General features: G+C 38.6%; 1 protein-coding gene and 1 non-coding gene across 9 annotated transcripts; one reads left to right on the top strand and one right to left on the bottom strand.

Annotated features, from left to right (window-relative positions):
• Nucleotides 1-23,610: 23,610 nt before the first annotated feature.
• Nucleotides 23,611-88,870, bottom strand: LOC105464996 (forkhead box N2). 8 transcript variants are annotated; one of them, XM_024787752.2, is made up of 8 exons: nt 88,027-88,488; nt 74,891-75,031; nt 68,932-69,115; nt 56,880-57,430; nt 44,565-44,665; nt 40,705-40,769; nt 29,514-29,582; nt 23,611-27,989 (listed from the first exon to the last, which is right to left on the bottom strand). In XM_024787752.2, the coding sequence occupies exons 4-8, from the start codon at nt 57,414-57,416 to the stop codon at nt 27,466-27,468; spliced, it is 1,296 nt and encodes a 431-aa protein (XP_024643520.1). In that variant the 5' UTR covers nt 57,417-57,430; nt 68,932-69,115; nt 74,891-75,031; nt 88,027-88,488; the 3' UTR covers nt 23,611-27,465. The 8 variants fall into 8 exon arrangements, with proteins under 8 accessions (XP_024643520.1, XP_070932770.1, XP_070932768.1 ...); XM_071076669.1 differs by having other exon boundaries at nt 68,932-69,112; nt 88,318-88,488; XM_071076667.1 differs by lacking the exon at nt 68,932-69,115 and having other exon boundaries at nt 87,114-88,488.
• On the top strand, nt 62,782-62,921 carry LOC112423758 (U4 spliceosomal RNA). The gene has a single exon (XR_003014314.1). It is a non-coding gene; the product is annotated as a U4 spliceosomal RNA (small nuclear RNA).
• Nucleotides 88,871-144,179: the final 55,309 nt, after the last annotated feature.

Below are 144,179 nucleotides of genomic sequence, written 5' to 3'. Positions count from 1 at the left end.
GCACATTTGCCTTATTATTTTCTTGGGATAAACTCCTTTAAATTGAATTTCTAGGTTAAATGTGAACACTCAAACTTTCATTGACACAAAGGTTGTACCATTGTGTACACGTGCCAACATGGAGCCAGTGTTAAGTTACATTGGCCATGCCAGTTTCATACGTGAAAAAGGCCAGTTCTAGAGATTGATCTGTAGCATTTTTGTGATGTTTTGTTGGTTTTGGTATCAGGTGCTTATAACTTTATAAAATAAACTAAGACACTCTCCTTCCTTCCTTCCTTCCCTATTCTTTGGAACAGCTGAAACAAGAGAGAAACTCCTAGAAAAAACTGGTAGTATTCACTGTGAAGCCCCTGGACTGGTGTTTTGCTGGGAATGGAAGTAGTAGGTGTTTGACAAACTTTTTCATTTGTCTATGGTAATTGGTCTGTTTGGATTTTCAATTTTTCTATTAAATTTTTCATTTTATCTAAATGTTCAGATTTATCAGCGTAAAACTACACACATTCTTGCAACAAAAATTCTGTTGTGCCTATCATTACACTCCCTTTCCACTTCTATCATTGTGTATTTGTGGTTTCTCATAATCACACTTGTAAGAAGTTTCTCTATTTCATTGTTTTTCGGACTAACAACTCCTGGTTTTATATATGAAGCCTGTTTTTCTTTTTCTAATAAATTAGATTCTGCTTTGATCCTTTCATTAATTCTTAATTTCTCCTTCATATTATTTTGTTGTTCCTTCCACTTTCTTTCAAGTATTTCAACATTTCATGTTCATTAATAAATGCATTTAACTTTATGGATTTTCCCCTGAATATATTAATATCTTTTACTGTATATTTTCATTTGTTAATGTCTAAATTATCTATAATTTCAGTTTTGATTTCCTCTTTGACTTAAATTTGTATGAATATTGCCAAGTAATGTAATTGGGTGGGAGGGAAACTTGCCTTTTCTTATTGATTTCATGTTTTATTTCACTACAGTCAGAGAATGTGACAGTAAAAAAGGTGTAATTTTTACCTTTTCAAATATTTGTTTGACAAGAATATATATATTTTCAAGCTTACTAAGTATATACATAATTCAGACTCTATCTTATTTTGCTCTATGTATTCTGTAAATCCAGAAGAAGATTTATTAACATTTCCATTCTAATTGCGATTTAGTCAAATTTTCTATGTATTTCTAACAATTTTTACTTTAATTGTTTTGTCTATAAATATTCACAACTATTATAACATCTTCTACATGGACTATACTTTTGTCAAAATAAAATATCCTTCCTGGCCAGGTGCGGTGGCTCATGCCTGTAATCCAAGCACTTTGGGAGGCCAAGGTGGGCGGATCACCTGAGGTCAGGAGTTCAAGACCAGCCTGGCCAGCATGGTGAAACCCCATCTCTACTAAAAACACAAAAAATTAGCTGGCATGTTGGGTACGCGCCTGTAGTCCCAGCTACTCGGCACCAGAATCGCTTGAACCTGGGAGGCAGAGGTTGCAGTGTGCCGAGATCCAGCCTTGGAGACAGTGAGACAGTCTCAAAAAAAAAAAAAAAAAAAAAAAGAAAAAAAAAAAAAGAAATACTCCTTCTTATTCTAAAGAAATACCCCTTCTTATTCTAACTTTTTTGCCTTAGATGCTGTTTTGTCTGATATTAATTTTACCACCTTTATTTTTTCCAGGGGGAGGCTTGTTTACTATGTTTGTCTAGTCCATTATTTTTATTTTTAGTGTTTTTCATTTTGTTTAAATATGTCTTGTTAACAACATACCTAATTTTGGTCTTTAAAGAAATCATTTGAAAGTCGTTAATAGGAACTTTAGCATATTCACATTTACTATGGCCACTGTGTTTCCATCACATTTTAAGTTCCTGCATGGGGATCTCTCAGCATACAGGGATCCTTTGTCTAACTGGAGAGACAAGTAAGTAATGCAGATGATTTGAGCTCCTATAATGTTGGCCTTCAGAATTTGTCTAATCCAATCTTCTCTTTGACTTATGAGGAAACAGAAGGATACCAGATCATGCCATTTAATGACAAAGCTTGAACTAGCAGCTAAATTTGAACATAAGACTGTGATATCTAACATAATTTCATGAAGATCTTGTTAGGGTCAAATTAAATCAGTTATAAGTCAGTATTGGCTTTCCTCCTTTTTGGAAAATGCATGGTATTGCTTGGCACTCAATAATGTTTAATGTCATTGCACATTTAAAAGCACTGTGTAGTCTGCTGTTTCCCAAGGAGTGACCCTGTACTGCTGAAGGCACACAAATAAACATTTTTAGATATATTCATGTACATTGGGAAAAATATGTATTTGTTATACATATTAAGGAGTATTATGACTTAGAATAACACTAAGATAAAAGTGGGTCAATCTAAACAAAATATTAAAGAAATAGCACAGGCGACAGTATGAAAAATATGAAGGACAAGTTTGGGAAGTATTGGTTTCAGGATAAAAATGTTTCAGAATAAGAAAACTGGTTTGATATGCTGGATCTGCCCTTTGTGAGGGTAAGATGTAAAATGGCTGGTTTAGTAAGTCTTTGGCTGTATTTTCTCTAATTTATCTTGTGTTAGTCCTATCTCCTTAATTAGATTGTAAAAACTTTCAGTGACAGAACAAAATACAGGTTGCAAAGCAATAATCACTATAATATGAGATTTTTCTATTCCAGAAGAAAAGTGGCCACAATGAGCCAACCACGGCATGGTTATTTCTGAACAGGATCCAATTTTTATTTTTGCAAACTCATTATAGTCATGAACTGTATTGGCACCAACACTGAATACAGGTTTAATGATACTATAGGTTAGGCATATAGCAAAGTCAATGGAAATGATCTTTGCTCTCTACATGATTACAATCTAAATTAGTCTCCACATTGTGCTAATTATAGGGACACTTGGCTATGCTTTTAACTAGATATATGAACTGGTTAGTTATTTGGGTCTCAGTTTCCTCAACTGCATAACAACTGTTGTACTGGATAACCCGTGAGGTTTCTTGGCTAGGTACAGTGGCTCATGTCTTTAATCCCAACATTTTGGGAGGTTGAGGAAAGAGGATGATTTGCGGTGAAGAGTTTGAGACTAGCCTGGGCAATATAGTAAGACCGCATCTCTACAAAAATTAGCTGGGCATGGTGGCACATGCCTGTAGTCCTAGATGCTTTGGAGGCTAAGGGCAAGGATTGCTCAAGCCCAGGAGTTTAAGGCTGCAGTGGGCTATGATCATGCCGCGGCACTCCGGCCTAGGCAACAGAATGAGACCTTTTCTCAAAAACAAGAAACCGAAAAACCCTGTAGGTTTTCTAATAATTCCAAAGTATTATGTAACTCTACTATTGGATTCCACCAAGTGATACTGTTAATTAATTAATCAATTGATTAATGCACTCATGCAAAGAGATATGTGCACTTACTCTATGCCAGACACTGTTAGAGAAACATGGTATCCACTGTTCTGAAAAAGCCCACTTAATAAATGCCTGTAAATCACTTTTTGATCTGACTAAAAAAACAGAAGGGTTTATCTTAAGAAAATCATTACACTGTGTAACTGTTTGGGGGCAGAAAATAATATTAAACTATTAGCTCTCAAAAACTGACAAAACATTTGCTTCATGAGAAAAATTTTAAGTGACATTTTTTTTTTCTGGAAACAAACCAAAACAATCTGAATGAGGCAATTCTGGAAATCCAGTTTGGAAACACCACCACCAGTCCACACCTGGGTCTGTCCAGCCTGTGCTAAATTCTACATCAAGAGTCAAGTGAAACAGGAGAGACAATCTTGGAGAGCTTTTGACTAGTGGGGGACACAAGATGTATTTGCAGTGCCCCCCACCTAAGAGCTCACAGAGCAATTTTGTGCAAATTAGGAAAAAGCGCCTCCTCCAGGCAGACAAATTACAAAATGGTGCCCCATCAGGGCAACCAATTAGATAAAGACACCCTTCTCCACACTGCCCTAGCAAGGGTATGTCTTGGCAAGGGGGCACAGGCTGATTTCAGTCCCACTCACCCCTTCTATAGTGTGACTTTGTGCAGAGCACAGACTACAAGACCTGTGCGGCAGCCTGCCTTATGGGGAGCAATTGAATAACAGTTCTAAACACACTGGGGGGATCCTCATGTGGCTTAAACTGTGACCCTGTGAAAAAGCAGTTTTAAAGATTTCTAACTCTACCAATCTTTTCAAACTGAGTAATGTTCTTAGTCTAAGAAGGAAGTTTCCTCACAGTGCCTGAAAAAACATGGCTTTAGAAACAAGCTGCCTATTCACATTAGGCTTTTGTCCAGAGATTACTGCCATTTCAGCAATGAGACACCCAGACAGTGTGAGGGTTAAATGTTTTAAGATTCTCTTCCGCTAAAGGCTGGATCTTGTTGCCTAGTGACTGCTGCGTTGCTTGCTGCTGTCACTCACCTTGTCTCCAGAGTTATCCTACTCTCATAAGGAAGGTTATGATTGGACAAAGGTGACATCATAGCAAATAAAAGAATGGCATCTCTTTGTCAAGACAGCACCAATAAGATGACTCAAGAGTTGGTAGCAAAGTGTTTCGGTTCCTTTGTTTCGTTTCAACGTAGAGCTAATAAATTTGATGAAACATTTTCTCCATTTCTTTCAGAACCAATAATGCAGGTATTAGTAGTGGATTTTTGCCCATAAAAATATTTTTTGACAGCATATGGATTGTCTTCACATCCATTTAATCAATCCTAGCCCAGCCAAAGCCATTCCCTGCCAAGCACTTGGTCAGCACTCGAGAAGCTGAATAGATTACAGGCAGAAAATGACTAGCTGGCAGCTCATCATCACACCATTGGTTACAGAGTGGAATTTCACACAGGGCAGGTTCTTCTTGGTGCTTATCTGAGAAGTACCTAAAGTGGTTCCAAAGCATCAATTTCAAGGGCAGCCTTATAATAAGACTTCAGAGTACATACATGAGGCATCGAAAGAGAAAAAGAAAAAAAAATCGATTAAAATTGAAAACATATCTACTTTTAAAATCAAGCAGTTGGAGAAATCTCACACATTTTTAGATAATAAACAAACATAAGTTCTTTGATTACTTTTGAATTGACTTCACACATTTTGCAGTGCTTCGAAAATTAAGCCTGATAGTCTTATTTTATTTTTAAATTTATACCATGTACTCTTGAATATTTCAGCCATTGAAGATATTAGTTATGCAATTGCAGTGTTGGTTGCAGGTTCATTATTGCCAAGCTGCTATATTAAATCATCTGTTAAATGCTTTCTTTTCTTGGTAAATATTCAGGATACAGCATAGCCACAGCTGCTATAATTGAATAATTGCTTCCAATTAATGCTCTATTTCAAAAGCTGCAACTCCATATAAAGCTTATAGTTGAGTCGTAACAAAGGCAAACCCCCAAGGGAAACAGAAGAGAGTGAGAATTCCTTTCTGCAATTCTACTAGAAAGCAATTAGAGAGAGAGAGAGAATACTAATGAATTATATATGGCCATGCTTTTACCTCCGCTGATAAAGAGCCTGTAGTATATCAGCTGAAATGTGTCAGTACACCATTGCCTCTTCCAACAGCTGGCTGAAAGTATTTAAACATTGCAATTTCTCATTTGAATAATCAACGATTGTTCTTAAAGTGAATTAAAGCTGACCATACATTTCCTGGGGAAAATTCATTTAAAAGAAGGGAAAGATAGTAGTTACACAGAATCAAATTACAAGGAAACACAGAATTACCATCAAATATTTTCATTCGAGAAAAAATTTATATTTTAAAATATAAAAATTCAGAATGGTGTGCAAGTGAAGGCAGAAAGTGAGTGGGAGTCCTTTAAATTAAATCAATATGATGTGAGGGGAAGTTTTCCTACTGAAAACTTCCTACTGCTTCTTGTTCATTTGATTAGAAAGACACCAAAACATCTGAGTTCTTAAAGTGTGTGCTGGCTGGCAGTTACTTGAAAGATTAGTAAGTGTTTCAGCTAACTTATGTTGTTGTAGAATTGATAGTATTATAATTTGGTTAAGATTCAGCTTCTTACTTACTTTTACTCTACTTATTAAGAGATGCAATACTGTAAGCAAGACCTCAAGAGAATGCTTGAATTGCTTAATGAAATCTATCAGATAGGCTAATTATAACGTTACTCTTCTCTGTTCTCTTAATGTCCTAAAAAACTTGGATGGTTTAGTTCCAATTACATTTAAAAGCAGTAAGTATATATTTTAATATACTTTTCAATAATGTAGGCTGACCTTTATACAAATGAGAATAGGTAAGATTTTACCTTATAAAACCATTTGTTAATAAAGTAAAGTAATCTTTGGGAGGCCAGGGCAGGAGGATCGCTTGAGGCTAGGAGTTCAAGACCAGCCTGGACAATACAGAGAGATCCCATCTCTACAAAATAAAAAAGAAAATAAAAAAGAAATTAGCAAGGCATGGCAATGCATGCCTGTAGGCCTAACTACTCAGGAGACTGAGGTGGGAGGATTGCATGAACTCAGGAGTGTGAGGTTACAGTGAACTATGATCATGCCCCTGAATTTCAGCCTGGGTAACATGGCAAGACCCTATCTCTAAAAAAAAATAAGTAAATAATTAAATAAGGTGCAGTAATATGGATACCAGTTTAGAGAAACAACTCCTTCTTTCTTAGTTTTCTGGATTATATGTTTCGTGATGTAGGAGTTATTTTGGCTTGAAGGGTAACTGTAACAGATTATAGTACATAGGATATACTGTTTTGTCAGAAGGTATTTGACCAAGATTTTGTGTTTAAGATTTGCTATGAGCAATCTTCGAATCTCATGACACAATAGTGACTCTTTGAAATGTACATTTGTTTCCTTGCTCCCCTAATCTTAGGTTCTAAGTTCTTACCACAGCCCCTGCAGAGCTCCACACATGACATGGTCCCTGGAACCTGAATGTTTCTCAGTTGTCATCTCCTACCAGTCTTTCCTTCGCAGTTTCCTCTGGGTGCAGTAGCTCCTACTCTTGCAGTTCCTGTAAATACATCAAAGGGCTGCATTTCCTTTACCTTCCCTGGTTCCTGCCTAGAGGCTCCTCCTCTAGATACTGGCAGACAGGCTTCTGCACATCATTCCATTCCCTGCTCTGCTCAGATGCCCAACTCATCTAAAATAGCAACTGTCACCCTGATTCTACTTCCTTTTCCTCACCTTAGTTTTCTTCATAGCATTTATGACTTCTGATATTTTATTTCAATTTCTTATTTTGTCTGTTATCCTCCCACTAGAATACAAGCTCCACGAGGGCAGAGACTTGTCTGTTTTGTTCACTACCAACTGCCAAGGCCCAATACAGTGGTGGGGCTTTAATAAGTGCTTCATGTGCTGGGCGTGGTGGCACATCACGCGATTACAGGCACATCACGCCTGTAATCCCAGCACTTTGGGAGCTAAGGCAGGCGGATCACCTGAGATCAGGAATTCGAGACCAGTCTGACCAACATGGAGAAACCCCATCTCTACTAAAAATACAAGAAAACTAGCCGGGCGTGGTGGTGTATGCCTGTAATCCCAGCTACTCGGGGAGCTGAGGCGGGAGAATCCCTTGAACCTGGGAGGCAGGAGGTTGTGGTGAGCCGAGCGAGATCGCACCATCGCACTCCAGCCTGGGCAACAAGAGTGAAACTCCATCTCAAAAAGAAAAAAAAAGTGCTTTGTGTTCTGGCCGGGTGCGGTAGCTCATGCCTATAATCCCAGCGCTTTGGGAGGCCGAGGCAGGTGGATCACTTGAGGCCAGGAGTTTGAGACCAGCCTGGCCAAAATGGAGAAACCCTGTCTATACTAAAAATACAAAAAACAAACAAACAAACAAAAAACAAAGAAAGAAAGCCAGGCATGGTGGTGTGTGCCTGTAGTCTCAGCTACCTGGGAGGCTGAGGCATGAGAATTGCTTGAATGTGGGAGGTGGAGGTTGCAGTGAGCCAACATTGCACCACTGCACTCAGCCTGGGTGACAGAGGGAGACCCCATCTCTACAACAACAACAACAAAAAGTGCTTCCTGCTGATTTGTTTAGCAAATTAATCAATGGCCAAATTTGTTCTCATGCTTGTATATTCCTATAACCCAGAGGCAGTAAAGCCTGGTAATTAAGGCACAAATTCTGGAATCAGACTTGTTTTTTTAAATCATTTACTAACTAGTGTAACCATGGGCAGTTGAAACTCCTCGAGTCTGCGTTTCTTCATCTATAAATGGTAACATTTACCTCATTAACTTCATAGTGTCAATGTGAGGATTAAATGAAATAACAAACAATATATAAATGCTTGGCTTGGTGATTGCCCTGCTTGGCAAGTGGCAAGTGGTAAATACTCAGTAAGTAGTACTTATTCTTCCATTCCATTCCATTTATTCTCTCTCTCTCTCTTTTTTTTTTTTTTTTTTTTTTTGGAGATGGAGTCTCTCTCTCTCACCCAGGCTGGAGTGCTGTGGCATGATCTCAGCTCACTGCAACCTCCATCTCTCGGATTCAAGCGATTCTCCTGCCTCAGCCTCCCGAGTAGCTGGGACTACAGGTGCCTGCCACCATGCCTGGCTAATTTTTGTATTTTTGGTAGAGATGGGATTTCACCATGTTGGCCGGGCTGGTTTCAAACTCCTGACTTCAGGTGATCCTTCTGCCTTGACCTTTCAAAGTGGTGGGATTACAGGTGTGAGTCACTACACCCAGCCTACATTCCATTAATATTCTTAATGAAGTTTTTTTTTAAAAAGGCCATTAAACTTCTAGTGACTGATTCCCCACATCCACCCAACCCTCCTCACCTTTTAATATTTCTTTCTTTTTCTTATTTATTTATTTATTGAGATGGGGTCTCGCTCTGTCCCCCAAGCTGGAGTGCAATGGCGCAATCTTGGCTCACCACAACCTCTGCTTCCCAGGTTAAAGCAATTCTCCTGTCTCAGCCTCCCAAGTAGCTGGGATTACAGGTGCACGCCACCACGCCCAGCTAATTTTTGTATTTTTCGTAGAGATGGAGTATCGCCCTGTTGGCCAGGCTGCTCTTCAACTCCTGACCTCAGGTGATCCACCCACCTCGGCCTCCCAAAATGCTGGGATTACAGGCATGAGCCATCATACCCAGCCACGTTTTAATCCATCTCTATTCTACATGGGAGCCATTAGTATGACTTGAAGGTTTTTTTATTCAACCATCAGCTCTGAAAGTAATAGAAATTGTCCAATTTATTTCAATTTTTCATGTTAATAGCAAATTTGTATTATTTCTCTTACTCTACAGGTCAAGCAGGACAAATTATTTTTGTTTTGCCGACACTGAATTAGAATACCAAGAAGCTCTTCTCTTCTCCCTTCTGCTGTATGTGCATGATTCTTAATGCTCCCCACCCAAGCCCGGGTCCTAGGCAATCACTGATCTGCTTTCTGTCACTATAGAGAGGATTAGATTTGTCTTTTTAAAAATTTCATGTTAATGGAATCACATATGTGTGTTCTTTTGAGATTGGTTTCATATACATTGTATCAGCAGTTTGTTTCTTTTTATTTCTGAAAAAAAATTAAAAGTTTTTTGTTCCATTGTAGGAATTCAGCATAATGTGTTTATTCACCTTTCCTTTTTTTTTTTTTTTTTTTTTTTAAATTGTTATTTTGTTTTGTTTTGAGATGGGGTCTCAGTATGTAACCCAGGCTGGAGTGCAGTGGTGTGATCACGGCTCACTACATCCTTTGTCTCCTGAGTAGCTGGGACTATAGGTACACAACCACCATGTCTGGCTAATTTTTAATTTTTATGTGTGTGTGTGCTATCTAATAAATCTTTGCCTGCCTAGAAATTAGAAGGCTTTTCTCTTATGTTTTCTTCTAAAAGTGTTACACTGTTAGCTTTTTTTTTACATATATGTCTGTGATTGATTTCAAATAAATGTTTATGTATGGTGAGAGGTAGCGGTCAAGGCTCATTGTTGATATATATCTAATTGTTCTAGCACCATTTGTTGAAAAAAAAATTATCCTTAATCCTTTGAGTTAACTTGGTACTTGTCAAAAAACAGTTGCTTATGTATATGTGAGTTTTTATTTTCTGAACTATTCTGTTCCATTGATCTATATATTTAGATTTATGCCAATACCATATGGTTTGGTTTTTGTAGCTTTATAGCAAATTTTAAAGTCAGGTAGTATAAGTCATCCAATTTTGTTTTCCTTTTCTCCAAAAAATTTTTGGCTATTCTAAGTCATTTGCATTTCTATACAAATTTTAAAATCAGCTTGCCAATTTCTTTAAAAAAAAAAAAAAGCCAGCTAGGATCTTGATTGAGATTGAATGTATAGATCAATTTGGAAAGAACTGACATCTTGACAATATTTAAATCTTTGAATCCATGGACACAGTGTTTATCTGTCCATTGATTTAAATCTTTTAAAGTTTTGTCAGCAATGTTTTGTGGTTTTCATTCATTGTACATGTGTTGCACATATTTTGTTAAATTTATCCCTTTGTATTTCATTTTTTGTGCGTTACTGTTAATGGTATTGCTTCTTAAATTTTAATTTTCCAGAAGTTTGTTGCTAATATAAATACAATTGATTTTTAAAACACTGACCTAGTATCTTGTGGCATTACTAAATGTACTTATTAGTTCTAATAGCCTTTTATAGATTCCTTAGGAATTTTTACATACATAATCACGGTGTCTGTAAATAAAGATGGTTCTATTTCTTCCTTTCCATGCTGTATGCCTTTTATTTTCCCTCCTGCTTCTCTTTTTCCTCCTCTTCCTCCTTCTTTTTTAGTTTTTGACCTTATTGCAGTGGCAAAGACCTCCAGAACAATATTGAATAGAAGGGGTGAGTATGGACATACTCGGCTGGTTCATTATTGGGAGAAGGAGGAATCAGTCTCTCATCATTCAGTATAATGTTTACTATAGATTTTCAATAGATGGCTTTTATCAGGCAGAAGAATGTCCGGAACTGTGAAGGGTGTGAACTTTTATATTACTTTCAAGCTAACAGGCTAGCCTGCAATAGTTTCATGGATGCTGGCAAAAGACATCAGACTTCTGGGTCAAAGACCAAAGAATTTATTATAGCTCAGCAAGCAACATCAGCTTCATGATCACATTGGTTCTCATCACTCCTTTGGGGCTATGCGGAGCAGCCCACTTGGAGGCTGCTTAGGAAATCCAAATATTTTACAAAGGGTACAAGCAAACTTGTCCAGCCTTTGCCCCAGAGGAAGCCATTATCTTTATGATACTGGACAGCAAACAAACTTGTCATCTGCTCTGGAGAGAGATACTATATCTACTTTTCATGGCTGTTCTCTATACAAACATCCTTGAAAAGATAGTCTGGAAAAAAAAACACTGCCAGTGCCTCTATTTGCAAGACATGCAAAAATATGACACTCTCCTTTGCACTCATTAGGATGATTATTATGAAAATAAAACACATAAAAACAGAAATTAAGTGTTAGAGAGGATACGGAGAAAGTAGAACACTTGTGCATTGCTGGTGGGAATATAAAGGGTCTAACTGCTATGGAAAGCAGTTTGGTGGTTGCTCAGAAAATTAGACACAGAATTCCCATGTGATCCAGCAATTCTACTTCTAGATAGATCTCCAACAAATTGAAAGCAGGGACTCCAACAGTCACTTACACATCAATGTTAATAGCAGCATGATTCACAAGAGATAAAAGGTGAAAACAACCCAAATGTTCATCAACAGAGGAATGGATGAACAAAATATATTGTATACAAACAATGGTGTTTTATTCAGCCTTAAAAAGAAATAAAATTTTGACACATACTACCACATGGATGAATCCTGAAAATTTTATGCCAAGTGAAAATGAGCCAGACACAAAAGGGAAATTATTGTATGATTGATTGCATGTACAATGAGGTACATAGAATAGGCACACTCATGGAGACAAACAGTAAAAAGAGGTTACAGGGGTGGGGCAGGGAATGGAGAGTTACTGTTTAATGAATACAGTTTCTGTTTGGGATGATGAAAATGTTCTGGAAATGGATATTGGTGATGGTTGCATCACATCATGAATGTACTTAATGTTACTGAATTGTACACTTCAAGATGATTAAAATTTTATGTTACATATTTTGCTAGAATTAAAACATTGCCCCCAAAAAAAGACATCCATAGAAAATTGTCTTCCAATAAAAACACTTCCTTTAATTTCTGGTTTGGTTAGAATTTTTGTTATGAATTATACTGAATTTTGTTAAAAGCTTTTCTATCTATTGAAATGATCATATTTTTTATTCTGCCAAGACCAGCTTGGTCGTGGAGACCCTAACCCAGCGGCACTAGAGGAATTAAGGACACACACACAGAAATATAGCACGTGGAGTGGGAAATCAGGGGTCTCACAGCATTCAGAGCTGGGAGCCCTGAACAGAGATTTGCCCCACATGTTTATTGAGAGTAAGCTAGTAATAAGCATTGTTTCTATAGATTACAGATTAACTAAAAGCATTTCTTAGGGGAAATAAAGGGATGGGCCGAAACAAAGGGATGGGTCTGGCTAGTTATCTGCAGCAGGAACACGTCCTTAAGGCACAGATCATTCATTCTATTTTTTGTGGTTAAGGAATGCCTTTAAATGGTTTTCTGCCTTAGGTGGGTCAGGTTTTCCTTGCCCTCATTCTGGTAAATCCACAACCTTCAGCGTGGGCATCATGGCCATCATGAACATGTCACAATGCTGCAGAGATTTTGTTTATGGCCAGTTTTGGGGGCCTGTTCCCAACATGCCTCCCTTTTTTGTTTTGCAAAGTGATAAAAGCAAAGACAGCTTTGTCACGGTGAGCTACTTCTCACAGGAGTCAGGATCCGCATCTGCAGGCTATACAAAGACAAACAACACAGATTAATAACACAATCATCATTGAAATCACAGAGCTTCCAAGTGTTTTTATCCATTTTAATGGGTTACTAGCTGCTAATCTGTCTGCAGTTCCTTCAAGCACTCCAGTTCCTGGCATTAAGGTCAGGTGTGCCTGGGATGCTTTAAATATTAGTTTTTTAAAAAATTATGCAATATCCAAAGACAAGTGTCCTTCTAGATGCTCTTTTATTCTTTCCCAAATTTTGATCTTATTAAGAGTTTCCACAAATCCTCATGTTTAGCTCCTACAGCGGTCCATACCATTTGAGGTTTAGGTGCCACTATAATGCCATGTTTCCAGATAATAGAAACACTTGCCATACTTCTTACCATTTCTACCATGTCTACCATCTGACCATTTTGTTCAGACCAGCTGAACATAGTGTGGCCATGGCATGCAGACTGAGTGGTGCAACTTAAGATAAACATCCCCTTAGGGGACCAATCTATAATGATTCCATAGGAATCGCTGAGCAGAACCTCTGCCTGTTCTGCAGTGCAATCTTCCTAAACAAGTATGTTCATTTTGTCTGGCCAGGTCCAATTCTGTTTACAAATAGGTTTTTGAGGGTGGTATGCCTCAATTATAGGAGCAGATTTATTATGGTAAATAATGAGATCAGAAAGCATGTGTAAATGTGTCATAGAGTGATTACATCCAGGCATTATTGCCAGCCAAGAATGACAAATATGCCCAGTAAGTATAACTGTTCTCTGTGTCAGCCTTTGCTGAAGGAATACTCACAGCAATGGTGATCACCGCTATCATAGCTATCATTAAATTACTCGTTGTGACTGGTTGTCCAGTTTTCCTCAGGTGTTCTTCCACCATCTGTGACAACTTTTTGATCTGTCCCCAAGTAGGTGGCTGTGTTTGATGGGTGTTGCTCGTGACAGTTGGGGTCCTCCTCAGCATCAGTCTCGACATGGCTGCAACCGGGGGTTCCTCAGGATCCTCCTGGAATCTCTTCCTCGGCATCTGGCTCATGATAAGTCTTCAGCTGTCTTGATGCTATCCAAATCAGCTGCACAAGCATAGCCTCTATCCCAAGTTATTATTTTACCTATTTCCCAACTTTTTGTTATTGGATGTCTCCACCAAACCAGTTGTTCTGCTTCTGTCCTTGCAGCTGGTTTCTGTAGATGTTGTTCAGCTGCTGATAACATCTGGCCTTTAGGCAGGCTCAAAAAATTTAAAGCGAATAATGCTAGATCAATTGTGTATGGGCTGTCCCATAATCTCTATTTCCCCCTTTCTGTTTTTGCAACTGCTGTTTCAGGGAGAGATTCATTTGTTCTACAACGGCTTGTCTTTGAGAATTATATGGGATGCCAGTAATGTGTTTAATATTCTTTACCATTACTAGACCGATGTGTAAAAACATTCTCAGCACCTTCAATTGGTTTAAATTTAGTTATTCTAGGGAGGATCCAATCAGTTAATTTCAAAAATTGAAACAGTTTCATTTTAGGAAAATGATTATCAAGAATACACACAAAATCAACTAAATGGGTTTGCCAAGCAAGACTATTTATAAAAGCTTGCTGTATTTGTGCCTTCGTGAGAGGGACAATAATTTTTCCAGGATCATATCCATGTAATTTAACAATCTGAGTTCTCCCATTTCCTATCCTAGTAGCGATTTGATCCAAATAAGGAGTTAGAGTCTGTGAATTAGTATGTGAAAGAAAAAGCCATTCTACTAAGTCCTGCTCTTGGACAATAACACCAGTAGGTGAATGCTGAATTGGAAAAATTAGCAAATCTAGAGTCTTCTCTGGATCTATTCTATTTATTTGAGCCTTATGGACTTGCTTTTCAAGCAAATGTAACCCTGTCTCAGCTTCTTTTGTTGATTGCCCAGGGCTAGTGAGACTAGGATCTCCTCTAAGGATAGAAAATAGATTACTCATGGCATAGGTAGGAATGCCTAGAGCAGGTCGTATCCAATTAATGTCTCCTAGTAATTTTTGAAAGTCATTTAATGCTTTCAATTGATCCCTATGTATAGTTACTTTCTGTGGCACTATTGTAGTGTCATTTACTAAGGTCCCCAAGTAGGAGTAAGGAGTAGTAGTCTGAATTTTGTCAGGAGCTATAGTTAAACCAGTGCAAGAAATTGAATTTTGCAAGTGATCACAACATTGGAGTAATATTTCTTGAGTGGGGGCAGCACAAAGTATATCATCCATATAATGAATAATGTAACACTGTGAAAATTTTTTACAAGTAGGTTCCATTGCTTGCCCCACATACGTCTGGCAAATTGTTGGACTGTTTAATGTGCCTTGTGGCAACACTTCCCAATGAAAATGCTTAGCAGGCTGCAGGTTGTTTACTGCAGAAATTGTAAATGCAAACCATTCACAGTCTTGCTCAGCTAAGGGGATAGTAAAGAAACAGTCTTTTAAATCTACAAAGATTAAAGGCCAATTTTTTGGAATCATAGCGGGAGGAGGCAATCCTGGCTATAATGTCCCCATAGGTTGTATAACTGAATTAATGGCTCTAAGATTTGTCAACATTCTCCATTTACCTGGTTTTTTCTTAATTACGAAAAGCAGAGAATTCCAAGGGGAAAATGTTGGAGCTATGTGTCCTTTTTCTAATTGTTCAGTAATTGAGTCTTCTAAAGCCTCCAGTTTATCTTTACTTAGCAGCCATTGTTCTATCCAAATTGGCTTATCTGTCAACTATTTTAAAGGTATAGATTCTGGAGGCTTAACTATGGCCACCATCAAAAATGATATCCTAAACCTTGTGGGAATTTTGTCTTTCCGCTTGAAGCAGTTCCTTCAAATCTTGCAAATTTTTTCCTAGTCCCATACCAGGGACATACCCCATTTCATGCATCATATGTTGACTTTGAGGGCTATATAATTGTTCTCGAATTAGAACTTGTGTTCCCCACTGTTGTAATAAATCTCTCTCCCATAAATTTATAGGTACAGAAGTTATAATTGGTTGAATAGTCCCAGGTTGTCCACTGGGCCCTTCACAACGCAAAATATAACTACTTTGATATTCTTCAGGGGCTTTACCAACTCCAACTATGTTAAAATGAGCAGGTTGAATTGGCCATGCAGACAGCCAGTGCTGTAGAGAAATGGTTAAAATGTCCGCTCCTGTATCTACCAAACCTTTAAATTTATTTCCCTGATTAGTTATTTCACAGGTAGGACATTTATCAGTAATTTGATTTACCCAATAAGCTGCTTTGCCTTGGTTATTTGTGCTTCCAAATCCTCCTGTTCGTTTAATTTCACTTTTCCCCATTTCCACATATGGCACAATCAGGAGCTGTGCTATATGCTCTCCTGGCTCTGCTTTCCAGGGAACAGAAGTAGATACAGCAATGTCAATTTCTCCATTGTAATCTGAATCAATGCCTCCTGTATGTATTTGTACTCCTTTTAAATGCAAACTAGACCTTCCTAGAAGTAATCCTATCATCCCCACTGGCGAGGGTCCACAGACTCCTGATAGGACCTTTTGCGGGGATTCTCCAGGCAAAAGGCTCACAGCTTTTATGTAGCATAAATCTACTGCAGCACTACTGGCTGTGGCAGGGGACAGACATTGTACAGGGGTGAGCCTGAAATGCCCTGAGCCTGAAATGCCCAGGTTTGGAACAGGGCCTGGGATAGGCCCCCCATGGCGTTTCCTGAAATCAGGTTCCCATCTTTATCAAATTTAGAATGACACTGATTAGCTCAATGTTTTCCTTTTTTACATTTTGGACATACTTCAGGCTCAGCAGTTTTCTTTTTTCCCCTATCTGGTGGCCTGAATCACTGATTTTTTCTACATTTTTTAGCATGACCATGCTTCCCACAGTTAAAACAGAAACGATGTATTTCCTTTATCCACTCTCAGTCCTGCCATCCCCTGGGCTAGCAGAGCAGCCTGATGCAGATATTGTCACAGGCCTTGATATAATCAACTAAATGTGCTTTCCCTCTAATAGGTCACAGAGTAGCCTGGCAATCGGGATTAGCATTGTCGAAAGCTAATAACTGCAACACTATATCCTGAGCAGCCAAATCTGCAATCTGCAATCACCTTTAGTTTAGTTTAGTTTTGTTTTGTTTTTTGAGATGGAGTCTCTTTCTATCGCCCAGGCTGGAGTGCAGTGGTGCAATCTCGGCTCACTGCAAGCTCCGCCTCCTGGGTTCACACCATTCTTCTGCCTCAGCCTCCTGAGTAGCTGGGACTACAGGCACCCGCCACCACCCTCAGCTAATTTTTTTTTTTGTATTTTTAGTAGAGACGGGGTTTCACCATGTTAGCCAGGATGGTCTTGGTCTCCTGACCTCATGATCTGCCTGTCTTGCCCTCCCAAAGTGCTGGGATTACAGGCATGAGCCACTGAGCCCACACCCAGCCTGCAATCACCTTTTTAAGAGACTCCTGTAACCGAATTAATTTAAAAGAAAAAGGTTCATATGTAGCTATAATATTTCCCTGTTGATCTGGGGCGTGTATTCTAACAGGGAACTGCCAAGCCTCTAAATCACCCTCTTCTAGCTTGCTGGATTCCTGCCTGAATAGAACTGAGAGTGGTCACTCGAGGTGCTGCTCAAACAGTCACTGGGGCAACTACCTTTTGCCCAGAGTCCTCCGGAAAAGAAAGATCTGGAGGGTGAGGCCACTCTTTTTCTTCAAAATAAGGAGGGGGTGCAGAAGGGTAGGAATGAACCTCTCCCTCCTTTGCCAGTTTAGCTTTAGCTGGCAAACAAACCTGCGGTGTTACTTCATTATACTCTCCTTCCTCCTCCTCATCAGTGTGAAAAGGTTCCAAGGTGGAATGAACCAGAGCCCACACTTGTCCCATTGTTACCCTGATGCTTCCGAGCTCCCCTTCTTACTCACCGTGGGGATTGCTTAAGATTACTCAAGTGTTCTCCAGCTTAGTTCCACGTTCTCCAACTGTTGCTCTGGCAACCATTCAACCTGGGTTTGAGCCCCACATATGGGCACCACTTGACAAGACCAGCTCGGTCATGGAGACCCTAACCCAGCGGCACTAGAAAAATTAAAGACACACACATAGAAATACAGCTTGTGGAGTGGGAAATCAGGGGTCTCACAGCCTTCAGAACTGAGAGCCTCAACAGCTCTTATTGACAGCAAGCCGGTGATAAGCGTTGTTTCTATAGATTATAGATTAACTAAAAGCATTTCTTACAGGAGACAAAGGGATGGGCTGAAACAAAGGGATGGGTCTGGCTAGTTATCTGGAGCAGGAACTGTCCTTAAGGCACAGATCACTCATGCTATTCTTTGTGGTTCAGGAATGCCTTAAACGGTTTTCCGCTCTGGGTGGGCCAGGTGTTCCTTGCCCTCATTCCGGCAAACCCATAACCGTCAGTGTGGGTGTCACGGCCATCACGAACATGTCATTGTGCTGCAGAGATTTTGTTTATAGCCAGTTTTGGAGCCAGTTCCCAACATTCTTCTTCTTGCCTCTGTTGATATGGTGAATTATAATGATGATTTTTAATATTGAGCCAACTTGCACTCCTAGGGCCAGCCCCATTGGTTATTGTCTCTTTTGTATATTACTGAATTTTATTTTGTTAAGAATTTTTGTGTCTACATTCGTGATGCGTATTGGTCTGTAGGTTTTTGGTAATGTCTTTTTTTTTTTTTTTTTCCCCTGTGAGACTGAGTCTCACTCTATTGCCCAGGCTGGAGTGCAGTGGTGCGATCTCGGCTCACTGCAGTCTCTGCCCCCCGGGTTCAAGTGATTCTCCTGCCTCAGCCTCCCAAATACCTAGGATTACAGGCATGTGACACCACACCTGGCTAATTTTTGTATTTTTAGTAGAGACAGGGTTTTGCCATGTTTGTCAGGCTAGTCTTGAACTGTTGACCTCAAGCAATCCACCTGCCCTGACCTTCCAAAGTGCTGGGATTACAGGCGTGAGTCACCGCACCCAGCAGGTAATGTCTTTACTCAGTTTTAGTATTAGGTTAATGCTAAACCTATAGCCTCATAAAGCAAGTTATGACATATTTTCTTGTCTTCTTTTTTTCTTATTGCTTTTAAGGAGTTTGGGTATAATGGTATTATTTCTTCCTTAAATAATAAATATAATTTATGTGAAGCCATCTGGACTTGGAGTTTGCTTTGAGTTGTTGTTGTTTTTTTTTTTTTTTTTTAAACTAGACTTTTTAAAGAGCCATTTTAGAGTTAAAAAATTTGAGCAAATAATACAGATACTTTCCATATGCCCCCTGCCTTGCAGTTTTCCCTGCTGCTAACCTCTTACACTAGTATGGTACATTTCTTACAATTAATGAACTGCTATTGATACATTATTATTAACACAAGTTTATGCTTTATTTAGGTATTCTTAGTTTTTAACCTAATACCATTTTTCTATTCCAGGACCCCATTCAGGATACATCCCATTTAGTTGCTGTATCTCTTTAGGGTCCTCTTGGCTATGAAAGTTTCTCAGATTTTGATTGTTTTCAATGATCTTGACAGATTTGAGGAATACTTGTCAGGCTTGTTGTAGGATGCCAAGCTAATAGAATTTGTCTGATCTCTTTTTAAAAATTAGGCTATTAGTTTTGGGATGCAGATCACAGAGGTAAAGTCCATTTGTATATAATATCAACAACACGTGCTATCAACATGAGTCATGACTGCTGATGTTGACCTAGGATGCCTGACTGAAGTAGTGTCTGTCAGGTTTCTCCATCATGAAGGTACTATCCCCATCACTGTCCCTTCCACACTAAACTCTGGAAGGAAGCCCTTATGCAAGCCCACATTTAAGAAATGGGAAGTTATGCTTCCTCCTTTAGGGTGGAGTAGCTGCATAATTTATGTGTTATTCTTCTGCATGGGAGATTTGTCTCTTTTCCCTCATGTATTAACATATTCAATCATTTATTTATATCAGTATGGACTCATAGATACATTAAGGTATAAGACTACATTTGTTTTGTTTTGTTTTGTTTTTGAGATGGAATCTTGCTCTGTAGTCCAGGCTGGAGTGCAGTGGCATGATCTCGGCTCACTGCAACCCCTGGTTCAAGCAATTCTCCTGCCTCAGCCTCCTGAGTAGCTGGGATTACAGGTGCGCGCCACCACACCCTACTAAAAATTTTTGTGTTTTTAGTAGAGACGGGGTTTCACCATGTTGGCCATGATGGTGTTGAACTCCTGACCTTGTGATCTGCCCTCCTTGGCCTCCCAAAGTGCTGGGGTTACAGGTGTGAGTCACTGCACCCAGTGAAGACTGTATTTTTATTTTGGTGCTCATATTGCTCTAGCTTTGGCCACTGGAAGTACTTTCAAGTGCCAGTTTTGTTTTAGGTTTTGTTTTTTAATTAATAGACTTAATTTTTTGGGAGGAGTTTTAGGTTTACAGAAAAATTGAGTGGAAAGTACCAAGAGGTCTCTTATACCCTCCTTTGTGCCCTCTACCACAGCCCCAGTTTCTCCTACTATGAACGTTTTGCATTAGTGTGGTACACTTACAACAATGGATGAACCGATATTAATACATCACTAGTAACTAAAATCCGTAGTTTACATTAGGGTTCGCTCTGTCTGCTTTTAATTTCTGTGGGTTTTGACAAATGTATAATGATATATATACATCATTACAGTATCATAAAGGATAGTTTTACCGCCCTAAAAAGCCCATGCTCCCCCACAACCCCCTGGTAACTACCGATCTTTTTACTGTCTCCACAGTTTTGTTTTTTCTAGAATGTCATATACAGCCATGAGCTGCATAATGATGTTTTGGTCGAAGGCCAGGACAGACCACATAGACGACAGCAGTCCCATAAAATCATAATGAAGAGGAAAAATTCCTATCACCTAGTGATGCCTTAACCCTCATATTGTAATAATACATTCTGTGTTTATGGTGATGCTGGTATAGACAAACCTACGGCACTACCAGTCATATAAAAGTATAGCACATACAATAAGGTAGAGTATACTTGAAAATAAATGACTATGCTATTGGTTTATATATTTACTCTACTTTTTACCATTATTTTACAGTATACTCCTATTAAAAAAAAGAAAAGCTAACTGTAAAACAAACTCAGGTCCTTCAGGAGATACTCCAGAAAAAGGCATTGCTATCATTGGAGATAACAGCACCATACATATTATTGCCCCTGAAGACCTTCCAGTAGGACAAGATGTGGAGGTGGAAGACAGTGATATTGACGATCCTGACCCTGTGTGGGCCTAGGATAATGTGTGTGTTTGTGTCTTAGTTTTTAAGAAAAATGTTTAAAAAGTAAGGAGAAAAACTTGAATAGAACAAAGCTTATAGGACATGAAGAAAAAATATTTTGGGACAGCTGTACAATGTGTTTGTGTTTTAAGCTGTGTTATTACAAAAGAGTCAAAAAGTTAAAAAAAAATTTAAAGTTTATAAAGTTACAGTAAGCTAATGTTAATTTACCATTGAAGAAAAAATTTTCAAATGAATTTAGTATAGCCTAAGAGTAGTGTTTATAAAGTCTACAGTAGTGTACAGTAATGTCCTAGGTCTTCACATTCACCACTCACACTCACTGATTCACCCAGAGCAACTTCCAGTCCTGCAAGCTCCATTCATGGTAAGTTCCCTATATAGGTGTACCATGTTTTATCTTTTATACTGTGTTTTTACTGTGTCTTTTCTATGTGTAGATATGGTTAAGATACACAAATACCATTGCGTTACCACTGTCTACAGTATTTGGGCAGTAACATGTTGCATAGATTTGTAGCCTATGGGCTATAGGCTGTCTACTATAGAGTCTAGTTGTGTAGTAGGCCATACCACCTAAGTTTGTGTAAGTACACCCTATGATGTTCCCACAATAAGAAAATGGCCTGACACTTTTCTCAGAAGGTATTCCTGTTGGTAAGCGATATAAGATTGTAGTTGGAATCACAGAAATGAGCCTTCTAAGGCTCAGTAAGTGAACCTTTCAACTAAGTCAAAGATTGGCTTCTTTCACTTAGTAATACGTGTTTAAATTTCCATCATAGCTTGATGTCTCATTTTTTCGTTTTTGTTTTTTTAATTGTGGTAAAATATATACAACATTTACTATTTTTGTGTGTACAGTTCAATAGTGTTAAGTATATTCACACTGTTGTGCAAACTATCTCTACATCTCTTTCATTTTGCAAAACTCAAAATTCCATGCCCATTAAACAACTCCCCATTCCCCTTTTCCTCCAGCCCCTGGCAAACATCTTTCTCCTTTCTGTTTCTATCAGTGTGACTACTGTAGGTACCATACAGCATTTTTCTTTTTCTGACTGGTTTCACTTAGAATAATGTCTTCAAGTTTCATCCATGTTGTAAAGCTTGCGTCAAAATTCCCTTCCCTTTTGAGGTGAAATAATAATCCATTGTATGTGCCATATTTTATTCATTCATCTATTGATGAAAATTTGTGTACCTTCCACCTTTTGGTTATTGTGAATAATGCTGCTCTAAACATGGGTAGACAAATATCTCTTTGAGAACCTTTCAATTCTTTTGGGTATGTGCCCAGAAGTAAAATTGTTGGTCTATTTTTAATTTCTTGAGGAACCTCCATACTGCTTTTCAGTGACTGTACTATTTTGAATTCCATACTGCTTTCTGTAGTGGCTGCACAAGTGTTCCAATCCTTGCCAACACTTGTCATTTAGTTTTGGTGGTGTTTTTAACCTTTTAATAGTAGCCACTCTAATGGATATGAGGTGGTATCTCATTGTGATTTTAATTTGCATTTCCCTAATAATTAGCGACGTTGAGGATCTTTTGATGTTCTTTTTGGCCATTTGTATATCTTCTTTGGGATGTCGATAGCTTTTTAAAAAATTGCTGTATAATAGTCTGCTGTCTGGATGTACCAGTCTATACATTTGCCTACTGAAGGACTTCTGATTTGCTTCCAAGTTTTGGCAATTATGAACAATGCTGCTATAACAATTGTGTGCAGGTTTTTGTTTAGACATGTTTTCAACTCATTTGGGTAAGTATCAATGAGTGTGATCTGTTATCTTTTCTGGTGAGGTGTCTGTTCAGGTATTTTGCCCATTTTTAGATTGGGTTTTCTTATTGTTGCCTTTTAATTCACCGAAGTGGTTGAATTTATTGGCATAAAGCTCTTGATGACTTTTTTTGTTTTTGAGACAGAGTCTCACTTTGTCACATAGACTGGAGTGCAGTGGTGGGATCTCAGGTCACTGCGACCTCCGCCTCCCGGGTTCAAGTAATTCTCATGCCGCGGCCTCCTGAGTAGATGGGATTACAGGCGTTCACCACTATACCTGGCTGATTTTTGTATTTTTAGTAGAGATGGGTTTCATCACATTGGCCAGGCTGGTTTCATATTCTACTCCATTTTTCCCAGTTATATTTCAAAATATTTCAGATACATGTAAATTAACAGGAAAAGAAGTTCAGCTTTAGGAAGATAGTAATTTAATTAATGTTGTTTTAGCTTTCAATAATTAAGATAACATCTAAAAACCATAAAAAAAAAAACTTAAAAAATTTTTTTTGAAATTTAACTGTACTTTTCATTTCCCTGACTCCAATTTGGATGGAAAGTGTGTGTAGAAGTATAAGCCATCACATCTGCCCTACCACCCTTCTCCTGTCCCCACCCTATCCTACAAAAGATCAGAGCACAAAAAAATGTTATAAAACAAATTTATTATGCAATACTTTGTCATAATGAATTGCATCTCTTTGGTAAAAATAAACTTTATAAACATTTTAATAATCAGAGATTAGATACAAAAACTAAGCATTTGTAAGTTGTTTTTAATATGAGCAAAGACTGGCAACTGAAAAGTGGTTCACTTGTGACTGGTCATCTACTGGCAGTTATAACTCAAACGGGAACAATTTTTATGCTACATCAGAAAAGAGGATAAGGAAACAGTTTGATAACAAATTTGTTGAATCAGAAAGCATTCTTACACTTTCATTTAAAAATAAATAATAGTTAACAATCAATTGGCAATTATACATTTTTATACACTATATGATGGCAACATAATACTTTAAAATTAAGCACTTAGTTTAATAAGAAATGTACAACGATTTAAAAAATAAGTTTTGACAATGGCACTGGCAGTTAGATGCAAAGAATATGCTTTAAGAAAAAAAATGGCAGGTATAACATTAAAATACTCTAATTCGCCTTTCAATAAATATTTTTACTACATCATTAACATACTGAAGTAAACTTGGTTTAAATCAAAGCTTACACATTTCAAACTAAAAAAAAAAAAAAAACCTGTAAGATATATGTAAACCAGAAAGCCTCAAAGTTTCTTAGATAAATGCTATGATCTTCACAAAAGGGTGTTAAGTTGTTGCAGTATTTAAGACAATGGTCTTTACAGCTTTGTGAAGTATTCACATCTGTTGCTTAAATTGCTGGGAAAGGCCTCCTGGTCTACCAAGACACATACATTCCCTCCTTAACACATTCTCTAGTTTGACTTTGTGCTAAAGCATATTTAACTGAATATCTAGTATGAGCCCTTTACATAATGCCTCCAAAAGTAGCAAAAGAAAAAATATATATACTAAACTTTACTATATACAAATGAATCCAAGTTAAAAGAAGTCATGCTGGCTATGAGGACAGGAAAAGCTTTGAAGGTGGAAAAAGGGAGGTGATCCACCTTTTCCATGAATTCAGGTAATCTGTTTTCTTTCTCTGAATTTGAAAAGTAAAATAATAACTGATTTAGTAATATATTGCACAAAAAACTTCAAAAATATATATTCAAGAACACTGATTCTGTTTGGGATGTGAAGATGAACAATCGTGCTGAATCAAAGCTTTTTACTAGGGATCTATTATAAACTGGAATCAGCTGCAACAAAACATATTCTTTTGACGTAAGGCAAAATATATGTTAGCTTATATCACAGTTTTAGGATGTGTTGGAAAACATGTAATCACCTTGAAGTTTCTAAATTGACTTTATTACAGGAAAACTTGTGTATTATCGGGAATACAATTTCCAGGCCATAGGACTTGGAATGATTCTACTTAATTATATGGTTATTAGTCATGTTTCTCAAAACACCTGAGGAATGAGAGCATGATCTCAATGGAAGTAGTAACTGGAGGACCACAATTTAAAAGGTGCTTCCCCTGGAAAATAACTGGCTTGGTATGTTAGCAAGTGGAAGGTGATGCACTAAATTAAGTTTAAGAAACTGTAAAATATTGTGTAATCTCTCCCTGTTAGCTTTCAGTGCAGAAGTGTTTATCATCCTTGCTAGTGATGAATATAACTTAAACATGTAAATTCGTGGGAAGAGTGAATAAAAAGGAAGAGAAAAATCAAAAGATGTAAAGAATTACTGTTACATACATCAAAATAACTTTGAAGATCCCTATTAGAGCTGGAACTAACTCTGCTTCTCTTAGATCACTTTCCTTTTCTTATAAAGAAGGAGTAATTATCTTATGGACAGAAACCAGGTAGCACATTTGTGATACAGAATTTCAGCAGAACAAAATAAATTGGTGCCAGATTACTGAAACACTGTTCCTAAGGTCTATCCAGAAGGCTATGGTAAAAACTTAAAAACAGTTATTAAAATGATGTGTGTAATCTCTTTATTATTTACACTGTGGTTAAAGCATTTTTGGGTTTTTGGTGTTTTATTCACTGACTATAATAAAAGTTAACTTGGTTTAGCCATTTTCTGTAGATGTGATCGATATAAAGAAAAAACCCAAATACCTCATCCTGCATGCTTAAGGGTTATTTTTCATTATTAACAAATTTAAAAATTACTATATTTTGATAGCACCAATTCATTAATGTGGCTATCCAGGTTAAATTAAACATGGAAACGGAACAGAGAACATTAATACTGTTATCCCTGACTTAAAGTCTTGTCAATTGAAAAAAAAAGTTTTTAAAATCATTTTTCTCATTTGACAGTTTTGCCAAAATAAAAATTAAAAGTTAAAATATCTGTCTCTTAAAAAATGCTTTATAATCATAGAAACAGCTGAAAACAGCAAATCAACATCATGACCTTGACTGTGCATGTGTGTATATGTATGTGTACATATGTATACAATCTATCAGAATGATGAAAACAAGGTCATTGTCTATGACTTAGGATGTAGCATAAGACTGAACTTCTGGAAAGTTGCTTCCATCATTGTAAAAAAAAAAAAAAAAAGATACAATGAATAAGTGTAGTTTAGCATCCTGTTGTTTCTGAATAATCTAATCAAATTATACAAATGATACTATGAAAAACTGTCTCATATAAGCAGACTGTTCAAATAAGATACTCAGTCAAAGCACTTTTGTAGTAGTACCAGAAAATCTTTTTCTCATGGATCAATGGCACTATAGGTTATTACACTGCCTCCTCAAAAGGGTGTATTGCATAAGATCTAATTTTATATGAATTTTGAAATTCATGAAGGTAATTTTGTTTGCAAAATTGCATTAAATCTATTAAGATTTAATTTGTTATAAATTTAATTCATACAAAGCTTGGACAGAAGTTTTTTCCTAAATGACCTACTTTATGATACATATGCAATTAGTATTCAGAATGTTTCATTACACTCCATTCCTATTACAAGATTCTCAGAATGCAGTACATGTGGCAGGCAAATGAAAGATTCTCTTATTACAAGTGTGTCAAAATGGGTGTACTCCATAACACACTTAATTGGCTATATCCTCTCATTGGATAACTTATACTCAACAAAGGCAGCTAGTGGCTAAAACTTAATGTTTGCAAAGCACTTTGGGCAAGAATAAAAGGCCCCAATAAATGCTATGCAGTATCTGTGAAGTAAAAACACTTCAAAGCTACCAATGTAATAGGAATTGGGAGTGTTCTTGGATGAAATAACACCACAAAATTGTCTTTTCTAAACCTTAGAACTCTTTGTTGCATTCTCTACCTATGTAACCAAAAGAAACTTTTTCTAAACATCAGGATGTTTTTCAATTTATGTTTGTCTTTGCCCACACCACAACAACAACAAAAAATTAAAAACAAATTAAAACAAAGTAAAAAAATTTCAATCTTATGTTACCGGATTGTGTGTCAGGAGAGAAGTATATGAAAAGTACATTAGCAAAATTTTTAGCTGGCTCAGTAACTATAGTTACAGATTGGAAAAGAAAATGAAAAAAATTTATGGAGTTGCCAAATCTTACATTCTGACATATTAACAGAAGAAAGGATTTTTGTCCCACAAGTTTAAGACAGAGGCTGGGGATTTTCTTATACAAAAATTTCCAAATCTTGGAGACACTTACCACAAAAATTATGCTTTCAGGACTTCACATCATATATTTCTGATCAGGCATGATCCTAACAGCAATTGTTTAATAAAAATTTTAAAAACCAAAAACCAAAAATGTTTTGAAAGAAATAAGTAATTCGTATCCCTTCCCTACCCTAAAACTAATGAAGTCCATTATGGCTTTGATATCCCTTGTAAAGAATTAAGTGAAAGAGTATTGCCACACTTTAAGTATTTCTATTTTTTCCGTTGCTTTTGATTTTGAGTCTTTGCAGTACTTATTAGGGAACCTAAACATGTACGAATTCCAGCAAGGTGGAGCAGAGATCCAGCTGCTTCTTTGAGCTCCTCATCAATTTCTTGACATGTCTGTTTTCGCATCTTTTTGCCTGACTGCCCTTTTTCAGAGATTTTTGCACAAGGCTGTGATGCATAGCCACTGTCTCCAAGAGGATCATCTTCATAATCAACATCTGTATCTTCTTCACTGTGAAATCCTTCACTGCCATCACTTCCCACATGGCTATTCTTTGGGATAAATTCATATACCTCATCTACAGAAGACAGGGAAGACACGCTAGACCTGGATGCACAACGCTGTGCTGCCATGCTACTTGCACTGTAATTGTGATCTTCTTTTGGATCAATGCTGGTGGCTAAAGAATCACTCTCTTGTAATCGTACAGCACTGGGATGATGAAATGCATTGCCGTAACTCCTCTTTTTTTGCAATGCTGTTTTAAGAGGAAGAGGTTTCTCACCTGTGGAAAATAAAAGTTCCATCAATAGGTCAAATGTGTTTGGTTGCAAAAACAGACCAATTTTAAACTACTACATTACTCTTGAGCAGTAAATGTTTTAGATTAACGATGCTTTGTAGATTTTTTATTTTTTTACCCAGATGACATCATTCTGCAAGCATTAATCTGAAACATTAAAAAAAAAATTTAACAATGTCTTGACTTTTCCATAGAACATATATTTTGAATTGCTTACAAAGAATGCCTCAATATGAATGTACCACTGTTTAATCACTTCTGTGTTAATATTTAGCCTGTTTCCAATTTTTCATTAGTATAAATCATGCTGCAATACAAATCCTTCTGGATGCCTTTTCTTGAATGTATGCAAGTAATTTTTTAAAAGAGATATGAAAAAATTGCTAAGGGATATACACATTTAAAATTATAATTGGTATTCTCAAATTGCCATCCAAAATGGTTTTACTCCCAACAGTGTATGATAGAGCTTATTCCCTACTTAACACCATTCTCAATTACTTAAATTTTTTATAATTTTATGGACAAAAAAGTTATCTCAGTATTATTTCATTTTGTGTTTCCCCAATTTCTAGAGAAGTTGCACATCTTTTCACATGTGTATTGCCCACATATATTTCCTCTTCTAAGATCCACCTAGTCATACATTTTGCTGACTTTTCGGTTGAACTGTTTTCTTATTTCTTACTTGTAGAATCCTTTTATGTATATACTTGATATTAATCCTTTGTTATATAAGGAAAAAACACGTCTCCAGCATTTTATGTCACTTTTCTTGGACGTATTTTGTTGTCAGATGCTTTTTTCTTTTTTTTTTTTTTTTGAGACAGAGTCTCACTCTGTCACCCAGGCTGGAGTGCAGTGGTGTGCCCATGGCTCACTGCAACCTCCACCTCCCAGGTTCAAGCAATTCTCCTACTTCAGCCTCCTGAGTCACTGGGACTACAGGCATGCACCACCACATCTGGCTAATTTTTGTATTTCTTGTAGAGACAGTTTTGCCACGTTGCCCAGGCTGGTCTGGAATTCCTGGTCTCAAGTGATCCACCTGCCTTGTCCTCCCAAAAGTGCGAGGATTACAGACGTGAGCCACCATGCCTTACCAGATGCTAAAATTTTGATGTTTTATTAAATTTACCCATTTTTTTCCTTTATAGATTTTGCATTTTGTATCTTAAAGTTTTTCCTAGTCCAAGTTCATAAATATACTTTACTTACTATATTTTCTTGTTTATAGTTTTCATTTTTACTTTTAGCTCGTCGAGCTCATTTTTCTAAATATATTTTTCTTCATTTCTTGGTCAATGTAAGAAAAATCACAGCATTAACTTCAATCTCTCAATTGCTCACATAAATTAATGAAAGTATAATAAAACAGAAACTGAGTTACTTAGATCAAAATAAAATTTGGTTGGAAAGAAGTAATTTTGTAATAGTTATTTTATAGTCTAGGTTAAATTTGAAAAGGCACTAAAATTTTTTTTTAAAAAAGGCACAATTGCTTACATTCTAAAATTCCTTGTTCTATAGAAGTATTTAAAAGCATCATTGCAGCAGCAGCATCGATATCAGATTCTGAAAAGGGAAAAAGTAATAATATTAATGTTCTTTATAAAAGAGAGGCTATTGTAAGTATTTGCATGCACCCAAAGATAACCAGTGTTACAATTTTGGTGTATATTCTAAGAAAGCATAAACATACATTAAAAATGGGATATTATATATTATTCTGAAGTCTGATTTTGTTCACTTAAAATCATGAAACAGTTTTGCGAACAGCACTGTATAAAAGAAATGGAAAGGTACCAGAAATAATACAAGTTCTCTTCTTTAATTATTCACAATAAAAACGAAAACTTAAACTGTTATTTCAGTAAGGTTTCCCCTTAAACAGACTAAATTAGCTAAGAATGTACATCATTACTCCTTTTATTTATTTATTTTTTGCATTTTTACCTTGAATACTATCATTACCTATGCATATCTGCAGTTATGAAGTACTGTGTTAATTACATGTCAGTTGCAGGAGATAAAAATATGTAATTCGTCAGTCTAGATCATGTAAACCTATAAATGCTAAGTGAATATGCAGAAACAAAAACAATTAGTATTGTTTTAGTCATAATTATACACAAGCCTGCAAGTACCACAAATAAATATAATATTCATGAAGTCAAATGGATACTCCATTAAAAATGGGCTTTAAAAGACTGGTAAAACCAGCAGGTTCTACAACAGATAAAGTTATGCTCTCACATCTACTTATATTTACTGCTGTAAGTTCTTCATCTTGGTGATATATTCATCTGAGTAACTAAAGAAAAATAAAATGGTATAATCTAAATTACACCATTAATAATTAGAAAAGTTAGAAAATATTTATACATTTTAGCTTACAAAAAGACATTTAAAATAAGACTCAGATATGAAATTTGTAATCTATATCTCAAAGGTGGAAATTTTTATTAGCATAAAGATTTCCTATTTACTTTCAATGTCTAATTTAAAAGGTATTGTAGATAATAAAGCCATGAAGATATTGACTTGTTTTCTCTCCAACTAGACCATAAACTCTCTTAAGCAGGAAATGCTATTGTTATCCAGGCTTAAGTAAATCAGATGTTTGCTGCTATGAGACAGCACATAATACTATACCTCTTTTTCCCCAAGTAAAATGAGACCTCACGATCCACAGCTAACATCTTACTGAATGGGGAGAAGCTGAAAGCGTTTCCTCTAAGAACTGGAACAAGAAAAGGATGCTCACTCTCACCACTCTTAGTCAACATAGTACTGGAAGCCCTAGCCAGAGCAATTAGGTAAGAGAAAGAAATAAAAGGCATCCATGTTGGAAGACAGGAAGTCAAATGTCCCTGTTTGCAGACAACAGGATCTTATATATAGAAAAAACTAAAGATTCTACCAAAAAACTCTTAGAACTGATAAATTCAGTAAAGTTGCAAGGTACAAAATTAATACACAAAAATCAGTAATATCTCTATACACAAAACAACAAACTAGCTGAAAAAGAAATCAAGATGGTAATCTCATTCACAATAGCTACAAAAAATAAAATTAAAATACTTACAAAAAAGTTGAAGACAATACAAATAGACATCCCATACTCATGGATAGGAAGAATTAGTATTGTTAAAATGACAATACTACTCCCAAAGCAATCTATAAATTCTATCAAAATACCAATGATATCCTTCACAGAAATATAAAATAATCCTAAAAGTTGTATGGAACTACAAAAGACCCCAAATAGGCAAAACAGTCTTGAGCAAAAAGAACAAAACTGGAGGCAAAATACTAACAGACCTCAAAATATACTACAAAGTTGTAGTAACCAAAAACGCATGGTACTGGCATAAAAATAAGACACATAGATCAATGGAACAGAATAGAGAACCTGGACATTAATTCACATATTTACAGCCAACTAATTTTTTTTAAATATGTATTTTCTTGGAGACAGAGTCTTACTCTGTCACCCAGGCTGGAGGGCAGAGGAGTGTTCTTGGGTCACTGCAATCTCCATCTCCCAGATTCAAGTGATTCTTGTGCTCAGCCTCCTGAATAGCTAGGATTACAGAGGTGTGCCACCATACTTGGCTAATTTTTGTGTTTTTAGTAGAGATGGAATTTCACCATGTTGGCCACACTGGTCTCAAACTCCTGGCCTCAAGTGATCTGCCTGCCTTGGCCTCCCAAAGTCCTGAGATTACAGGCATGAGCCACCGTGCCCACCCCAGCGGAGTGATTTTTGACAAAGGTGCCAAGAACGCTTCCTGGGGGAAAGACAGTTTCTTCAATAAATGATACAAAGGAAATTGAATATATATCTATATGCAGAAGAATGAAACGAGACTCCCACCTCTCACCCTATACAAAAATCAGCTCAAAATGGATCAAAGACCTAAATGTAAGAACTGAAACAATAAAACTACCAGGAGAAAACAAAGATGAAACACTTCACAACATTGGTCTGCGAAAAGATTTTATGAATGAGACCTCAAAAACTCAGGTAACAAAAGCAAAAATAAACGGAATTGTATCAAACTAAAAAGCTTCTGCACAGCAAAGGAAACAATCAACAGTGAAATGACAATCTACAGAATGTGATAAAATACATGCAAACTACTACTCTGACAGGGGATTAACATCTATAATACAAAAGGAACTCAAGCATCTCAACAGGAAAACAAACAAACCAAAACCCTCTAATTTCAAAATGGGCAAATTATCAGAACAGACATTGCTCAAAAGAAGACATACAAATGGCCAAGAAATTTAAAAAAATTAAGAGGAACGGGAAATAGAGTGTTAGGGAAAGTGGTTACAATTTTAAATACAGAGGTCAGAGAAATCCTGAAGGAGAAGGTAGGCTACAGTTGGGCAAAGACCTCAGGGAGGGAAAGAATGATATCTGAGGGAAAAGAGTATTAGGCAGAAAGAAGAGCAAGTACAAAGGATTTGAATCAATGATGCCCACATGCCACATTCAAGAGATTAGCAAAAAAAATGACCTCTCCAATTCCTGTTTTTTAGGATGAAGGCTGAGACAATTTGTTCTGAGTTCAGTATTCTATCACATCTGAAGAAGAAAAGATGCAGCCACTAGCCCATAATGTGTCTCTGTGTGAGTTGGAAAAAAGGCAAATCTTCCTCTAGGTGAATGGTTCCCTATTCAAGGCACACAGCTAGAAGAATGGAATGTGGGCTGAATTTCAGGCCCCACTCACTGTCTTAAGCCAGGCGAACTTGCAAAGGGTACAACATGCATGGCGTTATGCAAAAGCCCCAACAGAGAGATTACTTCTCCATAAACTAATTTTTCTTTTTTTTTTTCTTTTATTTTCTCAAGACATAAGGTCTCCTCTGTTACCCAGGCTGGAGTGTAGTGGCACAATCATGGCTCACTGTAGCCTCAACCTCCAGGGCTCAAACGATACTTCCACCTTAGCTTCCCAAGTAGCTGGGACCACAGGCATGTACCACCACACCTGGCTAATTTTTATTTTTATTTTTTGTAGAGATACGGTTTTACTATGTTTCCTGAGCTCAACTGATCCTCCCGCCTCAGGTTCCCAAAGTGCTGGGATTACAGGTGTGAGCCACCGTGTCCAGCCTAATTCTTCTTTTTAATAAAAAAGGATCTACCTTGTTTCCAATTTTATAAAAGAGGAAGGTGATGGTAAAATAATCTAACAAGGAAATGCATTATAATGAGAAACCACTTACAGAAACTTTGTCTTATAAATGAAGCACCTATAAAATCTACTTACTAAAAAATTAGTGTATCTCTAACTTGACTTCTTTTTTTTGAGATGGAGTTTCACTCTTGTCGTCTAGGCTGGAGTGCAACGGAGCCATTTCGGCTGTCTGCAACCTCCGCCACTTGGGTTCAAGTGATTCTCCTGCCTCAGCCTCCTGAGTAGCTGGGATTACAGGCACTTACCACCATGCCAGCTAATTTCTGTATTTTTAGTAGAGATGGGGTTTCATCATGTTGGTCAGGTTGGTCTCGAACTCCTGACCTCAGATGATCCACCCACCTTGGCCTCCCAAAGTGCTGGGATTACAGGCATGAGCCCCCTGCCCCGCCTAACTTGACTTCTTTTAACAAGCATCCATTATGATTCAAGGAACATATTTTTGAAACACAACACCTAAAACTGATTAAGAGGCTTATCCTGATAACATAAGAAAGCTACATGAACACCATTTCTGAATATTTTAAAGCGATAACAAAATTAAGTACTGTTTCTATAACAGTAGAATGGTACGAAAAATACTCCTTAAATGTATTTATTTATTGTAAATAACTTATACAGCCAAATTAATTTGAATTATCCAACATGAAATTAACTTTGTGAAACCAAACACTTCTTTACAAAAGAATTTTGCGGGACAGAACGAGGGGACGTAACGGAGGCAGGTCGGAGCCGCTGCCGTCGCCATGACCCACGGTAACCAGCGTGAGCTCGCCCGCCAGAAGAATATGAAAAAGCAGAGCGACTCGGTTAAGGGAAAGCGCCGAGATGACGGGCTTTCTGCTGCCGCCCGCAAGCCGAGGGACTCGGAGATCATGCAGCAGAAGCAGAAAAAGGCAAATGAGAAGGAGGAACCCAAGTAGCTTTGTGGCTTCGTGTCCAACCCTCTTGCCCTTCTCCTGTGTGCCTGGAGCCAGTCCCACCACGCTCGCCTTTCCTCCTGTAGTGCTCACAGGTCCCAGCACCAATAGCATTCCCTTTGCCCTGAGTCTGCAGCAGGTCCTTTTTGTGCTTCCTTCCCCTCACGTAGCCTCTCTCCCGCTGGGCCACTCCCGGGGGTGAGGGGGTTACCCCTTCCCAGTGTCTTTTATTCCTGTGGGGCTCAACCCAAAGTATTAAAAGTAGCTTTGTAAAAAAAAAAAAAAAAAAAAAAAAAAAAAAAAAATTTGCCTGTATCTTATTTAAAACATTTATAAATATGCTTCCTACAATGCCTTGCCAATTAACTGTGAAAAAAAGTTTAACTTCAACATTAAAAATAAGCAATAGAGAAATAACCCAAAACACCATCATAATTGAGAACACCTGATTATCAATGATTTGTCCAAGGTACAATATTGAACTTTGTAGAACAAAGGGAATAAAAATTCTCTGAGTAGAACTTACGAACAATTTTTAATTATAGTACCCAATCTGTTTTTGTTGACTGGTTTGTTGTTTATCAACAGGGTCTCATTCTGTTGTCCAAGCTGGAGTGCGATGGTGCAATCATGGCTCACTGCAACCTCCACCTCCCAGGTTCAAGTGATCTGCCCACCTCAGCCTCTCGTGTAGCTGGAACCACAGGTGTGCACCACCACGCCCAGCTAATTTTCATATTTTTTGTAGATATGGGGTTTCACCATGTTGCCCAGGCTGGTCTTGAACTCCTGAGGGATCTGTCTCGGCCTCCCAAAGTGCTGGGATTACGAGCATGAACCACCGTGCTCAGTCAATTTTGCTATTAAATTTAAACTGAAGACTCATTTGTTTATTGTCACATTTGAAAACACTTCATAATGGTATTTTTTCATTGATAAAGTACTTTATGCTATTTTAAAGGTGGCTCTGTTTTTAAAAACAATAACACTATTAGCCGTATTATCTAACATATCCAGTTCACAAGGAACCAAAATTTGGTAGTTTCAAACATGCTACTGATTTCATAACTGGTTCAAACAAAACCGTGTCAAAACTGTGAATTTGGCTAAGCAGGGTGGCTCAGGCCTGTAATCCCAGCACTTTGGGAGGCTGAGGTGGGTGGATCACTTGAGGTCAGGAGTTTGAGACCAGCCTGGCTAATATGGTGAAACCCTGTCTCTACTAAAAATACAAAAATTAGCCGGGTGAGGTCGTATGTGACTGTAATCCCAGCTACTTGGGAGGCTGAGGCAGGAGAATCACTTGAACCTAGCAAGTGGAGGTTACAGCGAGCGGAGATCGTGCCACTGCACTTACAGCCTGGATGACAGAGCGAGACTCCGTTTCAAAAAACAAAAAATAAACAACAATTTAAAAAACCTGTTAATTTGTGCCTGTTGATCTTTATTTCCTTAACCTTGATGTTGGGAAATTATTAAAAATAATTAAAACAATTAAAAGACACCAGTTTTAGCCATATGAGAGTAAAGTTATAAGTCGAGCATATTTCTGTTGTTTGATTCTCAGTCCATTTGTGTAAGGAATGATATGAGAATTATAGAAATAATTTAAATGGTATAAGCTTTGTAGTAACTAAAAAAGGATTTATTGTCTCTATCAAAATTAATATATACATTTGCAGAGCATCCAGATGGAGAAGCTGTCTCTTGTAATTCTCTGAAGCAGAAGAACAGTTTCAATAAATTACCAACACTTTAAGCTCTCTGGACCACTGGTTTAGTTTCATTTCAATAAGACACAAATCTTAGATTTACATGTAGCCCTAATATCACCATCAACTACCTTAATTTTATATCTGTTTGTAGTATACCAGATGCTTTTAGTAGTTAGCATAACTACTAAAATTTACTAACTGGAATGTGAGTTCCATTTTTGTCTGCTTTGTTCACTGATGTACCTTGGTGTCTAGAACAGCTCAGTAATATTTTTAAACAGGTGAATTTACTCTAAATACACACCAAACCAAACTATTAACCAAAAAAAATTTTGTTCTGCTATCTCAATATGAGAATCCTGTGTCTCCTGCTATCTATTATACAATGCTGTAACACTGATATTGTCACATAAAATTAGTCATTATAAGTTGATCAAGAGGCAACAAACACACTGCTGCATCTGTTTAGGCTGATAGCAGTTTCTGGAGTTCTAAGCCTAATCTCTCGCCTTAGTCTTATATGTCTAAAGGTAGCTCTAATATAATGACCAGTAAATGATTCTGTGAAGTGTTAGATGAATATATGTTTTAATATTGGAGGCCAACAATAACACCTAAGTGATCTTTATAAAACATAAAACTCACATTTAAAGTTCTTCAGTAGGTCTCCCAGTGCCACTTATCTAGTAGGAGTCAGCCTTTGAAATTAGAATTATTGAATCTGAATCCTTCTTTGCCACTTACTAGTTGTGTGACCTTGAGAAGTTACTTAATCTCCCCGAACTTCAGTTTGCTTATTTGTAAAAGAGGGGCAGCAATATCTCAGAAGGTTGTTTTAAGGATTAAATTAGATAATGCATGCAAAGCATCAAGTAAGCAACTTAAGGCTTATTAATTGTTCTAGGCAGAGGACGATGTTCAAAGTCCTTATTATGCTAAATAAGCTCTTAAACTTCTATATTTGCTTTGCCACACTAATGACCACATCTACCTGGTCTACATCAACATGGGCTAATGACCACATCTACCTGGTCTATATCAACATGCCAGACAGATTCCTAGCAACTGCCAGACAACTTTCTCTATTGTTATGATTTTCTCTGCCAGGGAGAACTTTTGTTGCACAGAGTTTGAGGTTGTATCTTGGACAAATCATTGATAATCAGGTGTTCTCCACCAATTTTTTTTTTTTTTGAGATGGAGTCTCACTCTGTTGCCTAGGCTGGAGTGCAGTGGTGCGATCTCCACTCCTTGCAATCTCCGCCTCCTGAGTTGAAGTGATTCTCCTGCCTCAGCCTCCCGAGCAGCTGGGATTACAGGCATGTGCCACCACATGTAGAGATGGGGAGAGACAGGGTTTCACCATGTTGGCCAGACTGGTCTCGAACTCTTGACCTCATGTGATCCACCTACCTTGGCCTCCCAAAGTGCTGGGATTATAGGCATGAGCCACTGTGCCCAGCCAAAGTATACATTTTCTAAGAGCAGGCCTCATCTATGCATATCCCAAGGAACCTACAACAGTTTCTGGCACAAGGAGTCTGGCAGGAGGCTCAACAGTATTAGCTGCAATGAATGTCTAATCCACTTGGTGTTTTTTAAACTTCTCTCTAGAAATAATATAAAGAGGCAAGAGAAAATTTCCTCAGAAATATACCCCAAAACAACCAAGTTCAAAAATAAAATTTCCTAAATTTGTGAGGTTTTGTGTTTTTTCCCCTTAAAATTCATGGAGAATTTTGTATTATATTCCAGGACAGATGTGCATTTGTTTTAACCTAGAATACCAACCACCTCCCTACTAAGTTAATTATTACTAGAGGAACAGGCCTAAGACCCATGCATATAGGAATGGAGGTAAGGTGCTGGTAGCATGAGAGAGATGATGCATAACATGTATAAGTCATTAGATGAAGAAGAAGTACCTGTGCCCTAATAATGAAAAACATGCAGCTGAAATTAGCAGGAGAAACTCGTGGAAATGTCTGTTCCCCAAAGAAAGAATTTGGATAGAATAGAACAAGAGGAAGAAAAAATTTTAAGTAAAATCCAGAATTCACAAAGAAAATGTTCTCAAAATATGTATATAAACTGAGTTTTAGAGAATAAGTGTCAGACTTTATTGAGGCAATACAAAGATAAAGGCGTTTTGGCAATACCTAAATGTAAAGAGAAACTACATTTACTGATGTCGGTAACAGGAACACAGATATTTGTCTTATGTTAAGACACAACATTATCTGAAACAGATCCCCTATCCATTTAACTTCTTTGCAGGGTTCTCTAGAACTTTTTCATATTCTTTTCCTCCTTTATTTTAAAAGATATCAGCACACTGCTTCTGAGGCTCAGTTTAGTATAGTTCCAAAGAGCCAAAAAATTTCTGATACACAGAAAGGTTTTCATCCGAAATTTTCTATTTGTAAAGGTTATGAAAATGTCTCTAGGCTCCAAAGCAACACTAGAAAAACTGATTTTACTGTATTACTAATCTACAAGAAGAAAAAACCCCACTAATTCAGACTTTTGATATACTTTTAAAAAGTCAACTTACTACCTTTTAAAATTAAAGTTCTTCAGATTAAATAACCTATAGGAGAAATATCTTCAAGTATATTCTAATTCAAGGGATGACAAACTTCTTCAGTAAAGGGTCAGAAGGTAAACATTTTAGGCTTTGCAGGCTAAGAGGCAAAACCCAGGATATAATATGTAGGTCTCTGTTGCAACGAATTTTCATAGTCTTGAAATGTTACTGTTATTTGATTTTGTTTTCTCCAACCATTTTACAAATGTAAAACCATCCTTAGCTCATGGGACACCCAAAAACAGATGGCAGGCCAGACATGGCCATGGCCATAGTTTGCCAACCCCTATTCTAGTCTAAGATAGACCTGAAAAGGTAATAACTCTACTGATATTACTAAAAAATTCAATCCTATTTTCAATGAAAAATACACATAAAAATAAATGGAAATGGGATATAAAACTATACACACAGTGTGAATCTAGTATTTGGAGAAAAAGTATGTGTGTGTTTATGTATGTGTCCCTGTACATACATACATGCAAATGTATCTATTTACATATATGGCATTAAAAAACCCCCAAAGGAACTATATCAAAATGTTAACAATAAAATTAGCCAGGTGTGATGGCACCTGTAGTCCTGGCTACTTGGGAGGCTGAGGTGGGAGGATGGCTTGAGCCCAGGATTTTGAGGCTGTGGTGAGTCATGGACTGTGCCACTGCCCTCTGGCCTGGGTGACAGAGTGAGAACTTGTCTCAAAATAAATAAATAAATAAAAATAAAACAAAATATTAACAATGGTATAAATGACTTTACTTTCTCTTTTATAAATGTTTTTATTGCCCAAATCTCCTATAATAAATATATAATATCTTTTAAAATAGAAAAATGTTAAACGGCAACAACAAAATACCCTGAATTTTTATCTGAATTTTTTATGATTTAAAATACAGTCATGTGTGCCTGTAGTCCCACCTACTTGGGAGGCTTAGGCAGGAGATCACTTGAGCCCAGGCATTCAAGACCAGTGTGGGCAATATGGCAAGACGCCATCTCTTAAAAAAAAAAAAAAATGCAGTCATGCTTTGTTTAATGAAGGGAATATGTTCTGAGAAATGTACTGTTATGTGATTTTGTCATTGTGTGAACATCCTAGAGTGTGCTTAACACAAACCTAAATGGTATAGCCTACTACACACCTAGGATTGCTCCTGAGCCACAAAATTGTACACCATGTTACTGTACTGAATACTATTGGCAATTGTATCACAAATGGTATTTGTGTCTCTAAACATAGAAAAGGTACAGTAAATGCTCTATTAGTTTCTGCCAGGGGACAAAAAAGGGGGTACAACAAAAACACTACATAAATATTTAAAATGGTACACCTGTATAGGGTACTTACCATGAATGAAGCTTGAAGGACCGGAATTGCTCTGGGTGAGTCAGAGAGTGTGAGTGGTGAGTGAATGTAGAGGCCTAGGACATTACTGTACACTACTGTAGACTTTATAAACACTATACACTTAGGCTGCACTAAACTGATTTTCTTTCTTCAACAATACATTAACCTTAGTTTACTGTAACCTTTTACTTTATAAACTTTTTAATTTTTTAAACTTTACTCTTTTGTAATAACAGCATAAAATACATAATACAGCTGTATAAAAATATTTTACTTATAACCTATAAGCTTTTTTCTATTTTTAAATTAACATTTTTTTAACTTTTTAATTAAAAACAAAGACACAAATACACACGTTAACCTGAGCATACATAGGGTCAAGATCATCAATATCACTGTCTTCTGCCTCTACATTTTGTCCCACTGGAAGGTCTTTAGGGACAATAAACACATGGAGCTGTCATCTTTCTATAACAATACCTTCTTCTACAATACCTCCTGAAGGACCTGTGTGAGGCTCTTTTAGAGTTAACTTTTTTTAATTAGTGGAAGGGGTATACTAAAAAATAACAGTAAAAAGTATAGTAAATACACAAACTAGTGACACAGTTGTTTATTACCATTATCAAGTATTAATGTATGTACATAACTACATGCTATACTTTTACATGACTAGCAGTGCAGTGAGTCTGCTTGCACCAGCATCACCACAAACTTCAGTAAATGCATTTTACTGAAGTAAAAACTTCAGTAAATGTGCCACAATGTTACAACAAGCTACCAGGTCACCAGGCAACAGAAATTTTTCAGCTCCATTATAATCTTAGGGGACCACCATCATATGCACAGCCCACTGTTGACCAAAAGATTGTTGTGTGGTGCTTGACTGTACTGATATTCACACATACCTCTGAGGGTTCGCATCTGGTTCTGCTTGAGTACAGAGCTTAAATAGTGAGGTGATAAAGAACCACTGAAAAACAAACAGAAAAGCAAATGTGCTTATAAAAATTTTTATTTCACTTTCCCCCCCCTAATTTTTGACAGGTTCTCTCTCACTCTGTTGCCCAGGCTGGAGTGCAGTGGCGTGATTTTAGATCACTGAAGCCTTGACTTTCTGGGCTCAGGTGATCCTCCCACCTTAGCTGCCTGAGTAGCTGGGACCACAAGCATGCACCACCATGTATGGCTAATTTTTGTATTTTTTTTTGGTAGAGAAAGGGTTTTACCATGTTGTGCAAACTGTCTCAAACTCCTGGGCTCATTCAGTCTACCTGCCTTGGCCTCCTAAAGTGCTGGGATTACAGGCGTGAGCCACTCGCACCCAACTATTTCACTTGTAATACAACTTAGTCACAAATACAGCTAATTTGTACTATAAAAAACAAACTATTACCTTGTTTTCTTTGCTAATACTACTCAATTTAGAAAGTCTGACAAAGCAGAAAGAGCATAGGAGCCAAAATTAAATCACAACTATTTGGATGTTCTTAGGCAAAATAATTAATCTCTTAGTTTTTTCATCTGTAAAACAGGAATAATTAAATCTCCCACGCAGGCTGTTGTGATAATTAAATAAGAATAATGCATTTAAAATGCCTGGAACAATAGATAATACATGATAGTTACTGTTTGGTTTTGTATTGGATGCTTAAGTTTGATATAATACTAATATAGGTATTACCACAGAAATAAAAGCATTTACCAAAACACATGGTTAAGGAACACTTGGTACTGATAGCAAACAGGTATGTTCCTGGTTTTATTAATAAATATAAAATTAAACTTTCTATATTCATGGGAAGACATCAACAGTTCTTTTTTAAATCCAGGAATTAAAATATTTTTGGGAAAAACTACTTCTCTTCTTTGGAATTTATGATAGTATGAAAAAATCTATTTGTTAACTAACTTAAAAGTTTATTTCCTATTCATAGTTTTACATATACTGTATCTCACTCTTTTCCTCAGACTTACAAATTCTTATATGCAAGGCTACACAAAAGCATGTCAGATGGAACTATTATTTTGCCAAACAACATAAAGGGGAAAAGGTTTCATTTTATATTAAGGGTTTAAAGTCAACGGTTATATATAACCCTTATGATGTCGTTTTTATCTTTTTTTTTTGACACAGAGTCTCGTTCTGTTGCCTAGGTTGGAGTACAGTGGCGCCATCTCGGCTCACTACAACCTCTGCCTCCTGGGTTCAAGCCAATTCTCCTGCCTCAGCCTCCCGAGTAGCTGGGATTACAGGCGCGTGCCACCATATCCAGCTGATTTTTGTATTTTTAGTAGAGACAGGGTTTCACCATGTTGGCCAGGCTGGTCTCAAACTCTCAATCTCAGGTGATCCACTGGCCTCAGCCTACCAAAGTGCTGGGATTATAGGCTTGAGCCACCTCGCCCAACCATAGTTTTTATCTTGTTTTAAAGCCACAAGATCACTTTTAACATTTAAACTTATAATTAAGGCTAAAAGAAACATGAAAATGCAATATATCAAAGACAGCAAAATATATTTGTGATGGTTTAGAAAAAATGGTGCCAATTCTTTCATATAATCTTTTTTTTTTTGAGATGGGGTCTCAGTCTGTCACCCAGGCTGCAGTACAGTGGCACCATCTTGGCTCACTGCAACCTCTGCGTCCCAGGCTTAAACGATCCTCCCACCTCACCCTCCTGAGTAGCTGGGACCACACGTGTGCACTACCCACGCCCAGCTAATTTTTGTATTTTTGGTAGAGACAGGGTTTCGCCATGTTGCCCAGGCTTAATCTTCAGTTAAAGAAAAAACCAACACAGCTAAGTAAAACACATAGGTGAACATCAATAGAACTTACCATTAGTTTCTAAATTATTATTTAGAATACCTCATAATAACCAAAATTAATTAATAAAGATATCAATTTCCAAATGAGAATATAAAATCTGGTAACTTCTTTTCTAGGTTTCATTTCATAAAGATAAATCCTCAGTTATTCTTTTGATAATGATCCATCTAATCTACAAATATGGTAAAGAAGCTTAAAATCTAGTGAGTGAATATATTACTGATATTTCAACTTTAGCTTTCCCACTTATTTACTGTATTTCAGCTACAACCACTCCTCTGCAAGTTATCTAATGATACTTTAATAATTCAAATTAACCACTATATGAAATGTTGATGATTGCTGCAGCTGGCAGTTCATTATAACTTTCTCTCTACTTTTGTGCATATGTTTAAAAATTTCCATTTATTACTTTATTAAAAATCTTTTCAAATTTTTCAAAAAACAAGTTAGCCATTATAAACTACCCTTAAAAGTATTTTAACCAAATCTGGGACTTTCAATTCAAATGAAGGTAGATAATAAATTGTAGAAGACTCTAAAGTCTGCTTTAGAAAAAGGAAACAAAGGCCGGGCGCGGTGGCTCAAGCCTGTAATCCCAGCACTTTGGGAGGCCGAGACGGGTGGATCACGAGGTCAGGAGATCGAGACTATCCTGGCTAACACGGTGAAACTCCGTCTCTACTAAAAAATACAAAAAACTAGCCGGGTGATGTGGCGGACACCTGTAGTCCCAGCTACTTGGGAGGCTGAGGCAGGAGAATGGCGTGAACCCGGGAGGCGGAGCTTGCAGTGAGCTGAGATCCGGCCACTGCACTCCAGCCTGGGCAACAGAGCGAGACTCCGTCTCAAAAAAAAAAAAAAAAAAAAAAAAAAGAAAAAGGAAACAAAAATCAGATTTAAGAAGGTCAGGGTATTTTCAGATTTAACTTAAAATGAGGAAGCTAGAAGATCAATAGGGGTTACTGGGATTGAAAACAAAGCCAAGGAAAATTATAAGCAAATACAGTACAATTATATTTACCAGAAAAAATAAAAACAAAGTTCAAAGCTTTATTTTATTTGCCAAACATTTAAAAATTTTAGACTTGAACATACTTTTCAAATATTATAAGTACTATGAAAAAAAACCCTAAAATAGAAAAAGAAACCTACATATGTATATAAAATGTTATGACAAACTTAATCATCTTATTAAAAAATTTTAAATATATTTTTAATTTCCTTCATTTTTAGGTTAGCATTAGTATTGCAGACAATTAAAATGATCTGATCTGTTTGTAGCTGAAATTATATTACAACTTTCTTTAGGGTTTACTTATAACATATTCAGTACTGACTATATTTCCCAGAGTGTATGTTCTCAACTAACCAATTTCCTGTTTTCTAGAAGCACAAATTAGACCATAAGGAAAACTAACTTAGGCTAATGTCTTATCCATAAAGACTTCTTAAAAAAAAAAGAAAAGAAAAGAAACAACAGGTCAAGGATGGTGGCTCATGCCTGTAATCCCAGCACTTTGGGAGGCAGAGGTGGGAGATCACTTGAGGTCAGGAGTTGGAGCCTAGCTAGGTCAACATGGTGAAACCCCGTCTCTACTAAAAAGACAAAGATTAGCTGGGAGTGGTGGTGCGTGCCTTTAGTCCCAGCTAATAGGGAGGCCAAGGCGGGAGGATCACCTGAACCTGGGAGACAGAGGTTAAAGTGAGCCGAGATCTCGCTACTGCACTCTAGCCTAGGTGACAGAGTAAGACTTGGTCTCACAAAACAACAAAAACAAAAACAGAAACAAAAACTAAAAACTAAATAAAACATAAATACTTCTTTATACAATAAAAAAACAGAAACAAAATACCCTAGACCTTTAAGTTTCTCCGTCTCACACAATGAAATCCTATAAATTACCACTGACAGTTATATGGAAGATCCTTACTTTTGCGAAGATGCTGAAGAAAAAGGTTGCTTCTTCAGTGCCTGGATAAGATTGGGTTTATATTCCGGATCAACACACCATAAGGAACCTTTTCCATTAACCTAGAATAAAATGGACAAGAATAACTAGGAACTTTTATACATAAACAGTCAGTGTCTAAATGTTTTAAATAAACGTGCAGGGGGAAATAATCTCTAGTACCTTTCGAGTATGAAACTAAGGTTGAAGTGAGCTTGTTATGTGTGCACTGTAGCGACTAAAAGTCACCTTCCTCTAACTCACAAGATTAGTGAGGTTCAAATGTTATTAGTTTCTGGTTTTATATTATGCCTTTTCTACTTCAAAAACTCTTCCTCAAAATTTAAATTACCTTTACGACTACATTAACAATGATTTAGATAACAACAAAATTTACTTGTTTCTCATTCTCACACTCCTTTTTGCGTGTATGAAATCTCCTATGATATAAGCTATTATGATTGCTATTAAGATTTAATGTGATGATCTCCAGAGTCCTTCCATTTCCCACAGTCTTTTTCAAGGTAACATTAGTCCATTACTGAGGCTCTTTTATCTCTGAATATTGTGTCATAATTTTTATAGCTGAATGGCAAAATGAAAGAACACTGTTATATAGGTTCAAAAACCGAGGTCCCGATCCCTACTTATTGACTGGCTACGTGATATTGGGCAAATCATTTAATTTTTGAGAGTCAGACTTCTCATTTACATTTTACCCGTAAAGTAAAACAACAATGCAGTCCACTTCACTGAATTGTAATGAGATTCAAATAAGAGGATTTATCCGCAAGAGACACATAGCTGCAAAATAGGTGAATATTAAGGGGCCATTCTGAAAGTGACATACGTAAAGGTTTGCGGCATATTGGTTGAATAATGGTATATTCCTACTCCTTTACTTTCCACAGAGGAGGGAATTTTGAAAAAAAATCAACAATAAGAAAAAATCAATTAGTTCTGAAAAAAAGGCAAAAGTTAGATGGTAAAAAAACAAGGGATAAAATAAATTTAGGAGAGAATAAAACCTTTTGCCTGTGGAAAGGTGTAGCAATTGAGTGTAAGGCAGTTTTTTACCATGCTGGCAATGTCTATAAACAGAAAAACCATGGCTGTCATACCACACTGTCATGAAGAAAGAGAAAAACCATGGCTGTCATACCACACTGTCATAAGGAAAGAAACACACCAGATTATCAGCAGAAACTTTTCTCTGGTGTTTAGCAGCAAGATATCACATTAACTATACTGAACAAGTATTTGACATTTTCTTTTTTTTCTTTTTCAAGAAAAGACAAGTTTTACAAATGTATTTTTGGATTAAATGAAACTTCACTTAGCTATATGTTCAGTCACCTGGACCAAATGATGAATGTGTTTTGATGACAGGGAAAATGTTAGCACCAGGCCAGGTGTGGTGGCTAACGTCTGTAATCCTAGCACTTTGGGAAGCCGGTGCAGATGATTGCTTGTGCTCAGGAGTTCAAGACCAGCATAAGCAACATGGCAAAACTCTGTCTCTACAAAAATAGAAAAATTAGCCTGGTGTGGTGGTGTGTGCCTATAGTCTCAGCTATTCAGGAGGCTGAGGCCAGTCTGGGTGACAGAGGGAAACAGTGTCTTTAAAAAAAAAAAAAAAAAAAAAAAAAGAATTAAAAAGTTAGCATCTATAACACCTTTTGTTAGCACCTATAACCCTTTTGCCCCAAAGCCAATTCAGTTTCATATACAAAAGATACGCATGCGTTACTTTTCATACACAGACCAAGACAATTATTTCAATAATGCTAGCCATGCTCTACCTTGGAATTCCTGAGATTACACTCCTAGAAATTGTTTAGTTCAAGTCTACTTTACAAATTCTACTGTGAGGGGACTGCAAACTGTTTTGATCACAGTAGAGTTGCTACTTCCTTGAAATAGCAAATTGGAAAAACTGGTATTGAAAACGCGCAGTTTCAGGGCAGTTAAGTATCTTGAGTATGGTCTCAAGTAACAGTCTGGTTTATGTTACCATGGCAGCACTTCCTTTCACTGGGTCTGTTCATGAACTATCATGAACAAGAGATAAAACTCTGTATTTGCTAATCTACATTTTAGAGTCCACAGCAAAAAGAAACTTATTTTTAACTAATTTTCCACTTAAAACCTTTGCTCCTATATTACTGAGCTTAGATGAAAGAATACAAATAATAAAAGTTTTAGAAGTACTGTTTAAAACTAAATTTGCCTGTAACAAAATGGTCTTCTGTGCAACGGAAACAGGAAATGAGCATTCTCTCATTTTATTATTTCGCATTTTAGAACTCTAAGACTTCTGAACTTACTTAGTAGAGAACTGCTAAAGGTTTTGAAGAAATTTTGAATATACTAAAAGGTGAACTTTGAAAAGACTTATCTTAACAGAAGTTGTAAAGACTAGATTGGGAGAAGAGGCAACGTTCATTATATCTGTGTATTTTAATAGAGTTGCTCACCTTGTCTAATACCAAAAAGAAGGCAAAATGGCAAGGCCTCGACAAAATTATAAAGTGGTAATGATTTTCAGTGGCTTTTAGAACCTCTGAGTTAAAAATAATTAACTGATTAAAATTTTACCACACTAGGAAAAAATTTAATTCCATGTTTCCCAGCTAAAATCTCACAGTAATAATGTTTAAGTTGGACTTTATAAAAATTTAGAAGAGTACATACAAGACTTGGATGTTAACTTTTTTTTTTTTTTTTTTTGAGACAAGAGTCTTGCTCTGTCACCCAGGCTGGGGTGCAGTGGCATGATCTCAGCTCACTGCAACCTCCGCCTCCCAGGTTCAGGCAATTCTCTTGCCTCAGCCTCCCAAGTAACTGGGATTACAGGTGCGCACCACCATTCCTGGCTAATTTTTGTATTTTTAGTAGAGATGGGGTTTCACCATGTTGGCCAGGCTGATCTCGAACTCCTGACCTCAAGTGATCCACCTGCCTCAGCCTCTCAAAGTGTTGGGATTACAGGTGTGAGCCACCACGACTGGCCAATTTTTATTTTTATTTTTATTTATTTTTTAAATTTGAGACAGAGTCTTGCTCTGTCATCCAGGCTGGAATGCAGTGGCACGATCTTGGCTCACTGCAACCTCTGCCTTCAGGTTCAAGTGATTCTCGTGTCTCAGCCTCCCAGAGTGCTGGAATTACAGGTGTACGTGCCACTGTGCCCAGCCAGATGTTAACATTTAAAACATAAAGCCCCAACCAAAGCAAGCTGAACCAAAAGACAACCATATGTAACTTTAAGAAATTTAAAATCCAGAGACCAATAAATACCAAACCAGTATTATTAGATTGTCTTTTCAGAGGAGTAAAAATGGTACTGATGATAGGGAGAAAAAAAACTAAACAGCAGCTGTATCAGCTGGCTGAGTATCATTTACCACTTCATAGTTTGATCTAGACCTTGCCACTCTACCTTCGATTGGGATTATCATCTCTAGATAACAGCCATTCATCAGAAAAGTGTTGTCAAGCTTGCCAAATCCAATTCTAACATTTAATGCAACTAAGTATAATTTATTTGACTTCCACAGATTGGAAGAAAAATACTGTCATTCTGTCACTGACCCAAGAAACGTTTCACCAAAAAAAAAAAAAAAAAAAAAAAAAAAATCCACATGCATTCCCATATTTACTTGAATGTATCTCTTTCTGTCTAAAACTCAGACATTTAGGCAAAATAGTTAACTGATTTCTTTGAAGACGATTTACAAGTTCCTTCCCCCCGACCCTGACTTGTGGTGACAGCTTGCCAATTTTTATGCCAATATATTACCATTTCCATATTTATCCCTTTTTTAAAATTATAAGACGATTTCTCTCCTTTTCTTTATCAAATTCTACCTATACTCTGGACTATATCCTTTCCCATTCTCTAGCTCTTACTTCCTTAATTTCTTCCTTTCTCTGAAAATTCAAAACACTCAGGTTAATTACATTAAAAATGTACACATTTAAAAATTATGGACGCAACCAATTCCCTTTTGAGTACTACCACAAATCATACCATTGGACATATGGTTTTGTAAATTTTACTAAAAATAATACCACTGTGAATATTTTCACACACATCTTCTTGTGTGCAAGTATGAATGCTACTCTAGAGGAGAAATCAGAATATGATCTGCTAGATCAAAGGAGAGCCCATTTCTAATTCTAGTAACTACTGCCAGGGTGCCCTCAAGAATGGCCATATTAACATACTCCTATCAATGGTGTGAAAGTATCAATATTTACTCATGTCCCCATCTGATTTGATATTATCAAATATTTAAAATTTTTGAATTCTGATAAAAAAGCATTTTTTTGTTTTTAATTTGTATGTCTCTTACACATATTACTAGTAAGATAAACATCTTTATTTACATTTATTGCCTATTTGTTTCCTCCTCTGTGAACTGCCTATTCATATACTTGCCCATTTTTCTATTAGATTTTCATTTTCTTATTGAATTATGAGTGTCTTCTATGTAATGGTATACTGTTGTTAGTAAACATCGCTTCTCAACTCCACATTTAATGATATGATGTTGGTAGTTTGAAATTGGCCATGATGGAAATATTATACTATGGAAATCTGCAAAAGCTAAACAGCCCATCCCTAGACAGTTGTTAAAACATTTATCAGCACAGCACTTTTTTTCTTTTTTGAGACGGAGTCTCACTCTGTTGCCAGGCTGGAGTGCAGTGGCGCAGTCTTGGCTCACTGCAACCTCTGCCTCCTGGGTTCAAGCGATTCTCCTGCCGCAGTCTCCCAAGTAGCTGGGATTACAGGCACGCACCACCACGCCCGGATAACTTTTGTATTTTTAATACAGATGGGGTTTCACCATGTTGGCCAGGCTGGACTTGACCTCCTGACCTTGTGATCCACCCGCCTCGGCCTCCAAAAGTGCTGGGATTACAGGCGTGAGTCACTGCGCCTGACCAGCACAGCACTTACTATGTATTTTGAATCCTAATCTGTTGGCTGCTACTTTTTCAACAACTTAGCCAATCATTTTCAAGTGTTCTGTAATATTTGACACCCTTGGCTATTCACACTTAAGCTTAGCTTCCTTGGCTTCATTACACCATGCTTTTCCTAGATTCTTCCACTCAGAAGCAATGCTGATAAATTCCAAACTTAGAGCTGTAATCTCGCCACATCACCTCTATCCCTGCCTATATTTCTAAGTACCTAGTAGATGGTTACCTTTTATGTACCATCATAAGTATAAACACAATAGTCCTAAAAGTATAAAAGAATTAAGTGACACAATTCAAGAACAAAATCACTAAGGAAATTCTAAATGCGTAAACAATAGCAAACAATGACACTGGTAACTATAAGGGTAAATTTAAACAGAGACTACATAAAATAATTATGAAATATGTATAGTGTTTAAAAAAAAAGAGGATAACAATACCAAAGTAATAGAGGAAAATAATAAAAGGGGGATCAATTTCAAAGAAGGCAAAGAGAATGAAGGATAGGGAGATGATTTTCACTGTAGCAGTGTTTATAACAAAAAATTAGAAACCAGCCAGGTGTGGTGGCTCACGCCTGTGATCCCAGCACTTTGGGAGGCCGAAGTGGGTGGATCACAAGGTCAGGAGATTGAGACCTTCCTGGCTAACACAGTGAAACCCTGTCTCTACTAAAAAAATACAAAAAATTAGCCGGGCGTGGTGGTGGGCACTTGTGGTCCCAGCTACTCAGGAAGCTGAGGCAGAAGAATGGCATGAACCTGGGAGGCAGAGCTGGCAGTGAGCCAAGATTGCGCCACTGTACTCTAGCGTGTGCGACACAGTGAGACTGTCTCCAAAAAAAAAAAAAAAAATTAGAAACCTAAATGTTCATCCACATCACAATTAAAGAGAATTATGCATTAAGATGAAAAAAAAGACGCTGAGCTTTTAAAAGGTTATTAAATAATATCACTCTCCCCTTTCTCTCTCTTTCTGACACACACACACACACACACACGTGACTATTCTACTAAGGCCTTGACCTCAGAGAGATCTCATATCCTCCCTAGCGGGAGAAGCAAATCTATACATAACTGGGATATGGATATTATAAAGATAACAAACAGAATGCTATAAAAACACAAAATGAGTACACAAAAGCAGGAAATGCTTGAGAGGTGACTTCTGAGCTGGGCTTTGAGGAAGTGTTATCTCCACTGACAGTGAATTACGAAAATGCAGTGTAGATAGAGGAACAAAATAAACAAGGACTATTTATAGTATACTGCAATAGCAAGTAGTCATGTGGGGGCAGATCATGGAGTAGTGAAGAAAAAAAGCTGCAAAGACAGGCAGAGGCCAAACTGGGGAGGGTCTTGAAAACCATATTAACAAGTCTGGCTTTTATTTAGTATATCATATTTACTAAAGTCTACTAGTTACAAAAACTGAAGTAAAAATGAGGCTCAGAGTCTATCTTTACCAAGTCACACATCTATCTGGATCTAGGAACATAACTGAACCCAATCCTTCATGCTGACTCCTCAACTTACATAATAGTTCAATTCGATGAGAAATGAGGGGAAGACCTGAACTAAGGCTAATGTTATGGTAGAAACTAAAAAAAATGGCCAGAATCAGAAAGCAACTTGTAGGTATTTACAGATGCTACTAGACACTGTTTTTTCTAGAGTCTAACCCCTGACTTTGACAGGCTTTGTAGACCAGGATCAATTAATACCACCTATCTCACTTTTTTGTTATAAAATAAGGAAGTTCATCAGGATAATATCTACAATCCTTTCAAATTTGACATTCAAATAACTTAGGCATTGCAAAGAGCAGGTACCCAAGATGAGTCAGATTTCTAGCTGAGACCCAGAGAGATCCTAGGAGAAGAAAGAGGAATAAAGTCCAATTTTGGACACACTGAATTTGAGATACCTCCAGATCTAATAATTAGTTGCAAATTCAGGTCTGGGCTTCAGGAGAAAGATCTAGAAGTCATTAGATTACAGATGACATATTAAGCCATGGGAATTAATGAGATTATTTAAGAAAACACTAAATCAACAAAAAAGACAAAATAGTGAACACTAAAGTTTAAATGGCAAGTGGTAGAAGAAAAAGATGGAGAGTCAGGCAAGTAAACAAAGAACTAAGCACAGTGTTATACAAATCAAAGAAAAGATGAATTCCCAGAGCTAATCATATCATATAATGCAGTTTCAGGTTAAATAAGAACAGAAAAGAAGTCAGTGGATTTAGACATAAGGAGGGCAGTGATTATAAAGTGTTCAAATCCCACATCTTCACTGAAACTATCTCCATTTGCATGGTACTAGTAACTGTGACATTCCTTTGGCAAATGAATTCAGATATTGTTTAAGATAATACATTGCTCTATCATTCACACTGTCACAAGTCAAATACAGGGAAACTCTATCATGCTCCTGGCTTGAAAACTCTCACTGGTTTGCTCTCAAAACTGAAGTCCAAACAATTTAGCATGATATTCACCACACTTCTATTCTGGATCACTCTGCTTTTCCACCCTGCTTTCATACATTCCTCACCCACAGAGAATATGCCTACTGCCCCAAACTCCCAGCAGAATGTACCATTGCCCTTTGGCATATGTTACCCTTCTAAAACCTGTTCTTTTTTTCACAAAGCACGCTTCAAAGGCAAACTTTTCCACAAAAATTTCCCAAATCTTTTAGGTTAGGGGTCCCCAACCTCCAGGCTGCAGACCGGTACAGGTCCGTGGCATCTTAGGAAACAGGTCATGGGGCAGGAGGAGAGTGGAAGTTGAGAAGCATTACCACCTGAGCTCTGCCTCCTGTCAGATCAGCCCGTACATTAGATTCTCACAGGAGCTGGAACCACATTGTGAACTGCACATGTGAGGGGATCTAGGTTGTGCGTTCTTTATGAGAATCTAATGCCTGATGATCTGAGGTGGAACAGTTTCATCCCAAAACCGTATCCCATGCCCCCACCTCAGGCTGCAGAAAAACTGTCTTCCACAAAACCAGTCCATACTGCCAAAAAGTTTGGGGACCACTGTACTAGGTAGTAATTAATCAACTCCTCTCTGACTTTGTTCATGTTACTATTATTATATTTCTTTCTATTTTGTATTATGATTAACTGTTTGCCTCCTTACTTTTTAAAACTGAAACTCCATGCCAGGAACCATCTCACCACTGCACTTCAGCCTGGGCAATAGAGGGAGACTCTGTCTTACAAAACAAAACAAAAAACACTGGATTCAACTTTGGCCGAGTAGGCTCACACCTGTAATCCTAGCACTTTGGGAGGCTGAGACAGGGAATCACTTGAACCCAGGAGTTCGAGACCAGCCCGGGCAACATGGCAAAACCCTGTCTCTACTAAAATTAGAAAAAGTTACCTGGGTGTGGTGGTACATGCCTGTAGTCCCAGCTACTCAGGAAATGGAGATAAGAGGATTGCTTGAATCCCCGGAGGTTGCAGTGAGCCAAGACTGTGCCACTGCACTCCAGCCTTGATGACAAAGTGAGACCCTGTCTTAAAATAAAAAAATAAAATAAATTGTGACAGGGTCCATCCTGTGAGGTGAGATGTAACATATGAACGCTTACCTTTGGCAGAGTACAGAAATGGCAGTAGTAAAAAAATGTAAGAAAAAAACCACGCAAATTTTAATTCAGATTATTTAAGACCAAATGTGAGCTAGCATGACAGCTGAGAATCCCTGACATTCCCAGAAGAAGGGTCTGCCTCCACTAGGCAAGGTCTTTTTCCACTGGACTCCATCTGGTGCTCCAGAGGAAGACTGCAGGCAGGCCAGGAAGCCTAAGAGAGAAACCCTTATGGATGAAGACAGATGTACAGAATCTGCCAAAGTTTAGGCAAAGATCATCCATGTTCTAGACCTTGAACAAGCACAAGGTGAAGATTAGGTGGTATTGTAGAATAGACACAAATCTGCCTATATTCCAGATTCCTCTCTAATACAAAGCAAAAGCTGTCTGCCACTGAGGAAGAGGCAAAATCCTTCGCCCACTTTAGTCCCAGGCAAAGGATGGCTGTTGCTAAAAGAAAAGTATAAAACCTAGCTATCCCCATATTTAATAAGGCAATGTGCCATGTGCACTAGAAGAAAGGCAGAGCACGACTGCCATTTCCGTGCTCTGCCAAAGGTAAGAGTTCATATATTACATCTCACCTCACAGGATGGAGCCTGTCACATTTTATTATTTTTATTTTTATTTATTTATTTTTTTGAGATAGAGTTTCACCCTTGTTGCCCAGGCCGGAGTGCAATGACACAATCTAGGCTCACCACAACCTCCGCCTCCTAGGTTCAAGCGATTCTCCTGCCTCAGCCTCCCCAGTAGCTGGGATTACAGGCATGCGCCACTACGCCTGGTTAATTTTTTGTATTTTTAGTAGAGATGGGGTTTCTCCACGTTGGTCTGGCTGGTCTTGAACTCCCAACCTCAGGTGATCCGCCCTCTCAGCCTCCCAAAGTGCTGGGATTACAGGTGCGAGTCACCACGCCCGGATTATTTTTTTATTTTGAGACAGAGTCTCACTTTGTCATCAAGGCTGGAGTGCAGTGGCACAGTCTTGGCCCACTGCAATCTCTGGGGGTTCCAGCAATCCTCCTACCTCCATTTCCTGAGTAGCTGGGACTACAGGCGTGTACCACCACGCCCAGCTAATTTTTTCTAATTTTAGTAGAGACAGGGTTTTGCCACGTTGCCCGGGCTGGTCTCAAACTCCTGGGCTCAAGTGATCCACCTGTCGCAGCCTCCCAAAGTGCTGGGATTACAGGTGTGAGCCACTGCACTTGGCCAAAGTTGAATCCATTGTTTTTTGTTTTGTCTTGTGAGACAGAGTCTCCCTTTATTGCCCAGGCTGAAGTGCAGTGGTAAGATGGTCCTGGCATGAAACAGTTTACGTTTTGCTACTGAAGAATGCAGCTCTAGACTCTATACTAAGTAGATGGAGAGACTATCTGCTCCTGGGGGAGGCAGAGAAAGACTCACACCTGAAGCACAGGCATCCTGAGCCTGTTTAAGACTAATGCCGGAGAAGAACCAAGGATCCCACTCTGCCCCCTCCAAAAGCCTTGCTCCAAGTAACAAGCAATAGCAATCTAATGCTGTAGGAAGGGCAACAGGGAGAACTATCTTACCTCTCTCCCACCCTCAAATGTGGCACAAGCTGGAAGATGAAGTTGGAGCAGTAATGCCGAAACAAAAAAATCGTATTACTCCAAACCTCGCTTTTAAACACAAAGTATTGGCAGTCCATCTCTGTAAGAGTCTGAAGATTGTGGTGTACCGATGGTAATTACTGCAACCACAAACACTCAAAACTCTTCTCAATTACTAACTAGACTGACCAATACCTGTTCACACTAACACCCTGACAGAAGTAGAGGCATGCCTATTTCTGGGTAGAAATATTATGTACTTCCGTCCCTGCCATTCTTTTACAATGTCTGATATTCATTCCAAAATTATAAAACACATACAAAAACAAGAGATTAAAACAGTCAATAAAACCAGACCCAGAGACAGACCAGATATTGAAACTGACAGACATTACATAATAACTATTATTCATATGTTTATGGATCTAGTGGGGAATTTTATCAGAGACAGAAACTTTCTTAAAAGGAAAATGAAAACATTAGAAATTAAAAATGTGAAGAAGTCCTTCACTGGGGCTTATCAGCAGAATGAACACAATGAAGAAAAAGGGTGAACCCATAGAAAAATCAGTAAAAACTATCCAAACTAAGAGAGAAAGAGTCGGGGAAGGGCAAAGCAATCAAGAAGTAAGACAACTAGCAAATGGTCTAATATATTTTTACTTGGAGTCCTAAAAGTAAGAGTGAGGCAAAAGAAATATTTGAAGAGATAATGAGCAAAAATTTCCTAAATTTAATGACAGGCAATAAACCATATATTTAAGAACCACTGAGAAACCAAAGCGAGATAAAAATAAAGAACACCACAACTAGGCCCATTACAATCAAACTGCTGAAAAGCAGTGATAAAGAGATAAAGAAAAAATATTGAAGACAGCAATTAAAAAAAGAAACATTACATACAGAGAACAAAAATAGGAATGACAGCAGACTTCTCATCAGAAACTATGGGAGCCAGAAGACAACAAATCATCTTTAAAATACACAGAATAAAAAAATGTTAACCTAAATTCTAAACTCGTACACCACAAAAAAAGTTTAAAATAACCATTGCCAGCAAAACTGAATAATGAGAAATTTTAAATAAACTTCTCCAGGCAAAAGGAATTAATCCAGTAGGGCATCAGGTGCCGAGCAACCTTTTCTGTAAAGAGCCAGTTAAGTGAAATGGTGTAATATTATTTGAAGGTGGACCAATGATAAATTAAAGATGTATACTGAAAACCATATAGCAACCACTAAAATAAATAAATAAATAATAAGCCAATAGTAGAGATAAAATTGAAGCATAAAACACACACACACACACACACACACACACACAAAACACTCTGGCCGGGCACAGTGGCTCAAACTTGTAATCCCAACACTTTGGGAGGTCAAGGTGGGTGGTGCTTGAGGTCAGGAGTTCCAAAACCAGTCTGGGCAACATGCAAAACCCCATCTCTACTAAAAATACAAAAATTAGCTGCTCATGGTGGCACACAACTGTAGTCCCAGCTATTCTGGATGCTGAGGCATAAGAATCGCTGGAACCCAGGAGGTGGAGGTTGTAGTGAGCGGAGATCGCGCCACTGCACTTGAGGCTGGGCGACAGATCGAGACTGTCTCAAAAAAAAACCAAAAAAACAACAAAGAAACCCACCAAAAAACCAAAACCCAAAATGAAGAATACCTCAACCCAATAAAGGCAGGAAAAGTGGAAAAGAAAATCAAATGAATAGCAAGGTGATAGATTTAAACCCAACCATATCAATTTCATTAATTTGAATGGTCTATACTTTGATTATAAGGCAGAGGTTATCATATTGAATAAAGAATCAAATACTGATAGTTATAGGAACACTACAGAAACTAGAAACAAAGAGCTAAAATGATAAAAAGACTAATCTAGGTACCTATAGTAGACAAAACATAATTCTGCTAAATTTATATCAATATTTAAGAAATTTTAAAACATCTCAAGCAAAAATAAATGATGAACTAATATAATTCAGTTCAGCTGAAGTGATTTGACTTGACTACTTTTTGTCTCCCCGGTTTGCAGATATTTTAAGGGCTCCATGTTAATTAGTTCCCCCACTTCCCAAATATAATTCATAAACACTGACCTTGCCATGGCTTCTTTCCACTTTCTGAAAACATTTATTCAGGGACAGATTATGTCGAACAGAATTCTTCCAGCCTGTTGGTGCAGTAGCAAAATATGGAAAATGGTCCAGAATCCAGCTATAAATTTCTTTGACAGGCAAACATTTATTTGGAGAGTGCTCAATAGCCATATAAATGAGAAGACTAAAGGAGTATGGGGGCTTTGAAGTTGCTGATTTTTTTTCTGTGTTCTGGTAGCAAGCTGGTCCAAAGGATGGCACATCATCTCCCTCTATGTCATACAATGGACTAACAATTGGAAGACCCTCACTTCCGAGGCTGAAGTTTGTTAGAAGATTAGTACTTTCATGAAGCCAGTTCAAGTTTGTGAGCTCATCATCTGCTGACTCACTGTCCACTAGAGTGGCCTTTGGCCTGGCAGCATCAACAGCTTCAGGCAAGCTTCCCATTTTGTAAATCTGGCTTAATCCTGCAATCTTTTCAGCTCCTGGGGTTTCAGCTCTCTTATCTGGAGTCATTCCAATTACTGGACCCATTTACTCTTATAGTTCTGCAACAAAGGAAACAATTATCAATGTAATACCTTAGAATCTTAAACTCTGGGAAAAAGAAAATACACATGTAAATATCCCCAAATCAGAGAAATTTTGCTATCAATTATCCCACATAATATTTAAGCATCACATTTGTATAATGAAGATACTACTGGTTATAAAACAAGGAAAATAACTTATATTAGTTGAAATGGCTGTAAATAAAGTGCAGCTTTATAGGACCAGGTGTATGGGTGATAGTAACACAATTAAATAATGCATTTTAAATACTTAGTACTTAAGCACCTAGCCCACACTAATCGCCTAATAGGAAGTGGCTATTATTACTTAAAACTGACAGGCTATTTCTTTGAATTATAAGACTTCATATGTATCTTAAAAATCTATGATTTTACAAATAGTTGAATCCTGAAAATAATACATTTGAAATATTATTTAAGCAATATTTTAAAATAAACCCTTTCCTCAAATCTCAACAATTTACTATAAAAAGAAACTATGTATACTATTTTTACAGCATATCATACTAAAAAGAGATAACATTTTTATTTCATTATTTATTTTTCATTGACAATAATTATACATATGGGGTACAATGTGATATTATGATACATGTATATATTGTGAAATGATTAGCTCAGGCTAATTAATATATCCATCACCTCACATACTTATTTCTCTTTGTGGTGAGAATATTTTAAATGTTCTTTTAGGAATTTTGAAATATACATTATTATTAACTATAGTCACCATGCTATGCAATAGGTCACTAGAACTTACTCCTCTTGTGTAACCATAACTTTGTAATCTCTGACTAACATTTCCCCTTTCCCTACACCCTCCTCCTACCCCCACCACCCATATCTGGTTAGCAACCATTCTATTCTATACTTCTGTAAGTCTAACAAGATAACATTTCTTATTCACTAAATTTATTATTAGCTAAATTAAATTCACTATAAGTTTATCATTTCTTTTTAAAATTCCAGTACTTTTAAACTCTGCATTCTATATCATCTCAAGTACTGACATTTCAAGGCTGACATTCTCTTAGTAAAGTCTGAACTGTCCCTGTACTTTCAAGGAGAGCGAAAAATAGCTGTTACTATTCTTTTTTCATTTCTATTTTCTCAAATGATTTTTGTTTTGCATTTTAAACACCGTTCTATTCAAAAACTTTATCATGAGAGAATAACAGACCAGAGAAGAAAGCAATAGGCTAATGTGCTATTTAATTAATTTTCAATGGCTCACAAAGATAACTCATTTCTAAACTCAGTGAAAAACCAACTATTATCCTATTCAACCCACTTATGCTTGTGTAACTGAAATAATTGGGGGGAGGGGGTACCTCCAGAGTTTTATTTTGCTTAGAACATAGATGGCAGGTTACTTCAAGAATTCTGAAAACCGGCTAATTTTATTTCTATTTTTTATGTCAGTTATGTAAAAGAGAAAACTGGTTAATTTTAGATGTAGAACAGTTTATCTGAATTCTGGGAGCTACCACCAGAAGTAGTTAGCCTCAGAGCACTCCATTAGCAACAGCCTTAGATAATACTTTAGCGCCCAGGCATTCTGCTAAACAATTTACATATGATATCTCAATTAACTGTCAATTAAATCCTATAAGGTAGGCACTATTATTAATTCAACTTTATTGATGAGGAAAATTAATCAGAGAGGTTAAGCATAAGTGGAACTGTCAGAATTTAAAACCAGACAGACTGACTCCAGAAACAAAATTCTAACCACAATATGTGCTGGCAACAGTATGTACACAACACCTATGAGCACCAATGACTCAAATCCTATTCATTTTAAATCTTAACAGCATTCTTTCCATATCCAGTTCTTATCTCTCTCCTGTGCACCCATAACTTGAAACATCACGACACTGTAAAAAGGAAAAGATCAAACGATAACACATTTGGTTTCTGTTTCAATCTCTTATGAAAACCACATACATAAGCATTCACATATATGAGCACACAATGTATTTCAGAACTGATATCCTGTACTATATAAGTGATCAAATTATTCATTTTATCACCAAAGTCTCTCTATTCATAGGGACTTTAAAACATGATGAATGAGAATTGGTTGAATAGTGTCTTGCTTCCTTAAAAAACAAACAAAAAAACCCACTCTTTGGTGTACCCAGTGTTCAATTAAAGAAGGGAGTGATTAATTTCTAATGTTTCACTTTTGCCTTGTCACTTAAATCTCCATTCATCTGTCATTACATCTAGAAATTAGAAAGTACCAAACAGCAGTGGCTAACATTTGCTGAGATTTTACTACATTACAGATTCTATGTCATAGGCTTTAAAATGCATCATCTCTACTTACTCTGAACTACTCCTTAGTTCAATATATGTCCTTCCTTTCCAACTGTGAATTCCATGAGGAGTAAGTCTTTTTTTTTTTTTTTTAAGAGACAGGGTCTCACTCTGTCACCCAGGTTGTAGTATAGTGGCGGTATCATGGCTCACTGTAACCTCCACCTCCTAGGTTCAAGCGATCCTCCTGCGCCAGCCTCCCAAGTAGCTGGGACTACAGGCGCACACCACCATGCCCAGCTAATTTTTAAATTTTTTATAGAAACAAAGTCTTGCTATGGTTGCCCAGGCTGGTCTCAAACAATTGGCCTCAAGCAATCCTCCCTCCTCAGCTTCCCAAAGTTTTGGGATTACAGGCATGACCCACCATGCCCAGCTGGGATAAGAGTCTTTTACTTTTGTATTCCTAATGAATCTTATCAAAATGTTGAGTATGAGTAGACACTCAAATCATAATTATTTCAGACGGAAATGAACTCATAATACAAATTGTATGTCTATTCTATAAAATGCTGCACTAACTGCCTTTAAGAGTTAATTTATTTTAGAAATGAATGCTTAATGGTAGGAAACATCCTAAGTGGTAACAATAAAAAAAACTGAAATTCATTGTTAAGAATAAGGAAATGGAAATGAAGTAAGCCATTTCCCTAAGGTACTAAAGCTAATAAAAAGCAGAGCCAAAATTATAAACAAGGCTAAGTTCAATATTCAAATTTCTGGCCATTACAGTCACTCTCAATTGCTCAAGTAACTTACATTTTTAGCAATACTGCTTAAAACAGAAATAGTGCGTTTTATTAACGTAACATACTCAAAAAATCAGTTTCTTTTGACTAAATTTTCTCATAAGTAATTTAAATGGTTGCAAGTATGTTATTCCTCTGAATTACAAGTTTATAATAAAATTTCATTACTTTAAGATGTAAAGAAATAGTATGGCAACAAATATGCCAAAGAGTTACAGAGTGTTAATCCAAGCAAAGTTTAAAAAACCAAGTACTGACATTATTAAAAACCAAGTACTGACATCATCTTAGTAAGGTTTGAACTGTCATTGTGTTTGCAAGGAGGAAAAAAAGCTGTTTCTAAACTATCCTTATATAGCACTTTAGAGCACTATCCATTTAGATGAGATCAGACATGTTCAGGGTGCTACGACTGTAGACAGAGCACTACCCACTTAGAATACTAAGTCCACCACAATGGATAAATAGCCAAATGATCTTTTCTCACATATTAAATACAAATAGCAAACAAATATATAAATTTAAAAATTATATAAAAAACTTATTTTAAAAATTATAAACAATTTTGGGCAAGGACCTAGGGCCATTTTGGAAAGCTAACTGGAAATGTGTATCAAGAATTATTAAAAATTTCATTCTTTGAACCAACAATTCCAAATGTGTCACTTTTGTGAAATAATCTTATGTAGGGAAAAAGATACTCCCTTCGCAGCCCACGATGTGTGGAGGGACACAGAGATATTCATCCAAAAATTATTAAAGATAATGGAAAACTATAAACAACTTACATTTTCTATAACAGAGAAATGGTAAACTAAAGCCCATCTATTCAATCTAATATTTAGTAGCCATTAAAAATGACTGACTTGAAGAATGTGAATAAATTAAAAACTGGTGAAAAAGTAAAAAAATACATACAAAAAAGAAAACAGAGGTTTATATTACTAACAGTAATCTTTGTCTTTGTTGTTCTGTTTTCCAGTTTTTCTTTAATGTGCTTATTATAGTTTAAAATTAAAACAATAAGCTCAAGGGAGAAAAGGCTGTGCTACATTATTTTTAGTTCTAGTATTTCCATTTCACACACAAAAATCAAATCTTAAAAAGGTCATGGACTTATCAGAGAGCTCAAGTCAAAAACAGAAGCCACCTCTTGTATTCTTAGTACAGCCTGTTCTGTTACAAATCTTACATAATACGAATTAGCCCATTGGTAAATAAAGGAATGATTTTAGTACAATGTAAGTCACATTGGTTTGTACATGATTCTTCTCAGCCTATGTTTTTGTACTACCAAATAACAACAGCTGAACCCAAAATAGGCTAACACAGTGGAAAGCAGCAAGCTGCTGAAAAGACAGTATGGTACACAATTCTCATTCAACCCATGTTCTTCTTCTTGGCACAGTTTGGCCACATGCTCTTTCTTGCAAGTGTTTAATGAGCTCTTCTTTCCAAATCTTTATGCATTTTACCCTGGCCTTCATAATCCTGTAGCTTCAACCCTTCCTCACACCGTGTTCATCTTCTTTTAAAAATCCTAAACTGACCATATTCCTTATTTGTGACAAATTTCATATATGTTTTAACATATTCTAGTATTCTCATTAAGATTTTTTTGTTAGTATTCTGGATACAAAGCTGCATATTTTTCACTTTTGAGTGAGTTGGCCCATCAGCTGAGCACAATTTTAGTGTTTTCAGGAATATATAAATATGCATTATTACTACAAAAAGATCTGTATATTTCACAATAAAATCAAGAAAACTGTCAATTTTATTTATTTTAAAAATTATAGTCTTATGAGAAACTGCATCTTAAAATGAACTGAAACCATTCACTAGCAGAGCATTAATAATATGCATGGTCAATTTGCTTCATAAAGCCAAATGCATAAATAGAAGGAAACCTGGGCTTGTAACATAACATTTTATTACTCCTTTAAGAACAGTATTTCAACGAACCATATAAAATTGTGGTACATAACAAATATTACTTTAAAAAAAGCCAAAATAATATGATGTGGGATTTAAAAAATATATTCTAATTTTTAGGAGTATAACTAGCTTAATCCAAGTAACTAATACAACCACTAATAAACAAATTTCTAAAGCCAAGACACTGCTATCCAAAAAAGTAGATAAATGGACTATACACTTTAGCAAAGTACAAATTTGTGTTAAGGCTCCCATCTTCTATATTCTAAAAAAGAAAAAGAATTATTCACAAGGAGATTTTTAAAAGTGGAGAGTTAAAGCTTTGTGCAGTGGCAGTATCGCAGCCAATGAGGTTTATCTGAGCACAATTATTGCTAACTGGAAACTTTTCCCAATACCCCACTGCAATTACTTGCAATATAGTCAGCACTGGCAATTTTTGATAGTCTCTATGGAGACATAAACAAACAAATAAAATATGAAAAATAAATAAAAATAAAAGTGGAGAGTTCAAACCAACCCAGTACAATCACTCTGGAACCCATCTAGAGCTTGATTGTGTGCCTGCCATGGCGGTATCTTGAGAAGAAGGCCTGGGATTTAAATGTACTATTTTTTTTTCCACCGTTGTGCAGCTCATGCATCTCCGAAGGTGTCTAACAGAGATCTGCACATCTGCGTATTATGTTCAATGTTATAGTGATACCCTACTCTAGGATAAGAAAAATAAAATTACATATTGGAATTCTCTGAGCGTTTCCCAAAAGGTCATAGAAGAGCATTTTTGCTTAGGTCGGTATTAACATCGGTAAGAGAGAAATGCTTCAGAGACTACATAAGAAAAGGGAAACAAAGCCACAGAATTTTCAGCATTACCTAAAACACAATATGCTGCATTACAGAGAATTAGATGTGTCACAGTGATAGCCTTTTTTGACCAAAATAACTAAGAAACCTACTAAACACAAAACGTTGGTTTAACCAAACAGAATTTTGACTTATTTTTCTACACTTTTAACTGATTATATTAAAGACTGAGTTAACAAAAGGTTTTTTCTTTATATTTTTCCAGATGTTAGAACCCTTAAACGTTATCTAGCCTTCCACATTTAAACATCATGTAAAATAAAATTACATGGAAGACATTCCGAGACTTGTTTTTCCTCTCATCAAATTCATTAACATTATTGCAGCAGTAATTCATTTTTAGGGAGACTAGTATTCCATTTTATGAATATTCAATAATTTCTTATAGTCTTAAGGAACATTTAATTGTTTATGTTTGGGACTACTACAAGTACTATTGTTATAGAAGTCTTTGTTCATATCACCTGGAATACAAGTGCCAAAAATTTCTCGAGTATACATCTAAAAGTTGAACATATGTCAAGAAGCAGAATTATTTGGTCACAGAATAGTCTTCAACTTTAATTGATGACCAACTGCTTACCAAAAAAATGCTGAATCAGTTACCACTAACCAGGAATGTATATACCAAATGCTTCATGTACTTGCCAAAATTGTTTTTTGCCAATCTGATGACTACTGTATTAGTCCGTTCTTAAGCTGCTAGAGGGACATATCAGAGACTGAGTAATTTATAATGGAAAGAGGTTTAATTGGCTCACAGTTCTGCACGGCTGGAGAGGCCTCAGGAAACTTACAATCATGGCAGAAGGGGAAGCAAAAACATTCTTCTTCAAATGGTGGCAGGAAAGAGAAGTGCTGAGCAAACTGGGGAAAAGCCCCTTGTAAAACCACCAGATCTCGTGAGAACTCACTATCACAAGAACAGCTTGAAGGGACCACCCCCATGATCTAATCACCTACCATAAGGTCTCTCCTCAACACGTGGGGGTTACAATTCGGATTACAATTAAAGATGAGATCTGGGTGGGGACTCAAAGCCAGACCATATCAACTATGAAACTCTATCTCCTTGTAGTTTTAATTTGCATTTCCCAGATTAGTAACAGGGTGGAATACCTTTTCATTCATTTATATCTGTATATGGATATATAGAATATGAATATATAGATATATACGAACATACAGCTATGAATATATACCTATCTATATACCATTTGGGTTTCCTCTTCCATAAAGCATCTATTGAAGCCTTGTGCCTATTTTTCTATGAGTTTTCTTAATGATTTGTAATGTGTGGATACTAATACTTATATGTGATACAAATATCTCTCCCCAGTAGATGACCTGTCTTTTCAATCTCTTTACTAGTTGTCTTTTAATAAGAAACTTCTTTACTTTCATATGGTGGAATTTATTAACCCTTTTCTTTATGGTCTGCAGTTTGTTTTATAGTTTTTGCCTCCTCAACAGACCAAAAATGTATACGCGTATTTTTTATCCAATTTCATCTTTCACATATAAACATAAAATTGTTCCAGCACCATTTATTAAAAACTTCAGGCCGAGCGTGGTGGCTCACGCCTGTAAGCCCAGCACTCTGGGAGGCCAAGGCGGGCGGATCACGAGGTCAGGAGATCGACACCATCCTGGCTAGCCTCTCTCTACTAAAAATACAAAAAATTAGCCGGGCGTGGTGGCGGGCGCCTGTGGTCCCAGATGCTTGGGAGGCTGAGGAAGGAGAATGGCGTGAACCCAGGAGGCGGAGCGTGCAGTGAGCCGAGATCGAGCTGCTGCACTCCAGCCCCCGCAACAGAGCAAGATTCTGAGATTCCGTCTCAAAAAAAAAAAAAAAAAATTCATTCTTCCTGTTAGAAGAACCAATCCACCATCAGTCCTTAGCGTCCCTGCACACTCTCATCTGTTAAGAATGCAAGGCCTTTTATCTGGGCCATTTCTCAATTTTTGTCCGCTGCAAGCAAACCTGAGGTATGATTTAACATCTCCTACTAAAGAACAGGCCAACTTCCAACATCTCTTCTCTCATCCATGAGATACTGAGAAAAAAAATTTTTTAAATTTCCATGTGATTAAAAAAGTTTTTTTTTGGTTACCTATTTCTAATCTAACTGAGTTGGTATTACAATAGTGTATAAGGTATCAATCTCTAAAATTTGTTGAAACTTGTTTCATGGCCCAGTACATGATTAATTTTCATAATGATTCACTTGATGTTTCTATGGTGTGTGGATGAAATGTAAGTCCATTGGATGAAGCTTGTTAACCGCACTGTTTAAATTTTCTATATTCCTACTTATCTTTTTTTGGGATCTGCTTTCTACATCAAATACTTAGGCAGATATATTACAATCTCCTGCTATACTGGTAAAATTTTTCAATTTTTTCCTTGTACATCTGTTAACTTTTTGCTTCATTTTGTGGCTATGGTTATTAATTGCATGTAACTTTAAAACATATATACTCCTACCAAATTAGCCATTTCCCATTATGTATCAATTCTTTTTGTCTTTAAGTCTATTTGAAATGATGTACTAGCTTTCTTCCCATTAATATTAGCCAGGCAGCAACCTAAGTGTCCATCAACGAAAGGAATGGATGTGGTACTTATACACAATGGAGTACTCTTCAGCCATGAAAAAGAATGAGATCAGGCCAGGGGTGGTGGCTCACGCCTGTAATCCTAGCACTTTGGGAGGCAGAGGTGGGCGGGTCATTTGAGGTCAGCAGTTCAAAATCAGCCTGGCCAACATGGTGAAACCCCATCTGCACCAAAAAAAAAAAAAAAACCACAAAAATTAGTGGGGCATGGTGGTGTGTGCCTGTGGTCCCAGCTACTTGGGAAGATGACGCAGGAGAATCGCTTGAACCTGGGAAGTGAGGTTACAGCGAGTTGAGATCACACCACTGCACACCGGCCTAGGCAACAAAGGGAGACAACTCAGTCTCATAAAAAAAAGAGAGAGACCCAATCATTTGCAACAACGTGGATGGAACTGGAGATCATTATGTTAAGTGAAATAAGCCAGGCACAGAAAGACAAACATCACATGTTCTCACTTATTTGTAGGATCTAAAAATCAAATGAATTGAAATCATGAACATAAGAGTAGAAGGACAGCTACCAGAGGCTGGCAAAGGTAGTGGGGGATTAGTGGGAGGGAGGTGGGGGTGGTTAATGAGTACAAAAAAAAAAAAAGAATAAGACCTACTATTTGATAGCACAATAGGGTGACTATAATCAATAATAACTTATTTGTATATTTTTAAATAACTTAAAGAATGTAATTAGATTATCTGTAACTCAAAGGATAAATGCTTGAAAGGATGGATACCCCATTTCCCAGGAGGTGCTTATTTCACATCGCATACCTGTATCAAAACATCTCACGTACCCCATAAATATATACACCTACTATGTACACACTAAAATTTAAAAAAATAAAAAAAAAATTGCGAGGTGTATGTTTTTCCATCATTTTACTTTCAACATTTTTGTTTTCTTGTAGTCTCTATTCTATATCCCATATAAATGAATATTGTTTTTAAAGGCATGCATGTATTTGGATTTACTTCTACCACCATCCTTTTTGGTATCCCACTCTTTCCATGTTAATTTTTATCTTTCTTTTCTTGCCTTCTTTGGTATGATTCTTTTTTCTCATTCCATTTCTTTTAATCCTCTATTAGTGTGGAAGTTATATACATACTTCTATCATTGAAATGTTACCTTATAATTTTTGATATATACTTCTAAAATTCCAGTTATCTTTAGTCTGCTCCTAAACAATAAATAACAATATATATACACATATATATATATATATATATTTTTTTTTTTTTCTTTTTTTGAAACAGAGTCTTGCTCTGTCACCCAGGCTGGAGTGCAGTGGCACAATCTCAGCTCACAGCAACCTCCGCCTCCCGAGTTCAAGTGATTCTCCTGCCTCGGCCTCCTGAGTAGCTGATACTACAGGCGTGCACCACCACATCCGGCTTTTTTTCAAAAATATTTTTGGTAGAGACTGGATTTCACCATGTTGGCCAGGCTGGTCTCGAACTCCTGACCTCAAGTGATCTGCCCACCTCGGCCTCCCAAAGTGCTGGGATCACAGGCGTGAGCCACTGTGCCCAGCAACAATAAAAAGATCTTTACGTGATAGCGCCAATCACCTTCTCCTTGTTTATAATATAATATAGCTTTTTCTTTTTCGAGACGGAGTCTTGCTCTGTTGCCCAGGCTGGAGCGCAGTGGCACGATGTTCGCTCACTGCAAGCTCTGCCCCCCACCAGGTTCATGCCATTCTCCTGTCTCAGCCTCCTGAGGAGCTGGGACCGCAGGCACCTGCCACGATGCCCAGCTAATTTTTTTGTATTTTTAGTAGAGACGGGGTTTCACCGTGTTTGCCAGGATGGTCTCGATCTCCTGACCTCGTGATCCACCCGCCTCGGCCTCCCAAAGTGCTGGGATTATAGGCGTGAGCCACCGCGCCCACCCAATACAGCTTTTTCTTAACTTCATAAGATGCTATTACTATTTATGCAGTCCATTTTTATTCACCCATATAATTGTCACTCTCTTTCATCGTTTCTTCTTAAATCTCAGATTTTCTACCTATGATCATTCACTTCTGCTTAAAAAATAGTCTGTCAGTGAACTTTCACATTTTGTTTGTATGAAATGTCTTTATTTTGTCCATGATCTTGAAAGATGTTTTTGCTATAGAATTCTACACTGTTATTTTGTCTCACATATCATTTCATAGTCCATTACTATTTCCATTACTGTTATCGAAGCCTGATAATCCTTTGGAAGCAATGTCTTTTCTCTTAAAAATGTTCCCTTTATTAACCTCTTTGTATTTTCCAATTTCTTGTCTATATTGTGCTCTAAATTTCCTAAGATTTACCTTTCATTATGCTAACTTTTCAATATATTTGCTTTTATACCTATTCACTGAATTTTAATTTCAATTACTATTTTCATTTCCAGAACTTCTGTTTCTGTTTCAACATGTTTGCTCTTTTTGTTTTTAAGCCTCTTACTGAACATATTAAATGTATTTATTTTCTATTTTCCATCTGATAATTCCAAAATGTGAACTATTTGCAGATCTGACTCAAATGATTCTCTTATATTGTGCCTTTTTTCTTGGATGGTCTGCAGTTTTTATTATAAGCCACTTATTTTCATTAGAACTTTACCAAAGGGAATTCTTTGATAATGATGATTACACGTTAGGTTTTATCAGGCCCTTGGGAGTAGTAACAGCCCAGGATCATTTTAAATTCTTAAGGTTTAGTGTGAATTCATGCTGCAACTAGTGTGAGAACTGGTTTGTGGTAGCACATTTTCAGTGACATTTTTTCGATTTACAGCAATATTCAAGAAAAAAATTTACCTGTAGAAACCCTGGGGGCATAAAGGGAAAGAATTTCTATATCACTCTTACAAAAGTGCAGTACAATGGGGCTCCAAATTAATGAGGAAGACTATTTCCTGCTAAATGCTCCACCCTGATTGGGTCTAGGCTTTGCTTCCTGATCCCTGAGCCCCACAAAGCCAAGAACAGAGAAGCTCACCTGTATGGCAAATATCCTCAAGGCAATAGCCAGGTTCAGAACTCAGCTTGCCCTAAGTACTCTCCCCTTTGCGCCAGAGCACTGATGCATTTAAGATTTTATTTTATCCAGCATTTTAGGTTGTTTTCAGCAGAAAGCTGAAGGTACTTGGTACCTTGATCCAGGTACATGGTTCACCATGCTGCTGGAAACAGATATTTACATTAATTTCTGATGACAGTGTCACTAAAGTACATTATCCTTTATTTTAGCACATAATTTCTTATGTTTTCCTTTCTGCCTCAGCACACTTGAGAAGTTTGACATACTTCTAGCAAGAGTTGCTCATTATGACAACGAATCCCAATCGGAAGTAGGTAAAGTACATATCCCTGGAGGTAAATGATTAATGGATACATTCTACAGGTCACAAGTGTTGCAAATTTTCATTTTGTGCTTTCATTTCAATAATAAAAAATGTATTTTGCCATTTTCAAAGAGAAAAGTGAGAGATATTTTTAAAGAAAACTGCTCTAAGAACTAAAGTTGCAGATTCTCAAAATGAGATTTTTTTTTTCTTTAAAAGAGATCCATATTATTTGAGAGAGGCACTGCTCCATACTGAAAGGTCTCACATTGCTATATTTAAGTTACCAAACAAACCTTACTTCCATATCTTAGTCCTCAATGGTACTGTATGTAGTCAATGTACCTGATTATACAGGTCTGCAATTCCTTATCTAAAAACCTTAGGGCCAAATATATTTCAAAATTCAGAACTATTTTGGATTTCAGAAAGGTAATACGGTATCTATATATATACATATATTTCTCTCACATCCTAGTGAAGTCTAAGGCAATACCCCAAAATAAATATGTTAATATTTCTGTGGCAAAATGTATATTCACACTAAGAAGGGGGTAAAGACCACCAATACCCTTATATCCACTCAGATCATGTTTTACCACTATAAGGGTTAAGAAAACTTTTGGTTTCCGGAGGATTTTGGATTTCTAAATCATGGAAATGGACTTACCGATTTATTACCTGTTACAGAATGGAAAGCCAGGTAAAACTCATTAGAATTTCACATACCACCACAGATCTGAATAAAATCTTAATAATGGTAAAGAGCTCACCTTAAGGGACATGAATTTAATGCATAAACTTTCTGATTCCCCCACCCCCACAAATACTTATAAGTCTCTTTTTTGTCTATCTGTGGTTTAACAGTTGAGGATACAGAGTAAGTAACCTCCTGGTAAGGAAATGTATTATGAATTACTATAATGTCAGAAGTACCTAAATGTACATAGGAATTTTAAATATAGAAATTTAAATCTATATAAAATGTATATAGGAATTTTAAATGCTAAAGATAAAGTATTAGCTATATTGGACCATGATTATAGTATCTCTGCATCTAGCAATGTAGATAAAAGGTACAGAAAGAGATGTATAAGAGATATACTATTCAGAAGAACCTCTTCTGGTTCTTTTCTAAGAGACTTCAAATCAGAAACTTCTTGCATCTACTACATGCATGGCTCTGTTGTCATAGTTAGAGTCTATGGTAAATATTACATAATTTATAAAATGAAAGTCTTCTTCCTTTAGAAAGAAATTAACATACATAATACTAGGAGATATTGGGCAGAAACTTGAGGAGGCAATACATTTGAAGTTGAAATTGTGAAGGATAAGGAACTCCATTAATTTAAAAATTCGAAAAGTAAAATCTAAATCATTTATCTTGGTATTAATTACATCTGGAGACAGTGAAGCAAGGGATTATCAGCATGAGCTGTGAAGAAATACTGCTTGGGTTCAAATCCCAGCCCTGCCTTTCACTAAGCTATGAGACTTATCAATTTAGAATTATACTACTACTTACTTTCATAAGATTCTTAGTACAAATTAAACAACAAAAATAAAGCACTTAGAACAGAGGTACAGAGTAAGTATACAATGAATACTAGCTGCAGAGATAGTAATGATGGTTATTACTACTATAAATTTTAAAATTATTAGCTTTCTTCCTAAAGTAGATGTATAAATATTATAACCTCCAAATATAAAACTTAGGGTACAAAATCAGTAACAAGGATTTATATTTTGAAGTTTTGAAATTAAAAAAATATTTGTCTAGTGTTAAGGATAGATCTCCCTCACCGACCAATGATATCCACTGACGAGGTGGCCAAATGAGATCAGGACTTCTTGGAAGAGTGCCACAATATGTGTTTCATAATTTTCTTTATTATTCCACTTTCACTTCCTTATTATATTTGTCTCCATGCACTTTGCTTGCAGATATTTTGCCAATCATGCAACATGATAGAACCCTTCTTCTAATCCTTGTAGTTTAAATAATCCAAAAGAACTTAAAATACATAAACTTTTAATATTTTGTTATTAATGGCCAAGAAAGGTCTAAATTACTTTATTAACAGCTTTGTCTGATGCCAACATTCTCACACACACACAAAAGAATTTATGAACAATAAAAATAACTATACTACCTCTGAAATAATCATGAGTTTTCACTATTAATGCCATTCTCAATAATAAAAAGAAAAGACACAGCAACAAATGTAATGGCATCATCAAAACTGGACAAGAATATAAATATCTCCTAGTTACATTCATTTGTATCCAACTAATTTAGAATGTACTATTCTGTTTCAGAATTCTTAAGTTAAAATACACAAAATAATAATTTTCTATCCATTTTTGAGATAATACTTTTAACAAATGAGGCAGATCTAAGAAAAATATATAAATAACATGGTTAATTCCAGCCTAGCAACTACAGTACATTAAAAATACAGGTATACGAATATAAAATTTATTTAATGACCAAAAAAAATCCAGCTCAGTTAAGAAATTCTCATGAACATAAAGGTTCTGGGTTTTCTTCTGGTTCTGTCACCCAGGCTGGAGTGCGGTGGCATGATCATAGCTCACTGCAACCTCAAGCTCTTGGGCTCAAGTGATCCTCCCACCTCAGCTCCCTGAGTAGCTGGGACAATAGGCGTGTGTCACCACACTCAGCTAATATTCTTATTTCTGTAGAGGCAGGGTCTCCCTATGTTGCTCAGGCTGGTCTCAAACTCCTGTGCTCAAGGATCCTCCTGCCTTGGCTCCTCCCTAATTGTAAGGATTACAGGTGTGAAACACTGTGCCTGGCCAACATAAATGATTTTTAGTGTACTCTTTAATAACTTACATAGGTCCACAGCAAATAAAGCATAGCTGCAATTAACTCGGTTCGATTAATTATGGGTTCAATACCTTTAAAAAGTGCTTTTAAAGGTTTATTATTGAATCTCTTCATGCCACATTTTCAATTTTATTTAAGTTTCTATCTTACGTATACTATAGTTCTTAGGGTCCTAAATCTATGTTGTTTCTAAATAATTGTTTAATTTTTTAAAATGTATATTTCATCCATTATATTGTCTAACAATTCTTACTGGGAAATAAAATATAGCACTGAGAAAAGACTCAGATCAAAACAAAATACGATAGTCAATTCTTGATAGCCCAAAGCAAACTTAGGCAAATTTAGTGTTTCCTTGTACCCTTGGGCCAGTCACTGAATATCTTTCCTTATTACCTCTTTGGGTAATGAAGAACATCAGTTGTGCTGTTTCTAATAAGCTTTACTACATGGAGTGAAAAAGAACCATGCCATCTGTTATTTCTACTAGAACTGGAAAGAAGTTGAAACCAACACTTGAATAAACTGTACCAAGAGGCCTGAGGAAGACTGTAGTCAGTCCCAGGCTTTAAGCAAGAAATAATTAACCTCAAACTATATGGCTGTATCTAGCCTACAGACAAAATTGTTTCTCACCATTTTGACCCTACTACTCCAGCTTCTTACTTAAAATCAGTCCCATTAAATACTTAAACATGTGAATCCTGAAGCATATAAAAATAGGATTTTTTGGTTACACTTAATTTAAAAGTTTACAATCTCTAATTCTTTTTAGGTGGTCTTAAGATATTTGGAAACTTTAACTGCATGTCATCAGCATATAAATCAATTTCACAAATGTCAAAAGAGCAACCAGAAAGCAGGCATCATCTCAGATTTGTGGCTTTCTTATCCAATCACTCTCAAGTAACCAATATTAAAAAAACAAATTGACTTAGGCTAAGATAACCCTACTAAAGGGAAAGAGATAGTCATTCACTGAATTCAGATCACTAAACAATGTTTTTCACAGAAAAAGAAATGTCTACTACAGAGCTATGGCAAAGCCCAGAAATCCAAATGTTTGTCAATTTTATGGAAACTGCCTAGCAATTAGTTCAATTCTTCACTGCAATTTATTTAAGCTTTGCCACTAAGATTTAATATATAATCAAATAAATTTCCATTCAATTTTCCTCTCCTTTCCTCACCTCCAATATTCTTAGGAATGAACCATATTTATTAATTATAACAAGGTACCATTTCTCAAGCCTGGAAGCCACAGCATTGTATTTCCCAGATTTATTCAAAAGTATAATCAGATTACAATAAACTTGACATAATATATTTTAGCAGTTTATAGATACTAATATTTTCTAAATCTGAAGATTTCCTCATTTTTAAAAAGGAAAACAATTTTTTATTTTTTTTCCTTGTAATTAAGGTTGGTTCTCACTCAAAAAAGGAAAACAATTTTCTTCCTGTTAATTTGTCGAGTCAGTAGCAAAAATAAAGTCTAGCATTTACTGAACGCACATTATCTGCAATGCACTGTGTAATAAACTTAACAGCCACTACAGCTTTAAAGATATTCCATAATCTCAGAATATCTAAAAACATTGGTAAACCTCATGTAAGAAAAAAAAAAGGCATATAAAAGGAAGGAACTCACAACCTTTCCTACTGATTTAACAATACATTTTTGTTTTGATTAAGATTCTCCATTATAAATAATGTCTATCCCCATAAAATCCAATACTGAGATTACAGGGTAAAATCAAATCCCAAATGTACTGCAAAAAGATGTATATTTGATTATAATGCTACATGATGTCATGCATCCAGGAGAACTGAAGCATTATGGTCTCTTAGGGATAAAACTGCCTCTTGGTCATAGATTTAGGTGACACAGCATGTGATCCATTGTCTCTAAACAAAAAATGTGTGCAGCTGCATTTTCTAGTCAAGGGGGATGGGAGTGCAGAATACAAAAGGGTCAAAGATCTGTCTCGTGGAGAAATTGCTTCTCAAATGAGAGTAAAAAATGAAATAAAAGTGAGTGGGGGGAAACCTTTCTCCAACTCATACTAAAAGCAGATACCCTTAAAACTAAAACAAAATAAAAAAAAATATGTGTGGCAAACTTCCACTGAATTCACTTTTCTCCTATACTAACTTGCCCAGATTCAATTTGTAAACCATGTGTTTAGATGCCACTTCTATTTAAATATTAATAATTTTCTGTCAATTGTACATAGTATATAGACTTTCTCTACACAATGTTGCAGTATTTGTCTCAAAAAGAAAAGTGTAGTCATTCGTCCCTTTCTTGGGGAAGTTAAAATGAACCAATAACCTACAAACCTGATATTTTCTGCATAAAGACCAAATACATTAAAATGAGTCCCTAGCACATAATCCTCCTCCCTTTCACAGAAACACCGATTTCAAAAAGCAGTACCACAAAAGATCTAAATTGAGTGAAAACTGTTTTAAGAAAAATGGTTATTTTTAATAAATGTTAAAAAAATTGGTGACTAAATAATTCATAAACTTCTATTATCTCAAACATAGCACTTACATACCCTACACGTTACTAAATATGACAAAAAAGAACCACTACTAGCTCTTAGAGTAAATCTGACTTAGAAAACCCATCTACTTAAACTTCAGGATTGCTATCAATGCCACATCTAAACACAACTAAGTTAAAAGCAGAAAAAAAATGACAGCACAGAAATCAAAGAACAAAAATATAAGGATAAAAATATACTTACCATCTAGAATCAGAAGTAATATCACCTGTACTATAAGTCATACAGTGACCAATTATTAGCCAACCAGCACTTTGGTTTTTTGACAGACTTGTACAGTCAGCCCTCTCCATCAGTGGGTTCTGTATCCATGGATTCAACCAACTGCACATCAGAAATATTTGGGGGGAAAAAAAGGTTGGTTGTATCTGTAACGAACAGATATAGACTTTTTTTTCTTGTCATTATTCCCTAAACAATACAGTATAACAACTATTTATGTAGGATTTACATTGTATTAGGTATTATAAGTAATCCAGAGACTTAAAGTACAGTATATGGAAGGAAGTGGGTAGGTTATATGCAAATACTACACCAAGTAATACAAGAAACTTGAGCATCTGTGGATTTTGCTATCTTCAGGAGGTCCCAGAATCAATCCCCCATGATATCAAGGGATGACTATATTGACTTGAAAAACAACACTGAAAGGAACAAAGTTATAGAAACCTAACAAGTCAACAGATCTAATGTCCTAAAGGACAAATTTGATTGGCATTTGAATACAAACAAGCAGTCTTGTCATCAAAATTTGTTTATGTATAATATTTCAATGCCTTGAATATATGTCATAGTCATGCAGTAAATCATCTATAGCCAATTGAATTGCTCCACTGAAAAGAAGCATCTTTTAAAAGTATATTCGTGATCAGAAATAAATCTAATAAATGCAGACAATATCTTACTAACAGCCCTAATGTCAAATTTGGAAAGCAAGAGTAAAACTTAGGACTCTATACTGATTGGTTTAATATATTGATTTTATATGTAATTCTAAAAGCAAAAATATAATTAACACAAAATTAAGTTGATTTTAAATAGGGTTACATTAACCTCATACGTACCCTGACTTAAAAATATATTTATGCTAAAAAATTATTAAAGATATTCATGTTATTAAAGACTATCTCCAGCTGGGCACGGTGGCTCACACCTGTAATACCAGCACAGCACTTCGGGAGGCCAAGGCAGGTGGATCACCTGAGGTGGGGAGTTTGAGACCAGCCTGACCAACATGAGAAACCACGTCTCTACTAAAAATACAAAATTAGGTGTGGTGGCGCATGCCTGTAATCCCAGCTACTTGGGAGGCTGAGGCAGGAGAATTGCTTGAATCCAGCAGGCAGAGTTTGCGGTGAGCCAAGATCGCGCCATTGCACTCTAGCCTGGGCAACAAGAGTGAAACTCCGTCTCAAAAAAAAAAAAAAAAGACTATATCTAGATCATTTTAGAAAGTAATACTTTCTAAAATAAATGTTTCTAAATAAACTTACATGGAATATAACCTAAATTCTAAAAAGCCATTATCAACTGCAGCTACATATAGCTAAGTAGTCTAGTGGTCACTACTAGCAGACATGGTTAGCAAGTGAGTGGATGTTAGTTCTATTTGCTACTATAAATACTGGAAAAGAAAATGACTATTTTTTTTTTCTTTTTGGAGACAGATTAATGTTTGCAGTATTTTGTTTTGCTTTTTTTTTTTTTTTTTTAAAAACCTGTTGAGTTTGAGATGTTTGTGAGATATCCAAGTAGGACAGGCATTTGGGATATACACGATCTAAAGTTCAGGAAAGAGGTCTGGTCTGGAGATAACTTTTGGAGTCATTAAATCTGAAGTATCTCTCAAATCTGTCCACTTTTCTCCATTTTCACTGTCACAACTATACCCTAGGTCAACATTATCTTTCATCCAGACCACTGCAAAGGTAGTATAGGTTGAATACTCACTCCTTATCAGAAATTCTTGAGACCAGAATGCTTTGGATTTGGGATTTTTGGGGACTTTGGAATATTTATTTGTATATATATGATGAGATACTTTACGGATGAGACCTAAGTCCAAACATAATATTCATTTGTTTCATATATATCTTATGCAAACAGCCTGAAGGTAATTTTATTTTTCCCTTAGAGATGCTGAATAAACCATGTGTTGGTTTGAATAAACCATGCACCTGCATTTTGACTACAAACCATCACATTAGGTCAGGGATGGAATCTTCCACTTGTGGCATCATGTTGGCACTCAAAAAACTTCAGATTTTGGAGCATTTCAGATTTTGGGTTTTTGCTTTAGTGATGCTCAACCAGTATACAAGAATGGAAACCCCTATGGTGTGTTCTGCACAACCACACACAGTAGCTCCTACAGTATCTTCCTAAATTAAGTCTCCCTACACTTATGCCAGACTCTCTCTTAATTTGTTATCTGTAATATAGCTAATGTAATACTGCAGAATGCAAATCTAGCAATGTCCCTTTCCTGCTTAATCCATCATGGGGACCCTTAGGTCAAAATCCTTAACCTTGTATACAAGACCCTGCGTATTTTAGCCATGCTCTAACCTTTCAGGACACATTTTTTGCCACCCTTTTCCTTGTTCTTTTCATTTCATATATCTGAATAGACCATGCTTTCTCCTCTCTCAGAGCCTATACACATCCTACTCCTGCCTGGAACACTCTTCATTCCACCTAACCCTGGCTAACTGCTATTTATTACTCGCACCTCAGCTTGGAAATCTTGGGAGAAGAAGGCCGGGCACGGTGGCTCATGTCTGTAATCCCAGCAATCTGGGAAGCCAAGGCAGGCAGATCATTTGAGGCCAGAAGTTTGAGACTGGCCTGGCCAATATGGCAAAAACCCCATCTATACTAAAAATACAAATATTAGCTGGGCATGGTGGTGTGTGCCTCTAATCCCAGCTAGTTGGGAGGCTGAGGCATGAGAATCATCTGAACCTGGGAGACACAGGTTGCAGTGAGCCAAAATCGCGCCACTGCACTCCAGCATGGGTGACAGAGGAAGACTCCGTCTCAAAAAAAAAGAAATCTTGGGGGAAGAATTCTCTAAAATCCCAGAGTATGGAGGAGCCCCAGTTCTACTCTCCCACAGTGCTCTTTTTGATAACAATTGCCACACCTGAGATGGTTTAATACATATCTTTCTTGACTAACTGAAAGCTTGATAAGGGCAGAGCTAGTTGTCTGTTTTGTTTATTGCTCAAATATTTGTTGTCTGGCAAATCTTGGCTCTAGTTCTGCTAGTACGTAATTTTGTCATCTGTAAAATGAGATGTTAGACTTTATAATAATAATATAAATTCTAATCAAAACTGAAATTCAAATATTACTAGATTTCCTATAGATACATACACGTGAGATCTACATTTCCCCTCTGTATCTATTCCACATACACTCACGTTATATTCCATACATATTTACAGATGTATGTGTACATTACAAATACACACACACAGAGAATGAAAGAGCTAGCACTTTCATAAATTAAAAAAAACTCATTGAATGCTTATTGGTAACAGGTATTGTTGTAAATACTTTACTAGTATTAACTCTTTTAATCTTACTCATAACAACCCTATCAAGTAGTTGCCATTATTAGTGTCTATTTTATATGCAGAAACACATACAGAGAAAGGTTAAACAGTGTGCTCCAAACTGGAAGTACGGCTCTAGAGTTCACACTATTCACTACTACACTAGCCTGACATCCTGCCTAGATTGCTTTATAAGTACCAAAGACCAAAAACAAACAAACAAGCAAAAATCAATATATGATTCAGTATCTACATCCTCAAGCTAATGCTTCTGTATTAGAAGTCAGTCCAAACTATACTAATCCTGTTCAAATACATTTCTCTACATGCTTGCTTTTCATATTCTAACAACTGGATTGTCTACCTTCCCTATCATCATTCAGTCAAACCCTAATATTTAAGGCCTAGTAACAACTCCTCCACATAATTCCCACCCCCAGCTTTTTTCTGTTAAGAGTCTTTAAATCTCTCCGTGTTCCAACTGCATTTACATTTCTTCTTTTTACTGTAATTATTTATGTTAAGAGAGCAAAAGAAACAATAGACATGAGATCACTTCATAAACACTAAAGTTATTTTATAAGATACTTAATACACACCAAGTCAAAAGTATTGTTAACCAAAGAAAGAAAATAGAAAACAATGGACTCAATATCCCTAAACAGAGTACTTCAAAAGCAAGCACAACCTGGCTCTAACTTGCTGCCAATTTGAATAGAAAGGGAAAATTATACCCAAACCATACCACATCATTAAGTTTTGTTTTAACTAATCAAAGAAGCCATTTTAATCAAACTACATGAAACAAAAAAAAAATTGAAGGATGAAATATGATATTCATTCAAATATTTACTGATCCAGGCACTTTGGGAGGCCAAGGCAGGCAAATCGCTTGAGGTCAGGAGTTCAAGACCTGGCCAAAATGGCAAAACCCGTCTCTACTAAAAATACAAAAATTAGCCGGGCAAGGTGGTGGGTGCCTGTAATCCCAGCTACTTGGGAGGCTGAGGCAGGAGACTCGCTTGAACCCAGGAGGAGGAGGTTGCAGTAAGCAAGACCGTGCCACTGTACTCCAGCCTGGCTGACAGAGTGAAACTCTGTCGCAAAAATAAATAAATAAATAAAAAATTACTGAGCAATTTATCATTCACATACAGAATACTATACATTATACTATGTTTTCCGTTCTATTTTGTGATCTTTTCACTTTCTAAATTTCAGGTCTCTACTTAAGAGATAGTTGATGATATCTGACAATAGTATAGCAAAAGAAAACTTTTAAAATATGATTTTAATTCCATCTGAACAGTATTTCAAAGCAGTAATTGAAGGAAGTCAACAGTAAATTAATTTGTATAAAAAGCACTACTAAATTTGATAGCCATATGCAAAAGAATGAAACTGGACCCATCTCTCACCACACAGAAAAATTAGCTATAGAAAAGACTTAAATGTAAGACCTCAAACTATACTATAAAAATCCTAGAAGCAAACCTAGGAAAAACTCTTCTGAACATTGGCCTAAACAAAGAATTTATGACTAAGAACTCAAAAGCAACTGCAACAAAACCAAAAACAGACAAATGAGACTTAATCTGCTAAAAAGCTTCTGCACAGCAAAAGAAATAATCAATAAAGAGACAACCCACAGAATGGGAGAAAATATTAGCAAACTATACATGTGACAAAGGACTAATATCCAGAACTTACAAGACACTCAACAAGAAAAACACAACTTTATCAAAAAGCGGGCAAAGGGCATGATCAGTTACTTTTCAAGACATAAAGCAGTCAACAAACATGAAAAACATGCTCAACATCACTAATCATCAGAGAAATGCAAATTAAAACTACTATGAGATACCATCTTCCACCAGTCAGAAAAGCTATTTATCAAAAAGACAAAAAATAACAAAGCTGGCAAGGATGTGGAGAAAGGGGGAATGAGCATATACTGTTGGGAATGTGAAGTAATACAGCCATTACAAAAAACCGTATAGAGGTTCCTCAAAAACTAAAATCAGAACTACCATGATGTTTCCGGTAACAGAGAATTCTAATTACCTTAATTTGATCATTATATGTTGTACCAAAATATCACATGTACCCTGAAAAATATATCAATTATAAAAAAGAAAAAAACAGAATATTTTTAAAATATTGATATACCAATAATAAACCTCCATTATGACTAAAGTCCACCTCATCCAATCCCTACACTTTGGGGAAAGTAAGTTCCTACTCTGTGTTCTCATAATACCCTTTAATGTATGTTTAGAAGAATATGTCTCATAATGCAATTATTTACTTACATGCATCTTATTCCTAGCACAGTATAAATGAAAGCATTCATACTTTCAAGAGATTGAATCCCAAAGTTACAACTAAAAAAAAACAGAGAATAAAATAACATCTCTATAAACAATAAAAGCAAGTCTGAAAGAGATACTCATAGAAGAGATAAAAATGAACTCCTATTTCAAAGCAAACTTAAAAAAAATTATATGAGAAATACATATATCAGATATACATAGTATTATATATATATCAAATATATCAGAATTAGAAAAGCTCAGAAGAAATGAGGTGCTCAAGAAAGAATTTAAAATAAAAGAGAAAAAATCATTTCAGAAACGAAGACTTAAAGGATTACGAGAAAAAATGTATTGGATAAAATCTTAGAGAAACAGAAGGTGTAAAGAAAGAAAGCTTAATAAAAAATAAAAAAAGGAGGGGGGAGTGCAAGAATCTGCATGAGTGTGAACATGAGCAAGAAAGCAGGCTTAACTATAGCATCTAGGGATACATACTTGAATAATAAAACCAAAAACGTAATTCATTTTCAGAAAAACCAGGACAGTGGTTACCTTTTAAAGGACAGGGTTACACAGGTGCTAGCCTTATAATTCACTAAGTTACACATTTGTTTAGTGTGGTTTTCTGCATTTGTTTCACTTTATAATTACAAAAAAAAAAAAAGAATTTAGGAAAATAAACTGCTGCTGACATTAATTTAAAACTACCTCTAGTCCAGGCACAGCAGCTCACACCTGTAATACAGGCACTTTGGGAGACCGAGGTAGGCAGATCACCTGAGGTCAGGAGTTCGAGACCAGCCTGGCCAACATGGTGAAACCCATCTCTACTAAAAATATGAAAAAATTAGCCAGGCGTGGTAGCTCATTCCTGTAGTCCCAGCTACTCCCAAGGCTGAGGCAGAATTGCTTGAACCCCAGAGGCGGAGATTGCAGTGAGCCGAGATCACGCCACTGCACTCCAGGATGGGCAACAAAGCAAGACTCCGTCTCAAAATAAAAAAGGAACTTACTTGCTATTATAATTATGTATAATTATTTGCTTACAGTTCTATCTCAGCCACTAGACCTGTAGTTCTCAAACTTTCAATGTTATCCCACAATAAGAAATGTATTTTTTTCATGGAGACCCACAATATACATACATATATAACTAAAACAAAAATTTCATGAAATAATACTTTTACCCTTACCATATATAATGTACTAAAATTTATTTAGATTGTTTTTTAATAAAAGCTGGTCACAATTTCATGAAACAATACTTCTACCCTTACCACATAAAATGTATCAAAATTTTTTTAGATTGTTTTTTAAGAAAAGCTGGTCACAATTTTCCACCCCAATTCAGTCACCCATTTAAGAAATACTACACTAGAGTCTAAATCCTTGTTGGCAGAACTCAATACATTCATTTGTATGCTCTAGTACAGACCATAACATGTAGTGGACATTTAAATGTTTAAATGAATGAATAAATATAGTAGATGCTGTACTAGAGAACTGAAACGGTATCTTCATTGCTTTGGGGCAAGTTAAAAAAAAAAAAAAGAGAAACGTGAAACAGAAAGGCTCTCAAGTCAAATTGACGGACCAGCCACCAACATACTTACGCAATCTCTGACAAATGACCTAACCTCCTTGAGTCCCAGGGAATAATACCACTTACTTAACTTGCTAAAACAATAAAGTACCAACATTCCTGCCACAGAGTAAGCATTCTATAAATATTAGTTTCTCTCCCTACCTTGAATTCTTCCCTACTCCTTCTTAGGAACAGATCAAGATGTAAGCATCTCATCCTAACAAATACTCATTTTTTTAAAGACTTCAGATTGTAATACAAAGATTAATGATTTTTTTCAAGTCTGAGAGATTTGGGTAAATACCCAGTATTGCATTTACACAATTTCTCATTATCTGTTTATGAGAATATGACACTCCTTACAGCATTATTGATAATTAAATTATGGCCAGGTGTAGTGGTTCATACTTGTAATTCCAGCACTTTGGGAGGTTGAGGTGGGCAGATCACTTGAGGTCAGGAGTTCAAGACCAGCCTGGCCAACATGGTAAAACCTCATCTCTACTAAATACAAAAATTAGCCAGGCACGGTGGTGTATGCCTGTAGTCCCAGCTACTCGGGAGGTTGAGGCTGGAGAATTGCTTGAACCCGGGAGGCGTTCAAGCCGAGATGGAGCCACTCACTGCACTCCAACATGGGCAACAGAGCACAACTCCATCTCAAAAAAAAATTAAATTATATACTCATGTGTCTAGTATAACCATGCCAGTACACAGCAGACACAATAAAGACTGCAGTTGTTGCTATGATTATTAATAATCATTGTTCAATCAGCATAGAAAGAGGTAGTATTTAAACTGAATTTTTAAGGATGGAAGGGTTGGACAAAGGCATGGTGCAGTTAAAAGGATCAGTAAAATCTTAATTATAAGAAATCTCTTCTCTTTTTTTTCCTATTTCCTCTTGTAAGGAAAAGAAAAAAACTACAAGGATGTAAATGTGTCAATTTCCACAATTCTCTATCTCCAAAGTTATATACAAAACTCAGAATAACCACACTAACCCAGTATCAATGCAAAATTTGAATGTAAATATTGGCCCGATGAGGTGGCTCATGCTTAAAATCCCAGCGCTTTGGGAGGCTGAGGTAGGAGGATCCCTTGAACCCAGGAGTTTGAGAAGAGCCTGGGCAACATAGTCAGACCTCCCCTCTACAAAAAAAAAAAAAAAAGAAAAATTAAAAAATTAGCCAGGGGTGGTGGAGCATCCCTGTGGTCCCAGCTACTTGGTAGGTGAGGCAGGAGGTAACTTGAGCCTAAGAGGTGGAAGTTGCAGTGCACTGTGATTGTACCACTGCACTCCATCAGGGTTGGGGAGTGTGACCCTGCCTCAAAAAAAAAAAAAAGATTTTAAATATATAAAAATTCTGTTCAATGGGCTATACAATTTAAAGTGTATTAATGACATATTTTAGAAAGAATTTCAATTAAGAGTTCAACGTAAGAGTGTTTTGTAGTTAACCCAGTTTACCAGAAAAATATTAACTGGAATCTTTACTTAATAAGTCTTTAATAAAATTTTATTCTCCAATAAAATTGGTATTATTTGGTTAAAAACATTCCCAAAAACATTTCTAATGTTAGGATGGCAGCACTGTTCTACTCTTCTATTAAATATACAGTAAATTCCCTCCAAAAATGTTTATTATCACTTTGAAAACTTTGGTTAATGTTTTTTATTTCCTCAGCCTCATTTTCTTTTTCCATAAATAAATAAGCATGGCTTCTCATAGAGAGACCAGGGTCCCTGTTGTTTTCCCCATGTGTTTTCTCCAACACACCTTTCAAAAAACTTCTCATAAAAAAAAAAAAAGCTTTTGAGTAGCAGAAGCACCAATACCTGTAAAAATACTAGCAAGGCGGCAAGAATTTTCTTCTAACACCTGTAGACATTTTTAAGATAGGAAGATAGTTAATAGTAATTAAACTATCCCAGTCATTTAACAGTAATATATCTACTTGGGAAGAATCAAAGTAATTTTCCATTATCTGTGCTGGGAGCAAAGAGATGTCTATTTTTATGGTACGTCTATTTAACCTTTATGCTAATAGCATATATTCTAAATGTTTACTCAAGAGCTTTTATTATTTAGCCTTTTAGGGCTTTAGTAATTTTATGTTTATAAACTGTCAACGAAATCAGGACCTAGTAGACATATCCTATGTGATATTTAAATCAGGCAGGCTCCAGAAGAAGAGAAATGTCTCTCTTGCTCACCACTGTATTCTTAGCAACTACATACAATAGATACTAAATAAATATCTGTCCAACTTTAAATATTCGTTTATAGAAAGGAAAATTAGGTTGAGGGAAATTAAAAAATACATGAATCAAAATTAGGTTAAGGCTTTTGAGTATGGCACGTACTTAGCGACTTGCTTCCAAAAGAGTAGATTGGAAGGAGGCAGGAAAGTGGGCGAAACTCCACAAAGACCTCAACCATGTGATCAAGGTAATTATCATCAGTTTTATCATGTTGTTAGTTTGTATCATTGATATGATGTGATGAGGTTGGCACTTCATCTCTGTTATCTTCCTCCCTAAAACTCATAATCCCAGTCTAATCATCAGAAAAATACCAGATAAATCTCAATTGAGGGATATTCTATAAAATGTCTGACAAGTACTTCTTAAAACTGTCATAGTCATCAAAACAAAGAAAAGTCACAGAAAGTGAAATTCTGGAACAACAAAAAAAGACATTAGGGAAAAATTAGTGAAATTGGAATAAAGTATGTAGTCTAGTTAATACTACTGTAACAATTTTGTTTCCTTAATTGTGACAAATGTACCATTGCAATGTAGGAAATTGAACAGGAGAAACTGGGTGAGGTATACTCTGTCTACTAGCTTGCAACTTTTCTGTAACTATAAAACTATTCTAAAATAAAAAGTTTATTTAAATAGAAAAGTTAGGGTAAGGGAAATAAAGTATATATGAATCAAAATCCCTTAGAAGCAAATAAAAATAAACGTTCTTTTGATTCCTTTATCTTTAGTGAAAGGATAGGGATAGCATTCTCATTTATGAAATAAAATTACTAATAAAACGATACCATAAGCCAGGCGTGGTGGCTCCCGCCTATAATTCCAACACTTTGGGAGGCTGAGGCAGGGGGACACCTGAGATCAGGAGTTGGAGACCAGCCTGGCCAACATGATGAAACTCGGTATCTACTAAAAATACAAAAATCAGCCAGGCGTGGGCGCCTGTAATCCCAGCTACTCTGGAGGCTGAGACAGGAGAATCACTTGAATCCGGGAGGTGGAGGCTGCAGTGAGCCGAGATCGCGCCACTGCACTCCAGCAATACTATATGCATTGCACGTATCTGTAGTATGAATTTTGAAGTCACATATGACCAAAGCAAAAGCTCCTTTAAATGTTAGTTTTCCAAAGCATCAATCTTTGTTCTCAACCCTTCAAAAATTCTTTTTTTGTGTGAGACGGAGTCTCGCTCCGTTGCCCACACTGGAGTGCAGTAGCATGATCTCAGCTCACTGAAACCTCCACCTCCTAGGTTCAAGCGATTCTCCTGCCTCAGCTTCCCGAGTAGCTGGGACTACAGGCATGCCCCATGAGGCCCAGCTAATTTTTGCATTTTTGGTAGAGACAGGGTTTTGCCATGTTGGCCAGGCTGGTCTCAAACTCCTAACCTCAGGTGATCCTCCTATCTCAGCCTCCCAAAGTGCTGGGATTACAGGCACGAGTTAAGCAATCCTTTTTTCAAGAGATGAGAGCCTGGCTACATTGTCCAGGCTGGAATTGAACTCCTGATCTCAGGAGATCCTCCTGCCTTAGTCTTTAAGTATTTTATGACCTCATTTACTTTTCTTTCTCAACTAAAAATTGCTCTTAGTGGTTAGCACATATACTTATTTCTCAATTGTATTGTCTTTTCTGCCCTGAGGCCTAGATACCACTTCAATATCTTTATCTATTTTCTCTGATTGAGCACCATCGTTATGGGGTAATTAAAATTCCAATAAAATGATGTTGCTATAACTTCTCTATACAGTTCTTCTTGCGCAGATTTTAAATGGTTCCTGTGGTTTAACATTCTTCAAGTAAAACTGATTCAAATAAAAACATACATTACAGAAATAATTCAAATCTATCAAAGCATTCACAAAATGAAACGATGCATTAGTAAACAAGGACTGTCCTTAAATTCAAAAATTTTCCAAACTCTCCAAAAGTTTATTTTTTATCTCCAACTCTTTGACCTTCTACTTTTATATAGTCTAAAAACTATATTTTATTCTCTTAAAATCAGTTCATGTTAACATTCATATTAACTTCACATTTTTTCAAAAAAAGCCTTAAAAAGTATACATATACACCAATCAAATCACTACTTCATCCCTAAAAAAGTATTTTCACTGGTAATGTTATTTACGTATGTTTGGATCACAATTTTTATGTAAAAAGAAAAAAAAAACCTGAGATATTTCTAAAACTATCAAAAAGAAATCCTCCAGATAATGCAATTATTTCTGATTACATTAGAATCTCTCATTAATGGTTTTGAAATTCAAGTAATATTTTTTCCCAAAGTTGGCAAACTCCATAATGCACTATTCTACTATTCCCCATCACTCTATGATGGTACCTAATAATGCTGAGGTTTTAAAGATGGATCATCAAAACAGCAGAGAATGGCAAAAAAACGTCAGTATACACCTTAGAAGTCCTGCAAGGAAACAGAGGTAAGTCTTAAGATTCGGATGGAACAGGTACAGGCATTAATGGCTCAGCTTCCTCCTCTTCGCCATCTAAGAAAGCACCAAGATAAATGTACAAGCAAAGCGACAGCACAGTTACAAAGCCCCTGGCTACCAGAGAAACCTCAGCCCCTAGTGCCGCCAGTGCACTCTTATTACACTCAGCCGACCACGTGGCTGTCACAATCAGAAAAAAGATATGAGAAACAGCTTCAACTAACCTGGAAATACTTAACCGCCCTCCTCCCCTCACCTCGGAGTTGGGGTGGAAGAAAGTCTGTGTCATTTCTTTGCACGCTAAAACTCTTTTCCCAGTAGGAAGAAAATGAAGTTCAGAGACTGCTGTAAAGAGACTTTAAAGCAGAAATCCAGTGCAAGAACACCGCGAGAGTGTGGCTGCTTCTGGCTCCTCAGCGAAGCAGACACCCCAACTCCCGAGAGCTGCGGTGGGAACAGAGGCATTTTGCAAAGGTGCAAAAGCGGGTGGAGTTAAGCAGGAGTGGAGGATGGAGCACGGAACACATGGACCTGGGCTGCTTTCCCCTAACTACCACCGTCCTGCCGGGTTCCACACAGGCTGCTGCTGCAGTGGGGCAAACTCGGAAGGCTGAAGGGCCTCTCCCACCGCAGACCTCTCACCTTGCCAGGAAAGAGAGGACTGAAAGGCAAAGGTAACCACGGCCCCAAAGGAGGCGGCGATCAGAAAGTGTCCATATTGCAGCACTGAAACATTACCTCCCTCTCAAGACAGCCACCCTCGGAGGCCCCCAAGAGGCGGTGGAGGGGCGAGAGGGTGCTGGGGTCGCCCCCCCTACACACACACCCAGAACCCGCCTCTGCCCACCACAACGCCCGGCCGCCCCGGGCACCTCCCCGGGCACTACTTGGCGGGGCCCACCCAGTCCCAACTGGGGCCGGACGAGGACTCCGAGCCCGGCACGTCTCGCTCCACTTCAAGCCAGAGGAGGGGGCGTTGCAAAGGCTCCGAGGTGCTCCGGGTACTTTCCTAACAGCAGATTCCAGTCCCAAGCCGAGCCCTGAGGGTCCTCGGGACCCCCTCCACCCCTTCCCGGAGAGACGACACCCTTCGCCGCGGTTTCCGCCGCGCGACAGCCCCTCCCGGGAGGTCATTACCTCTCAGGAAAAACTCCTAACTCCTCACAAGCCACACTCCCCTCAGTTCGACATCCCCCGGAGCCCACACACCACCCGATACGCGCGCCGGGGACACCCCCGCGCCGGCGCAAATTCCTCATGGGACAAAAATGTCCGGGCGCGTCACGGGACAGCCGCCTACGCGCCCCACGCCTGGCGCGGGTCGCTCGCGCTGCCTCCGCGCCCGGGAGCTGCGCCGCGGGCTGAGGCGGGGAGCGCCGACCGCGGGCGGCGCCGACCCAGGAAGGCACGGCTCCGCTCGGGACTCACCGTCAGCTCGGCCGACCGGCCGGGAGGCAAGGGACCGGCCAGGGAAGACACAATATGGCAGAGCACCGCAGCTGCTCCCTAAAGCTTCCAGCAGTCGCCTCCGGGAAGACGCGGCCACGAGCAGGCAGCAGCAGCTGCAGTGGCGGCTCCGGCAGCACCACATCCCCCTCCCGCTCGCTTCCTCCCCCTCCCTCCCCTTCCCCTTCCCTCCCCTTCCCCTTCCCCTTCCCCGCTGCCATGGCAACGCGGCGCCAAGGAGATTAGCCCCGCCTCTCCCTCCAGTCCCGCCTCCCGGGACCCCGAGGAAGGGGGCTCGGCCGACCGCTCCTGGTTCCCGCCCACCTCCTACCGAAGGGACGGGTCTGGGATCCGGCTGGCTGCCCGGCACGGCGGCTGGGGTGGGGGTGAAATGCAGGGTCCGGAAGGGCGGGGCTCACACGGAAAGTAGGGCGGAGGCGCTGTAGGCCGGTGTGGGTTTCGGGCTGAGCAGGGTAGGGGAAAGCGGGAAAATGGAAAGGCCTCGCCTGTCCGAGGAAGGACCTATAGGAGTGCGGCGGCGGCGCGGCGCGGCCGCTGAGTGGCCGAGGAGGCGCGGGGCGGGGCTAGGTTACCGCAGGGCAGGACGGCCCTCGCTGACTGTGCCCCGACTGCTTAGACCGGCCTCGACACCCCAAGTTACGTGGGTTTCCGCAAGAGCCTTCCGCTATTGCCCAGGCTTTGAAAGCGCTTTAGGAACGGTAAAGCATTGCTGTGACTTGAAATAGTGTTACTCTTGCTTGACTGAAATGTTCTGTGAAAACAAGTCAGTGTGTTTGCGGTAGGGAAAAAAAGACTTAGGGATCAACCAAAATTTAGTATGCATAGCATTTACAGAAGCTGAGGACTTCACATGCATTGTCATATCCACAATAATAACATAGCCTTGCCACATGAAATACAGGAGTGCCCATTTAAACCTGAATTTCATATAATTGGAGATTTTTTTTTTTTAAATATAAGTACATCCCGTTTGGAATATACTTCCTGTTTGTTTTGGTTTGTGTTACTAAATCTGAGAACCCTATCTAACTCATGGAAAGTTTACAGATACTGAAACTGAGGCTTAGAAGTGGAAACTTTACAGATATGGAAACTGAGACTTAGAAAAATGACCCGTCAAATGTATGAGAAGTGGCAGCACTAAGGCTCTCGTTTGCTGCGAATATGATCCTGATAATTAAATCTCTGAGTTTCTTTATCAATATCTTCAAAAACTAGAGTAGTGATACCTATCTCACAAAGGTGTTAAGTAGACTAAAAGAAAAGGTATACGAAGCCTGGATACTGACTGAGCATGTTCACTGCGTGTGCAGGCTCTGAGTAGAAGGTGAGCTGTGTATGAAACAAGCTACCTGCTGACACTAAAACAAGTCAGGCTGTGGGGCTGACAACTACAGAAGAATTATGGACATCAGAATATATTTTTAAAATGTAAACATTTGATCCCGTCATTCCACAGATGGAACGCTGCTACATTTGTATAATTTGTTTAGTCATCTACCAGTTCCATTTGTCTTTCCTTGCACTGTCCTGAAGGGCCTCACAGCTGCATTCGGAGGCCACAAGGCAAATGTACAGCATCCTTCAATTGGAGCAGGAGTTGCTGTGCCTTCTCCCTTCGAAGCAATCACTGTTGCCCACTCATGTGGACATACTGAAGGAAATTCTTGGAAGGAGGGTGTAGTAGAGAGGGAGCAGGGGAAAGAACGAAGGGAAGATGGAAAGAACCACAAAGGAGCCACAGCTTCCTCACACCTCAGTCTTGTTTTATCTCTGCCAGCCATTGTTGTGGTGGCTACTCACATAATATATCTTAATCTTCTTACAAATTATTTTACTAATATCTTGATATATTGAACTTTAATTATCTTTCTCCTCATTGCTCTTACTCCGTCTATTTATTTATTTATTTATTTTATTTTTTATTTTTTTGAGACAGTCTGTCGCTGTGTCGCGCAGGCTGGAGTGCAGTGGCGCAATCTCGTCTCCCTGCAACCTCCGCCACCCGGGTTCAAGCGATTCTCATGCCTCAGCCTCCGGAGTAGCTGGGATTACAGGCGTGCGCCAACATGCCCAGCTAATTTTTGTAATTTTAGTAGAGATAAGATTTCACTATGTTGGCCAGGCTGGTCTCAAACTCCTGAGGTCAGGTGATCTCCCTGTCTCAGCCTCCCAAAGTGCTGGAATTACAGGCATGAGCCACTGCACCGTGCCATCCATCTATTTTAAAATCAAGTGGCTAAGCTAAGCAGTCCTCTTTAACGGTAGAAGAATCACAGAATTTGAGAGCTGGAAGATACTTCAGAGATGTATCATCCAGGAACTCAATCTATCATGAGAAAACAAATCCAGAAAAGTTATGTAATTTGTCCAAGATCAAATGATGAATCTACTACACCCTCATTCCCTAAATTCCCTCTCCTAATCCTCTTACCGACTGGTTCAACCCAGAAAGTCTGGACATATTTAAATAATCTTTGTGAGTAAGACTGAGGTCTCAGCAAATCTGTTATGCCTTTAGTTTAGAGTCCAGGGATACTTGTATACCTACAGATTGTTTTAGAGGACTTTGAACATCTGCCAAGGAAAAGCCCTGATTAAAGATAATGACGAGTCAGAGTGAATAGCTTTTCCCGGGAGTTTGCAATAGTAAAAAGGCTAGGAAACAAGAAGTGAACTCTAGGAAAAAGATGATCCTGGATTTAAGATCTCTTGTGAAGCTTACTATTCTTCTGTCTCCAAAATATCTCAAAGAAACATATTCAGTGATAAACTTTACTGGAAGACAAATGCATTAGAAAATATATTGTTTAAAATGCCCCCCGTGCTTAGGCTAAAAAGTGACAGAAGCTCAAATATTTGTTTATGTTTTAAATGTATTTATCATTGTATAATGCTACATAAATTTAACAGAAGACTTTCTGATCATGAATTGATGATTCTAAAAAAACCAGTTTGTCAATAGGGAGTCTAGACTTCAAGCCCCTTGAGGTCAAGAACCATGTTTTTCTATAATCTAATTTCTTAGAAGAGTTTCGGGTACAGTGGTGATGTTCAGTAATGTTTGTCAATAAAATAAGTAAGTAATCTCAAATTTTACGATACCAGAACTAGTATATAATATTCCTAAATACTGGTCTGCCACTTGGGCTAAAAGGTTAGAATTATGAATAAAAGTCTAATTTTTTTTTTCCTGAAGGATCGTTTTCAATGCATTTTTTAAAAGCAACTACCTATATTTAATGATATCTACATTTTTGTAATCCTTGGTATTAACAGCAATTTGGATGAATCTTCAACAAAATATGAAAGATGTCAGCTTGAAGCCATGAGAAAGCTAAAAAGTTAATGAGGAATTACCAGGCCATGATCTGGAGAATGATGGAGGTCCATTCCATAGAGGGCTGCTGAGAGGATGAGCAGGAATGGGGGACAGAGGTTTGAATTCAGGGCATACTAAGGGAGAAAGAGGTGAACTCTGTTGAAGGCCCCTTGCTTTGGACTAGGAATTCAAAGGGCTCCATCATAAAAGTAAAAGGTCTGTAGCTCGTTTTCAGATCACCTCAACCTTGAAACTGGATTAGGATAATTCCTTTGAGCTCATGCCCACAAGCACTTGGCAGAAGCAAACTAAAATCCTTTCCAGAGCAAAATAATATCATTCTAGGCCTCAAATAATTTCTATGATAATATTGAAACCACAATGCCTTGTACACAATTTTTTAAAATCAGTTACATAAGGAAATAAGAAAAATATAGCAGAAACAACAGAGAACAAAGACAGACCCAAAAGGGGTCAGATAGTGAAATTATCAGGTACAGATGTAAAAATAACAATGCCTACTATGTTCCAATAAATCAAACACAAGATTAAATATTTGGGTAGACAACTAGAAACTTGAAAAAAGAGCCAGATGAAAATTTTGGAACAAAAATTACTAACTGAAAATAAAGACTCAATGATGGGTATAAGAGCATATTAGGCACAGATAAAGATAGAATTAGTGAACTGGAAGGTAAGTCAGAAGAAAATATTCAGAATGAAGCACAAAAAGGGAAAAAGATGGAAAGTATAGAACAGATAGAAGATATAGTAAGGAAGTTTAATATGAACATAAATGACATTCCAAAAGGAAAGGAAAAGGTGTTCAGCCTAAATGATATTTGAACCAGTGAATCTCCGTCAGGATTTTTTTTTAATCCACACAGCTGATATATAGACACATCATGAAAAAATTGCTAAAATCTGAAGACCAAAAGAAAAATCTTTAAGAGCAGCCAGAGAAAAGAGAGGACTTAAAAAAAAAAAAAAAGAAAATTAGACTTGCAGTTGACTTTTTAACAGAAATAGCTGAAGCCAGAAAATGATGGAATGATCACTTTAAAGGGCTGAAACAAATATTTTTTAAGAAAGAAAGTAAAATTAAGGAATTTCCAAAGTAGCAAAACAGTATTCACAGTGGCATTCCATAGGCAGGAAGTAAATGATCCCAGTTATAAGGTCATAGATGTGGTAGGAAATAAAGATCAAGAAAAATGATAAATATATAGGTAAGTCTAAATGAATATTGATACTGACTATATAAGACTATAATAGTCTTGTCTTCTGTATTTGAAAATATGCAATAGGCTGGGTGTGGTGGTTCATGTCTGTAATCCCAGCACTTTGGGAGGCTGAGGCAGGAGGACTTGAGCCCAGCAGTTAGAGACAAGCCTGGGCAACATAATGAGACCCCATCTGTACATAAAATTTAAAAATTAGCCAGGCACAGTGGCACATTCCTGTAGTGGAAAGCTTCTTGGGAAGCTGAGGTGGGAAGATTGCTTGAGCCCTGTAAGCCATGATTGCACCACTGAGCTGCGCTCTAGCCTGAGTGACAGAGACCCTCTTAAGACACACACACACACACACACATGAAATAATGGTATATGTCAGGAGAAGGTAAATGGAATCAAGTGTTCTAAAATCTGTGCATTTTCTAGAAGTATGGAAGAAGTTATAGTTAGTATTAGACTCTGGTAAGTCAAGAATGCATCTTATGAACTCTAGAATAATCACTGAGAAAACAGTAAGAAACTGTGTATTAGTCAGGATTCTTCAGAGAAATATAAGTGGAGCCTTAGTAGCCTAAAATCTGTAAGGTAGAACAACAGGCTAGAGACCCAAGGAAGAGTTGCAGTTTGAGTCCAAAAGCAGTCGCTAGCAGAATTCCTTCTTGCCCGTGGAAGATAGATCTTTGTTCTATTAAGGCATTGGATAGATCCACCCACCTTATGGAAGGTAATCTGCTTTATTAAAGTCTATGGATTTAAATGTTAATCTCATCCAAAAAATACCTTCACAGAAACATTTAGAATCGTGTCTGACCGAACATTTGTACACCAGTGGCACTGGCAGTTGATTCATAAAATAAACCATGACACTATGCAATTTCCAATCTAATTTGAGGGTATGAGGAAATGGAGTAATAAAAAATAATCTAAATGCAAGATAGAAGACAAATAAGAATGTATGATAGAACAAATAGAAAGTTGTTATAAGATGATAGACATAAACCCAAATATCACTAATTACACTAAATGAAAATAGATCCTAATTTAATGACAAAGATTGTTTATGTTTCCTATTGTTATGTAACAAACTACCCCAAAGTTTAGTAGCTTAGGCCTGGCACGGTGGGATTACACCTGTAATCCCAGCACTTTGGGAGCCTGAGGCAGGTGGATCACTTGAGGTCAGGAGTTTGAGACCAGCCTAGCTAACATGGCGAAACCTCATCTCTACTAAAAATGCAAAAAAGTTAGCCAAATGTGGTTTCACCCACCTGTAGTCCCAGCTACTCAGGAGGATGAGGCACGAGGTGGAAGTTGCAGTAAGCCGAGATGGCGCCACTGTACTCCAGCCTGGGCAACATAGCAAGACCCTGTCTCCAAAAAAAGAAAAAAAAATTAGTAGCTTAAAATCAAAACCATTTTATTATTTTTCCAGATTCTATGGGTCAGAAATTTCAACAGGGCATAATGGAGAAGGTTCTCTCTTCTCTGGGTGATGTCCACTGGGGCTGAAATGTTCTAGATAGCTTCTTTACTTCTTTGTCTAGCACCTAGCTAGGATGGCTCCAATGGCCAGGGGTTAGAACAGCTTGACTGATATCATATATGTGGGGCCTTGGTTCTCACAATTGATTGGATTCTTTCGTTTTTCTACAAGTAGTTCTAGGACTTCTTTTCCACATGGCAAATCCATGTAGCCTCTCCAGAAAGATAGCAGACTTCTTACATGCAAGCTCAGAGTTCCCAAGAAGATTAGGCTTGGAACTAACACACTGTCACTTCTGTTACATTCTATCAGATAAAGGAAATAACAGGCCTAGAGTCAGGAGGAAACCACATAAGGGTGTAAATACTAGAAAGTGGGATGAACCTGGGGCCACCAATTGATGTAACCAACTACCACAGATTGTCAAACTGGGCAAAAATAAAAACCCAACCACATGCTGTTTACAAGGGACATAATCTAGAATATAAAAATACAGAAAGTTTGAAAGTAAAAAATAGGAAAAAAGTAAACCATGCAAAATTACCAAAAGGACGCTAGAATAGCTAAATTAAGTAGATATTAAGACAAGAAGTACTGGGGCCAGGCACAGTGGCTCACACCTGTAATCCCAGCACTTTGGGAGGCAGAGGGAGGCGGATCACGAGGTTGGCGGATCACGAGGTCAGGAGATCTAGACCATCCTGGCTAACACGGTGAAACTCCGTCTCTAGTGAAAAATACAAAAAAATTAACCGGGTGTGGTGGCAGGCACCTGTAGTCCCAGCTATTTGGGAGGCTGAGGCAGGAGAATGGCATGAACCCGGGAGGCGGAGCTTGCAGTGAACCGAGATCATGCCACTGCACTCCAGCCTTGGTGACAGAGCGAGACTCCGTCTCAAAAAAAAAAAAAAAGTACTGCTGGAGTGAAAGGGAGACTTCATAATAATGAAGACTTAATTTGCCAGGAAGATAAAAATATTGTAAATTTGTATTCCTCCAATAACATAGCCTCAAAGTATATAAAGCAAAAATTACAGAACTACGAGGAATAAAATATCCAGAATTTTAGGAGGAGATGTTATCATACTCAGTTACTGATAAAACAGGCAGACGAAAAATTCAGTGACTATAGGTCTGAACAACGCTATTAGCAAAGTTAAGTATAAGGACATATGGAATACTTTTCTTTAGTCCTTTACATACGAAGAAATTCATTAGTTTATGTTATTTCTGCTTTGGCTCATGAAGCTGGTAAGGATATCAGAGGATCCTGAGCCTTCAGGCTACTTAGAATCTATCCCTATTTTACAGATAGGTTGTGTACCTTTACCTCATTCATTAAATAAACATATTAACTACCAACTATGTTCCAGGCCCTGCACTTAGTACAGAGATGAAAACAGTAGTTAAAACTACAGGCAAGCAAATCAGAAAATATAATTGTGGTATATAAGTGCAGTGATAGAGCTTCACATAAGTAGTAATGGGAATCAAGTCCTAACTCAACTCAGGGAGATGTCTGAACAAAGACTGAAGAGAGAAGAATATAGAGTAGAGGTAGGAATGGGAGTGGTAGAAGGAGGGGTGGAACCATATCTAGCAAAGCCTAGTGGGGAAAGAGCATGATTATTCAAGTCAGAGAACTGCCAGTCATTTGGAATGTCTGGAATATAAAAGGTTGCTCAAGTTAGGGATTATCCGGTTGCAAGAAACAGAAACTCATGCCAGCTGGCTAAAGTAAAGGAGAAATGAATATAAAAATAGGCAGGGATTATGTGAGACACAACTGTGGGAAGCACAGCCAACATTACAAGAACTCTCCCCTTTCTCTCTCTCATCATCTAGTCTTGGCTTTTCTTTGTGTGTCTGTTTCACTCTCTGCTCACTTACATGCTTACATGTGACCCATTATGGCTGTCCCAGATACGGGCCTTGGCTCTCCACCTCTGCCACCAACCCACTTTGTCTAACTTTCCTGCTTAGCAACCCACAGTTATTACCTAACACAGCCTCAGGGTCCCACTTCCAAATTCCCAGGAGCTGTAATCAGAGTGATGCAGCTTCTACATGCTTGTACATCAGGGGTCAGCAAACTATGGCTCTGGGAGCCAAATCTAGCCTGCCTTCCACTTTTGCAAATAAAGTTTTAATGGAACATAGCCACACACATTCATTAACATACTATCTATGACTGCTTTGGCACTACAAAGACAGAGTTGTGCAACTGAGACAGAAAACCAATGGACCGTAGGCTGAAACCATTTACTACGGAGACCTTTACAGAAAAAGTTTGCTGGCCAGGCACGGTGGCTCATGCCTGTAATCCCAGTACTTTGGGAGGCGGAGGCGGGTGGATCACCTGAGGTCAGCAGTTCAAGACCAGCCTGGACAACATGGTGAAAATACAAAAATGACCTGGGCATGGTGGTGCATGCCTGTAAATCCCAGCTACTTGGGAGGCTGAGGCAGGAGAATTGCTTGAACCCGGGAGGCAGAGGTTGCAGTGAGCCGAGATCGCCCCACTGCATTCCAGCCTGGGCAACAGAGCTAGACTCTCTCAAAAAAAAGGAAAAAGTTTGCTTACCCTACAGTAAACAGGTCATGTGGAGGTGTAGAGCTGTATAAAGATTTACAGGGAGTCAGCTCTGGTAATGGAAGCTCTGAAAGTGGATAACCCCTCTGTGTCTCTTCAAAAAAAAAAAAAAAAAAAAGAAAGGATAATATTGGGGAAAGAAACAGTGGCTGAGGAAGTATTTGAGAAAGGAACAGGTTGCAAACTAACACAGGAAAGAAAATAATCAGTCTCAAGTGTATGCTACATTTTTTACACAAAGGGTGAAAGGGTGCAAGACAGTAACTTCTTACTCTGGAGAAATTCATTAAGAAGCTAAATTTAGGAGTGCGTGTCACCTGTAACTGCCTTTAAATAACTCACTTGTGGCAAATTTCCCAGACCCTCCAAGCCTAGCTCTTGCTGAGATGAACTGGCTGAGGCATAATATTTGCTGAATGTACAAAGATTTTTAAATGCATGTCCACAAGGTTAAATATTGTTTACCTTCCAGAGAGAGAGAGACAGAGAAAGAGAGAGGGAGAAGATACTGAGAGAAAGAGACAGATAAATAGAAAGAGGCAGATAGATTGAGACTTGGTCAGGCAGGAGACAACAAACTCTATAATTTACTATTTTGTTAAATTTAAGACCATTGTGGGGAAATCTTTGATAAGAAACACTTTTTCTGGGTGAGTAGAAAAAATATTAGATTTTTTAAAACCCTAAGATTCATGGCCAGGCGCGGTGGCTCACGCTTGTAATCCCAACACTTTGGGAGGCCGAGGCGGGTGGATCACTTGAGGTCAGGAGTTCGAGACCAGCCTGGCCAACATGGTGAAATCCCATCTCTACTGAAAATATGAAAAGTTAGCCAGGTGTGCTAGCAAACACCTGTAGTCCCAGCTACTCGGGAGGCTGAGGCAAGAGAATCGCTTGAACCGGAGAGGCAGACATTGCAGTGAGCCAAGACTGCACCACTGCACTTCAGCCTGGGTGACAGAACAATACTCTGTCTCAAGCAAAACAAAACAAACCCCTGAGGTTCAGATCCCTACTACTCCAACTGTGGCCCGAGCACACTCAGCAGTATTGGCATCACCAGGAATTTTATTAGAAATGCAAAATCCCGACTGGGTGTGGTAACTCATGCCTGTAATTCTAACGCTTTGAGAGGCTGAGGCGGGTGGATCACCTGAGGTCAGGAGTTCAAGATCAGCCGGGCCAACATAGTGAAACCCCGTCTCTAATGAAAATACAAAAATTATCCGAGTATGGTAGTGGCATGCTCCTGTAATCCCAGTTACTAGAGAGGCTGAGGCAGGAGAATCACTTGAACCCAGGAGGCGGAGGTTGCAGTGAGCTGAGATCATGCCACTGCACTCCAGCCTGGGCAACAGAGTGAGACCCTGTCTCAAAACAAAAAAAAAAAAAGAAAAGAAAAAGAAATGCAAAATCCCTGGACCCATTCTAGACCCAGTGAATAAGAACCTGCATTTTAAAAAATCCCATAGATGATTCTGTTAAAGAAAAAATTATTCAATTACACTTGTTAAAGCATGGTAAGGCAGACTTTATTCAGAACCATCATGATAGGTATAGGGACCACTGCAATGAGATTTTCAGTGGGGATGAGATACTGGGCTCAACTCAGAATATAGCAAGGACAAGTGGGAATTTATAGCCAAGGAGCAGGTAGGTGGTCAGTGGATGGAAAATTACTAAGAGCAAACATCGGCAGTAAGGAGGATTATGGCTAAACTGACCTAAGAAGGTTTCTTCTGCTATAGACAGGCCAGGATAATCAGACATCCTCTGGAGGATGGCAGAGGATGAGGAATCCAGTCAGATACTAAAGGTGGGGGAGGTTCTTGCTAAACTGACTTAGCAGAGTTCTTTGCTAAAAATGGACTTTACAAGGAAGTGTACAAATATGCTGAAAGAAGTTTGGTCGAGCAGAGAATTTTTGTCAATTCTATATACATTAAAGTAAGAGAAGCAATGAATTAGTACAGTAGTTTTCAGATGGTTTAAAATGGAACAGTTGTTTTGCTTCATTTTCTTTGAGTGAAATCTTTCATAAAGCCCAATTCATAAAATAGATCAAAGTAGACCTGTTCTGATTGAAGATGGGAGCATGCTGGAAGGCAGGGAAGGGCTGGAAAAGCCCAGGCATGTCTATTCAATGTTCCTCCAAGAACGCAGTTTGGAAACCACTAATCTCACAGAATGAGCAGAAGTAATAGAATCTTCAGGCCCAGGGTCTGTTAAACTCCCAGGGTGTTTTCCAGCTCCACCTCATTGAGAACTACTACAAAGAATTCATGTTAGGGATGAGACATATCCTGTTTTGAAAGAGTACACATCTTTAAAAACTTGGGAATCACTGATATAGATCACATTTTTCAACTCAAAAATAAAGCGGCCAGGTGCGGTGGCTCACACCTGTAATCCCAGCACTTTGGGAGGCTGAGACAGGCGGATAACTTGAGGTCAAAAGTTTGAGACCAATTTGGCCAACTTGGTGAAACACCCTCTCTACTAAAAATACAAAAAATTAGCTGAGCATGGTGGCTCATGCCTATAATCCCAGCTACATGGGAAGCTGAGGCAGGAGAATTGCTTGAGCCTGGGAGACAGAGGTTGCAGTGGGCTGGGACTGCGACACTGCACTCCAGCCTGGGCACCAGAGCAAGACTTCATCTCAAAATAAGTAAATAAAGCATCTAGGGCTCAGAAGGTGACCAATGAAACTTCATTAAAACACAGCTACATTTAAAGCTATACTAATTGCTAACAAAAGAAACAAACCTAATATTCAATAAATCTTAGGGACAGGGACCTGGCAAGATGACCAAATAGGAGAAGCTCTGGTCTGCAACTCCCAGCAAGACCAGTGCAGAAGGCGGGTGATTTCTGCATTTCCAACTGAAGTACCCTGTTCATCTCATTGGGACTGGTTAGACAGTGGGTGTAACCCATGAAGGGTGAGCAGTAGCAGGGTAGGGCATTGCCTCACCCAGGAAGTGCAAGGGCCAGGACCTCCCTTCCCTAGCTAAGGGAAGCCGTGAGGGACTATGCTGTCTGGCCAAGATACTATGCTTTTCCCACGGTTTTTGCAACCTGCAGACCAGGAGATTCCCTTGTGGGCCTACTCCACCAGGGCCCTGGGTTTCAAGCACAAAACTGGGGAGCTGTTTGGGCAGACACCAAGCTAGCTGCAGGAGTTGTTTTTTTTTTTTGGACCCCAGTGGCACCTGGAACCCCCACGAGAGAACCATTCATTCCTCTGGAAAGGGGCCTGAAGCCAGGGAGCCAAGTGGTCTTGCACAGAAGTTTGCACTCCCACGGAGCCCAGCAAAATAAGAACCACTGGCTGAAAATTCTTGCTGCCAGAACAGCAGTCTGAAATCAACCAGGGACAATCGAGCTTGGTGGGAGGAGGGGCATCCACCATTACTGAGGCTTTAGTACGCAGTTTTCCCCTCACAGTGTTAAGGAAGCTGCTTGGAAGTTTGGACTAAGTGGAGCTCACTGCAGCGCAGAAAAACAACTGTGGCCAGATTGCCTCTCTAGATTCCTCCTCACTGGGTAGGGCATCTCTGAAAGAAAGGCAGCAGCCCCAGTCAGGGGCTTATAGATAAAACTCCCATCTCCATGGGACAGAGCACCTGGGGGAAGGGGCAGCTGTGAGCGCAGCTTCAGCAGAATTAAGTGTTCCTGCCTGCTGGCTCTGAAGAGAGCAGCAGATCTCCCAGCACAGTGCTTGAGCTCTGCTAGGGGACAGACTGCCTCCTCAAGTGGGTCCCTGACCCCCATGCCTCCTGACTGAGAGACATCTCCCAGCAGGGGTGGACAGGCACCTCATACAGGATAGCTCCAGCTGGCCTCAGGTGGGTGCCCCTTTTGGATGATGCTTCTAGAGGAAGGAGCAGGCAGCAATCTTTGCTGTTCTACGGCCTCCGCTGGTGATACCCAGGCAACAGGGTCTGGAGTAGACTTCCAGCAAACTCCAGCAGACCTGCAGAAGAGGGGCCTGCCTGTTAGAAGGAAAACCAACAAACAGAAAGCAATATCAATATCAACAAAAAGGATGCCCACACAAAAACCCCATCTGAAAGTCATCAGCTTCAAAGATCAAAGGTAGATAAATCCACGAAGATGAGGAAAAACCAGCACAAAAATTCTGAAGATTCCAAAAACCAGAATGCCTCTTCTCCTCCAAATGATCGCAGCTTCTCTCCAGCAAAGGCACAAAACTGGACAGAGAATGAGTTTCATGAATTGAAGCAGGCATCAGAAGGTGGGTAATAACAAACTCCTCTGAGCAGAAGGAGCATGTTCTAACCCAATGCAACGAAGCTAAGAACCTTGACAAAAGGTTACAAGAACTGCTAACTAGAATAACCAGTTTAGAGAAGAAAATAAATGACCTGATGGAGCTGAAAAACACAGCACGAGAACTTTGTGAAGCATATACAAGTATGAATAGCTGAATCGGTCAAGTGGAAGAAAGGATATCAGAGATTGAAAATCAGCTTAATGAAATAAAGCGTGAAGACAAGATTAGAGAAGAAAGAATGAAAAGGAATGAACAAAGCCTCCAAGAAATATGGGACTATGTGAAAAGACCAAACCTACAATTGATTGGTATACCTGAAAGTGATGCAGAGAATGGAACCAAGTTGGAAAACACACTTTAGAATATTATCCAGGAGAACTTCCCCAACCTAGCAAGACAGGCCAACATTCAAATTCAGGAAATACAGAGAGCACCACAAAGATATTCCTCGAGAAGAGCAACCCCAAGACACATAATTGTCAGATTCTCCAAGGTTGAAATGAAGGAAAAAATGTGAAGGGCAGCCAGAGAGGAAGGTCAGGTTACCTACAAAGGGAAGCCCATCAGACTAACAGCAGATGTCTTTGCAGAAACCCTACAAGCCAGAAGAGAGTGGGGGCCAATATTCAACATTCTTAAAGAAAAGAATTTTCAACCCAGAATTTCATATCCAGCCAAACTAAGCTTCACAAGTGAAGGAAAAATAAAATCCTTTACTGGCAAGCAAATACTGAGAGATTTTGTCACCACCAGGCCTGCCTTACAAGAGCTCCTGAAGGAAGCACTAAATATGGAAAGGAAAAACCAGTACCAGTCACAGCAAAAACATACCAAAACATAAAGACCAATGACAGTATGAAGAAACTGCATGAAATAATGTGCAAAATAACCAGTTAGCATCATGATGACAGGATCAAATTCACACATAACAATGTTAACCTTAAATGTAAATGGGCTAAATTCCCCAACTAAAAAACACAGAGTGGCAAGTTGGATAAAATATACAGCACACTCCATCGGTGTGCTGTATTAAAGAGACCCATCTCATGTACAAAGACACACATAGGCTCAAAATAAAGGGATGGAGGAAAATTTACCAAGCAAATGGAAAGAAAAAAAAAAAAGCAGGGTTTGCAATCCTAGTCTCTGATAAAACAGACTTTAAACCAACAAAGATAAAAAAAGACAAAGGAAGGCATTACATAATGGTAAAGGGATCAATGCAACAAGAAGAGCTAACTATCCTAAATATATATGCACCCAATACAGGAACACCGAGATTCATAAAGCAAGTTATTAGAGACCTACAAAGAGACTTAGACTCCCACACAATAATAGTGGGAGACTTAACACCCCACTGTCAATATTAAACAGATCAACGAGACAAAAAATTGACAAGGATATTCAGGACTTGAACTCAGTTGTGTACCAAGTGGACATAATAGACATCTACAGAACTCTCCACCCCAGATCAACAGAATATACATTCTTCTCAGTAGCACATAGCACTTATTCTAAAATTGACCACATAATTGGTAGTAAAACACTCCTTAGCAGATGCAAAAGCACGGAAATCATAACAAACAGTCTTTCAGACCATGTTGCAATCAATTAGAACTCAGGATTAAGGAACTCGTTGAAAACCACACAACTACATGGAAACTGAAGATCCTACTCCTGAATGACTACTGGGTAAATAACAAAAAAAAGGCAGAAATAAGTAAGTTATTTGAAACCAATGCGAACAAAGATACAACCAGAATCTCTGGGACACACTAAAAGCAGCGTTTAGAGGGAAATTTATAGCACTAAATGCACACGTCAGAAAACAGGAAAGATCTAAAATTGACACCTTAACATCACAGTTAAAAGAACTAGAGAAGGCTGGGTGTGGTGGCTCATGCTTGTAATCCCAGCACTTTGGGAGGTCAAGGCGGATGGATCACCTGAGGTCAGGAGTTCGAGACCAACCTGACCAACATGGAGAAAACCTGTCTCTAAAATTAGCTGGGCATGGTGGTGCATGCCTGTAATCCCAGCTACTCAGGAGGCTGAGGCAGGAGAATTGCTTGAACCCAGGAGACGGAGGTTGCAGTGAGCTAAGACCACACCACTGCACTCCAGGTTCAGAACAAGAGTGAAACTCCATCTCAAAAAAAAAAAAAAAAAAAAAAAAAAAAAAAAAAAAAAGAGCTAGAGAAGCAAGAGCAAACAAATTCAAAAGCTAGCAGAAGAAAAGAAATAACTAAGATCAGAGCAGAACTGAAGGAGATAGAGACACGAAAAACCCTTCAAAAAAATCAATGAATGTGTTTTGAAAAGATTAACAAAATAGACCACTAGTCAGACTAATAAAGAAGAAAAGAGAAAAGAATCAAATAGACACAATAAAACATGATAAAGGGGATAATCACCACTGACCGCACAGAAATACAGACTACCGTCAGAGAATACTATAAACACCTCTATGCAAATAAACTAGAAAATCTAGAAGAAACGGATAAATTCCTGGACACATACACCCTCCCAAGACTAAACCAGGAGAAGTCAAATGTCTAAATAGACCAATAACAAGTCCTGACATTGAGGCAGTAATTAATAGCCTACCAACCAAAAAAAACTCAGGACCAGACTTGATTGACAGCCAAATTCTACTAGAGGTACAAAGAGGAACTGGTACCATTCCTTCTGAAACTATTCCAAACAATAGAAAAAGAGGGACTCCTCCCTAACTCGTTTCATGAGGCCAGCATCATCGTGATACCAAAACCTGGCAGAGGGACAACAACAAAATTTCAGGTCAATATCCCTGATGAAAATCAATGTGAAAATCCTCAATAAAATACTGGCAAACCGAATCCAGCAGCACATGAGAAAGCTTATCCACCACGATCAAGTTGGCTTCATCCCTGGGATGCAAGGCTGGTTCAACATATGCAAATCAATACAAGTAATTGATCACATAAACAGAACCAATGACAAAAACCACATGACTATCTCATTAGATGCAGAAAAGGCCTTCGATAAAATTCAACGTCCCTTAATGCTAAAAACTCTAAATAAACTAGATATTGATGGAATTTATCTCAAAATAATAACAGCTATTTATGACAAACCCATAGCCAATATCATACTGAATGGGCAAAAGCTGGAAGCATTCTCTTTGAAAACCGGCACAAGACAAGGATGTCCTCTCTCACCACTCCTGTTTAACATGGTATTGGAGGTTCTGGCCAGGGCAATCAGGCAAGAGAAAGAAAGCATATTCAAATAGTAAGAGAGGAAGTCAAATTGTCTCTGTTTGCAGATGACATGACTGTGTATTTAGATAACCCCATCATCTCAGTCGTCTCAGCCTCAAAACTCCTTAAGCTTATAAGCATCTTCAGCAAAGTCTCAGGACACAAAATCAATGTGCAAAAATCACAAGCATTCCTATACACCAATAATAGACAAACAGAGCCAAATTATGAGTGAACTCCCATTCACAATTGCTACAAAGAAATTAAAATACCTAGGAATACAACTTACAAGGGACGTGAAGGACCTCTTCAAGAACTACAAAGCACTGCTCAAGGAGGTAAGAGAGGACACAAGCAAATGTAATAATATTCCATGCTTATGGATAGGAAGAATCAATATCATGAAAATGACCATACTGCCCAAAGTAATCTATAGATTCAGTGCTATTCCCATCAAGCTACCATTGACCTTCTTCAGAGAATTAGAAAAAATTACTTTAAATTTCTTTGGAACCAAAAATGAGCCCATATAGCCAAGACAATTCTAAGCAAAAACAACAAAGCCAGAGACATCATGCTACCTGACTTCAAACTACACTACAAGCCCACAGTAACCAAAACAGCATGGTACTGGCACCAAAACAGATATGTAGACCAATGGAACAGAACAGAGGCCTCAGAAATAACACCACACATCTACAACCATCTGATCTTTGACAAACCTGACAAAAACAAGCAACGGGGAAAGGATTCCCTATTTAATAAATGGTGCGGGGAAAACTGGCGAGCCATTTGTAGAAAACTGAAACTGGACCCCTTCCTTACACCTTATACAAAAATTAACTCAAGATGTATTAAAGACTTAAATGTGAAACCTAAAACCATGAAAACCCTAGAAGAAAACCTAGGCAATACCATTCAGGACATAGGCATGTGCAAATACTTCATGACTAAAACACCAAAAGCAATGTCAACAAAAGCCAAAATTGACAAATGGGATCTAATTAAACTAAAGAGCTTCTGCACAGCAAAAGAGACTATCATTAGAATGAACAGGCAACCTACAGAGTGGGAGAAAATTTTTTAATCTATCCATCTGACAAGGGTCCAATATCCAATCTACAAAGAACTTAAAGAAATTTACGAGAAAAAAGCAACCCCATCAAAAAGTAGGCAAAGGATATGAACAGACACCTCTCAAAAGAAGACATATGTGGCCAACAAACATGAAAAAAAGCTCATCATCACTGGTCATTAGAGAAATGCAAATCAAAATCACAATGAGATACCGTCTCACACCAGTTAGAATGGCAATCATTAAAAAGTCAGGAAACAACAGATGCTGGAGAGGATCTGAAGAAATAGGAATGCTTTTACATTGTCGGTGGCTGTGTAAATTAGTTCAACCACTGTGGAAGACAGTGTGGTGATTCCTCAAGGATCTAGAACCAGAAATACCATTTGACCCAGCAATCTCATTACTGGGTATATACTCAAATGATTATAAATCATTCTACTATAAAGACACATGGCCACGTATGTTTATTGCAGCACTATTTACAATAGCAAAGACATGGAACCAACCCAAATGCCCATCAATGATAGATTGGATACAGAAAATGGCACATATACACCATGGAATACTATTCAGCCCTAAAGAAGAATGAGTTCATGTCCTTTGCAGGGACATGGATGAAACTGGAAACCATCATTCCCAGCAAACTAACACAGGAACAGAAAGCCAAACACCGCATGCTCTCACTCATAAGTGGGAGTTGAACAATGAGAACACATGGACACAGAGAGGGAAACATCACACACAGGGGCCTGTCAGGGGGGTGAGGGGCGAGGGGAGGGAGCGCATTAGGACAAATACCTAATGCATGCGGGGCTTAAAACCTAGATAACAGGTTGATGGGTGCAGCAAACCACCATGGCACATGTATACCTATGTAACAGACCTGCACGTTCTACACATGTATCCCAGAACTTAAAGTATATACATTTAAAATCTTAGGGACAACAAAATGCTAAAATTCAATATCCCTTTTCTGATCCCTCCATGATTAGCAGTCAAATGGAGGACAGTGTGTGCAGTTTTTTAAAAGCCCTCGACCTAGACAGAATAGGGTTTGAATCCTGGCTAAATGTTCAGGAAAAGCAGTGAGTATTAAAGAGATTTCAAATTATAATAAATACAACTTTTTGCTTCACAATGATGTTGCATTTTATTTAGAGTAAGGCATTTTTAGTAATGATGGTCAAAAGCTTCAGTCTGTCTTTTTGGTTGTATAAGGTTCAAACCTTGGAGCCATCTTGGTTTCTTTCAGACCTTCAAAATACATTATATCTAGAATCTGACCCTTTGTTCCTACCTCTTCTGCCACCACCCTTGTCAAAGCCACAGTCATCTCTCACCTGAATAGCCTCTCACTTGAATAGCCTCCTAACTCCCTACTTCCGGTTTTGCCCCCAGGCAGTATTTTCTTAACGCAGCAGCCAGAGTGATCCTCTTAAAATCTGTCAGTTCATGTCACTCCTCAGCTCAAAACTCCTCAAAGGCTCCCCATTTCACTCAGAATAATATTACCAAAGTCCTTGTAATAGCCCATAAAGTTTTACATGATCTGACTACCTCTCCCCACACCATTGGCCTCCCTGCTCTTTCTTGACAGTGCCAGGCACAACCTGCCAAATGAGCCATGTTCTCTGCCAGGGATGTTCTTCCTCCAGATACCTGCTTAGCTAACCCTCTTATCTCTTTTAAGTCTCTGCTCAAATTTTACTTACTCAATAAGGCTTGCCTTGCCCTTCTTATTTAATACTGCAAATTATTAATACCTGCAACCACAACCCAGGAATCTCAATCCCCTTTCCTTGTTGTACTCTATTTTTCCCACAGCAATCATCTTTCAACACATTATGTAGCTTATTTATTATATTTTGGTTAATTCTCTCTCCCCTCCTAAAACATAAGCCTCACAGGGGCTACAGTGTTTATTTGCTTCACTGATGTGTTCCAAACATTTAGAACACTGTTTGGCTTATAATACACACCCAACAAATATTTGCTGATTCAATTAATTAGTTTTGTGTTTACTAGTTTTACATGTGTTTGTTGTACTGTCTTATTTGAACGAAGACTAAGCCAAATTGACAATCATTTAAGAAAGCAAATAATTACATGAATTGAGGGGTTTTCCATTTTCTTTCTACTCCTGTTTTCAATTTCTTCTTCATACTAACATAAAAATTCCCATATGTCCTAAATATAACTCTACTTTAAGCTGATGTGCACATTTCCTCACCTAAGTGTTCATCTTCGTCATGTTGTATGATAGTACTTATACCATTTCCACGCCTTTTCTAGTCATTAGCAATCCCCAATTTGTGAACAGAACAGAACTTTATTTCCAAATATGCATTATTTTTAGGACTGCCTGGTCTGATACATTGGCTGAGAGGCACTCATCCTCAGGCCAGTAACCTATGTAGGGACTATTGCAGTGAAGAAATGAGAGAAGGGGAATAGCAGCGCATAGGGGATGATTTGTGAATTGGCCCTCTATGGGAAAACATAGAAAACTCTCTACCCACCCCACCCCACTGGTGGAACAGGGAAAAGAAGAAAAATGAAGGGGTATTAATAAAGTTGTGTGCTGTAGAGTGTGGTTTATAAAGCCCTCCCTTGGCTCCTTTACAAAATCTTCAGTAAAATCTCCATTGTTTATAAATATTTGAAGGGTGGGTTTTCTTTTTTTTTTTTTTTTTGAGATGGAGTCTTGTTCCATCACCCATGCTGGAGTGGAGTGGCATGGTCTCGGCTCACTGCAACCTCTGCCTCCCAGGTACAAGCGATTCTCCTGCCTCAGCCTTCCAAGTAGCGGGGACTACAGGTGTGTGCCACCACACCCAGTTAATTTTGTATTTTTAGTAGAGATGGGGTTTCACCATATTGGGCAGGCTGGTCTTGAACTCCTGACCTCACAATCCACCCGCCTCAGTCTCCCAAAGTGCTGGGATTACAGGTGTGAGCCACTGTACCCGGCCAAAGGGTGGGTTTTCTTTTGAAGGAATTTGAACATGTTCTGATGTTTACTTTAAGGTAGGCATGGAGCAAACATGGAGGCTTCCCATGGCAGGGTTACATAAGAAAAATGTTAGGTGTTGGATTAGCAGAATTAATAAGGACCTGTTCAAGTAATCAAGGTAAGTGTTGGGAGAGGGACCATAAAAGTGCATAATGGAAGTGCTCCTTTTGGGTGAAGAATCTGACTCCCCAAAACATCTTTTACAAATGTATAACATCACCTAAGAAGGGAGAAATCGGTAGGGTTTGTTCCATCTTTCATTAACTCACTTATTGAGGTGAGTTTCCTTAATAAACAGTGAGAAAGCCTTGAGAAAAGAAGGCAAAAGGAAAGCATTCATAGTTAGCATGAAAGTGGAGTTTCAGAAGTGCTTGGAGGTCAAGTACATTGCCAACAGGGTTAAATAGGCATTGGCACCACAGCATGTGCTCAGGGCCATGGGGAGAGGACGGAGTAGAAGGTGCTGGCCCTTTGTGTGAAAGACTGGATCATGTTCTCTTAGATTGCATCACATTTTTGCCTAATATGATTTTTGGTCTAAGGTTTTACGTTCACATACAGCCTCATCTCCTGCTGGCCTCTTATTTCCAATGGAGAGTTTGCTGTCATTTAAGCAAGTTCTTAACAATGTAGAGAATTTGGAGCCCTAATTTAAAAAAAAGAATGTGATTAGGTATACACAATGCAAGACAGACTGTTAAACCCTGAGTAGGGAGATAAAGAAATAAAGAACACAGAGAATACTAGAGAATCTGAATTTTCTCCTCAAAGAAAGTAAAGGTCTAGTTTGGAAACACAACACACATATTGTTGGAAGGTAATCAGCAATAACCAGTGGTAAAAAAGAGACAAACAAACGAAGGATAACACTGGGATAGCTGGAGAAGGCCTTAAAGAAAAGGTGAAATTTGATTGGGCATTGAGGATTGGTGAGGATTACTACTAAATGGAATGTGGAAGAGAAAAAGAAATGACGTTTTAGGTAGTAGAATAAATTGATGACTCCTTGTGACTGAAGAACTGACTGAGAGACTCCAAAAATCAGACACATAATTATCTGTATTTCATGTAATAGCAAAAAATGCTTAGAAATTTTAAAGTTTTTTTGTACACAATGTTTTCCCATCTGTTTCTTTATCAAAGCTGTATGTTTATGGAAGAATTACGTTCATCATTTTGACTGGTTGGCACTGTACCTTGTCTTGAATCCTACCAGTCATAGTATTTTCATCTGAAAAGACATTTCAGAGCAGATATAAACACATCCCTGTAAATATACACAGGTATCTGTGATCTCATTTTTGTCATGCCCAGGAAGTAACTATATAGTTCAGTAGATAGGGCTGGTTTCATAGGTGTAACCAGTACAGTTCCATAGGACCCGGTGCTCAGAAGGGCCCTGCTTTTGGGGTTTAATGTCTGCAGTCTCCTTAAAAATCTGTGTAATCTTTATCTTTGAATTCGTGTTTTTAAGTGAAGTTTGATGGGACAATGGAGCATATGATGGGGGCTTGGAACCTTGGCTCACACATGTCCCCCGTCTTGCCATCTCCTTGCCTCCCAGGAGGGGTTCTCAGCTGCTGGCTCTACCATGTTCCGGCAGCCAAAACCCTGCCCAGCCTCCCTCTTTTTGCCCCTGCCAAGTGACCACTTCTACCCAGGGTAGCAACCAGGTCATGGAGGTGGGGTTGCGATATGCTGGCACCCTCTGCCTCCAGCAGGGACCATGGTATGTTTGGGAAAGGTCTGAGTAGGGTACATGCACCTAGTAGCATCTTGGGCCAGGGCATGACTGTAGCATCCCTGCTCTAGGTTGTTAGCACCATAGTACATTTGATGGGTGTCTTGGCAGGGTCAAGTCTCTAGCCCACCCATGATCTGGGCATTGAATATCTCCTGGTATGGAGGTTATAGTCTTGAAAGAGGATGCCTGTCTCCTGTGGGTTGAGTGGCAGGCCATGTGAAGGGGAGGGTGACTTCCTGTTCTTTGCAGGGTGCAGCACGTTGGTCCTGCAGCTGATAAGCGGGTGAACCTGGCAGCTGGTAGACAGTGAAAACATAGCAAATCCAGGAATGGGGTCCCGTGCACCTGTGAGTGTCTCCATTTGCCCTCTAAGCATTCCCCTTGCAAGGGAGCACAACATTAAGTAGCAAATAAAAAACACCATGATAAGTTGAGAGAAAGAGAAACATCTGAAGAAAAAATTTTTTATCTTAGTACCCTTAATGGCACTCCCACCTCTGCTTTTTGAATAAGGCACCCATATCTTCATTTTTCACTGGGCCCTGCAAATTATGTAGCAGGTCTTGTCTGTAGGCATTCTGCTGCTTTTTTCTTTCTAGGTAACAGGACGTAACATCAGAAATGGTGATATGCCTTCCATTAATGAAAATAAGCCAATTTTTACAACACATAGTATTATTAATCTTCGATTACATGTGATGGGTTTAGCAAAGGGGAAGCAATTTTTCTCATACTCATAAGACTCGCTGTGTCATTAAATTCACTTTATTATATGATTTAACATTAATAAGCAGGAAATAAAATTTAGTAGTTGTCAGTAAAATTCCATTTTAAATTGCAGTAATTTCTTTTCTGGATGTTCTTGATATCTAGCAATCATGATATAAAATGTTGCTTGTGTACAGATGTTATATTACATAAGATAATTTATTTTCAGTACTGAGGCAGTTAAGTTTTCTAAGAATAAAATAAACATTAAAAATAATTGAATCTTTGAAATATGCATTTCTTGCTGATACGATTGCTGTCTCTTGTGTTAGGAAAGTGATGTAGCTTGATAGAAAAAACTCAGGATTCTGAGTTGGCTCTCAATTTTCTTTTATTTTGTTAGACTTTGAACAAAGTAGAATATTCCTAAGGTTTATTCTAATCCTAGAGTTCAGTGAGATTTAAATAGCATGCTTTAAACACACACACACACACACACACACTTTATTTATTTGAATGAATACCACTACTAGTAAATTTGCAAGAGTATATGAAACATACATGTATGAATATTAAAAATAACTCTAGAGTAACCACCATCAGGTAAAGAATACAGCACAGCTGTGCCTTAAAAGGCCCTTATTTGCCCCTGTCTGAAAATATCTCCCTCCCTCTCCTTCAGAGGCAACCATTACGCTGCTCTTTGAGATAATTATTCTTTTGTTATTCTTTATAGATTTTACCATCTGTACATGTGTCCTTAAATAATAAATTACTTTAAAAGGAGCATTATAAAAAATCATCTCATGGTCTACAAGGAAAAGGAAATGAAACAATCTCAGGAAGACAAGAATCAATACAGCTCTGGACTCTCAGTACAAGCAGTCCAGTATAGCGTCATTAATGCAGTTCAGGTACTAAAATATTGAGTCAGAGAATCTGATTGGCTGAAGTAGCTTGTTTCTCCTCCCTCAGGTATCCACCTCTGATCCAATCAACTGTGGCTGGTGAGAATGCGGTGTAGTAGAAATAGGGCAGCCAGGACCAAAAAGGCCCAGGCAGGATTTATTCAAAGGTGATAGATTGTTCAGGAAATAGCTAGATACAGTATATAATTCCACCACTGATGATGTCATCTTGAGAAAGTGTAAACTACCATTGACTTTATTTTTTATTTTTATTTATTTATTTTTGAGATGGAGTTTCGTTCTTGTTGCCCAGTCTGGAGTGTAATGGCACGATCTCGGCTCACCGCAACCTCTGCCTCCCCGGTTCAAGCAATTCTCCTGCCTCGGCCCCCTGAGTAGCTGGGATTACAGGCATGCACCACCATGCCCGGCTAATTTTGTATTTTTAGTTGAGACGGGACTTGTCCACGTTGGTCAGGCTGGTCTCGAACTCCCGAACTCAGGTGATCCGCCCGCCTCAGCCTCCCAAAGTGCTGGGATTACAGGCGTGAACCACTGCGATTGGCCGACTTTATTTTCTTATAAGCAAATACTGCATTCACATTCTTTTAAAATATATCTTCAGGTCCCTAAAAGAAAAATTACCAATCTTAATTCAGTTAATCTGGCTAATGGAATAATTTATCCCTTTTATTTACTGGGCCTTTCTTTGGTGTCTGTGTTGCCATTTAATAGAGAAATGCATTGAATACCTTACCAATTGCTGTATTGCATTGGACTTCCGCTCTCTGGCCACACCTATGTCTTCCTCCTTTCCCAAACCAATTTAGAAACTCAAATGCAATATGTTAAGCAGAAACGTGTGACGGAATAAAATACATTCTTGTCTATTTGATATTATATAATATAAAACATAAATTGTGTATTGGAGATGAATTAATTATATCCATCCTCTATTCCAAAAGATTTTGACTCCTGCTTCCATCACAACAGAGACTTTACTGGCCCATTTATGTGACCCTTACTATGTGACCCTACTCCCTCCCCTGGACTTAGGTAAGCAGTCACGGATGAACAATTTGATGCCCCAAGAAGATGCACCCCACAGCATAGCTAAACAAATTAATTTCTCCTTGTTTCAACATTTGAGAGAGGAGACACAGAAACCTAGGGAGTGAGTAGCTACATCATTTTTAAAGAGGAGCCCAAGAGGGTGATTGCCCTGGTCCCACCCTTGCCTTTTCCTTGAATTCTGTGAGTTTTGGATTTCAAAGTACAGATCAAGAGTATAATCAATACTTAAACTTATCTGAGTAGGAAAATTGCTCTAAAACAAATGAAAACATGTTTTAAAAATATATTTTCATTTAAAAAACTAAGTAATTTCCTAAAACAATAGTTCTCACACTTTAACATGCAGTGGAATCAGCTAGAGGGCTCGTTAAACACAGATTGCTGGGCCCTACCCCTAGTTTCTGATTCAATACATCTGGGATGGAGCTAGGTCATGATAGTTCAAATTTCTGTCAAGCTCCCACATGATGATAATCTTCCCAGTCCACGGACCACCCCTTGAGAAACAATTCCCTGAAATAATCATCTGAGTAGTATATCTAACATAACCTTTTTCATTTTAGCCAAACAGTAAGATTCTATGCAAGAGCGCAGTGGTTAAGAACTCTTACCCTGTGTATTAGATTGTTCTCATGATGCTATGAAGAAACACCCAGGACTGGGTAATTTATAAAGAAAAGAGGTTTAATTGACTCATAGTTCCACGTGGTTGGGGAGGCCTTAGGAAACTTACAATCATGGTGGAAGGGGAAGCAAACACACCTTTCTTCACATGGCAGCAGGAGAGAGAAGTGCCGAGCAAAGGGGGAAAATCTCCTTCTAAAGCCACCAGATCTCATGAAAACTCACTCACTATCATGAGACCAGGATAAGGGTAAATGCCCTTGTGATTCAATTACCTCCCACCAGGTCCCTCCCACAACACATGGGGATTGTGGGAACTACAATTCAAGATGAGATTTGGGTGGGGACACAGCCAAACCATATCAACCTGGAAGACGCCTGATACCCTAAATGCAAATCTTAGCTCTTCCACTTACAAGCTTGGGAAGCCTGGGCAAGCTATTTAACCTTTCTGTGCTTCTTCATTTGTAAAGTGGAGATGGCAATAGATAATACCAATAGGCAGCCTAGCAGTACACAATTTCAGGGATCTCATTCACAAAGATCACAATGTGAATGGCATCTCATGGAATTATGCAAAAAGGTCATCCTGTGATGAGGACCTACCTCATGAAGTTGTGATGATTAAGACTGTCATAAAGATTAAATAAAATGTAATGCATTGCAAGGGTTTAGAATAGTGCCTGGTACATGGTAGGGACTCATTAGGTGCTACCTATTATTAAAGGTTAATATGGTTTGGTTCTGTGTCCCCACCCAAATCTCATCTTGAATTGTACTCCCATAATTCCCATATGCTGTGGGAGTGACCCTGTGGGAGACAATTTGAATCATGGGGGTGGTTTCCCCCATACTATTCTCATGGTAATGAAAAAGTCCAATGAGATCTGATGATTTTATCAGGGGTTTCCACTTTTGCATCTTCCTCATTTTCTCTTGCAGCCACCATGTAGGAAGTGCTTTTCACCTCCCACCATGATTCTAAGGCCTCCCCAGCCATGTGGAACTGTAAGTCCAATTAAACCTCTTTTTTCCCCTGGTCTTGGGTATATCTTTATCAGCAGCATGAAAACAAACTAATACAATGGTTCATGTCGTGCTTATGCAAAGAAAATCCTAAATGCATGTTGCTTTGATTGGAATGTGTGTCCTCCAAAATTTAGGTGTTGTTAAAGTGCTAGTCTTAAACAGTAGGGTGTTTAAAACGTAATTAGACTATGAGGGCTCTTTGCTCATTAAGATTAAGGCCCTAATAAAAGAGGTTTCATGCAATGGTCAGTTCGCTTGCCCTTCTGTCAGGAAGGATGCAGCAACAAGTCCCTTATCAGACCAGATGTCTGTGTCCAGAGCTGTGAGAAATAAATTTCTGTTCTTTATAAATTACCCGGTGAGGACTATTCTGTTATAGCAGCACAAAATAGACTAAGACACACGTCATGGTAACTGTATCCTGTTAAGAGTTAAAGGAATGCAGGCCTACTGTGCAAGTGTAGTAGATTAAACATGTTTTTTCTAAGAGATGTATGCTTTGTCACCACTATTCCCAAATAATATTTTAATATCCTGAAACATTAATACCCTACCAAGAAGTAGTAGGGGCTCTATATAGATTGGACTTGAATGGCTTTTAAAATTTTGTCAATTTACTCTCCAGCATGTGTTCTGATTTCAGATATTACTGAAGGGCATAGGTGGTAGATTGCACAGTTTTATTTGACAGAATAAGAGAGTGCTTTAAACAAGCAAACAAGTTGAAAAAGAACAATATTGTATTTGGAACAGTAGGGGTAGTACAAGCCAGGTGAGCTTAGTGCCATTAAAAAAAAAAAATCCTTTGAGACATGTGTGTAAATGTTCACAGCAAAGTTATTCATGAGAATCAAAACCCAGAAACAATCCAAATGCCCATCTACCAGAGAATAGATTTCTAAAATGTGGTATATTAATTATCTATTGCTGTGAACAAATCACCCCAAAATGTAATGGCTAAAAACAACAGGAAATCTACCTTACTTAGCTGGTAATTCTGACTCAGTCTCTCCTGAGGTTGAAGTCAAGGTGTTGGCCAGAGCTATAGTCTCATCTGAAGACTGTGCTATAGAGCAGGGGTATCTGCTTCCATGCTAACTGATGTGGTGTTAGCAGGCCTCCAGCTTTCACTGGTGGTTGCCCAGAAAAATTAGTTGCTTGCTATGTGGACCTCTCTATAGGGCTGCTCACAACATGGCTACTCAGTCCAGGGGGCTTGAGAAAGTGAGAGAGAATGAGAGCTCCCAAGATGGAAGTCATAGTCTTTGTATAACCAGGTCTCAGAAGTGACATTCCATCACTTCTGCCACATCCTGTTCATTAGGAGCAAGGCACTAGGTCCAGCCCATACTCAATGGGAGGGAATTACACAAGGGCATGAGTACTAGGAAGTGGGAATCATTGGGGACTATCTTAGAAGCTATTCACCAATGTGGCATATCCATACACTAGAATATTATTCAGCAATAAAAAAGGAACAACCTGTAGAGATATACTACAAGTAGGCGAACCTCAAACATGCTAGGCTAAGTAAAATAAGCCAGACATAAAGATCATATATTGTATGATTCCATTTATGTGACATTCTGAAAAAGGCAAAACTACAGAGACAGAAAGCAAATCAGTGGTGGCTTAGGACTGGGGGTGGGATTGGGGGAAAAGGGAACATTTGAGGGTAATAAACATGTTCAAGACTGGGTTTTAGTGATGATTGCACCCCTCTAAGTTTAATAAAAATCATTTAATTGTACACTTACCAAAAAAGATGGCATGGGATACAAACTGATTAGCCTGTTCTTAAAAAAAAAAAGTCAGTGTTATGAAAAGGAGAAGAATTATTCCAGATTAAAAGAAACTGAAGAGATATGACAGCCAACTACTATGTATGATCCTGGATTGAATCCTGAGGGGGTGGGGGTGGGGAAGGGTGATGGGTGGGATGCCATAGGACATTACTAGGAAAATTAGAAATAATTACACATGGACAGTAGATGAGATATTAACATTGTTTCAATATTAAATTTCCCAAATAATTGTCTCTATGGTTATATTTCTTTGTTTTTAGTAAATATATGCTATTTAGGGGCAAAGGGACATATTTTCTATAACTATCTCTCAGCTAGTTCAGAAAAAAAATATGTACATACAGAGAATGGACAAGTGATACAGCAAATGTGGTAGATTGTTAACAATTGGTAAGCCTGGGTGAAGGGTATGTGGGAATTCTTTACACGGTTCTTGCAACTTTTTTATAAGTTTAAGATTATTTCAAAATAGAAAGTTAAAAAAAAATCTTTGAACAAAATTCTTTCTCTGTCCCTCAGCTTCTAGCTAGGATCAAATACAGCTACCAACATAAATAGTAAAACTAACGAGAAAGAAAGAAACAAATGATTTTTTACCTCCTACTACTTATAGGATGCTTTTTCCTCCTCTGCTTTATTTAATTATCATAACACTTCCTAGAATATCGGTTCTCAACCTCAGTTGGACATTACAATCCCCTGAGGAGCTTTAAAGCTTCCCATTCCCTGGCAACAACCACGCTGATGAATTTAGAAGCTCTGGGATGCACTCAGTTGTTAGAAACAAAATGCCTGTTCCTCGATTGTTAGAAACAAAATGCTCGTTCCTCTGAGCCGCAAATAAATAGCACTCAAACAGAAATTTAATTTTCTCAGCAATGCAATTTTTACTTCTATAGAAAGGTGTGACTCACGAATGGAGTAATGGCGAGAGCATACCTGAAAAAGGGACGGGAAGGGGTTCTTATTCCTGACGCAGGTAGCCCCTTACTGCTGTGTCCTTCCCCTATTGGCAAGGGTTGGACTGCACAGTCTAAGCTAATTCCGATTGGCTATTTTAAAGAGAGCAGGGGTATAAGCCAGAGTGGCAGGGTGAGTAGTTTGGTGGGAAGGATGGTTAGGAACAGGTAACTAAAGGTGACTTAGGTCACAGTGAAAAGACACAAAGATAGATGTGTACCCGCCCCCCACCCGCTACACCCTTGTTCTGCTCTCTAATCTTTGCACATACCAGAGATTTCGTAAGTTCTGTGAGTACCTGGTTTTCTGCACGTACCAGAGATTTTGTTTTGCACATACCAGAGATTCTGTAAGTTCTGAGGCAAGGTCACAAGACGTGTTTAAGTAAGATAAACTCTTGCTGCCATAAACCTGCTCTCCCGCCTCAAAGTTTGAACCAAAATATCAGAGATGGCGGGAACCAATCATAGTTAGCCAAATCGCCTTGTTCAAACACTAGCCAATCATATATCTGATTTGTATAATAACTCTATGCCCACTTTTCTTAGACTATATAACACTGCTCGGAGCTCAGTGGGGGAGCTCTCCTGCCCGTCTCGTTTCACGAGCGAGGGAGAGTTCCAGGTTCGAACCTGTAATAAAGATCCTTGCTGCTTAGCTTTGACTCTGGACTCTGGTGGTCTTCTTCGGGGAATAAACGGTCTGGGCATAACAAATGGGGGCTCGTCCGGGATTTCCCCCAAGCCCACCAGACCCCCAAGTCAATGGATCTTAATCTGTAGGTAAGCCGGCTTTGTCACTGTCTCTGTCTTTGTCTCTGTCTGTCTCCCTGAAATTTCGCGAAATCCGTAATCTGTAATCTGTATTGGTCTGTTTTATAAGTGGCATGGTCTTGGCGGATGCGCTAAAAGACAGCCACTCGGGACTGGTGGGAGACGTCCCCCAGTGCCCATCTGGGGGCCTCCATCCTTGGTTGCCCCGTCTGACTCAGGTCGGAAGTCCGACACGCGCTCGCGAAGGCTCATCGTTTCTCACTGTCTGTCCGTTATTGTTAAGTGTTAAGTGTAAGTCCAAAACGAAACATAAAACCTTTTCTTCCCCTTCCAGGACTGGACCTGTCAGATACTCCCCTCTGCTTCACACTCATTTTCATCCCTCCTTCTCTTTGTAGGAGCAGTCCAAAGATGGGCAACAACCAGAGCACGCCGCTCTCACTCCTTGTTACCAATTTTAAGGATATGAAGGCTCGGGGGCGTAACTTAAGCGTAGAACTAAAGAAGGGAAAGCTAGTTACTTTCTGCCGTTCGGAGTGGCCCTCTTTCGGCGTAGGGTGGCCCTCCGAAGGAACTTTCTGTCTCTCTATTATTACTAAGGTAAAAACTAAGATTTTCCTGCCAGGGCAGTCAGGACATCCTGATCAAATTCCTTATATTCTAGTGTGGCAAAATCTTGTGGAAGACCCACCGCCCTGGATAACTCCATTCATCCTTGAGCCTTGCAAGGTCCTAGTAATGCGACCTACAAGACAAAGGACTCCCTCTGCTCCCTCGGCCCCTGTGCTGCCAGACAGCCAGGACCCCCTAACGTTAGAACCCACACTTCCCCCACCATATCCGCACCTTATCCCGCAGGACCCAGTCCCCCAGGGTGGTGCTTCTGTAGAGGGAAACCGAGAAGCGGAAGCAGCCGAGAGCGAAAGTAACCCGGGGGGGCCGGCCGGCCAAACGCGAGGCCGCGTACTGCGGGACCAAGCTTCCCGACTCCCTGACTCCACCGTAGCCCTGCCTCTCAGAGAAATAGGATCGCTCGATGATACCGGGCTCTCCCGTCTCATGTATTGGCCTTTTTCCACTAGTGATTTATACAATTGGAAGTCCCAAAATGCTCGGTTCTCCGATAATCCCAAAGATCTAACCTCGTTGTTAGACAGTGTCATGTTTACTCACCAGCCAACCTGGGATGACTGTCAACAGCTCCTCCGAATCCTGTTCACAACGGAGGAGCGGGAAAGAATCAAGTTGAGGCCAGAAAGCTGGTTCCAGGAGATGACGGCCAGCCAACTGCAAATCCTGACCTCATTAATGCGGCTTTTCCTTTGACCCGGCCCAGATGGGACTACAACACGGCAGAAGGTAGGGGACGACTGCTCATTTATCGCCAGACTCTAATGGCGGGTCTCCGGGCTGCAGCTCGCAAGCCCACCAATTTGGCTAAAGTATATTCTGTGTTACAAGGTAAGACAGAAAGCCCCGCTGTGTATTTAGAGAGATTAATGGAAGCTTTCAGACAGTATACCCCTATGGACCCGGAAGCACCGGAAAATCAGGCTGCGGTAGTAATGTCCTTTGTAAACCAGGCAGCATCAGATATTAGAAGAAAACTCCAGAAATTAGAAGGTTTAGAGGGAAAGCAGATTCAGGACCTCCTTCAGATGGCCCAGCGAGTTTATAATAATAGGGATACTCCAGAAGAAAAACAGTTCAAGGCAACCAAAGAAATGACCAAAGTTTTAGTAGCAGCTTTCCCCCACGCAGGGAATGGCCAAAGCAGAAAGCAGACAAAGCAAGGCTCTAGGCAAGGATTAGAAAAGGATCAGTGTGCTTATTGCAAGGAACGTGGTCACTGGATTAAAGACTGCCCAAAGAAATGGAGACCAGCTAACCCTACCTCCGTACTCGTTACCCAGGACTCTGACTAGGGAAGACGGGGTTCGGACCCCCTCCCCGAACCCAGGGTAACTTTGCAAGTGGAGGGGTCCCCAGTTCGCTTCTTGGTCGATACTGGGGCAGAACGCTCAGTCCTAACCAAACCAATTGGAAAAATGTCTAAGAAAACATCCTGGGTGCACGGGGCCACAGGCATCAAAAAATACCCCTGGACAACCCAGAGGACTGTAGACTTAGGAACGGGAAAAGTCTCCCATTCCTTCCTAGTCATCCCAGAGAGCCCCTGCCCTCTACTAGGGAGGGACTTGCTGACAAAGATGGGGGCCCAAATCCACTTTGAGCCAGAAGGGCCCAAGATAACTGATTCCCAAAACAGGCCAATATCTATCCTGACTGTCACCTTAGAAGATGAGTACAGACTCCATCAAGAGCAAAAGCCCCCCGATCAGGAAATTGACTCTTGGCTCCAGCGTTTCCCTGAAGCGTGGGCAGAAACTGGGGGCTTAGGGCTAGCTAAACATCGACCTGCCATATTTGTGGAAGTTAAGCCAGGGACGGACCCGGTTCGGGTTCAGCAATATCCTATGCCCCTGGAGGCAAGAGAAGGAATTACGCCCCATATCCGCCGACTCCTAGACCAGGGAGTCCTACGGGCTTGCCACTCATCCTGGAATACTCCACTGTTACCTGTTCGTAAACCCAACAGTACGGACTACAGGCCAGTACAGGATTTAAGAGAAGTTAATAAAAGGGTCATGGACATACATCCCACTGTGCCCAATCCATACACCCTTCTGAGTGCTTTACATCCCGAAAAACAGTGGTATACCGTTCTTGATCTAAAAGATGCTTTCTTCAGCCTTCCTCTGGCTCCCAAAAGTCAAGGACTCTTGGCATTTCAATGGACGGATCCTGAGAGGGGCATCAACGGTCAGCTAACATGGACCAGGCTGCCACAAGGGTTCAAGAACTCGCCAACCCTGTTCGATGAAGCCCTTCATGAAGATCTGGGTGAGTACCGGCGGCAACACCCTGAAATAACTCTGTTGCAATATGTTGATGATCTCTTAATAGCAGCCAGATCCCCGGAAACTTGTGTTCAAGGGACTGAGGACCTCTTGAAGACTCTGGGGGAGCTAGGCTACCGAGCCTCAGCAACAAAGGCTCAGATCTGCAAGTCGGAGGTAACTTATCTGTGGTACCTATTAAAAGGGGGGCAACGCTGGCTAACCAAAGCCCGAAAGGAAACAGTCCTACGCATCCCTAGACCCCAGTCGACACGGCAAGTGAGAGAATTCCTGAGGTCGGCAGGGTTCTGTAGGTTATGGATACCCGGATTTGCTGAGTTAGCCAAGCCCCTATACCAGGCAACAAAGGAACGGCAGCCCTTCAACTGGACGGAAGAGGCTGAGCTGGCCTTTCAACAAATCAAAACTGCCTTGTTATCAGCCCCCACGCTGGGGCTCCCTGATGTCTCCAAGCCCTTCCACTTATACGTAGATGAAAGTAAGGGTGTTGCAAAAGCCGTGTTAACACAGTACCCAGGCCCCTGGCAGAGGCCAGTTGCCTATTTGTCAAAAAAATTAGATTCAGTGGCTGCTGGCTGGCCACCCTGCCTGCGGATAATCGCGGCGACCGCCCTAATGGTCCGAGACGCTGATAAACTTATCATGGGGCAAGAGTTGCGCGTTATAACCCCGCATGCCATTGAAGGCGTCCTCCGGCAGCCGCCGGACCGATGGATGAGTAACGCCCGGCTCACCCACTATCAAGGACTGCTGTTAAACCCCCTCAGAATAACTTTTCTGCCCCCAACCTCTTTAAACCCTGCTTCACTGCTGCCAAATCCAGACTTGGACGCCCCGTTCCATGAGTGCACTGAGATACTGGCTCAGGTGCATGGGGTGCGGGAGGACCTGCAAGATCGTCCGCTCCCCGACACAGAACTCACCTGGTTCACTGATGGCAGCAGCTATGTCCACCAAGGCCAGCGGTATGCAGGAGCGGCTGTAACGTCAGAGACTGAGATACTTTTTCAGGATGGACAGAAGCGTTCCCAACTAAGAGAGAAACTGCTCAGGTTGTAGCAAAGAAAATTTTGGAAGAAATCCTCCCCAGGTATGGCTTTCCCGTCCAAATAAGGTCAGACAATGGACCAGCCTTCGTTGCTAAGGTAAGTCAGGATTTGGCTTCCATTCTTGGGGCAAATTGGAAATTACATTGTGCTTATAGGCCCCAAAGCTCAGGACAGGTAGAAAGGATGAATCGGACTCTGAAGGAGACCTTAACTAAATTGACCATGGAGACTGGCGCTAATTGGGTAGTACTTCTCCCCTATGCTCTGTTCCGGGCCCGAAATACCCCTTACAGACTGGGCCTCACACCATATGAAATCATGTATGGCAGACCCCCACCCCTGGTCCCCAGTCTAAAAGATGACTTACTCAAACCTGAAACTGAAAATGTCTCTGAGCTCCTGTTCTCCTTACAAGCCTTACAGAAAATTCACCAGGAAATTTGGCCCAGACTACGAGAACTGTACGAGGCAGGACCTCTGCCGACGCCTCATTCGTTCCAGCCGGGAGACTGGGTCCTAGTCAAGCGCCACCGGCAAGAAACTCTTCAACCCAGGTGGAAAGGACCACTGCAAGTACTCCTGACTACTCCCACCGCTCTCAAAGTAGAAGGCATCGCTTCGTGGATCCACTATACACACGTCAAACCAGTGGACCCAACATCCGACCTTCTCGAGCCGTCTGGAGCACCGGTTACATGGACTGTAGACAAAGCTAAGAACAATCCCTTAAAGCTAACCCTGCGCCGTCACCCACATAGCCGTAACCATGTCTAGCTTGCCTATGCTTTTATGCCTTATACATCTGACTCTCCTAACTGCTGCGCCGTCTAATCCCTATGTCTGGAGGTTCTGGCTCTATGAGAACAAAACTCACCCCGGGGAAACCCGCCAAGCGGGTAAACTGCTAGCTAGTGCAGACTGCCCCCCCTCCGGGTGCAATACTCCAATTTACCTCAATTTCACTAATTTCCAAATTGCCCAACCGGGGATACCCATGATTTGTTTTGAATATGATCAGACTGAATATAATTGTAAAAATTATTGGTGGCACCAGAATGCAGGTTGCCCATACCACTATTGTAAAATGCACTCAGCCAGGGTATGGGACGAATACCCGAGAAAGTCTAACCTCCTCAGGACTCGCTACCCGACAGGGACTCCCAACATATTCACTTGGATAATAACAGATCCAGGGCACTCCCGGTGGACATCGCCCCAACATGGGGCAGTCTACTACGATGCCAGTAGTAGCTGGCCTAGTAGCCACCTGTACTTGTGGCGGAGTCTAGTCCAGATTCGACCCTTAATCCATACACAAATCCACAGACAGGAAACCAAGCTATCACAAGACTTGCAGCCCTTCTCCTGGCTAACCCTATTACAAGAAGGGCTAGCATTCGCCAACCTCACCGGTTTAGGCGACCTGTCCTCTTGCTTTATGTGTGCAACCTTAGGAAGACCACCATTAACCGCTGTTCCCCTTTCCTCCCCACCCACAAACTATATGCCAGATTCTAATTCATCAACAGTTGCAATACCTGATGTAGCCCTGTACCGTGACCCATACCAAGAGAAATACCCCTACTGTTATTCAGCATTTAGTAGCAGCCTCTGCAACCAGACGGCTACATACCCTAATAGCCCCATACATGCTCCCCCTGGTGTGTTCTTCTGGTGTAATATGACTCTGTTAAAAACTCTGTCCAAAAGCATCTCTGACGGACAGTTGTGCATCCCTGTTACACTAGTTCCCCGACTGACCCTGCTGACCCCGGCAGAGTTCATAGGCTGGGCAAGGACTGCCCCAACTGAAACTGCGTGACATAGACGAGCAGTTTTTCTACCACTAATTGCCGGAATATCCTTAACCACCTCTGTCATCGCAGCGGGGTTAGCAGGAGGGGCCCTACAACACTCCATGATAGAAAACGACAAGCTGTTACAACAGTTCTCTGTTGCTATGGAAGACTCCGCCTATTCCCTAGCCTCCCTTCAGCGGCAGCTCACCTCCCTAGCACAGGTCACCCTTCAAAACCGCAGAGCCTTAGACTTACTCACGGCTGAGAAAGGAGGTACCTGTATGTTCCTCAAAGAAGAATGCTGTTTCTATATAAATGAGTCAGGGTTAGTTGAGGAAAGAGTCCAACGCCTACACGAACTAAGCTTAGAAATGAAAAAGCAACAATTCACTACAGCCGCTAACAATTGGTGGAGCACTTCAATGTTTTCCCTTCTGGCACCCCTTTTAGGCCCCCTAATGTCTTTACTACTTCTATTCACTATAGGCCCCTGTGTGGTAAATAAAATTTTACAATTTGTCAGAGAAAGGTTTGATACCATCCAACTAATGGTCCTCTGTAGCCATCACCAGCCTCTCCTGCACCCAGAAAGTGAGGCTATATTATAAGACTCTGGAAATCCAAGATTGGACATCCAGTTACTTATGAGAAGGGGGAAATGAAAGGACACAAAGATAGATGTGTACCCGCCCCCCACCCGCTACACCCTTGTTCTGCTCTCTAATCTTTGCACATACCAGAGATTTCGTAAGTTCTGTGAGTACCTGGTTTTCTGCACGTACCAGAGATTTTGTTTTGCACATACCAGAGATTCTGTAAGTTCTGAGGCAAGGTCACAAGACGTGTTTCAGTAAGATAAACTCTTGCTGCCATAAACCTGCTCTCCCGCCTCAAAGTTTGAACCAAAATATCAGAAATGGTGGGAACCAATCATAGTTAGCCAAATCGCCTTGTTCAAACACTAGCCAATCATATATCTGATTTGCATAATAACTCTATGCCCACTTTTCTTAGACTATATAACACTGCTCGGAGCTCAGTGGGGGAGCTCTCCTGCCCGTCTCGTTTCACGAGCGAGGGAGAGTTCCAGGTTCGAACCTGTAATAAAGATCCTTGCTGCTTAGCTTTGACTCTGGACTCTGGTGGTCTTCTTCGGGGAATAAACGGTCTGGGCATAACAACAGCAGGTGACCAGGGGTGACTCAGGTCAAAGCAGGTGACTGGGATGAGTCAGGACAGAGCAGGTGACCAGGGGAACAGATGTGAAGTACTGATTAAAACTGGTGGAAAAGGTTGTTTACTGAAACTACGAGGAAGTTAAACTTTAAAATGGAGGATAAAGAACTGAACATACTGACACACTGATTCTGTGAAGAGAAATCTAGAATTCACTGTATCCAACATAGTCATCAGTATTTTTAAAAGTTCTCCAGATGATTCCATTATGCAGCCAAGGTTGAGACCACTGTCTTGGACCTAAAGCTTTATCATCTCTATTTCACAAATGTAAAAGTTGAAGTCCAGGGAGATTCAGTAACTTGCCCATGGTTACAAAACTTCTGGAAGTGGCAGCAAGGATAGAGGTGGACATGGGCACACAGAAAGAGGGAGGAGGGCCTATGTGACACTATTGCAAGTTGTCCCCACTGCACCTTCTGGCTGCCTTCTGTTTTCACTCAGCTTTCCAGAGCCTAACCAGCAGGTGAGAAGCTGAGTTAGGCACTGTAAAATACAATGAAACCTGCTTGTAAAATGAACATGAGCACATAAAAACTAGTGAATATGAAAAATTCTATGAAAGCACAAAACTGCTTTGTAAGGGTGAAATCAGGTGATGGGAGTAGGTTCAATCCAGAAAGACTTCTTTGATAAGTGGTCAAGAAAGATAAATTGATATCCCTAAACATGTCATTGTCTTCTATTTTCCTTTTTAGCTTTTCCTTAAATTTCCTTTGACTAGATAAAACAGATCTAAATTTTTAAAACCTCAATATAAGAAATTTTGAAAAGACTTTACTCCAAATTTAGAATAGTTAAATATATCTCCTTTAAGCTATGTTTCTTGATAACTTGTAAATCATTAGGAGGAATTATGTCTCATTTTAGTTAAGTCCCATCTATTAATTTTTCATATTGCTGAACAGATCATGTTCACATAATAATCCTTAATTGCTGCCGTTCCCAAACATTTTAAAATAAGCCCTTCTGGAGTGCTATTTAAGCTGAAGAAGGGGAATTTTGACCCACAGTTTATCACTTAGCTCATTAACATGCTAATATGACTACAATTTGCATTTGACTAGGGGGTTGTTCTTTCACCCCTGTAATCTTGTTGGCAGAATATCACAGTTTTTGGTGGATTTTTAAAAAAACAAATTGTCTATCTACACTAGGGAAATAAGGTGGTGGTAATACAAAAGACTTGGAAGTGAATTAAGTGCTCTGTAACAATTCCTCATTGGTTTAGTTAGCCCCTTAGGTGGTGTTATTTGCACAGCTCTCGCAAATGCTAATGATCAATTCACATTGGCATTTAAACAAAATCAACCCTAAGACATTTCTCACACTTGCTAATGAATGTTCCTTTTTTCTTAGTCTCAAGTTACCCAAGTCCGGAGGTGATCTAGGATAGCTCTACTTTGATAATTAAGTGTGTCTGGGGCCTTCCAATAGCTTTTTCGGGTAAGTAGTTCAGAAAGAACTAACTCTTTTTCTAACTGATTTACTATTCAAAGCATTTACCTTGATGTGGATATACAGAGGAAGGAATGGATCTTATTGATGGCAATCTTACTGATAATAGAGATTTTTATTATAAAAATGTAATTAAACATTTTATGTAATATGTTATTTTGGAATATTCTAAAAATATTTTTAGAAAGCCTGTGATAAAAAACACATTCACAAAGAGGCAGATATCTCTGGTGTAATGACACCACTGGTTTCTATATGTGTGCCAGTATAAGGGTAGGTATATAATTATCCAAGAGAAACATTTATATCTTTAGGAGATACCAAATACTAAATACGTCTCTTAGCCCAAATGGTTAGATGAGTGTCCCTTTTAGCGCCCCACTAAATTTCTTGGCAACAGGTTCGCATTGATTTTCTCTGTCCTGGGACAAACTGCCTAATAAACTTTTCTAAGGTGATGAAGGGACTTAAATACTCATCAATTATGAGTACAAAATAATTAATTGGTAATTAGTACTGGTAGAATTTCTGTGATGCAAATAGGAGTAGAGATTATTTTGGGTGGGCTGTAATGGAGTCCTTTCCAGTTACTTAGATGACTTCCTACTCCATCTCTATTCAAGTAGGAAGACGACTTCCTACTCCATCTCTATTCAAGAAGAAATACCTGTTGATAATTCAGAGGGAGGGAGGAAAATGAAATGAATGACGCGAATCATTATCAAGCATCTACTATGTGCAGGACACTATTATAAACACACTTAACCTATGTTATCTCATTTAATTCTCTCAGCAACCGTAAGACAGATTTCCCTACCTGACAAATGATGGAGGTTCCATAACTTGCTTAACATAACATGATAAAGTGATTGAGCAGAGATTCAAGTACAGTTCTATCCATTCTAAAGCCTCCTTTCTTTTCACTACACCATGTTGCTGTCAAAACGAAAGAAAGAAAAATCTGATAAGAAAATACATTTGAATATTTGATATCCTATTGAGGGAAACATAACAAGGTTTGGGATTAGACATGCCAGAAAGGGTATATTGCTCAGGATACTGCAGAAGACTAGAGGATACCTAGAAATAGAAACAGGAGAATCCAGACTCCTTAGAGACCCAGAACTAAGAATAGAATATACTTGGGTGACTGAACAGAGTGAAGGCTCTCAGTAATAGAGTTCTTCTAAGTTGAACAAACATGAACTGTGAGTCTGTATTTGCTGACCTAATGTGGCTGTGGCTTTCAAAGAATAGTCTTATCACTTGTAGTAGCTTCAAGAAGGTTAGCCTAAGTGCATGTTGCTGCCTTGGGAATTCACCAAGAGGAGAGTGTGAGAGAAAGCCAGGAACACATGTGAGGGGTTTTCTCTAGGGTATATAACAGCAATGAAATTGTTGGGACAAAGGGTATGAAGATGAGCATCTTAAGTGGATCCAAGTATTACCAATATAGGAGAGGACAGCTGTTCCTAAGAAGTTGCTCCAAGAATATGACCCGACTTCTCTATGGGAGGAAAATGAAACTGCCTTCACTCCATCAACATTTCACTAACCTCATCAAGAACATGGTGGGTTCATCATGAATGTGGCGCTGGATTCTGGGAGAGGCCAATAGATCCTCAGGATGGTTCCTGCCTTTGAGGAGCTGATTTTATGATGTAGAGCTGGAGCATAGGTCCTGAAACACTAAATACACCTTCTGGATGGTGAGTGCATGTGAGGGGCAGCCTCGGGCAGTCAGGGAAAGGAGAGATGTGTGGAACCTGGTGACAAACAAGGCCTTCTGAGAGACTGGAACTGCATCTTGAAGGACAGGAAGGTGAGAGGACGTGGATCAGGACAAAGAAGAAAAGAAAAGGAATGCTGGTAGGACCATCTGGCCTTGGAACTTCTGGGCTCTGATACATATACCTTATTCACATCATATACATATGACATATGTGTGAATGTGGGCATGTATATATTTATTTATACATAAAGAGTACATTATGCAAACATTACTTGTAATACTGTAAGTCAATGCAACCACTTCAAAGGGCCATTTGGTAATGTCCATTTAATTTGCACCCTTTTTCTCAACAATTTTATTCCTAGCTATATACCCTAAAGACAGTCTCCCTCATGTGTTCAAGGAAACAGGAATAGAACAGTCATTGCCGTGTTTTTAACAGAAAGATTGGCAACCACTTACATGCCGATCCGTAAGAGAAAGAATAAATGAATCAAGGCATATTCATCCCTGGAGTATCTGTGATACAACAGTTAAAATCAATAAAGTAGAGCTATATACATTGATGTTAATAAATCTCGAAAATGATGAGAGACAAAAAGCAAATTGCTGGAGAATATATTCAGAATAATATTTACATAAAGTTTTAAAAATATGCAAAACAGTCCTATATATCACACATATATAATAAAAATATGCTACATAACGTATATGATAAAAATAGAAAAAAGCATTTACCATAGTGGTAGCTCCTGACAGTAAGGCAGTTGAATACAACTGGGAAGGGGTCTTCAACTGTGTAATATTTTGTTTTTAAACTGTGTAATGGGCACATGAGTGTTTGTTTTATTGATCTTTAATATTTTATATGCCTGGATATTTCAGCTTAAAAACATCAGAAGAGGTAGAAAGATCAGAAAGATACACAGTGAAATGTTTAACAGTATTTGTTGGGATTATATGCGGATTAAAATATCATCTTTATATTCATTTCTATTTTCTAAAATAAATGTATCATTTTTATTTAACATTTTATAAGTAAAAGGCTGGGCGCGGTGGCTCATGCCTGTAATTCCAGCACTTTGGGAGGCTGAGGTGGGAGGATCACAAGGTCAGGAGTTTGAGACCAGCCTGGCCAATATGGTAAAACCCCGTCTCTACTAAAAATATAAAAATTAGCTGGGCGTGGGGGCAGGTGCCTGTAGTCCCAGCTACTTGGGAGGCTGAGGCAGGAGAATCCCTTGAATCCAAGAGGTGGAGGTTGCAGTGAGCTGAGATCGTGCGACTGCACTCCATCCTGGGCAACAGAGTGAAAGTCCGTCTCAGAAAAAAAAAAGAAAAAAAATTTTGTAAGTAAAAAAGTAAAGAAGAAAACAGTGCATTACAGAGACAAGGTATATTTCAAGGGCCTAGAACAGTAACTGGCACATATTAAAATCTCAAAAAATATTTACTGAATAGGTGAATGGATGGATGAATAAATGAGACCATAGCCACACAGGCTGGCAGGAAGGAAGAGGAAGCCGGGAATGGTGGTGGCAGGCTGGTGCCTGACGCAGGTGGTCCTGTATGGTACAATGTACAGTAGCCATCTTCCTGTTTCTAAGGAGAACTAACTCAGGGATAAACATATTCATTCTGGTAGATGGGGTTGGGCAGAGGCAGAAATGTTGATTTGGTCACTTTTTCTATCCTCACCCATCCTATTTCTACCTTCTTCCTCTTTCCTCTTTCCTACCTTACCTGTATTGCTGAGATTCCATCATTCCTAGCACCTGAGCCTGCCTGTCTATATGTAAATGTCTATATGTAAAATGTGTCTGTGTAAAATGTCTATATGTAAGTAGTGTCCATGGTTTAACAGCTAACCTAAGTAACTTGGTTTGTGCCTAGACATGAAATGGATAAAAACTAATTAATTTTGAGTATCAAACTCTAAAACATCACCTCAAACTAGTCAACATTCAGAAATCTAGGTCTGAGTCACCATAGACAGATTACATAGATTCAGCAATGTATTCATTTGCTTCAAGTGAGTCCATGCTAGTATTTTTTACCAAAGTTCTTATGTCTCCAAGATGAATCATGTATCACTTGGTAAGATTCTGCTTTATTAAATTGACTAACAAGGTAATTCTTTGGGCTGAGGCGATTTTAGGAAGATACAACAAGAGTCTGCACAGAAAATAGCAGTAATTTTCTAAATACAACCAAGTCAATTGTATCTGTTGTGCACTAACAGAAAGACTCCTGGGTTTTAGTAGATAGCCCACTATGTAATCATACTGGCTGAATAGCCTCAGATACTTTGTTTTGAAGGGAGTGCAGAAATCCTGCAGGTTTAATTGCCAATAAATCAGCATGACCTCTACTCCCTGGCAGGCCTTTTCTACAATGATCTTTTCAACCAGAAAATGAAGAGATGGATTTTACAGTGTGTGCTTACTGCCTATGGTAAGATAAGAGAATTACGCTTGCCGTTTCCTCCATTACAGGCTACACTAGATAATGAAGGACTCTATTAATGACATGTTCTGTTTACTTTTAGGTTATTTTCATCTTGTATCACAGTTATTTCTTTTCATTATTATGGAGGACCATCTTCAAAAAAAAGCTATCATTTGTTAGTTCAGTATTTTACCATCATCAGATTTTATTCCCTAGTTAATTCACAAGAATTTGCCTTAAAATATTCTGGCTCACTCACAAAGCTATTCACAAACTGGTTGAATTGGATGTTGCATTTAGCTGATTTTCAGATTTATTTTGAAGAGTATATATTTTAAATTAATATTTCCAATACATGGCTATAATAAATACAGAAATTTTAACACTCATTCATACCCAAATGTACGATAAACTTGATGTTTATACTTTGGAATTGTTTGTGTGTTTATTTTAATTTGAGTAACATTCTGTGGTATATATTTATACATTTAGATTTTCAATTGTATGAACACTATAAAAAAACACCAAAATTTAAAACCATTAAACAATAATGGGTTCTACTTCTTACTTAATTTCTGAGTGCTTCTGTTATCTATTCTGAATTTAGGATGGTGCTTTTCCTGCCTAACCACAGGGAGGTGAACCAGATGATCTCTTGAGGCTCTTTCAGCTCCAAGATCTCTGATGCAACCTGCTGTGTCAGGAGGTCATGTTGTTTCGGGCAGTGTGCAGGAGAATTCTGTTGTGCTTTAAATATATATCTAAAAAATGTATTAGGATTGAGAAGATTCTGGGACTGCAACAGCAATGACAGTTTTTTAGTCTCTCAAAATCCTTTCATAACAACAAACAGATCCACTAGATAGCAAAACCGAAAACATTTACAATAAAATTAGGTGATAAAGCATCCCTGGAAAACCCCAAATACTAGCAGTCCCCCACTTAACCACAGTTTTGCTCTTTGTGATTTCCCATAGCACAGTACAATAAGATATTTTGAGAGAGAGAGAGACCACATTCACATAAATTTTATTACAGTATATTTTTATAATCGCTCTATTTTATTGTTGTTAATCTCTTACTGTGCCTAATTTACAAATTAAACTTTATCATAGGTATGTATGTACGGGAAAAAAACATAATATATATAAGGTTTGGAACTACTTGCAGCTTCAGCCACCCACTGGGGGTTTTGGAACATACCCTCCATGGATAAAGGGGGACTACTATACAAGCAAATTAGAACAAATCATTAATATCTGCAAGATCTGCCATTTGTGTGGGAGAAAGCAGAGGAAAACAATAGAGCCCCTGATAAACACGAGAACAGAGTAGGAAAAATAGCCAACAGATATTTAGTGAGTGCAAAGTGCAACAGACCAATTTGAGAATAGTAGCTGAAATTAGGAGGCATTTTCTCCCACTCCAAAAGCAGATGAATACAAGAGGCCCACATTAAGGGTGGAATGAGCTAGAACAGTTGGGCCCCAATGAACTTATAAAACTGACCAGACAGGGCTTCCTTCCAAAATGGAGCATGACCCAGGCTTCTGAAACTGGAATCAAAATGGATCAGGATAAAGACAATAGAGACAAAGGAAAGAAGGCGCATAGCTAGAAAATCTCAGGAAGCAAATAGTTACTTTTAAAAATTACTTTATGAAGACAAAACAGGAAACTTTCTGAAGTTAGCAAAACTACCTTCAACCATGTCTTCTAAAAGTTCAGAAAAACCTTTTTCACATAAGAATGAGCAACGAATCAGTTACTATGCAAGAATAAAAAGCAGAATGGCATCTGTTCAGGCAACAAAAGCACACTGGAAACGTGTCCACAGAATACATCAAGAGTGTAGCTTTCAATTTCAAAGTAAGTTAAAAAGCATTAAGAAAATAATATAAGACATGGGAAAATCTATAAATCAGATTTTTAAAACTCAGAAATGAGATGATAGAACTTGGAGAATTAGAAACAAAATTTACTTAAGAAATAAAGTCTTAACTAGAAAAAATACAAGAGAATAAGCTACAGATAATGTCGTAAGAGAAAAGAGAGTGAAAGGAATAAGGATTTTAAAAATAAAAAAGTTAAAAGAGAAACAATTCAATAGAATAGGAAAAAATTGAAGACAAAGAAGATCCAACATATAGATAATAGGAAGTCCCCCATATGAGAAATTAAACTAAGAGAACTGAACAGATACTCAAAACCATAATTCAAGAACTTTCCTGATATAACAAGAAAAAAAATATTTTAAGTTACATGTTGAAAGAGCACACCATAGTCTGAGAATAGTCGTTCAGAATAACCAACACCAATACATAATTTAGTAAAATTCATGGACTTAAAAAAATGGAAAAAAATATTTAGACATTTAGGCAATAACAAAAATAGAAAAACCCTCAAACCCGTGTGATTTTATGAGGCAAATAGAGATTAGCAAATTTGTAAATAATACTTCATGCCAGATAAAAATGGGGTACCGTATTTGAGATACTCAAAGAAAACGTGAGCCAAGGATTTTATATCCATCAAAGCTGACCTTCAAATATAAAAGACAAACATTTATCAACATGCAAAACTCAGGGAACATTGCTTTCACTTTCTTTCCCTGAGGAATCTGCTAGAAAATGAACTTTAAACAAGCAGAATGATTAGAGACATTGACATGAGGAGTGCTCATAAGCATTAACAAATAATTACTTGTAGGACTAAGATTAAACAAGTGGTAATAGGGAAAACATAGTACGTAATGGCTATCTGACAATGTCAATACAGTACAACTATTAAATCTTAGGGGAGAAGGGGGAGGGACTATATGGAAACAATTTTAGCTGTTCTCAGTAAATGTATATTTTTCTGAGCCTGTGATATGTGTAATACAGGATAAAGTAAACAGCAATTATCAGATATTCTCTGCCCTTGAGAACTAGGTTTTGTTTGTTTGTTTGTTTGTTTAAGAGGGGGTCTTGCTCTGTCACCCAGGGTAGAGTACAGTAGTGTGATCTTGGCTCACTGCAACCTCCGTCTCCTGGGTTCAAGGGATTCTCCTGCCTCAGCCTCCTGAGTAGCTGGGATTACAGGTGCCTGCCACCACACCTGGCTAATTTTTTGTACTTTCAGTAGAGACGGGGTTTCACCATATTGGCCAGGCTGGCCTCAAACTCCTGACCTCAAGTGATCCACCCACCCCAGCCTCCCAAGGTGCTGGGATTACAGGCCTGAGCCACCCTGCCTGGTGAGAACCAGGCTTTCTTGTGTGAATACAGGAGGATTAAAAAACAAACAAAAAAACTGTGGTCCTGAATCTGAATTGGAAATGTTACTATTAACTCAGAGGTATTTTATATTTAAAATGTGTGCTTTTCTGTATGTGTTGTTTTAAAAACAGGTTTTTAAAGGAGATTTTTTTTTTTAACCTTGATATCTCTGTCCATGGAAGAGGCCTAAAAACAGTGAACAATCCTGTAGTGATCAGCACCCATAAAAGCCAGACTGTGATTTTTGAATAGCTTTTCTCATTTAAAGAAACCAGGACTTCTTGGAGAAATGGCTAATTTCAAATCTTGGGAAATGTATTATTTTGTTAGGGCTGTTGTAACAAAATACCACAAACTGAGTGTCTTAAACAACAGAAATTTATGGTCTCACAGCTCCAGGCGATTTTCTCCCTGTTTCTTCACACTGTCTTTCCTCTATATGTATTTCTGTGCCCCAATTTCCCCTGTTCATAAGGATACCAATCATACTAGATTAGAGCCCACTCTAATGACCTCACTTCAATTTGATTACCTCTGTAAAGATTCTCTCTCTCAAAATGCAAATCAAAACCACAATGAGATACCATCTCATACCAGTTAGAATGACAATCATTAAAAAGTCAGGAAACAACAGGTGCTAGAGGGGATGTGGAGAAATAGGAACACTTTTACACTGTTGGTGGGACTGTAAACTAGTTCAACCATTGTGGAAGACAGTGTGGTGATTCCTCAAGGATTTAGAACTAGAAATACCATTTGACCCAGCCATCCAAAGGATTATAAATCATGCTGCTATAAAGACACATGCACGCTTATGTTAATTGTGGTACTATTCACAATAGCAAAGACTTGGAACCAACCCAAATGTCCATCAATGATAGACTGGATTAAGAAAATGTGGCACATATACACTGTGGAATACTATGCAGCCATAAAAAAGGATGAGTACGTGTCCTTTGTAGGGACATGGATGAAGCTGGAAACCATCATTCTCAGCAAACTATTGCAAGGACAAAAAACCAAACACCGCCTATTCTCACTCACAGGTGGGAATTGAACAATGAGATCCCTTGGACACAGGGTGGGGAACCTCACACACCGAGGCCTGTCGTGGGGTGGGGGCAGGGGGGAGGGATAGCATTAGGAGATATACCTAATGTAAATGACCAATTAATGGGTGCAGCACACCAACATGGCACATGTATACATACTTAACAAACCTGCACGTTGTTGTGCACATGTACCCTAGAACTTAAAGTATAATAAAAATAAAATAATAATTCCCCCCCCCAAAAAAGGATTCTCTCTTTCAATGAAGTCATATTTTGAGGTACTTGGGGTTTGAATTTTAACATATGAATTTTGGAGAATATAATTCAACTCATAACTGGCAGTCAGTATACAAGATGAGCCTCAAATATCTTGTCATACTAGATAGTGGGGAACCTATCAAGACTTACCAGGGTCTGGCTGAACACAGTGGCTCATGCCTGTAATCCCAGCTCTTTGGGAGGCTGAGACGGGTGGAACACTTGAGGTCAGGAGTTTGAGGCCAGCCTGGCCAACACAGTGCAACTCCATCTCTACTAAAACAAAAATTAGCTGGGCAAGGTGGCAGGTGCCTGTAATGCCAGCTACTTGGGAGGCTGAGGCACAAGAATTGCTTGAACTGGGGAGGCAGAGGTTGCAGTGCACCAAGATTATGCCACTGCACTCTAGCCTGGGAGATAGAGCAAGGCTGTCTCAAAACAAACAAACAAACAAACAAACAAACAAACAAGGACTTACCAGGGTCATGTCCAAAGACCCAGGAGCCAGCCTAAAGAGGTTTCCATTGGCCAAAGACAGGATGATAACAATTTGAGCTTCAAAGTTGATAATAATTTATTAAAACTCATCAATTATAATTAAATACATGTGTTCAAAGTTATATATTTATACACATATATATGTATAAATATAGGCGTTTGTTTTAAGTTGGTCTTCTTTAGAACATGATAGACAACTAATTCCATGTCTTGAAAATTGATAATGGAAAAGAATTAAGCATTTGTCCTACCTTATACTATCAGTACCATTATATTACTAAATAGTTAATGAGGGGAACCATCTTTATTTCAACTAGTAAATTAAAAAGGAAATGATAGAATTAAAGTGTCACCACTTTTTAACCCCCAATGATTTAATGGATATAGGCACTGAGCACCAACAGCCGCTGATGGTACAAAAAGAGACAGGCAGACATGTCTCCATATGAAAGAAAACACCATCGCCTAGTATTCTCAAAGGAATCAAAGTTGAGTATGATCATACCCCCAGATCTAGCTGCCAACCTGTGGGAAATAAAGAGGACAGAGAAACTGGTTGAACTGCTTCATGAGTGCATAATCAGCAACATTCAGAGTGTAGGGGAATAGATGGTCTGTGTTCCTCAACAGATAGGGTGTAAAGAAGAGAATTGGAAAAGGAACCTATAACTTGGAATAGAATTAAAAGAAAAAAATGTTAACAGACAAGACAAAACAATAGTCTAGGAATGCACATGGAATGTTTTATTACATTTGGGTGATAATTCTGTAAAGAAAGTAAATTGCTTTAATACCCAGATAGTGGTTACTTTTGGGGAAAGAGGAGGTTATAATTTGAATGAGCATTTGGAGAAGCTTCTGGGCTGGGATTGGATTGGCAGAGTTCTGTTTTTTGGCTTGGATGGTGGTTACAAAGGTGTTTGCCATAATGACTCATAAAGCTATGCTGTACATTTTTTGTGTATATTTTTCTGTGCCTGTCTTTTGTTTCTCAATCAAAAGGTTTGTCTTCTCTTTGTTTTTATATTCCTTAAGAATAGTGCAAAACACAGAGAGCTTTGGAAGAGACTTTTGCTGTATATTGCTTTCATTTTAGGACACTTGTCAATGTCTTCCAAAAGTCCTAGTGTGACCCCATTTCTCCATTAAATTCAACCGGGACTGTTCCTGGAATAACAGACAAACACACATTTTATCTGCAGTCTGACTTAAGGACAGCGTAGGAGGAAAACAAGAAAGAGGCCAGTAAAGTAGGAAATAAAAAGTCTTGCCATTCAAGATATTCTTGCAAAAAATATTAAGTGAAACTCCTGGGAATGTATATGTATAGGTATGGCAGTGTTAGCATGGTGGTATCACAAAATTTTTCTGAGAAGCTAGAGGATCCCTCACTATCTTCTCAGGTCTACCTCCTCAACTCTATTCAGATTAGGCAAACAAAACAGCTTTGATTCATTCTATCTATTGATCTTTATACTTTAAGATGTTAAGGGGCTACCCGGAGATCAATTTGTTACCCTTATCAATCTCTAAGTCTTCAGCAAAGTTCTCTCTGAAAGCTAACTTTCCTGAAGTATCATTAAAGCAAAGAAACAGCATCCACTTTATATCACAATAACTCATTACCTGTGATGAGTGAGATGAGGGCCATGGGATCTGTATCAATCAGACAATTGGAAAGTATTTATTGAGCATAGATTTTTCTAAAGAGTCTCAATTCCAAATATGTCCTATTGTATGACTGGAGTTGAAGCTCTAAATATATGGTCAGCATAGATACATTATAAAATAATTCTTTGTCTTTCCTTCTTCCTCTAATGAAAGCAGTGTCACTCTTACAGGTAGATCTGACCGATTAATACATTTTTAAAATTTTTAAGTGATTAGAACCAGACCCAGACAATCTGAGGATGTGCCCCAGAATCCCCACAGTGCCACTTGGAGGAGTAGGGTTAGTAAGCATGCAGTGTTATTTAAATCCTGTCAATTTTTAAGGCCTGGTTCAGCATCATCTCTCTGTTTACAAGTACCTTAAGAGCATTACAAATGGAACTGCTCATAACCCAGCTTTCATTATTGTCATTATTACTATTGAACATTGTTTCCCAATCACTTTATGATGGTTAACTTTGTGTCTCTATCTGGTTGCCAAGTTTTCTGTAGGCAGCAATTAGGTCTTCTATTCCTGTATTCTCCATTACATATAGAAAACACTCAATACTCATTGATCTCATTGATTGATCCTTCATTTCATCCACTTATTCAACTGACATTTTTTTTTTTTTTTTTTTGAGACGGAGTCTTGCTCTTTTGCCCAGGCTGGAATGCAGTGGTGCGATCTTGGCTCACTGCAAACTCTACCTCCCGGGTTCAAGTGATTCTCCTGCCTCAGCCTCCTGAGTAACTAGGATTGCAGGTGCCCACTACCATGCCTGGCTAATTTTTGGATTTTTAGTAGAGATGGGGTTTCACCATGTTGGCCAGGCTGGTCTCAAATTCCTGACCTCAAGTGATCCGCCTGCCTTGGCCTCCCAAAGTGCTGGGATTACAGGCGTGAACCACTGCGCCTGGCCTTCAACTGACAAATATTTATTAAGGACCATCAATTTATAGATGTGGGGTTACAGCTGTGAGCACGTCTATGCTCTCCTGAAACTTCCACTTTAGTGGTTGGAATCAGTAAAAACACCAGGGTACTTTCATTTTCTTTTCCAAATTATGAACCCTAAAATGACCAACTTCACAGCAGTAGCAGAGGTTAAGGTGCACTTTGTACAAAGAAAGTTTCCAGCACATTCTGCTGCTTAGTGCTATGCTAACAAAACAAAACAAAGCAGGCTCACCAGGTGTGAATTCATTCTGATCACTCTCCCCTTCAGTGAGGTGCTTACTTCAAAAAGCCAGGTATTACCTTTCAAAGTCCTGAGGTGGGAGGAATTCACACAGTTTCCCTTTGGTTCCCTTACTTTTTCCCATTATTTTCCCTCAGACATATACTATTTTATATAATATAGTTATATATGTATATATGTGCATACATATATGTATGTGTATATGTGTATACATATGTATGTATATATGTGTAGACATATGTATACATATGTGTATATGATGTACGTATGTGTGTATTTTTATTATTTATTTATTTTACAGTTGGGGTCTTGCTCTGTTGTCCAGGCTGGAGTGTAGTAGCACCATCATAGCTCACTGCAGCCTTGGACTCCTGGGCTCAAGCAATCCTCCCACCCTTAGCCTCTTGAGTAGCTGGGACTACAGGCGTGCACCACCATGCCCAGCTATGTGTGTGTATTAAAGTCTGTTTCTCTTCCCTGCATTCATAGTGGTTCTAGGGAGACTTTTATTTTAAACAGTAGTCACCCCAGTGCCCTTTGTCCTCTGGAGGGAGTTCTCAAAGGCAGGGCAGCATCAAAGCTGTAAACCTTTGCTTTTGATTCTCTTTTTTGATGCTGGAACTTTCTCACCACCTGCTTTTTATTTGTCTAAGCAATAATGGTATGTGGGAAGCCTGGGAATCTGGCTGCTTCTCAACTGTTGTTATTTAGGTCATCAGTAGTGTTGAATGGCAAATTTTATAGCACTGTAACAACAGTAATACTGATTCTCAAAATATGTGTTTTCCTGGTTATATTTGTTTTGACAAGATAATCTTTGACAGAAAGGAGAACTAAAAAAGCGAATATATTTGTTCCAGGCTAATTCCCCAAACTTCATGATGCACACAATATAAGAGTTATAAAACTCTAGCTTTAAAAAAGTAATTATAGTGCACATTGGTATAGTGCTGCATATAATGTTATAAATCAATTAATAGATATCTACAAGGATACAGGTACCTTCTGAATGAAGATGAAAGTGGGAAAGTCACAAGGATTGCCCTCAATAAATATAAAATCACCCCTGCAGTGGGATGCAGCCCACTTTTTTTTGAGGGCAATCTTTGTGACTATCTTGGTATCAGGCCAAGATAGTAGGTACAATAATACTTGTTGACTAAATAAATTTAATTCATTTCTTTTATCCGCAACTCCCAAATCCCTAATACTTCAATAGTGGATTATCTTTGAAGATAAGACACATGTTATGAATAGGAATAGGAATAGGATTATAACAAATCATACATTATTTTAAACTAGTATGAGTATGGTCAGAATTTAGGGTCTTAAGCCAGGGTTCACGTGAATAATTGTTCACTCACTCTTTGTGCATCATCTGAGTAATCCAATTACAGACAGATGGGAAAATAAAAGTTTCCAAAACAGGAATCAAGAGCATTTTTCTTGTTAGAAATGCACATTCTCAACATTTCCCAGGTTTGCTCTAGGTGATTCATTCTTGATACCCAAAGAATTGCTGTCAGAGGTCTTACTACTCAGAAGTGGGGCTAAGTGTGTTTGAAGAACTATAAATGTATGGATTGTCATGTGGGGTAATTATTTTTGTTTGTCCAAATAGAAAGGGCACATGGAAAGCAGATGGCTGTCATTAAGCACAGAATGGCTCCAGATGACAGTACTGTTCCCAAGTTGAGCTCTGGGGAAACTCAAACCAAGTCGACTCTGGACAATTGATGGGTAACTGCAGTATTTCCTACATAGACTCCGACCTGAACTTTATGCTGCATTATCTCCTTGCGGAGAGAGATTTGTTTACTGAGCAAGAGATTTCTGAAATGATTCAAAGTCCTAAAGGTACAGAGTAAAGGATTCTTGTCAAACAAGTAGAGTTCACATCTCTATTCCAGACCAGGAAGAGCAGAGAAAATATAGACATTTCTTAGGTTTCTTCTTTATTCATACAAATGGAACAACAGAAATGCAGTGATCCTGGAGAGTCTTAGGCTGAGAAACAGTTGGTCTCATCAAATGAGTTTCTCTAAGAGTAGATCATTTGGGGGCCCATATGTTAGACAGCTAGTTGAGTATTTCTACCCCCTAAAGATATGGCAGCTTACAACCCTTGAAGGACAATTAATTCTGTTAATATGTTGCTACTGACCTGTGAATTTGAACTATAATTTCCTCATATGACATATTTATAAGAGCCAGCTTGCTTCTCCCTTCTATTTCCATAGCCCACGAAGCTAGAACACTCTTTCTAATTTGTCTAACTAGTGAGTGGAACTCAAAAGTTTTTAGTCAGGAAGAACTTGAAACCTGACCAAGTCTCCAAGCAGAATGCATAATGCACATTGACTACAGAGTTATATGGGAGATTGTCCCTAAAAAACGTGTGAATCATAACTGTATAAATTAAAATAAATCTGTGTGTATACTTAAATAATAGGTCATTCTAAATTTACCCCAACTTCTCGAGCTGTGTTGAATCACATTTGCATTCATTCATTCATTCATTCACTGAACAAGTATTTATCAAGCACCTACTATACACTAGGCTCTGATCTAAGTACTAGGAATATAATTGTGATCAAAAAGATGAAAATTGTGAGGCTTACATTTAGTGTATTTAACAATAATGCTTCAGCATATGAATAACATTCACCAAATTAATTCCATGATTGCTCCAAGTGACCCATTTTACTTTAGTCTGTCTCTGACCACTCTTGGCTCTCAATTGTTCTTCAGTTTATTTCCTGCCTAGTTACTTTAGTTTGGCACATGGATTGACAGACTTTCAGATCAGAGTCTGCACTTTGTTCTTTGTATTCCAAGCAACTACCTTTCCCTTCTGGCGTGGTTCCCCTGACAATAAATGACCCCATAATAAACCTCGTGACTTGCACCCCCAGAGCCTACCACTTTTCTTACAGCCCATACATACCAGAGATGGCCTGGGCCACAAGCAGATGCTAGACAGTAGACTTGTGCTTTGTCCTAAGCTCTAGAATGCATGATTGTGCACAGATTCTGCTTGGCGCAGGGAAAGCTGAAAATAAACAAGGTAGTTCCAGGGCAAAAATCAAGAAGCAGATGAAGATGACTTTCATACCTTAACTTCCTGTTTTTTTCCCTTTCCTCACTTGGTGCAATTTTTTTCTATCATTTTACATACTGCTTTAGTCAATTTAGGGACCAAGAAAAGGGGATGTTTCTTCTCTGACCTGTTCCTTCTGCCCCCATGGAAGGGAGCCCTGGCTGTAGCAGCTAGAGGCTTGCTCCCTCTGAGCTACTAGGAGTGGGGAAGATCCATTCAAATTTCCTTCCCTGTCCCCTGAGCTCTAAGTCTTCATTAATTATGCTGTGCCTTAAGCCTCTTGAACACCAAGAGCCAGAGCAACCACCCACAGGCCTATGTCTCTGTATAATAGTGGTAAATAGCATTAGTTGAGTTCTTACCTTGTACTGGGCTCATACTAAACACTTTACATGTACTATCTGCTTAATCCTCCCAACCTGATGAAATAGGTATATTATTGCCACAGCGTGAGATCTGAGTGGAAATTTCTTTTACTGTTGACCAGGCATACAGTGGAGTTTTGGCTCTAGGGGCTAGAGTTCAAGAGAGAAAGTGGGCCGGGCACGGTGGCTCAAGCCTGTAATCCCAGCACTTTGTGAGGCCGAGGCAGGCGGATCACTTGAGGTCAGGAGTTCGAGACCAGCCTAGCCAACATGGTGAAACCCTATCTCTACTAAAAATACAAAAATTAACCAGGCATGGTGGTGCATGCCTGTAATCCCAGCTACTTGGGAGGCTGAGGTAGGAGAATCACTTGAACCCAGGAGGTGGAGATTGCAGTGAGCTGAGATTGCACCACTGCATTCTAGCCTGGATGACAGAGTGAGACACTGTCTCAAAAAAAAAAAAAAAAAAAAATAGATAAAGTGTTTTATGTTAGTTATGTATTGCTGAGTACTCCCAACAGTTACCTCAAGTTTAGCAGCTTGAAACAACAAACATTTATTATCTCACAGTTTCCAAGGGTAAGAAATCTAGGAGCAGCTTAGCTGAATGTTCTGGCTTAGACTGTCTCGTGAAGTTGTAGACAAGATGTTGGCCAAGGCTGCAGTCATCTGAAGGCTTGATTGGGTTGGAGGATTGGCTTCTAAGATGACTGACACTCGTGGCTCTTGGCAAGAGTGGTAGCTGACCCCACTCATTGAAAAGACCTGAGTTCCTTGCTGGATGTAGGAAGACTGAAGAAGACTTCAGATCCTTGCCTCATGGGCCTCTTCTCTAGGCCTCAAGCCATGGCAAGGGGCTTCCCGGAGAAAGTGTAGTACAAGAGAAAGCAAGGCAGAAGCCACAATATCTTTTGTAACTTAGCCTTGTAATTGACATTTCATCATGTCTGCTATATTCTATCCATCACATAGACCAACTCTGATACAATGTAGGAGAGAACTACCCAAGGGCATGAATACCTGGAGGTGTAGATCACTGGGGGACCACCTTGGGGTTGGCTACCACATCTTCTAAAGCTGAAACTACAAACTAGCTGTCTTCCATATTAAAAAACCAAGTCCCAGAGTGCCTGTTATTGCCTGGCAATATCTGGCTTTATTGATTACATATTATATAAGTGCTGGGCTGGCTAGAAGTGTTGTCTTCCCACTCAGGTGAAATGCCCACACAGGATTAGGGCTGTCAGTTATCTTTACTGACAAGTGTAAGTGGGGTACCCAATTTGGGATTATTAGTTTGCAAAGGCAGTTTCAGTATGGTTAGGTCACAAGAATGCTCAGGGCTAGAGATGGAATGAGAAGGTCGACGAAAGGGATCTCCTGCTTCTGATGGGCAGATACAGTGTCTTTGTTTCCTATTGTGTATGAAAGTGACATAGGAAACCTGGTTTTGGTAAAAACTGTTGCAAGGGTACTTTTCATTGATGCTGAATAATTAACAGAATGAAAGGAAAACATGTAGACACTTTCTTTGGCAAGATAAAAGGAACACAGCTGTAGTCATTAATGTAAAACATTTCCCATTTGTGTCTGATTAATATAATCACTTCAGGAATACAGGCAAGAGAATCATGGGCTCTGAAGTGAATCTAGCAGACTCTAAAACATGTTTCCACTGGATATTTCTATTAGGGCTGGCTCTGCCCTACCTTCCTTTTCCAAAAACAAAATAGAAAGTAGCTATTCCTTTTGGGAAATGGAAAATGATGCTTGCTTTGAAGACACTGTGGAGGCTGACCCAGGCACCATGGCTGATTTATGTGCATTACACAAGTATTTTGTTAGAGATGATGCCACATTAAGACACACGTATGTATCTTCCTCTTCTGTAAAGCCTTCCC

This window comes from Macaca nemestrina, chromosome 13, assembly GCF_043159975.1.
Source record: "Macaca nemestrina isolate mMacNem1 chromosome 13, mMacNem.hap1, whole genome shotgun sequence".
Taxonomy (NCBI): Eukaryota; Metazoa; Chordata; class Mammalia; order Primates; family Cercopithecidae; genus Macaca; species Macaca nemestrina.
Note: the sequence above shows the minus strand (reverse complement) of the source record. Positions and strands in the feature narration are given on the sequence as shown.

Bases quoted from the DNA above. Each gene is read 5' to 3' on its own strand.
- LOC105464996 (XM_011713170.3), bottom strand. From the start codon at position 57,416: ATGGGTCCAGTAATTGGAATGACTCCAGATAAGAGAGCTGAAACCCCA. The intron at 44,666-56,879 runs GTCAGTGTTTAT...ATTTTATTCTAG, and splicing joins TGGAAAGAAGCCATGGCAAG to GTTAATGGAAAAGGTTCCTT. The intron at 29,583-40,704 runs GTATGTGTGAAT...TTCCCTTTTCAG, and splicing joins CCAGATGCGAACCCTCAGAG to AATCTGATATCGATGCTGCT.